Here is a 144,179-nt window from a genome sequence, read left to right on the forward strand (position 1 = left end):
ATGCCAGATTATTACTTCATTGATTCCAGGGCTGCCTCAAAAACCCTGAACAAACAAACACAGCCTGAACAAGCTCGTATTGGTCCCTTGTCAAATGAGAGACTCTCAAGTGGTAAAAAGACCCAGACAATGTCTGCACTGGTGTTCCATTCATCCAACCTTCCCCTTCCATCACCATAATGACAGATGCATCTCTGGGCTAGGCAGCACATTTAGGGATCCACGCCATTCAGGGCCAAAAAAGTATTGTTACTCATCAATCTCCTAGAGCCGAGGCCGGTCAGGAATGCCTGTATCCACTTCCTGCCTTTAATCAGGAAGAGATCCATAAAAAATAATGACAATGTTGTCTATATATTCTATATTAACCGGGGGTGGGAGCATGGTGATATCCCCTTCTCTTTGTGCCAAAGAGATGAAGCTATGGTACTGGTGCATGGTCAACCCCATCCTAATCTCTGCAGTCTGCCTTCCAAGTGTACGAAATACTATGGCTGATGACCTCAGCAAGCACTTCTCCGAGACTATGAATAGGAGTTGGATTCTCAAGTGCATTTTTTTCTGATTGGGAAGTTACAGAACCATGGATCTCTTTGCCACTGTTACCAACGGGATGTGCAGATGTTCGTTCTGGAGATGGGGATTAGGCCCTCACTTACTGGGAGATACTTCTGTATGCGTTTCCTCGGTGCCACAGAGTTTGAAGGTGGTAAACAAAATAAAGCAAGACAAAACCAAGATCATATTAGTGATTCCAGCATGACCCAGAGAGATCTTGAACCTTTCCCTGATTCACCTAGCCATTTGTGCGGCTATGAGCCGTCCATCCATTCACAGCCTTTTCTCTCAAAATCCCAGGCGGACACACCATCCCAATCTGAAAATTCTTCACCACAAGGCTTAGTCAGACAAAGGATCACAGGAATAGAGACCATCTGTTCTGCAGAGGTACAGCAGGTGTTATTAAATAGTGTAAAAAAAAAAAGTCTACACAAGATACCTACTTTCAAAAATTGAAAAGGTTTCAGTGTCAGTGTGCCTGTGATGTCTTTCATCTGTTCATGATCCACTCTCTGCTGTTCTTGATGATCTATTGGAAATAAAGTAAGGATTATATATGATTAAGGCTGCAATTTAGTCATGGATTCCATGGCTTCCAAAGACCTCTATGACTTCAGGCAGTGCCGGCTGGGAGCTGCAGGGACCTCTGCTACCTGCAGAGGCAAGGAGTTGGGTGGTACCTCACCAGGCAGCAGGAGCACCCCGCAGCTCCCGGCCAATGGCAGCAGCAGGAGAAACCCCCGCAGCTCTCCGCCTCCATGGAATCCCAGGAGCTCCTGGCCTCTGCAGGCAGCAGGGGGGACCACACCACTCTCCACCTCTGTGTGTGGCAGGGGGGGACCCCTGGAGCTTCTGCGGGGGGAGGGGAGACTCCCGCATTTCCCACCACTGTGGGTGGCAGGGGGGACCCCCACAGCTCACCTACTCTGCAGGCAGCAGCGGGGACCCTGTGTGACCGGAGACTGGGAGGTACCAGCTGAGGTCACTTAATTAGGGTGAACTGCAAAGAATGGGGTAAACAACCCCAAAGCTAGTGGATATTCTAATACTTAGATTTACCAAGCCAACACTAAACAGCTTCTGTAATTTACTCAGAAGTCCAAAACACAGTTCCTTTAAAGTAACCCAGCCTCAGGCCTCCACCTAGTTACCCAGGTCAGATATGATGAAGATTAATGAAAATCTTATATCATCATATACAAAAGTTCTACCAATCCCAAAGAATCAAACACATTACCTCCCAGGTTAATGAATATTCCAAATCTTACCCAAATATACACTTACAGCCAATTCTTATTAACTAACCTAAAATGTATTAAAAAAAAAGAGATTATGGTTAAAAGATCAGTATACATACAGACACGAGTTCAATTCTTGAGGTTCAGATTTATAATAGAGATGGTGAGCTTTGTAGTTGCAAAGAGTTCTTTTAGAATTTAGTCCATGGGTTATAGTCCAACGTCCAATATCATATCCAGGGTGACCAGCTTAACTGGGATCTCATCTTGCACCTCAAACTTCCCCGATGAAGCTTCAGCGATCTGAGATGACAGGATCAGGACCCAAGGATCTCTTATACAACTCCAAGCCTTCTTTGATGGATTGCAATCCTTAGGTGAATAATATGCAATCAAGATGACTTTGAAGTAGGCTCATCACCAGTAATTAGCTACATGAATTAGCATAAGGCAATTGCCTGTTTTCCACCATTCGCAGATGATTGGCTATACATTTTAAAGAGAGATAAATACAGTGCCATCCTATGTTTGCAATTCATTTAAATGCAAGGATGTTCTTTTGATCTCTGAATTAACAGAATACAGCACAGACAGGGATTGTTGGTTACATTGTTGACCACTCCCAATATATATGTAAATACACAAAAACACAAACATTATCTCCCCATATGTCTGAAGGGTTGAATTCGAGTCATTCATTCTGCAGGATGCTTAACCCTTTCTGGTCATGCGTCACACCCCTGCAGCTCTCCACCTGTGCAGGCGGCAGGAGGGACCTCCAGAACTCCCAGCAGCTGTGGGAGGTAAGGTGGACCCCTGCATCTCAGAGCCACCATCAGAGGGAGACCCTGGAGCTCCAAGTCTCCATGGGTGGGGGGGGGGCCTGGAGCTCCCAGCCCGCAGCTGCTTAGGCTCCTCATTTTGTCATGGATATTTTTAGTAAAAGTCAGGGACACGTCACAGGCTTCTTTGAATTTTTCATTATTGTCCATCACCTGTCCATGACCTTGACTAAAAATATCGGTGACAAAATCTTAGCCTTAACCAGGAGTTCCATCAGGGTCCACTTGGCCTCTATAACTTGGCCTCATTCCCAAGTTGAGGGATTCTCAGTATTTGATCATTCCACCACAACGAGATTCATTGAAGAATTGAGAAATCATTTCCCTCACATTAGAGAACCCACCTCATATGGATTTAAATTTTGTACTCAGATGTCTTATGAACTACCCTTTTCAAACTGATGGCCACATATTCCCTCCTTCATCTATCCATGAAAACAGCCCTTATTGGTGACTATCACTTTTGGTAGAAGAGTTGGGGAACTAGGTGCTTAAATGGCGGATACCCCCACCCTCTTTACAGTATTTTTCATGTCTGGATACAAAATTTTTACCTAAGATATCTGAATTTCATATCAATTAGGTCATCCATCTCTCAGTTTTCTTCCCCAAACCACATTGGACATGGGAAAGTGCTGCCTTCCATACCCTGGATGTCACAAGGGCACTAACCTTTGAGTTGGACAGAACCAGATCATTCAGAAAATCTGCAAGACTGTTAGTGTCCAAATCTCCAAAGGGTCCAAATCTCCACCCAGAGGCACTCTAGGTGGATTTCTGAATGTATTATTTCTTGCTATGAATCTCCAGTTTACAACTTCCTCCTAGGGTACTGGCCCACTCCACAAGGTCTCTTTCTACCTCTAGAGCAACTTGATCTTCAACACATACATTCTCCAAGCACTACACAGTGGTTCATTCTTCTTGATCAGATGCTGCCTTGTCTCCAGTATTGGACTTGGGTCCAAAGCTCCCTTCTCCTGTTAAATATGCTGCTTGGGAGTCTTCTGAAATGGAACATGCATAGGGACACTACTTGAGGAAGGAGAGGTTACCCATCTTGTGTGGTATCAATCTTGTGGAGTTCTTCAAAATGTGTTCCTCATGGGTGCTCCACTACCTACCTGTGACGCTTTGTACCTCGGGGGAACACACAGCTTTATAAAATGATTGTGTAGTATTCAATGCAAAGCTTGTCATGTTGGGTATCTTTGGAAGGCTCATAATGCACCGAGTATGGTTGTTATAGTGATGTTATGGTAATTGTTACAGTAATGTTGTTATAGTAAGGTTACAGGTTATAATTTCATGTATATAGTTATGAGGCTGAAAATGTATCCTCATGGCTTAAAACAAGCCCAGGCAAAAACTCCCCAAGAACAGAGAGGCAGTTCTCACCTCATCAGGGCATGGATGGGACAAGCCCAGCCCAGCCTCACAGGAACAATGGACACTGGCTTAGGCAGCAACAAAAGAATCTGTTAGACCCTCGAGGGAGTCACCCCTTCCTTTGGGCAGTTTGGGACTGCAATGAGGTAATGCTCACCTGACTCGGGGTGAGGGGGGCGCAAAGCCAAGAGGAAGGAAAGGACGTGATAAAAGGGAGAGACAGGAGAGTTCAATGCGGGGGCAGGACAGCTCAGTGGTTTGAGCATTGGCCTGCTAAACCCAGGGTTGTGAGTTCAAGCCTTGAGGGGGCCATTTGGGAATTGAGCAGGGGGTTGGACTAGATCAGTGGTCCCCAATGCTGTGCCTGCGGGCACCTTAATGTGCCCATGTCCTGGAGCCCAGGAGAGCACCCCCCGAAATGCCACTGAATTTCAGGGGCATTTCGGCAGGGAAGCCTCTCGATGACGACACTTGCCATCGACAAGTGAGTTCATCGAGAGGTGTCGCACCCAAATTTCGGCAGGGACGCCTCTCGATGACATCGCTTGTTACGGCAAGCAGCGTCATCAAGAGGTGTTGCCGATGAAATTCGGTGGCATTTCGGCGGGTGCTCCACCGCCGCAGTGGTCCTTTGTCTGACACCTGCCAGACGAAAAGGTTGAGGACTACTGGGCTAGATGGTCTCCTGAGGTCCCTTCCAACCCTAATAATATATGATTTTGCCATGCTCTCTCTCTTTTCCATCTACATCTACAGATATCCACCACCACCACCAAGTGACTGAAATGCTGATCAAAGGAGAGAGCCTGACTGAAAAGTAACCAGGCAGCCTATGGTGAGAAGCATCTAAGTTTGTAAGGATACTGAAAGTGTTAAGATCAGCTTAGAATGCACTTTGCTTTTGTTTCATTTGACCAAATCTGACTTCTTATGTTTTGACTTATAATCACTTAAGATCTATCTTTACAGTTAATGAATCTCTTTGTTTATTCTACCTGAAGCAGTACATTTGGTTTGAAGTGTGTCAGAGGCTCCCCTTGGGATAACAAGCCTGGAACATATCAATTTCTTTGTTAAATTGATGAATTTATATAAGTTTGCAGCATCCAGCGGACATAACTGGACAGTGCAAGACAGAGGTTCCCAGGGTTGTGTCTGGGACCGGAGATATTGGCTAGTGTCATTCTCTTGCAAGTAGCTGGGAGCAGCTTACATGCCAGAGGTGGTGCTTGAACAGCCCCGAAGTTGGGGTTGTCACAACACAACAGGGTAAGGCTGGTTCCCAGAGTCAAGGATTGGAGTGGCCTAGCAGATCACTGGTCCAGGCAACATCAGAGGGGAACATCACACCACTCTCCTTCCCCTCTGCTTTGGTGTTTCCTCTGTGAGACTCTCTGCAGTTGAGAAGGGGGTGGTTTGCCTGCAAAGCCCTATATATCCTCAGTGCTGGGCGTGAGGATGTGTAGGGTGCATGCATGGGTCAAACAAGCACTACTACCAAAAATCTCTGATCAAAAGCATAAGCATGCCAGCAGCGAAGCACCAGTAGGGGGACACATCTCAAAGAATTCCAGTTACTGCACAAGGTAAGTAACCTCTTTCCCTCTCCCACCCACGTTTTCAACCACCTCTAGTTCAAACCACTGTACTGCACTCTGACATTCTTCCCTTATTAGATTAAAGTAACAATGTTGCAGGGTTTTAAAAAAAATATTTGCACCACTTGTCTTCAACAATAGCATCTTCAAGCACTCGTTATCCTCTATATGCAAAATTCTCCTATAAATTATTTGAAGCTTCAGTTTTATTTAAAAGTTTTGTTGATGTTTTTGTTTTGCCTAGGAAGGTATTTGTCTTTTTGTTTGTTTTATGATGTAGTAACTTCAAAGAGTTTAGGGAATGAAGTTATGTCCCCTTTAATTGAGCCACACTACATACTTAATTTTGTTTATAAACAAGACCACTGCACTAAAATAAAACCACAACCATGGTTGGTACTTTTAAAAGTGTCGTTTGTCTATATCTCTAGTCTATTTGTTAGGATACTTCTAAGCTTGTTGCTTATCTGTTTGTTGGTAGCAGTGAAATACCTCATGGCTGCACATTGGTGGGAAAAAAAAGTTACTTGGTTTAAAAGGGTTTAAAATACATGTTATGGAGAAGCTTACAAAGAATACAAACAAGGGGAGCTCAGCTATTTCCTGTTTGTGAGATATGAGCAAAATAATACCTCAGACCACCAAAAGACCAGAGAGTATATTTTTCTTAATGATAGAAGTATAATCTTAAACATTATTAAAACTTCTATTTTCCCTTTAATTTATCTTGTTTGCTGTAACCCCACATATTTTTCTTTTGCGTTCTTATAGCCTCTCTGTAAGTAAGTGTGTCATATTTCCTGTTCCTGGAAAGTCATTTATTTAAAACACTGTGTTGTATAGACATCTTGCAGAAGGCACCTGCAGATTAAAATGGAAAAAGCAGCTAGGGAAAAGTGTTTGCAGTTCAGTTTTTGTTATTGGTAAGGTGGGGGGAATCTGTCTGCAGGGCATAAACTTAACACTCATGTTCAAGTGCCAATATTATCATATGGTATCTGGTGTCTAAATGTGAAAACCAGTTGGGATGTGTCCTCAGAGGGCTTTGAATAGAACAGGGGTCGGCAACCTTTCAGAAGCAGTGTGCTGAGTCTTCATTCATTCACTCTAATTTAAGGTATCATGTGCCAATGATACTTTTTAACATTTTTAGAAAGTCTCTTTCTCTAAGTCTGTAATATATAACTAAACTATTGTATGTAAAGTAAATAAGGTTTTTAAAATGTTTAAGAAGCTGCATTTAAAATTAAATTAAAATGCAGAGCCCCTCCCCTGGACCAGTGGCCAGGACCCAGGCAGCGTGAGTGCCACTGAAAATCAGTTTGCGTGCCGCCTTTGGCACACGTGCCATAGGTTGCCTACCCCTGGAATAGAACATAGGACTCTAGTATTGAAGGCTTTAAAAACGTACACATCCAGCATAAAGCCTGCTTGCCATATTATAGGCATCCACTGTGAAGAGGATAGGGAAGGCACAATATGGTCCTAGCTGCTCTGCCTTGTAAGCAGGTGTGTTGCTGTATTCTGCAGTGCTGGGGATGCTGTGCTTGGAGCTCCCACAGAACTGCTGCTGCCTGCAGTGCCTCCCTGCCGTCACTAGGTGACAGGCAGCAACCAGCCTCCCTAAGGCCTGGCTCTTGCCCAGAAGGCTGAAGCCAGTAGATACCAACTTATACAGATGGGTGCTCAGCACCAGCAGTTCCTCATAGACTCATAGGTCAGAAGGGACCAATATGATCATCTAGTCTGACCTCCTGCACAAGGCAGGCCACAGAACCCTACCCATCCACTTCTATAACAACCCCTAACCCAGGACTGAGTTATTGAAATCCTCAAACTGGTTTGAAGACCTCAAGCTGCAGAGAATCCACCAGCAAGCGACCCATGCCCCACGCTGCAGGGGAAGGCGAAAAACCTCCAGGGCCCCTGCCAATCCGCCCTGGAGGAAAATTCCTTCCCGAGCCCAAATATGGCGATCAGCTAAACCCTGAGCATGTGGGCAAGACTCACCAGCCAGGACTTAGCCTAAAAGGGCTGCAGAGCAAGAGGCCCTTCAAGTGTGTTGTAAAGATGGAACAGGGAAAGGGGGCGAAGGAGGGAGGAGTTTGCAGATATCTGAGACCAGGGTCCTGCTCTATGTCACAGGACAAGAGGAGGGCTGATAGATTTGGGCAACACTCTTAGTGACTAGATGAGACAGGGTGCCCTTGTGGGAAACGGCAGCCCCAAAGCATTTTTTTAAAATATCAAATGTCTTAAAATATGAAGCACAGGCTCTGCCCCTGTCTGTCCCACTCCCCTACCTCAGACACGCCTCCCTCCAGGGCAGGATTGATACAGCAATATTTTACAAGGCTTGCTTACAGAAGTGTTCATATTTAATCTGTGAACCAGGGCTTCACATGTCTGCAGAGGTGAAGGGTAAAAGAGAAGGGGAATCATTTATTAAACAACTCCCTCAAACATTTTCTCACAACCAGTGTGGGAGGTGGCATGACTTGCCAAACTTTTTCAATTAGTGCCATCTGCTGTCAAAGTCTTTTTCCGTGGGAATGCTCTTGTATCTCTGGTGTTTACATGGGCCCATCACCATAGTAGCACGAGTGCCTTGTATTTCTCCTGTGGGGTAGGGAAGAGCTATTATCCCCATTTCACAGAGAGGAAGTGAGGCATAGAGAAGCAAAGTGACTAACTCATGGTCATACAAGAAGTATGTGGTAGATGAACCCAGGTCATTCAAGTCCTAGGCTAGCACTCTCATCACAGGCATATCCTTCCTCTCTCTGCCCTGCCTCTCCCACCTCAGAGCCAATGTAGCCTCATTTTGTCAATTTTCTAGCAAATGGTTAAATAGTCTATGTATTTAAGCAGAAATTGACAGAGGTGATGCAGTTAAGAGTGGGATTTCTGTCTGGTGGGAAAGTGAGGTGGGACTTCAGTTGTTTTGGTCATGTGAGTGCAGATTAAGGTGCCAATTCAGCAAGGTATTTTCATATTTTTGAGCACGTGAGCAACCCCACTGACTGTATTGGGGACAACACGTGCTTAAAATCAGGCACATGTTTCAATACCTTGCTGAATGGCGATCTCTGTGGGCTAACTCAGGTGATTGGCACCTAGGTTAGACTAGCCCAGGTGAGAGCAGCTATGCTGCAAAGCCCTACCCCAGTTACTACCTTCACCCATGTGTGCTGCTGCTTGCCAGGACTGCTGGGAGCACATTCCATGGTTCTGTGTGCTGCAGTGCAGTAAACTGATTTGCTCTATGATTCTTTCCCAGTGAATTGTGGGAGAATTTCTCTGTCCTTCTAAACCAGAGGTTTTCAAACTGTGGTTCGTGGACCACCAGTGGTCCGCGAGCTCCATTCAGGTGGTCTGCAGATAGTTCCCGCTAAGGTGCACACCTGGGCGGCTGCACACAAGAGAATGAAGGGCCACCCACCTAATTAGTGGAGCCGCGCAGGTGTAGCTCCACTAATTAGGTGCCTGAACTCTGGAGAAGACACACATGTAAGGTGAGGTGGTGGCCTTGGGGAGAACAGGGGGTAGGTGGGAGGGGGCAGTCGGGTGAGAAGAAGGGATGGGGGGAATTTGGGACATGCAGCGCTGCAGCGGCCAGAGAAAAAGGTGACTTTCCCCAGCTCCAGGGCTGCAGCTGCTGGGGAGAGACCCCCCCCTCCTTCTCAGCCCCATCTCCGGGGCTGCTACAGCAGGGGGAGAGGCACATGCATTGCATTAGAAAGGTAAGACTACTGATATTAAAATATGAGTTGCGTGCTTTTATTTGTAGAACAAAAAAAGTTACTTAGTAAGTTTTTTTATATAGCATTTTTATCCAAAGCGCTTTACAATAGTTAGCTAATGGTACAAACAACATTTGGAAAGATCATTATGTGGTTCGCCAAGACCCTCAGCAATTTTCAAGTGATCCGTGAAAAAAAAAGTTTGAGAACCACTGGTTTAGAAACATGGGGGAATTGTGGGAAGGCATTTGAGCATAATCCATGCTTGAGTGAGTCAGTCCGTGCCCTCAGTGAAAAGTGGATGAGTTTACAAACCCCAGTAAAAGTGGCAGCCACATTCTAACCTGCATCCCCAGCCTTGCCAGCGAACTTTGCTTGAAAGCCACACCAAATTCAGATAAGAGGGCTCTGTGTGGGGGCAAGATTGATGTTAAAGACAGCACCTGAGAAAGAGTCCAGGCTAACTCTTCCGTGAAGACATGCCCTATGATGCATAGCAGAGTGGGAGGGGAAAAAAGCTGGGCTGCGTCTGACTTACGCTTTGTAATGCCTCTGTGGTTGTGATTTTAAATGTATGTCAAGAATACCCAGAGTTTTGGGTAGGCACCCTCTGCTGGGAAGCTTCTTTTAGAGGTGAAACCTTAATAAATAAATAGAATATTTATACTTCGTTAATTTTTCTTAAAAATGCTGGGCCTAGATACTGCAGTGAAGGCTGGATTGTGGAAACATGTGACTAGATTTGGAGGGGTATAGCACTGTGTTCCCATTGTGTAATTTGTCACGGGGCTGGGGTCAAATCCTGGTAGAAGTTCTCCGGGATTATCCTCATCTGGGGTTTTGTTGAATCTGGCCCATTCTGAAGGCAAAATGATAAGTATTTTTTTGAGCCACAGGATGTTTAGCAGCACCATTTCCCAGAGGGGAAGTGAGGCATAGAGAAGCAAAGTGATTTGCCCATGGTCATACAAGAAGTATGTGGTAGATGAACTTGGTTCATTCAAGTCCGAGGCTAGCACCCTAACCACTGGCACATCCTTCCTCTCTCTGCCCTGTCTCTCCCACCCCAAAGCTAACATACCCTAAGGTAAGTGGGGGAAGGTTAATTCATCAAGGCAAAGAAAGCGACTCAAAATTCCTCCACCATATGGGAAAACAGTTTAACATGTAGTGTGTTTAGGCCTGACTTTACATGAGTAATTAAACGTGGGGAAAGCCTCATTTCTTGGAAGACAGGATTAGAGAGGTAACTAGATGAGCAGGCTGAAAACAGAATGTTTGTGCTAAGATAAGTAAATAGGTCAGTAAATGAAAGACATAGAATTTCCAGCTAGCTGAAATAGGAGGAGGAACAACCAGGGAACCATTTACTAAGAACAAGGTAACAAGGGATAAGAGAAGTTGGGATCATAAAGTTGAGGTAAAGAGTAAAGTCAAACATGGACAGAGCATGCTGTACAGGCATTGGTTCCTGCAAAGTAACTAAGCCAGTCCCAAAATGTGATGCAATGTATAGTGAATATAAAGTAAGTACCAAGTATATAAAGGAAGAGGGGTTCTGTGTAACTTTGGATGTCTAGTATACCCTGTACCCATCCCCTATGCCTGTGTCTGATCAACTCAGCATAACTTTACTGCATGCGGTATAAAGGAACCTGAGTAATGAGCTCGGAATCGAATCGAGTTCAGGGGAAACTCAATGGAACAGGCCTTGGAGGCTACCCCAATAGCATGGTGTGTCCAGGATAGGAGGAGCCCTCACTAGCATCTCACTGATCCATGATTCATCCATCTCATGTACATTTCACTTTGCCCTTTCTTTCCACCTTCTGTTCTTTTTCCTCCTTCTTAGCCCTCAAAATATAAGTATGTTTCATCCAACACCCTCATGACTAGGTCCTCTGCCTATCAATCTGCATCCTGTATTGTCTGATCTGCTTTGCCAGATCCTGCACTGTAGCTTGTCTATCCACCACTCCTGTACATCTATACCTGGTAGAGCAGGGGGTGGACCAGTTATTAGTGACATGGTCTGGCTGTGGGAAGTGCATGAACAATGCTCCAATACCACAGTATGATAGTCTGTTCCAAGTTAACTAGCCCATAAAACAGGGAGCACAGCAGAATGTCAAGGACTGGATCCTAGGGCCAAAAACTGGGCAGGTGATTCAGAATTCAGTAGGGTAGATGAAGCAATGAGGCTGAAGAAAGTAGCTGAATTTGCTGGAAGTGTGGAATGTCGGAACTAGGCGGAGTTCAGGGCTCTTTTCTCCTCCTTCCACCCTCTCTTCTTTATCTCTAGTCTTCCCTGTCCCCTCCACCCCCCGTTTTCCTGCCTTCAGCTGCCTGAGTCATACCTCCAATCTCTTCTGCCACATTTGTCTGCTTGACTCAGCGTTCCTCAAGGAGGTGTGTCTTGTCAATAGTGAGAAGGTATTGTTGTCTTAGCTGTCTTTTACCGTCTATCTTTTTTCTTCCATTTCAGTTTCCCTCTCCACGTTATTTGTTTATTTTTTTTAACTTTTCTCCTTTGTCTCTTGGCTTCTCTTCTCTGGTTTTCAGTTCCCAGTGTGTCTATTTTTGCCTTTGACTTAGTAAAGAACAGTACAAAGTGGCAGTTATTTTACCGAAAGAGGAGACTAGCTCAAAATAGGTATAGATCTTTTAAAGAAAAAATACCAATAGAGTCAGAATCAAGCAAATATTAGGTTTTCTCATAGAAAAAGACATGTAAAATAGGCATGTAGATTAGCTATGCACCTCTCACTCCTGGTAAGTTTGTAACTTCTATTTGAAATGTAGTCATGTGTCTCTCTTTAGGTGCCTCTTATCCTACTGAGTTCCTACCATGTCTCCAAAGACAGTTGCAGTTCCTCTAATTGTGGTGGACTCCTAGTGTGGTCTAGGTCTGGGGTGCATGGGTTTTATTCTCTGTTCTGCCACTGAGCTACTGTATGTCCCTGGTCAAGTTGAATCACTTCTCTGTGAGTGTCAAGTATCAGAGGGGTAGCCGTGTTAGTCTGGATCTGTAAAAGCAGCAAAGAGTCCTGTGGCACCTTATAGACTAACAGATGTATTGGAGCATGAGCTTTCATGGGTGAATACCCACTTCATTGGATATTCACCCACAAAAGCTCATGCTCCAATACGTCTGTTAGTCTATAAGGTGCCACAGAACTCTTCGATGCTTTCTCTGTGAGTGTTCCCATTCCACTCTTTTTTGTCCATCATACCTACGTAGATTGTATGCTCTTGTGGAAGGGATTGTCTCTTACTGTGTGTTTGGCAGCCGTTGTTCTGGGTGCTGCACAATCTCAGTTGTAGGTTACAAATGATCATTTAATTCCCTAGATGGGTTGAATGGTGTGGGAAAAAATCCCAGTTCCTAGAAACCTTTCACATTGGAGGTAAGATTTATGATGACTTGTTTTCACAGGTTGGGGAAGGCATAGAGTTTTCGGACACAGAATTTGCAGGGGTACTTTATATAATCTCAAGATTTATCCTGGTCTCTCCTCTCTACCTAACCTGGCAATGAGTTGGAGGCAGGCCTGTGGTCGGTGGATGCCCTGTCTCATCTAACAGGAAGTATTGTCTCTGGAATCAAGGCAGAGCTTCCTCTTCCTAACACGAGATGCTGTGTACAACGGTGCCCCATGATTACGACACATCACTAAGCTAGGCAGGCATTCTAGATGTATTCATTTGGTTCAGAAAAGGCACAAGCACGTGAGCCCTTTCACATGAAGTTGTGAAACAGATACTAAAATATGTAGGCGGGAACCAGGGCTAGTGGTAAGAACAGATGTCTGGGGGCCTGCAGATCTGAGTGCTGTTCCTTCTTCTGCCACAGACACCTTATCTGTGAACTTGGGAAAGTCTGCCGTGCTCTTTGCTGCAGCTGTCCCCATTTGCAAAGAGAACTTACATATATCATAGGTGTATTGAGAGACCTATTGTAATTAATGTTTGGAAACTGCCTCAAGATCCTCCCTGGAAAGGTACCATAGGAGTGAAAAGGATTATAGTTTGGGCATAGATGCATTTTTCTGTGATTTATACAGGCCTGAGCCTACCATCACGATCATTCAGCTAATAAATAATAAAATACTAGAACCTTCTTGAAACAAACAGCTCCTATTTCAAAGAAAAATGTTTGAGTGCATCAAGATTATCTGTTGGCCTTTTTCCAGCGATAGAATATCTCTGAGAACAGCAAAAACAGAACCCACGCAGCGCTTCCTGGCTACATGGGGTGTGGTTTCAAAATGATCACCTTTGGGAAGGGAAGGTAATCTCATACATCTTTCAGCTTGTTCAGACAGGCGGGGGCGGAGGTTACTGCTATGTTCTTCACATCCACGTTCCAGTGCAATAGGTGGCAGTGATAGCAAATGCACAGAGAGGGGCTAAGGGAAGGTTGTTCAGTGCATTTACCTTTTTGGTGCTGGCAACCAGCATGGATATTCATCATAAGCATGCTGGGGCAGGGTTAATGATGGATGCTTAAAGCAGTGGATGCTACCTCTATGATGTTTAAGATTCAAGTGCCACTGGCCTGCTTGCTGTGTTTGATAGGTGTAGCAAGTCCTGGCACCTTCACCAGGGGAAGGATAGGTTGTCTGCTTGTGTCTGTGTGAGTTTATAGATTGATCCAAACTGCTCTTAGGATACTCCAGAGATAACAGTGTGCTGAAGATCACAGTCATCTCTTTTGGTGGATGATATTTTACATTTGATTAAAATGGTTATGGTAAATGAAGGGGACCTACCTTTTCATTCTGTAGAACATTTAGCTCATCATGCAAAGCCTTCATTTGCTGAGGATTATGAGTATCAGTTAAACCTAAACCACCCTACTGAAGCCAGTGGGATGGATAGATGGAACACAAGATAAGCTGTGACCCACTGGGGCAGATTCATCCCTGGTGTAATTTCTCTGCAGTCAAGGAATTACCATAGGGATGCATTTGGCCAATGTGTGTCACTGCTGTACAGCTTAGTTAATGTGTATAGAACAGTATGTGGTGGTGGTGTATGTGCTTAGTAGAAGAGTTGCCAAAAGGCAAGTGACTATTCAGTGGTCCTGTAACACATCTGCAACAGAGATGCAAAGTGTCTTGTAAGAAAAGGAAAGAAAGTAAAACTTTTTTGATTACTTGAGTGCTAAAGAAGCAACATTAAAAACAAAGCGTGTCCTACGGAGCTGACTTTAACTTGCACCAGGAAAGAAATCCTGCTCTCTGAGTTGCAACGTTTTGAATTGAATTAAATAAATATTATTATTTAAATATTTAAATAATATTTCCCAGTGAAGTGGAATCTGATCCTGCAGTAACAATAAACAAGGACCCAGGCCTTGCTGTGGAGCATCTCGATCCTCTTCAGCAGCAATGTGCCAGTCCGGGTTTTTCAGCATGCCCCTCAGGCAGGGGAATGTCCCTGAGATGCTTACCCTGCTTGGGAATTTCCACAGTGCAGAAAAAGTCCAAGTAGCCACTCTCGTCCCTCTCCACCCCAACTTCCTCTTGTATGTCACACCATTCCCCTATCTCCCACCTCCTGTTAACCATTGCAGAAGATAACTGGGGTCTGAATCACTACAATATAAAGACCCTGGTAGGTTACACCAGATCTGTATGTAAATAGAGTCAGGTCTCTTCTCTTTTGGCTACGAGTTAACGTGAGTAGGGCTTGTGTGAGCGTGGAGGGGGGAGTTTCCTTGCTGCTGCTGCTTCTCATTATTACATCTCGGAAGAAACTGCTGTATCCTTTTCTCTCTCACACAGATTTGGTAATTATTGAGGATCGGTTACCAGTGGGGAACAAAGTAATTGCTTATTTTGTAGATATCTAAATCACTCTACAGAAATGAAGGTACACTATTATTTTATTATTTACTTTTATAATTTAAAAATCATAATAGAAGGCATATAACTGTATTTTTTTCCCGTTGGACAGCCTTGGAAATTGCTTGTGCTATCATTGTCTAGTTATTTCTGTAGTGGAATACCAGGTGTATTAAAATGTTTGATTTTGGCTAATGTTAACAGTTGACATTCAGGAATGAAGGAGCTTAAGTGAAGAGTGGGATTTTAAAGAGCACCTAAGTAATTTAGGAGCTCAATCCCATTGATTTTCACTGGGACTTGAGTGCCTAAAATACTTAGGTGCTTTTGAAAATCCTAATGGAAATCCCCTTTGGTAACTATCATGGCTTGTGTAAAAATGGATGATGGATGAAGCAGAGAAGCTTAGAGTATTAGAGGAGGCATCTGTTTTAGGAAGCAGTTGTTTCAAGTAGCTTTGGCTACATTACATTTTGTTTTTGTTTGTAATTTATCAATGAACTGCAGGAGGATAGAGTGGAAGCAACACAGCTGCAATCTAAAGTGAGTAGCAAGTTGTAATACATAATGCAGACTGTAGACAAATACATATAAAGAAGGGAAATAAATATTTATCATGAATGGGAACTTATTGATTACTTGGAGGACTGAAACAAAGCTTATTGGCCAGTAGGAGCTTCTCTGGCTTATCATTTAATGTAAATTATTGACTCTTGCATAGCATCCTATTTCATTGTATCACACATCTTATCAGAAGGTGAGGGAATGTGTTACAGAATTGGGCAAAGTGACTCTTGTAAAGGACAAAACATGGTCTGGATGCTGGAGAGAGTAGATACATTTGGACATAGTTCTGCTACCTGGAGTAGTTGTCTGGGGGTTGGATACCTTGGTGATAGACATGGATAGGATATATTCTTCCTGTATGTCATTGTGTGGCAGAGCAAACCAAGCATGATGTCCTGACGTCTTAGGTTACCATTTCATAAAGCCAAATAATAAAGGACAAAAAGCACCTAGGAACACTTAGAATTAGGGCACCTTTCTGCTCAAATTGAAACTCATAAAGCAAGACAGACACCCTTTTCCTTTTTGGTTATTAGTTTTCCGGTTTTCTTTGCAGAAGGTGTTACATTTTGCTTCATGCCTACAGGAAATGCACAAAAGGAGGAGTGTTACTCTTGATCCTGTGTTCCTATCAGCTTCCCCTCCCTGAATTCCTGAGACTAACCTCAGCATATCACTGCTGCGTGAGCAAGTGTAGGTCGTGGAGGTTAAAATTTTATGTGTCCCAAGCCCCCTTTTAAGGGACTGTAATGAAAAGGGCAATAGTAGTGAGTAGGAGATATGAATCCAACTTTGCCCATGGCCTGGCTCCTGCAAAGCAAAATTCTGCAATTGCATCTGCATGATGGATCTGGATTTAGATATTTTGTATTCCCAGCTCAGTTTTCTTGCCTGTAGGAAGAACAGAATGCTGGAACTGAGAGCTCTTTCCCCCCCATGCCAGCCCCCCTCCCAGTTATTTGAGAACAGAATTTTGTTAGCTGTCAACCTGGGTCATGTGGCTTATTTCCAAGAGTCCTGAAATTGTAAACTGAATTATATAGGGTTGATATATTGCTGTAATTTGTTGTTATCCATGACTATGATGACTCCTTTTAAATATGTAACACCGCCCTCAGATAGACTGGTGCTGTCCAGTGGATGAGGATTACATAAATTTAATAGAGGGCAAAATCGGTCCCAAGACATACAGTTTATGCCTGTACTGTGTAACTTTTACCACGACGTTCGACACTTTCCTTGCTATGGCAAAATTTTGTCTGCTCACGGGCATTGGTTTAGGAGCTTTGTTATGATCAAATTTCCTGCTTCTTGAATTTCATGCTGATTTATAGATGAAAGCTGGACAACTGAATCTCAGGAGCTCCCTGAATTCAGTAGGCTTTGGATCAGGTCCATAGAAGAAAGACTTCCTCCTTAACTTACCCTTCACCCATTACACCAAGGCAATGCAGTGCATATGGGTCGTGAGACTGGAAACTTAGGGTCCTCGCCATATTCCAATTTGAGTAGCTAATTCTGACTATCTAAATTCTCCATGTCATTTCAATTGGTTAAAGACTTTTTCCCCTCTTCCAGTCCTACCCAGTTGAATGGTGATACTGTGCTTTGTTAAACAGCTGTTGCAGCCCACTCCATAAGGTGACTTAATTTCATTGGTGAATGAAGTGTTTGCATGTTCCTAAGACACGATCTAGATGTAACAAATTAAAATGTGTGCTCTGGAACGCCAAGGCAGTATTTACAAATCCTAGCCTTAATGTTCATTCCAAGAGGAATGGCATGGTAAAAATCGGTGAGCAAAACATTCAGCCACATGTGGTATGTATCCCACACTAGTGAATAAGATATCCGTACCGGGTGATGTGACATTGCTCTTTGTCATGGGGAAATCTGCGTTTTGCTTATTAATTATCTATACATTGTGGTGTCACTGCTGTGCGTGTTGCTTTAGAGACCAGTCCCTGCCCCGAGGCCCTTACAATAGAAATGAGAGCGGGAACCTAATGAAAAATGATGATCACCTACAGCAGTTTGTATGTGGAGGAGGAGTGCTAGCAGCGAATAAGTGGTATGGAGAAATTGCTTATGGGAAAGCATTACTTACAAAGAATTCAGATTAGCTGCGTAGCAGTTTCATAATGCATGGGAGCTCTGATGTTTCTCCTCCCTACTGATCTTGGCTCTGTTTTGCCCACAGTTTGAGAGAGGCCAACCTTATTTCATTTTTGCCCTTAGTAGGGGCCTGATCCCACGAGTTGCTGAGCACCTTAGCTCCCAATGAAGAAGAAAGGAGTATTAAGGGCATTCTGTACCTAACAGGTTTGGACCCTAAAATATTTACTGTGTATGAGCACTCCCGGTTTTCCTTTTAACATGAAGAATTATGTATGAGCATACAACACACACAAACACAATCTTTCTAGAAGTCAGTTTAGTTCTAGCCTGACACCTCCGGAAACCACCATCCACAAAAAAGGGATCAGAACAAGTATAATGAAGTCAGAAGCAATACAAGGTTCCCTGTGCTGGATTTTAGAGGTAAAAGGTGTCGCATCCCATTTCCAATCCACTGAGCTGTTCAGTCTTCTTGTTCAAACTTAAAGCAAACTTATCTACTGCTTCTGAGTAGTCTCTGAAGAGAAAATAATTGCTATGCTTTAGCCTCCAAATACTGTGATACTATTCAAAAGACAAGTACAATGTTATGTTTGACTATATTTTGGAGTGCTATTTAGAAATCCTTCTGGCACACAAGGGTGTGGCAGCTATATTTGTATAAATTGACTCAAGAGCTTGCTGCGCCAGGCTAAATATACTTATTCTAGTGTAAAGAGTATTGACATCAGGAGCCTTAGTACAGCAAATATTTGCCTAGATAATGGAATACGTTTGTCAATTGTAACATTTGTATTTTCACTTTAGACAACTTAGGCAATGTTCTGCTGATCCCATCCCAGAAATATGTTGATAAAGGAATCTTATCGCAAACAGTTCATAGTTGACTGGTGTATATGAATCTAAAGTTTATGAGCTCTTGGGAGGTAAAGCACAGAGCATGATGGCCAGAAGGGACAGGGCAAAGATTTCTCGATTCTGTTTTTGTGCCTCTTGGATTCTGGGGTCTGGGGCAGTTTCCAGTGTGAGTTAGAGCAACCCCAGACACTTCTCTAACTTCCAGAAGTCTTGCACAGCCACTTACGTGCTGCTCTGCAGCCCAGATTTGCCAGACCAAAGAGCACTCCCTCCAGCCACTCCCCCATGAATCCCTACCATAACTCTTGTACTTCTCCATGCTGTAGGCAGCATAGGCCCATATACATCAGCGCTAAGTCATTCCTTGCAGAGGATATTCTGCTAATGGTGGTTGTGGCCTCTTTACATTCCTTTTCTGGGAGCAGGGGCCAGATTCTGGCTCTAAATTGTTGCTCTATAGTGTTCCAAACGTTTTTGATCTGTGTTATGAAGAGTAAAATAGCACTAGTTCAAAGCTGGCTGGCAAAATCATGTCTCTTAAACTGAATTCATACTGTCATTATTAAAGAGTACTGTGGTGCTGAGACATGTAACTATGATTAAGCTAACTGGTTAATTGTTACATGTCTAAGTAATTTCAGTGATCAGGAACATCTAGTCAAGGTAAAACCAGGTTGGTATACCTTCTGTCCACCAATATTTGACCAGCATAAGACAGCAGTTTAAAGTGAGAGAGGGAGAAGAGTTATATCTTTTAAAGGGGATAATAATGCACTGCTTAATTTTGTACGATGCCCAAATATTATAGAAGTACGTGTAGGTATTTACTTGTGAATTTGTTTATTAAAGCAATGTTTCAGTAAAATGTTTGTTTCCAACTTTGGCCACTAGTTGGCAAGAATGGTACACTGCATAACTGCATGACTTGTTCAGAAAAACAACATTGGCTCTTGCTGTCCTGGGTCAGTGGTATTTTTTTTTGACTAGCACCTCATATTCACAGCCTATAACAGATGAGTATATGAGCCCATGTGAGGGTCTATCATAGGGAAGCTATCCACTGCCTGAGAGTTTGTTGCACACAGTAATAGAAAATGAAGGTGGTACAATTCTATTTGATTGTATTTGAGCTGGGTCTAATATTCTGACCTCAATTTACACCTGCCCTGTGGAGCTGTGAGTATTGTTGCATTAATGTGCTGTTAGAGCCCCACCAGGCGAGGCTGGTAGTGGCATGTGCTGAATTATTGCATCTACTGGACCTCATGTTTCTGCCAGTGCCTCTCTCATTTTTGGCTGTGCTTGCTCTATGTTGGTCCCTCAGAGGAGTAGATATTCCATCCTCTTTGTGCCACTATCATGTCCTCTACCCGAGGAAGACTTTCCAATACTGGACATGTTTATTGGGGTCTTTAGACCTTTAGCATGATGCTTTTAATACCTAAATGTGGCAACATAAAATTATTGTTATGTATATGGAAGTTACTGGGAAATGGCAACAGCCTTTATAAGGTTGATGTGAGCCAGTGAGCGGATCCTGTGCAATAAATGGGGGTATGTGATATAAAAAGAGTTTTTGTTTACAGAGCTCAGTGGAGTTAGAAAGACCTTAATCTACCTTACTTGAACATAGGCTTTTATCAGAAGGCCTAATAAATAAGATGTCTCTGTAGAAATCGCTACTAATGAACTTAGTGTGGTGCCTTGAGTGGATTTTGGATGCTAGGATAGAAACTAGGATTTAGACCTCAAATACCTTTAAGGAATGGAGCGGAGAAGAAAAACTTAGAAATAGAATAGAAAAATCAGAAAACCCTAGTTAAATCAAAACAATTAAACTGAAGCTAGATTTTATGCAATATTCTTCATGGGACATAGAGCTCCACTTAAGTTCACCCAAAGTTCACCACTCTAAGATAGTGGTATCTTAACCTATTTACTATTGTGGGTTGCATCTGCAGCTCTGTATATGCAATATTCTTCATGGGACATAGAGCTCCACTTAAGTTCACCCAAAGTTCACCACTCTAAGATAGTGGTATCTTAACCTATTTACTATTGTGGGTTGCATCTGCAGCTCTGTATATGTTATGTGGGCCAAATCCACACAATATATATACAACCTGTATGGCCCTGAGGATGTCACATGGGCTGTAGCAGTGTGCTGACTGGGCCACAAGCAGCCCTTGGGTTGAGAACCACTTCCCCAAGGTAATATTCAGGAAATGTTCTCTTCTCTTCCTATGTGTTTTTATAGTGCTTAGCAAAATGGGGCCATGATCTTTACTGGGACCATTGGGAGCTTCCACAATACAGATAACACAATGAATTTGATTTTGTGTGAAAGGTTTTTTTAATTAATCTTGACATTTTAATGAGAATGTTATTGATAATTGCAACATGATCTAATTATTTGGATTATATACTCTTCACATGTAAACTACTGTGTGCTTGTTAAGAAGGGAAACCCATTTGCAACAATAGTTAAAACAAAACACCCACCCACACCTAACCACTAAAGAACTAGGTAACACTCCAGTTCTATGTACAATATTGAGCTTTTGGTGTAGGGCAGCTGTAGACATGTAAAGTCTGATCAGTCTGTGCAGTTCTCAGAAAACTACTTTCGGGAGTCATTCATCAGTTACCAAGTGTGCAAAGAGTATTTTGGGGTGAAAGGATCTCACATCTTTGTAGTAAAGTCATGTCTATGCTATGGGGCCTATAGGGACATAGCTGTGGCACTGTAGATGCAGCCTATGGAAACAGGCTTTTCCATTGCTGTAGGAACACTACCTCCCTGAGCTATGGTAACTAGGTCAAGCAAAGCATTCTTCCATTGAGCAAGCTGTGTCTACCCTAGGAGTTAGAGTGACATAGCTACAGCCTTCAAGTGTGTGTTTTTTTTCACATCTCTAAGCACAATAGCTATGTTGACCTAAAGATTTAAGTGTTGACTAGGCCTAAGAAATAGTGACAATAGCTACCCGCTATCAGTGCAGCATTTTTGAGTGTGCTGTTGAATTGAACATGGTTTGGGAAGGGAGAAAAATCAGTTTACTGCATCTATAAAATCTATGAACTGATTTTGCAAAACTAAGGCCTGCTGCAGTCAACAAGAATGCTCACACATGCTAAGACTGCTGGTGGAAATATGTCAATTTTAAGCTTAAGCTTTAAGCTTTGTGTTTCTGACATTGGCATGAAAAGTTTGTATGGTAGCTGCTTTTGTTTCGTAGTTTACCATGCAAATATTTCTACAGGTGGTTAGATTTGAGTGTATAGATTAAATACATACAAAAACAACCCTCCTCTTCCACCTGATATCGAAAAGAAACTGTGGGTAATGAAAAGTAATTCCTCTTCCTCGTTCCCCCGTTTGTTTATGTATCGTTATGTGGTCCCCAATGCCATGTCAGCTGGTCAAAAGTGGAAGTTCCCCCAAGCTAATCACTGGGTTGATGCGGTTGTGCTCAGCGAGCCACAGGGGAGGGCTGCGGCTCTGTCCCTCTCTGCCTGTCTCCACCCCGCACGAAATGGACCGGAGAGGGACAAACACTTGCAGTAGGGGCGGGGGGTTGTACTGCCTCGGGCTAATGATTCACCCACCCAGGCGCGGACACCGGGCAGGCCGCGCTAACCGAGCGGAGCCGGCGGGGTGTTGCCCAATCCTGGGCATTTACGGGAACTCCCGCCCTCGGCAGCGCATCACGCCCGGCCGCGGCCAATGGCCGGGGCGCCTGCTGCTTCCCCGCGGCCCGGGGCGGGGCCGCTATTAGAGCCGCTGCCGCCCCCTCTGCCTCCCACTCCTCGGCGCCCTGGCTCAGCCCGCGGTGGGTGCTGCTGCTGCTGCTTCCCGCCAGTCTCCCCGGCCCGCCCCGCGGAACATGATCGTGGACAGCAACCGGGAGGCGCCGGCCGACGGCGACTCCATGAGCAGCCCCCTCAACCTGGCCTATTTCTATAGCGCCTCCCCCTACTCCAGCGACGGCAGCTGCTCGCCGGCTCACTCCGCCCCGGGGTCACCCGGCTCCGACTCCGAGCTGTCCGTCAGCAGCCGGAGGAGGGACTCCCTGGAGAGCGGCCGCCAAGCCCTGCAAGGTACGCGCCAGCCGGGGCGCGGGGAGAGACGCGCTCCCCGCTGGGTGGGTCTCCTGGGGGTTATTTGTTAGCCGGCGGCGCTGCGAGCCTGGGTGTTTAGAGCCAGCGCACAACGCGGGCCCCTCGAAGGCAGAGCCGAGCCTCCGCCTTCGCCCTGGCGCTGCAGGGGCGCGTCCGCAGTCAGCCGAGCCAGCTGGGCGGCTGCGGGGCTCCCCGCGCCCTGCCGCCCTCCTCCGCCCCCGGGGTGGCTGCATTGGCCGCACGGCCGTGCTGATCTTCCGAGGGGAAAAGTGCCGCTTCAGAGTCATCCGTGCAACTACCTCCCAGGCGTCTGCTGCGGCTTATTTCCTCCTCTGGCCAAAGAGGCTCGTGCTCGCTTAAAATCCCCTGGGTTTATACAGGACCTGGATCCCAAAGATGTAAGAAGTTGCGATGAGTAGAAGATCGCGTGTAAATAGTCGCAAGCGTGGCCGTGTGCTGTTTGTTGTTGCCTCTTTTTTTTTTTTTTTTTTTTTTTTTTTTTTGCTGCCCCTTAATAATTTTTAAATTGTATATTGAAGTGAGGAAGGGAGGGGTGTGTACAACCGGTGTGTAAAGCAAGTTGGTTACAAGGGATACTTTGAAAACGAATGGCTGCGAAGTCGTAACTGTTTGAGGCTTGAAAATAGGCTAGGAAGAAAATGCTTTAGAAAAACTGTCATTCTGAAACCAACCTTCAAATGGGAGAAGAAACTGCCAGTATGTTTTGCATTGGATGATTCATCCTCTAGTCTAGTGCATCTTTTATAGGACAAAATCCTGTGAGCTCAGCAGAGCACCCTCAACAGGCTTTGCTCAGTAGGTGGGGAGGGCACTTGGCACTTCAGAGTAGGTGCTCAGCACCTTGGAGGATGAGGCCCATAGGGCCAGACCCTTAATACCCTTTACTCATGGTAAGTAGCACCATACTCCACAAGTAATCTCATTGATTTAAGTGGAATTCTGCATGTGGAGTAAGGGTATCAAAAGCTAGCTTGTGTGCGTGTTGCTGTATGTTGTGGGGTGTCAGTACAATTTAGAAGCCGCCTTTTTTCTACAGCAGTTTGTTTAAAAAAAGTCATTGAAAATGTTTGCTCCTCCATTTTAATGTAGCACTCTATAACTATTTGATATATTTGCATTATGTCCTTCCTCCCCAAATAATCTTAACTCTCCCCCCCCATTTGATTTGGATCTGGTTGGATTTATCTTTCATAAGACTTTTGTTTGTGCTTATATGGTTAATGTTTTCAGCAATCTTAATAATCTTGTTTATACTGTCTTTTTAAAAACAAAACATCATCTTTGTGGGTAGGAATGACTTGTCAGCCTCTTTTTTCACTTCATGCCTTCACTCAAAGGCCCTGCTTCTAGCTAAGGAAAGCTGGGGCTCTTGGACTGTTTGCTGGGATGAAGGTCTTTGAAGACCATAGAGAGACTCCTACTTGACATCAGTGGTCTTTATTTCCTCTTTCCCAGACAGAAATCCCAGCACCTGCTGGCCAGGGAAATTTGGAACCTGAACTCTAATCTCCAGTTAAGACTTCAGTATAGGGATTTTTTCTATGCTAGACTGTGTACTTTCCTTATCAGGTCACATAACTTCCTTTTGCAAGTTGAATGCCTTAGGTCATCATTTCCTGTCTTCCACTTCTGTTTTTGTAGCTTCAAAACTGATTTAATTTTAAAGAGGATGTGAGACAGAAGAGGTCAGGCCTGGAGTGTCACAGTTGTATTGTACTTCTAACAAAGCAAGTTTTCTTTCTTAAAGCTGCACTTTCAGTCACTATGGAGATAACAAACACAAGTAATTCTGAAAATTATTATACAAACCCTTTAGCATTTTGACATCTAATTTTTTTATATGTAATAGATTGTGGCAGGGGACAGTTTCTTTTTGTTTTGTTTTTGTTCCTGTGTTTGTACAGTGCCTATGAGTGAGATCCTGTTCTGTGACTGGTGCTTCTAGCCACTATGATGCTGATGTGTTATGTTTTTTCCAGCTTGTTAACCAATAAGAGTTGGGGGTTTGGAAGACTCCAGAAGAATAAAATTCATACAGCTTATATTCTTCTGAAACGCTGGCTGGCTGTGTTCTGTGCAATATATTTTTATGTCAAAGGACTGTCTGCATTTTCAGTTGAAAGCAGAGTTTGAAGTTATTTTCCACAGTTGTTTCTTGATGTGCCTCCTTGGATCAGGATTGTGCTGATGCATTAATTTTGTTTTGTTTTGTTTTTCAACAGCTGAACACCACATGGGGGGAGGAAAGCAGCACAGAGGACCTTTCCAAGGGGTTCGTGTGAAAAATTCAGTGAAGGAGCTCCTGTTGCACATTAGAAGCAACAAAAAGATGTCCTCAGGCCATGTTGCTGATGAATTCAAGGTAATTCAGTATTTTTGATAGTATGGGTCAAATTCAGCTCTTGCGAAATGAGTTCAGCTCTGAATGAAGAGATGCACCACCTGATAACACTAAAACCAAACTTGGTTCCTTACTGATGTCCATATGAGCAGAGGTATTTTTCTCTCCCAAAATAGGAGGAGGGAAGAAGTTGTGGTTGGGAGGTAACTTGGAAGAAGCCAGCAGGCAGTTTCACTGTGCTTGCTAAAAGAAACACATTTTGAAAGTTTTTTTTTTTCTTACTAAACATTATTTTCCAAATGAAGCGCACATAAACGCACACTTACATTTGAAACAATGAAAACTCACTGTGCAGTCTGATAGAATTCTGGAAAGGGTTGAGGGGTGCGGCATTCTGAGAAGGGAACTATTTAATTGTTCCTCAGAGCTGATGGCCTGCTCAGTGCTGTATAGGACTCAAGAGTGAAGGTGGGTGGGTGGTGTGTTCTCTGAGGAGCCTGCAATCCAATAGACAGAAACAGGAAATGAGATGTGTTGGGAAGCCCAGAGCGAGGAATATCTTAGAAGGGAGTCTTGATTTTTGTTTTTTTTTTTCTTGTGGACAACCCATAAGGGTCTTGAGGAGGATTCTCTTATGTAAAACCCCTATAGAAGTTAATAGGGATGACACTGATGGGTTTCCATGGAATTTTCTCTGATTCTATGGAATTTAATAGACTGTATAGGTGTGGGGTTTTTTTTGTTGTTTGTGTGGTTTTTTTTTTTTTTTTTTTTTTTAACCACTGTATCAAATTCTATAGCCTGGATATAATTCTGGTACATTCTATAAGATGGCTCAAAAAGCCTTATAATTTTCTCTAAAATTCTGTAGAACTCTTTTGTAAGAGTGGGCTTAAAAATAAAGGATTTTTTTCTTCATCCAATCTGATGGAGATTAAAAAATGAAAATATGGTCAGGCCATCACCTGTTAGGGCTGCTTTAAGGGACAGGGGGATAGTTAGTGTTTGCATTTTTTTTTATTTTATTATTTAAAGAGCTCCTTTTAAATTGGTTTTGGCTTTGTAAAAAATAATGTACTTATTTTCTACATAGGCACAAGCAGGATTGATGAACTACGAACAGTTTACAGGTACAAGTGTTCTTACTATTGTATGCCTCTGTGCAATATCTGTATAAATATTTTAGAATATTTGCAAAGTAGATTTCAAGAGTAACCTAAAAACTGATCATAAATGCATTTTCTTTGAACAGAGTTGAAGAACATACTCTCTCACAGTGGTAAAAGAAAGGCTCATGAGTCTCTCTCTGATGGACCCAGTTACAAAAGACCAGCTACTTTCCATTCTCACCTCTTGGTAAATATTTATATAATATTTAACATTAAATTATTTTTCTGCTTGGTTTGTGTAATAGGAAATGGTCAGCCAAATACATTTTTACTTTTTTTTTGTTAATTTTTCTCCAGACACCACCACAAACACCAACCTCTATGGATAACATGGAAGAAGCCCATAAAAATGAACCAAAACATAATTGTTCTGACATGCTTCAGAACATTATAAATATTAAGAATGAGTCAAATCCTGTTTCTTTGAACACAGTGCAGGTCAGCTGGCTGCACAGCATATCTAACCATAACTCACCAGGGGAACGATATCAGGATATCCAAGGGGCACAGGCTTTCTCCCCGTCTGAGAAGTACCAAGCCTTCCAAGCCAATAGTCCCCAACAAATGCTGGATCCACCCCAGAATTACCAGTTTTCTTCCTCACAGACCCAGGATTTACCACAGAAATATACTCAAGATTCATTACTGGAATACAGGCCATTTTCTGGCAATGACCAGTCCCCTGCGTACCAACAGAATGTCTTTGAAAGCCACGAACTGCCGTATTGCCCAGGCCAAAGTTTCGCATCTCTCTTGAATGAATCTGAACACTCAGAGAATATACTCCAGCCTCTAGCCACTGCCCATCAGCAATCTGATGTCAATGCCCCCGCTCAGAATTTTGGCCTAGTGCAAAATAACAACTGCAGTACACTCGATGGACATAATTCATCTCTGGCTGCTCTGAATGCCTCTCTACAACACCAAGGTATTGTCAGAAACACGACACAGCTGGGCAAGTCATTCTTTCAGTGGCAAGTGGAACAGGAAGAGAACAAACTGGCCAACATCTCTCAAGAGCAGATCCTTGCAAAAGACTCAGATGGGGACACGTGAGTATTGTTTATTTGACCACTGCTAAATTAGAAGTGTGTGGATTGTTTATGCTTGATTCTGTGGATTGTTGGGTTGGAATGGGATTCCTTTCACGTATTAGCAGTGGGTGCATGTTGAGAGTGTGTGATGGCTTCTCCTATCAAATAAAGGTGGTACAGTAATATTGCCGGTACCCAGTATCTCATATGATTTCACTGTTGTAGAATCTGATGTAGATCAGTGCTTAGGTGAATTAAAACGAAAGCACAAATTGCATGCCATCATTTGAAGGTGGAATGCTTGTAGCATGTATATCCTGCACTTGTATTTCTCTAATGGTACGTCCCCTATTTGCACAGTTAAATTGTAACACTCTCTCTCTCTCTCTCTCTGTATTTGTGCCCCTCCCTGCAGGTTCCTTCACATTGCTGTTGCCCAGGGCCGACGGGCTCTGTCCTATGTTCTTGCTAGAAAGATGGCTGCTCTGCACATGTTGGATATTAAAGAACACAATGGCCAGGTGAGGTTATCTATGTCCCAGCCTCTTGTGTGTGCTTCCAAATGCTTTACATTTCCAAACCCTAAGCCAAGTGTGGTGGAATGCCTGTTAATATTAAACCTAAGGTTGAGCCTGCATGCCACCTTGGGCTGTCACCAGTTCAGTGGATTCCCCAGAACCAGTAAGATTATGTTCTTGGAGTTGTTTGTCCAAGCTTCCCAGCGTCCATAGGCATTGTTTTATTAATAGTTTTGTAGTGGGGATATATTTAGTCCCCATTTCCTGGTAGATAACAGCTGACTAATATGTTAACTTTGTTTCTCAATATTTGCAGAGTGCCTTTCAGGTGGCCGTGGCTGCCAATCAGCATCTTATTGTCCAGGACCTGGTTAGTCTGGGGGCCCAAGTGAACACCACAGACTGCTGGGGTAGAATGCCATTGCATGTTTGTGCTGAGAAGGGGCATTCTCAAGTCCTTCAGGTAAGAGTCAGGCTGTAAATCTTTTCCCTTTGCCTTCCTCCCTATCCCTAATGGCTTTATATTCTTGTATGACCCTTCCCAGAAGATTCTGAAAACAGTCCTCTGCATTGCCAAGTATTATCAACAAACTTTTATAAATATATCCCTTACACTAATGGCCTAAAACCTGCAAAGAATCCTGTGGCACCTTATAGACTAACAGACGTTTTGGAGCATGAGCTTTCGTGGGTGAAAACCCACTTCGTCAGATGCGTGTAGTGGAAATTTCCAGGGACTTGTGTGTGTGTGTGTGTGTGTGTGTGTGTGTGTAAGGTTAGTTCAATCAGGGAGGATGAGGCCCTGTTCTAGCAGTTGAGATGTGAAAACCAAGGGAGGAGAAACTGGTTCTGTAGTTGGCAAGCCATTCACAGTCTTTGTTTAATCCTGAGCTGATGGTGTCAAATTTGCAGGTGAACTGAAGCTCAGCAGTTTCTTTTTGAAGTCTGGTCCTGAAGTTTTTTTTGCTGCAGGATGGCCACCTTAAGGTCTGCTTATAGTGTGGCCAGGGAGGTTGAAACCTGCAGCTTCCTCTAAGATGATCTACAGTGTATTAGGCCATGACTGTAGAATCATGTAGCACCTCTTTATTTTATTTTTTAATAAAAGAGTATTGTCCTTTTAATATTATGATCGTTTCCCTTTTTTATTCCCAACACACTATTGTAGCAAGGTGTTATAAATGCTTTAATTACCGGTATATCTTTTGGATTGAACTAATGAGTACTTCATCCCCACTTTTGCAGGCAATCCAGAAGGGAGCCATTGGAAGTAGTCAGTATGTGGCCCTTGAGGCGACAAACTATGATGGTGAGCAGCTGTGTGTGTGTGTGTGGTTTTGTTTTGTTTTGTTTTAATTCAGAGTTGCTGGGTATTGTGTTTTTGTAGCCACTGACACACATGCTACACTGGGCAAAAAGCAATACAGCTGGGGTGTCAAATGTTTCTTTCCCACCTGAAGATAATTGTGATTGGCACATCAGCTAGGATTTCCTAAGAAAGTAGAAACTGTTAGTTTCTATGAAGAGCTTGCTTTCTTGGATTTTGCACGACTTCTACATTAACTCTGGTGGATAAATGTTTAAAATATACATCTATCAAGTTCTAATCTAATAACAATCTAATAACTGGTGTGGCTGAGTATCGAGGGAAGAATAAGGAATACAGAGCAAGCCATCAATTCAGGTGAAAGCTCTTTAAATTGAAACTTGCTCTGTGAACAGTTTTTAGTCTAAAGTACATGTTATAACGCAGTCTCCTGAAAATCAGTTCTTCCATTAGTCACCTGCTGTGAGAACTGGTTACTGTTTAACCCCTGACATCACAAACACACAGCAGCGCAAGGACATCTGGTGTTAGTCAGAAAAGTGGAACCATAGAATGGAGCCCCTTTTGAAACAAGCCGCCTGTCCAGTGGTTCTTTACTGTTTGCTCATTGAATTTTTTTGAATTTTAAGGGTTCACAGCTTTGCACTGTGCAGTGCTGGCCCATAACGCTGTGGTGCACGAACTCCGGAACAGTCAGCCGCCGCACTCTCCTGAAGTCCAGGAGCTTCTGTTGAAAAACAAGAGCCTGGTGGACACCATCAAAGCTCTGATCCAAATGGGAGCCTCTGTCGAAGCAAAAGTAAGAGCAATAATTCCTTAACTGGGGACTGACTGGTCTCAAAAGACTTCTCCAAGTGAAAAGAATCACTTACTACAAATGAAGCAGATTTAAAAAAAAAAAAAGCATCAAAGCACAGTAGGATCTAATTTATGTGATTGGAATAGGAACATTACATTTATTCAGGCCAGACAGTGCAAACAATAGATATTAGGAGAGGGGAATGACAGCTTAATTTTTAGATGAACTAATTTTTGCTGTGTTGGTAATTCTACCTTATGAAAAGGGAAAGTCACTGGAAGCAGTCTGATATATCCATAATAACTAGGTGCTAGTTTTGCACCATTCTTGACATTTGAATTTGAGTTAAATGCTGATCTTGTATCCAGTTCAAGTGTGTAGTGTGCCAAATTTTCACCAGCTGACAAACTGGCCCATCTCCCTTGCCTTCAGTAGAACTGTGCCAGTGTTAACACCAGCTGAGGGTCTGGCCCATTGTGTGTTAAATCCAGAATACTTACTTTTAAGAAGAATTAACTCTGCTTTAATTTGGATTAATTTTCAGTGTGTTCATGGAATTACAATACCAGTGGGGTGGGAAAGGCAGGTATTTTTTTCCCCATGAAAATGTTTATTTCCCTTTTTGTTTTAAATGTCCATATATGTTTGTTCTCTCACAATGGAACCACCAAATGTCCAGTATGTAATACTGAAAGTGTGGTTTTGTTTTTTTTTTTTTTTTTCCCTTTCCTTTTTGGATAGGATGGTAAAAGTGGTCGCTCGGCTCTGCATTTGGCAGCAGAAGAAGCCAATCTGGAGCTTATTCGTTTCTTTTTGGATCTACCTAACTGCCTCTCTTTCGTTAACGCAAAGGTATGGTATCTTTCTTGAATTCAGCAGTAGAGTAGAATGTTGTTGTATGGTAATGGCATTGTGTGTGCACTGTGGTTCATAAACCTTCCTATCCTTAATAGTGTTACTCTCTCGTCTTCACTAGGCTTACAATGGCAACACAGCACTCCATGTGGCTGCCAGCCTACAGTATCGGTTGACTCAGTTGGATGCAGTTCGTCTGCTGATGCGAAAGGGAGCTGATCCAAGTGCTAGAAACTTGGAGAATGAGCAACCAGTTCACCTGGTTCCTGATGGCCCTGTAGGAGAACAGGTAAAAAAAACCCCTTCAAATTCTTTCAGTCCTTTTCTGGGAATTGCTGACAACTGATACAAATCAATGATGGTTTTTGAAGCCTTCCCTCTCTAGAAGTCCTCTGAGAGACCTAGCTATCAACACATTTCTGAGTTGACATTTCAGATGAGACCCTCCCTGTTCTCTTTCCTAAGAGAGCAGAATAGTGTGACCATTCTGCATAGGACAATTGAGTATTCCAATAGCCCTTTCCCCTCATTGCAATGCTCTTGTAATTGCTACATGCTAAATGTAAAGCTTGAAGCAATTAAAAGTTAAGTTGCTCGGGGAGTCACAAGGCTAGTAGCGTAGATAGTGATTGGCTGATCTTAGTTTCAGGAATGGTGGTTGGCTCTTCAGAAACGTGAATTGAATTTTTTTTTTTTTGAGTCTAGCAGTTCAGTTTGCTTATCTCTGAATCACATAGCAGATTTGCTATACCCAATTTGTACAACTCTAGACTCTTCAATACAGTGGGACAGTGGTTTCTGTCGGACCAGGATTTGGCCCAGTCCGATTACCCTGAGCATTCCCTTACATAATTAAATAGTAATCTTTAAACAAGATATTAAAAATACCGTTTCCTTTAAAATCTAAATGTTTAGGTTCAGGATCATGTGTAGTTTTAACATGTCAGATGCACAGAATTCTAGAAGGTACTTGTAGCGTTAATAGCTTTTTATTGTAGAACCAATATTTAGCTTTTTTTTTCTCCCCAGTGTCATAACTTCATAGCACATAAGGCCCAATCTTGTGAATACTGACTAGTTCTTGATTTATTTGTATTGTGGTGGCACCTAGACGCCCCAGCGAGGACTAGGAACCCACTGTGCTAGATGCTCATAACAAATAAAAACTTGTTATCTAAGCAGTAAGTAATTCTGACCTCATTTACAGTGGCATAAATCATTTAACTTTAGGGCAAATCACTGAAATGAATGGGCTCAGACTCTAAGCTATTAGCAGGAAAGAGATACAGGTTTGGGTTTTAGATATTTTTTCTGACTTTAGAATGATTGAGTATGGTAAGGTGCATATTAATCTTTGTGTCTCTCTCTTTTCTTCAGATACGACGTATCCTGAAGGGGAAGGCGGTTCAGCAAAGAGCTTCACCATATTAAACTCCTTGTGTCTTGGAGTTCAGTACACTCACTGTCAGTTAGGCAGTCCTAATGTATCTGTAAATAGACCATTTGCCCTGTGGAGGCAAATGTGAGTTGTTTCTATGAAACAAAAGTATTTAGTTCACTATCATATAGTGGGTTATGTTAACAATTCAAATTCCTCTGAACAGATGGGAATGTTCCATACTCAGGTGTCTGAATACCTGGATTTAATAGCTGTGGCAAGCTGACTTATTTAAACAGTTTAACTAGTTTTGAGGCAAGGACGATTGTATTGTATTTTTTTTGTATTTAGATAGGTATGAGATAAATGGCAACAATGTTCAGTTCTTTTTTAATCACACAATCTTAACTTATGGAGAAAAACTAATATTAATTTTAGAGGCCAACAGAATATTTATATTTCTCAGTGTCTTATGCTGTACTGTATATAAATCAGTAGCATTATCCTCTATTCCGTAGTTCTTTGTAATTTGCTTGAAATGAACTAAAGAGACAAGCGTTTCAAATGTAGAACTTTGTATTGTGTTTTGCACATTGAATTCTAATATTATGCTTGTACAGATACATAATGAAATTCATCTATGATTGTGGGGGCAAAGAGTATAGTGAAGATGAAGTGTCATGGACACTTATATACATCAGTCAAAGTTATTAACAGGAAATGAAGTGCCATAACTAAATGAGTATAAGCTTGATCCTACTCCCAATGAAATCTCTGGGGACAGTATCAGCCCCTTTTTGCATGCATCAGCACAGGACTTTTTCATCTTAACAGTGGATTATGTGGGAGAAATATCCCTATCTATACAGTGTGTATATTTTCCTCAACATGCTTTAATGAATATGGGGCCCTGATTCAGTCAAGTACTTAAGCACATATTGCTTTACTCCCTCCCTAGTCAGTGAAATACTTAAATATCAGCTTAAACCCCTCCTTGGTTTCAATTTTAAATACTTTTGCTATGTATTTACCTCTAAAAGAGAATACTTTCAACAGTTACGTCCTATGTTTGTCCTTTATAAGCATAGTGGATAGCTAAGTTATATTTGAAGCAACATAGTTTAGTTTTTTAAGAATTCTATTATTGCAAAATGTTTACTAATGATGCTGTATAGACATGCTCTGTTGGAAAGAATTTCATGTTTCCAAAGTGATCCAGTGTGTACAATAATCCAGTTTGTTCTTACTCTCTTTGCTGTAACTGTTCTTGCATCACATATGATTCTCTTCCATAGCCATGTAACTAACTTGGGATAATCTGATCACATTGTTTGACAAAGTATGTCTTGTAGACAAGTTAATTGGAGAAATCTGGTATCCTCAAAGGTAGCTGTGATGCATATCCACTGGATTCTCATGTACAGTTTCAAATAAATCGGTTAATCCAAAAATGTTGGGTTGTGGTGTATTTATAACAAATAAATAACTTTGATGAAATATTTTGACTTTTCTTAGTACACTCTATTGTTACTACTGGGATCTGATCTGGAAGGGCTACCCATTAACAGGTTGTTTGAACACAGTACTGCAATTGTTACATGAACAATCGTTCCTCACATGCAAAGAGCCCTCTCTTCTACATTTGTACTCAGGAAGTTGGCTAAAGTGTCAAAGCTTCACTATCTCCTTCCTTGGACCTTTCCTCCTGATACTCCATTCTTTCTTCCCTATGGTTTGTGTAGTCCATTTGGTTCAACAGTTTGATTTGGTTCCACTGGCATCAGTTGTGCCATGCATTATGAGAAGTTATAGCAGATTTGTCCAAATTATGTCAGGGTGCTGTTTGGGGCAAATACTCCCCCAGTACCTTCTTCAGTAACTGGGGCCTCTTAAGGACTACTGCAAGGCAGATGCTTCTCTTGAGCGGGGAGAGGGTGGGAGGAGGCCAAGTATCAACCAGTGGAAAAGAGAATCTCAAATGGTCATGGAGACTTGAAGCAAGGTAGAATTCACAGCTAGTGTAGGTGGACATACTTCAAAGTCCATGAAGTTGCACATGGATAAACTGATGAATTTAGCCTAGAGTCTCCTGGTCACAAGTGTTCACAGGGGAAATGTGTGTCTTGAGAGACTCTAATCTATAGACACACCTGAAGTCAAAAAGTGTGTCCACATCTGCCAGTAGCGTATCTAAGTTTCTCTGCTGATCTCTTGGTCTGGGAGAGAAAGATGGTGCTCATTTCTGTGAGCATGCTGCTCATATTCTGTCCCACTCCAGTACCACTTTATTAATTTGTGGTTTAAGACAATGTACTAGAATGCCTTCTCTGGGGTCATTACTAGCCAGCTCACCTAGCAAGTGAGCAAAGTACTTTTTGAGAGTGATAGAATGTAGGTATAGTAAGTGCTTGAGTATAAGGTCAGTATCACAGATGGTCTAGTGGGAGCCTTATTGAGGTTCATAACAATGATACTTGCATTAGAGGGACACTTTTTGGAATTAAGGTTTTGGATAGACAACCCTCAGAGAGAAATTCAGTATTTTGATACAACTTTATTTTGTACCCAGAATTATTTCATTATCTCCAAGGCTAAAGTATACAATTTAACAAAAAAGAATCTAACCCCAAATAGAATTAACTTATTTTTTCTTACATAAAATTGGAAGGTGATTAGTGTGTCTGATATACTATGGAATAGGCAAAGGTTAGAGGTTATCCTTTTTATTAAAGTAAGAAACTTTAGGAATTGACTTGGATAGCAGGTGGGTAACATTTGCCTGAAACCCTGCACTCCATTAGCAGGTGATTCTGCTGGGAAAGGGTTAAGGTAGGTTTTACTGATTCATTGGTACAAGTGCCTTGTTATCTAACCTGGATGTAATGGAGGTGGGAAAGGGGATCTAGGTTGGGGCTTCAGCAGCATTGAGAAAGGAATGCTAGTAAACTTGAAGAGAAGGATTGAGCTGAACTTTATCCCCAGATTGTTGACTTCTTTGGCTAATAAAGTCAAACCCTGGAAAGGAGTGAGTTTGGACTTGTGGACCATATGGTAAGTACAGGTTGGGAAAGGTGCCTGCTCATAATGTCCTAGAAATATGGCTCTGCTTTGAAGCATTTCCCACATCTGTCATTTATTTTGTGTTTATCAAGAAAGCATAGACTGGGTATATACCCTTTGGGTGGCTGGGTATGGCAGGAGCAATGGCAACTTCAAAATGTGCTACATGGATGTTTTGTTTCTCTAGCAACAGCAGCATGCTTATCTGGTTGCCTCTGTTTATGGGAACAAATACAATCCTGGAGAGGGGGAGAGCAGTACTGAAAATGAGGGGTCAGAACTGAGAGAGCTCCTGAATTTAAATATCTAGCAAATTGCCTTGGCCTGTCAGGTTATTCAAGCCATCATCACCTTTCACCACCTTTAGGAGTTTTACTGGTAGACGTAGTTTGAGGTAATATTAAAACCTTTCCCACTTGGCCAAATTTTGTTGCCTTTATGTACAAACTGTTTCCTATATCCCTAGCTTCCACCTTTATTTTATGATTTGGATAAATATGAAAGAAGAATATATCCTAATGGTTGATTCTCTGCAGCGCATCCTGCTTCTCTTTAGGACTACTGCAAGGCAGATGCTTCTCTTGAGTGGGGAGAGGGTGGGAGGAGGCCAAGTATCAACCAGTGGAAAAGAGAATCTCAAATGATCATGGAGACTTGAAGCAAGGTAGAATTCACAGCTAGTGTAGGTGGACATACTTCAAAGTCCATGAAGTTGCACATGGATAAACTGATGAATTTAGCCTAGAGTCTCCTGCTCTGTGGCTTGATTGGTATCTGAGCTTAGCTTTGAGTGGGTATGTGTATCCATGAGGCTAGCCAGGTGGGATACTTTGGGACTCTTTACTGATCCTGGATTATCAAGAGGTACTGATGGCTAGAAGCAACACTTCCCATCTGCATTTTACCAAGTGGTAATGGTTTGTCAACCTGGGTGGGGAATTCACAAAAACCTAGGTAGCTGTGGTGACCTTCATGTGGTTGGTTCTCTTCAGTGTTTTCTGCTGGTTCAAAACATGACTGCCAAATTATTCAGCAGTGTTACCTGTAAAAAGAATATTGCTTCTGCTCTCTGCAATGGCTCCCATTTTCCTTCTGGAGACAATTGAAGGTGGTGACTGTAATACATAGTTTAGTTTGGGCCATTGCTACCTTAGAGTGACTTTCCCAAATGACACACATCCCCTGACAGTTATTCAGCTGTGGGCCTTTTTCTAATTAGATTAGCACTCTTGTCCTTGTCTGGTGCCCATTCTCATTAGCAGGCCTTCCTCTCTGGAATTAACTCCTTCCTTTTGGCCTGAAACAGCCATTGTTTGCTGACTGACTCCAAGGCTCATTAACTTAGGCTTTTTTGCTCACAAAACATGTGATGCATTAAGTTGGTGTTTTGGAGGCATTAATGTCACTTGATGATGGTCATTCTGCTCTGTTATAACTGCCTCGAGACTTGGTAATGGCTGAATATTAATTTTAAAATAAGGAGTAGTAGCTGCTCTTTGAAGTTTGCCTTTCAAGGAGGTGGCTGTTGCATTATCCCATACTTCACACTTGGCTTCCTTTTTAGTTTCTGGTGAGTTTTTTCTGCTCCCCTTCGCTCACTGGGTAGCCTGAGGAAGGATGAGTAAGATGGTGCAGTTGAAGCATTTGATTTAGGAGTGGGAGCATAAGGTTGAAAAAGGTTGCCCTGTTGCTACTGTAGCTCTGCTCTGGCTGTGATTCCAACCTGTTTTTAGTGCCTGAGTGAAATGATCTTTCACCAGGATACAGTGGTGGGATGCTTTTAAGGAGTGGAATAGGAAAACACATTTTGGGAGAAGTTCTGTGTGACTATGTTTGCTCATCCTGCCACGCCTACATTTTAGGGGCTGGGTTTGGTTTGTTTGGCTTCTTCTGAAACATACAAAACTTCTTTTTCTTTTTCTAGTCTATAGTTCCCAGGGTACCAAATACCATACTAAGTAAAACAGGAGAAGGTGCAGAAAAGTCTTCAGTTGTACACTGTAAACTTTAACTCAGCCTCACAATAGAAATAATAGCAAAGCATATATCACTCTCACTTGCACTGGACACTAAGTGTGCAGGGAGAGAAATGTAAAGCTTAAATATAAAAATCCCTGCCCCAAAGAGTTTCTAATCTAAACGGAAGGCAATCTAACAAGTGATATCAATAAACTAGGGGAGGTACATGGAGAACAAAGGTTACAACAGTCAAAAGATCATGAGAGATGCTTATTGTTGCTTTTGCATCTTATTCCTCTTTACTGTGTTACATTGTAGGCAAAATGTCTAGAATGAAGAGCTGGGTGGATGTTACTGACAGCAGGCAGGCTGAAAAGCATGAGTGTGAGGACGGATGGGGGTTGGGGAGGAAACTCCAAGTACAGATGGTAGCATCATACTAATACCTAGCCCTCTTCACCAATAATTCTCAAAGCTTCTTACTAAGGTGATCAGGATCATTATCCCCATTTTACCAATGGGTAAACTGAGGCACAGAGACAAAGTGACTTGTCCAAGGTCATCCACTAGGTCAGCGGAGGAGCTGGAAACAAAATCTATGTCTGCTGAGCCTGAGTCCAGTGTTCTGTCGAGTCCCCCCTAGATTTTGTCAGAGAGCTGCTTGTAAGAGGGAAGAGACACAAAGGGCTGGATCCAATATCCACTGAAGTCTAAATGGCTTGCAGTTGACTCTCAGTTATTTGCTATTCTCAACTATTTGCAGAATAATTTCCGTGGTCAATTCCTGGTCTGCAGGTCGTTCCTGAGGAGTTCTTTGAAATTATTAAAATATTCAAGAGGAGTGTTTGTTTTGATTGACTGTCCTCTAGTTGGATGGGCTATGGTTTAGATTTAGGTCTCTGGTGCAAAAACTCACAAGTGAGCTTAAAAACTCACTTTCCATGAAAGATTTTTGTTCTGACCCTGGATTGCTAAAAGAGTAGCAGACAAGCAAACACAGAATGGACCCAGATGTAGGCAAAGTGAATTCAATTTGTTATTCAAGTGATTATTTATGGGGAAACTCTTTGAGGTATTGCCCATCTCTAAAGGGAGTATGTCATGAACACTTGCAGCAAAGCAATGGAAGGCTATGTACTGTGGAGAGTGAGAGGGGACATGTTAAAGCACAGTATGATGCGTTGCAAGGACACTGTATTGCTAATAGATTCCTCAAGCCAAGGATCCGATGAAGTGGGTATTCACCCACGAAAGCTCATGCTCCAAAACGTCTGTTAGTCTATAAGGTGCCACAGGACTCTTTGCTGCTTTTACAGATCCAGACTAACACAGCTACCCCTCTAATACAAACCAAGTATACTATTCAAAGAGCCAGAATAAGCATCTGTCTGATTGGTTAGGACTATTAAAGGCAGGACCGGCTCTACAGTTTTCGCCGCCCCAAGCAGCGCACCGAATTGCCGCCAGGGACGGTGGGGGCAGTTCATGTGCCCTTAGGGTGGCAAGCGCATTTCCGTGGTGGCAGCAATTCGGCGGCAGCTTCTATATTTAGCTGAAGCTGCCACGGACAACTAAATACAGAAGCTGCTGTCGAATTACCGCCACATCGGAAACGCACATGCCACCCTAAGGGCACACGGACTGCTCCCGCTGTCTGGGGCTGCAATTCGGCGCGCTGCTGGGGGCAAAACAACAGAGACTGCCCCCTTTTGAAGATTGCCGCCCCAAGCACCAGTTTGGAATGCTGGTGCCTGGAACTGGCCCTGATTAAAGGAGCCTAACCCATCATCCTTAGCAACTTGACACCAATAGATAAAGTAATGCTCCTGTGGGAGCAAGATGCAGCTGAGCTACCTATCTTGAAAATTGTTGCTTTAAATGGTAGTAGATAAGGGAGGATTATTTACTGTCTAAGTTTGGAATATAACTTTTGTGTTCTAGCTTCTTAAAGGCAAAAGCTGATGCATTTTTCTTTGACTTTCTCCCTTCCTTTTACTTGCTGCTATATAGACAAGCATAGAAGCCTAATGAGTTTTTATATAGGGGGTTGATTTTCTTTTTGCAATTAGAAGACGGGCTACTAGGATGATCCGAGGAATGGAAAACTTGTCATATGAAAGGAGACTCAAAGAGCTTGGCTTGTTTAGTCTAGCCAAAAGAAGGCTGAAGGGGGATATGCTTGTTCTTTATAAATATATCAGAGGGATTAATATTAGGGAGGGAAAGGAATTATTTAAGCTTAGTACCAATGTAGACACAAGAATGAATGGGTATAAACTGGACACTAGGAAGTTTAGACTTGAAATTAGACAAAGGTTTCTAACCATTAGAGGAGTGAAGTTCTGGAACAGTCTTCCAAGGGGAGTAGTGGGGGCAAAAGACATATCTGGCTTTAAGACTAAGCTTGATAAGTTTATGGAAGGGATGGTATGATGGGATAGCTTAATTTTGGCAATTGATCTTTGATTACCAGCAGATAAGTATGCCCAGTGGTCGGTGATGGGATGTGGGATGGGATGGGATCTGAGTTACTGCAGAGAATTCTTTCCTGAGTGCTGGCTGGTGAGTCTTGCCCATATGCTCAGGGTTTAGCTGATCACCATATTTGGACTCGGGAAGGAATTTTCCTCCAGGGCAGATTGGCAGAGGCCCTGGAGGTTTTTCACCTTCCTCTGCAGCGTGGGGCATGGGTCACTTGCTGGTGGATTCTCTGCAGCTTGAGGTCTTCAAACCACAATTTGAAGACTTCAGTAACTCGGACATAGGTTAGAGGTTTGTTATAGAAGTGGATAGGTAGGGTTCTGTGGCCTGCTTTGTGCAGGAGGTCAGACTAGATGATCACATTGGTCCCTTCTGACCCTAAAGTCTATGAGTCTGTGAGAAGAATTGGCAACATGGAAAATGTATTGTTACCCTATATACACCCATACAACACTTTCCTTTTTCTAGAAATACTGTAAAGGAAATCAGTACTTTACAAATGGTCTAGGAGAAAATATAGCTAGCCTATGCTCTATGCCTTCAGAATTTTTGGTTCTCTAATATTAAAAATTAAATAGGGACAGTCCTGGACACACAAATCAAACTTAAGGTTGTAAACTGATATTTAAGACACTAGTAGAAACCTGCAGTTGCAAAAATAATCAGATGTGTGAATTTGGGAACTAAATATGAGAGACTCTTGAAGAACAGAAATAATTAAGGTTCCAGTGTCACTCTTACAGGCAGATCCTCAGTTGGTCCAAATTGTCATCACTCCGTTGACTTCAATAGAGCTATGACAATGCACAGCGGCTGAGGATCTGTCGCTCTGCCTGCAAAGTTCTGGCCACTGCAGATAGGGCCACCTTAGGTGAAATCTTGCCCCCCTCAGTGTCCCAAGTTACTGAGATTTTTGCCACTGACTTCAATAGGGCTAGAATTTCACCCCTTGTCTTCCCCCGTCCAGCTCTGAGGAATGTTGGAGTGGTAAGCAAACAGCGTGAAGCTGTAAAAACAAACACTTGCAAGGCTCTGATGCAGAGAAACTTTTACACTATATGACTTTCTAATAATGTTAGGGATTTACTGTGTATGGATATTCCAGGCAGTTTGTTTATTTTTTTAACAAATGTATCAACTGTTTGTGAGCTGGGACACAGCATTTGCATGTGTCTTTGATTACTATAATGCAGTGAAGAGATAAGGAGAAGCTCAGTGAAGGCCCAGATTCAGCATGTTAAAGTTACGCATGTGCTTTATGTAGTCAGGGCCCCAGTTTAGTAAAGTCTGAGGATTCCATTGAAGAGGTGTTTACAGCACAACGTGCAAATCCATTTTCTCAGAATATGGGTTAGCTCACTGTAGAGGCAGATGACTGGCTTAGGGTTAAGGGAACCCAAAGAGAACTTGGAGCCTGAAAAGTAAAATTTACCTTAACTGGTCACCTTATCTAGATTTAGAAGCTAGACTGAATTGGAGGCTGAGTTGCACAGAGTGGGGAAAGCTGAGTCAACTTTCTGATGGGGTAGTGCTCTGTTGCTCAGGATGCCAAGGGGCAGCACCTACTGCTACTTAGAACTCCCATCTGGTATCCATAAGCCCTGTCGAACCCTTGCACCAAGACATCTTTGTACGAAAAAGCTCCTTTTAGAGAAACAGTATTGGAAACGGCATGTCTAGTTCTTCCTCTTTAAACCGCCGAATGAAGTTTCATTACCTAAGTGTTTCTATATTTATACTGTGAACTGGAGAACACTCTCTTCTTTCTCAAGTTCTTCCCTGTGATTTTCGAGTTTCTCAAGACAGCCCACATGCCACTATTGGCTTTATGCAATCTGGTGCTTTTTGACATCTGTTCCTGTAAATTCAGTCATGTCACTCTGAGACAACTTCAGAAGTTCTCAATACCCAGTAGTCCACACTGACAATGCTTGCAGCATGGGGTGTAAGGGGAACTGCTGTGTGCTCCTTAACTTAATTAGGTGCCTAAATGAGAATAGAGCTCTCTTGAAAATCCCGCCCAGGGCTAACATCCCTCCAAGCTTGGACATAGGTGTCCTACACCATGTGATCCATGGGGTACACTATTTCTCCTAGTCACTGCAAGGCTGCCTTGAATCTTTTCATTTTCCATTATTCCCTTGGTTCGACAGCGCTAGGTATAGTATTAATGATCAGTGTGAGTATTTTACAGCATGCACCAGTGACTAGTAAAGTCAACTCCTGTAATATGGAATGAGGAAAAGAGCTATTTATACAGCTTTGCCCCCCGATTTCAAACCTCTCCCTATAGTCTGCAAATGTGTCCTCTAGTCTTGTCTCTCTGAACCTGCTTTACTGGGAATCTCCCTTTTGCTATCAGTATCCATGCCTCTTCTGGACAGATCATGCCTCCCCAAATACCTACCTATTTTCAGATGGCCAGGGCTGTGGGCAAAAGGCAAGTGCCAATGCTGCTCTGAGATCCTTCAGCATGTATTAAGACGTGAACCTTGGCCTCTGTTCATAGCCCAGGCATCTCATGCCGCATCTGAATTTTACCAAGTCTCCCAGGTAGGAAAGGGAGTCATCTGAAAACAACAGTAATACCCCAGTGTTACTACCAAGCTAATGAGCCATGGGGGTTGTACAGATGCCAAAAGCCATGCTCTAGGCCGCAGAATCTTTATTAGGGGCAATGGTGAATGAGAAGACAAGAGCCCTGTTTGACTCTCAGGAGTGTTTTTAGAGCTGGTCACTTAGGGGTGATCCCCACCCCAGCTTTTTAAACTGAGCTCATTTGAACTGGAAATCTTGGAGACACAATAAATATGGAAACCCATAATGCGATTTTACAGCAACACGTTTCAGAACAGAAGCATTCCGTTGGTCTAGTTACTCAAATGAGGTTAGAGTCTCAGGAAATCCCATAGGGGCAGTGCCTCAAAGGGTGGGTCTACACTGCAATGAAGCCACCGCTGTCCTATGTCCGCTGACTTGGACTCAGGGGGAGGGGGCAGAGGCTTGGGCTCTAAAATTATGGTGTAAACATTTGGGCTTAGGCTGGAGCCTTGGCTCTGAGACCCTGTGAGGGGGTAGGGTTGCAGACCCAGGGCTCCAGCTTGAGCCTGAATGTGTGCACTGCTTTTTTACAGCTCCACAGCCTGGGCCCTGCAGCCTGAGTAAGCTGACCCAGGTCAGCTGTGGGTGTCGTGGGCAGTGTAGACATATCCTATGATAGCTCTGATAGTATTTTGCTAACTTACTGGAAAAGCAGTATTACTGAAGCAGTGTTACTTTGCTCTGTTTTTCCTAAGAATCCTGCTCTTCCAAAGGGGGGAGAAGGGAACTGCCAAGTCAGAAAGAATCACTTGTCTCCTGCTTGTTGACCAACAAAAAAGTTGTTTCCTTTCCAATTTTAGGTGAATTTTTCACTAACAGCAGTGCTGCTGCTGCTGCTGCTGCTCTCCACTTGGGATCTAGGTTGAGTCCTTGTACCCCCATCCCTCCACCTTTTGCCCGTGTTCCAAGTTATTCTATTTGAGGCATACCCACAGAGAACTTAGATAAAAACATCAAATACTTTCTGGAAGGGTGCAAATCCACACTACTTTCTGTCTTCGAATCCAGAACCCTAACACACAAGAGTCACAAAGCAGGCTGCTCCCTAAGGCAGAGTCACAACTCAGCTAGGATGGCTCTTTGCAAACAGCCTGCTGAGGATGCATATCATGTGAGTTCCCTGTGAGGCCCCTTGCCTGCCAGCAAGATCAGGAAACCCTTTCCATTGTGAAGTGACAGCTTGTAACTTTAACACAGTTTCCAGCACACCACACAAGTTACTGTGCCAAACAGCAGAGCCCCAGCCACCCAGGATGAGGCTTGAAAACCTCCTGCTCTTTTGAAAACCCCCAGCTCCTCCCCAGTCAGAGCTCTGGAGGAGAGAGTCTGCCCCTGTTGTCCTTGATTCCTCACCTCCCAAAGTCTGCACAAATCGCTGGACCATGCAGGGCTATCAGCTACCCCAGCTCATCAGAAAGCCACTAGCTGTCACTCTTACTAAGGATTCTGAGGGAGCATGTCTGGGTAGGGTGACCAGAGAGCAAGTGTGAAAAATCAGGACAGGGGGTGGGAGATGATAGGAGCCTATATAAGAAAAAGACCCCAAAACTGGGACTGTCCCTATAAAATTGAGACACCTGGTCACCCTATGTCTGGGCCTGCTGTGCCTTCCCCTTGCTCCCAACAGGTACACCGACCTTGAGCCAGGGCAATTGGTTCCAAGGGTGGGTTATAAAAGCCCCCAGCTCTTTAGGAAGCTGCCAGCTGCTTTGGCCCTTTGCCCAGGATCCCAGGGAACCGCCTATGTATCTTACACCTTACCATGCACCTCCCAGTATCTCCTGCTGTTGTCAACTGGCACCTATGCTCAGCCCTTCATAGAACACGCATCCAGCCAGTCCCAGCCCCTGAAGAGCTTACAGTCTAAATAACAGATGGACAGGGAAATCAGGACAAGCAAGGAGCCACTTAAAAATGTACAAATTCTCTGTCCTCCCCTGAATGGCGCATTTAATTTGGTAATTTTTTATTTATGGCATGCAAGGGCCTTGAGAGACAGGAGCCTTCAGGAAAGATGTAGATAAAGGGGGTAGCAGGAGGGCTTGGCCAGCTGGGATTAGCGCTCAATCTCTTGCTGAGCCTGCATATGCTTTGCACATTGTAGCATTGTTCTCCCTGTTATCATGCTGATGGCTCTGGCTCCGGCTATATTTATTGATGCCATATCATTTCATTTATTGCTTCTGGGCTCTTCCTAATTGCTGCCTCCCTTTAATGCTGTAAACCACCTTCACCTTTGTAGGCTCCTGATTAACTCCTGACTCTTCTAAACCTTGAATTCCTTGCTGCCATTTTATTCAGTACCAGGCCTCTTAATTAGCACTCCCACAGTGCTGTGGCCTCCTCTCTGCCTTTCTTAATTCCAGTGCTAACTTGTTTACCTCCCATTTTTGCTCAGTGAGGCCACTCTCTCTTTTTGCCTCCCCCCAACACTTCCCCTCTCTGAAACATGTCCCCACACTGATACTTTGGATCCTTGTCTCCATGCTTTTTCTTGGCTATTTCCACTCTTATCTCAGCCCTTTACCATCTCCCAGGCCCACTGTCTCTGTCACTGCTCTGCTCTGCTGCCACTTTCATTTTAGTTCCACTGATACCTCCTCCTTTCCCAACTCTGGCTTCCCACCTTTGTTGCTTCCCACTCCTTCTCCCACCCTGACACTTGCCTATTTAGCTCCACCCTGGCCAACCTTTCTCCCAAACCCTTCCCCTCTCTCCTGCTGCTTCTGTCATCAAGAATTCAACTTCTGCTCTCCACTCTGACTGAGACCTGGGTTTCTCCCTTTGTCTCTGCCATCTCCTATAACAGCTTATCCTTTTCTCACTCTCTTCACCCTGAAGGCCACCCTTGGGCTCTTCCCATCTCCCTTCCTGCCCATTCTAGTCCAGCCTAGTTTCTCTTCTCACATCTTCTCTTATTTTGCAATCCATTCCATCTGTCTCTTCTTTCCCCTCTGGCTCTAACTGCTAATCACCTCCACTCACCCCCTCATCCTAAGTGACTTTGAATTGGGGCTTTCCCTCTCCTTCACAGGCACTACCTCTGTCCAGGATCATTTCAGGCTATACATTGTCTGGATGGCCCTCACTGCAACTTGAAAGGAGATATATATAGAGAGAAATCATGTTACTTTCTTAGTACTTTCTTTCTGCTCATCACTTTAAAAGCTGCCCATATCCTCTCCCCATCACTTGCTCTGTTACCTGGTCTTACTGCAATTTCCAATCTACCAACATCTGACTCCTCCAAGACTTTTTTTTTGGGGGGTGGTGGGAAGAAGAGGGGAAAAGTTAGGAATTATTCTCCTCTGGTCTCTTTCCTGCTTCTTTCATGAATGTTCTGGTAACCCTTCCTTGCCTATCCAGTTTGTCTATTCCCATTTCCTTGTCTTTTCCAATCCCCTGTTGTACCTCCTTCATGAGGGTTTCTGTTGGAGCTGGTTGGAAAAATTTTCCAACCTCTTGTTTCCTTTTATCCCCAGAGCTTAATTTTCTGACAAGTTCTTCCATTCAAGGGTGACTGCTTTTATCAAGGGTCATCCATGAGTCCCTCCTGGCAAATCTGAGAGCCTCTTCTCTGTTGTATTCAATCTACTGGATTTGACTCTAATCACTTGCTTCTCAAACTACCCCTCTCTCTCTCTGGACTTTCATGACTCTGTACTCTCATGATTCTACTCTTACCTCTCCAGTTGCTCCATCAGTGTTTCCCTTGACAGCACCACCTCCCTCCCGTTCTCTGTTGGCCTCTCTCAGGGATATGTCCTCCATTTCCTGGTCTTCCTCTACACCCAGTTCTAATGGCCTCCAATTTCCACCTCTATGCTGAGCAAACCTCTCTCTCCACACCTGACTTCCTCCTCTCTATGCAGTCTGGCACCTCTGCCTCCCTATGTAACATCTCACCTTGGGTATTTTATAATCAGTTCATGCTTAGTATGCTGATACAGCAGTCAGTTTTCAATCTTTTCTCTCCCTTGCTTTGTTGCCACTCTGGCAACATCCTCACTTTGTCTCCTCTGCTCCCTGCTATGTCCAAGCCCTGACACTGATGTATTTTTCCTTTCTAGCATCCCTTTCCTCGTCATCTCTGCTGCTGAAACATTTGTCCAAGTCTCAGTCATTTTCAGCCTTAACTACTGCTGCATCTTCCTCACTATTCTTCCCGATTCTCTTGCTCTCTCCCTCCTGCACCCATCTGTTCAAAATTCACCCTCTTTGCTGTTTGGACCACATTGCTCCCCTCTTCAAATCCCTTCAGTGGCTGCCCATCACTAAAATTCAAATACCCGGTTCTCATTTTCAGTTCCTTGCCCAACTCCACGCCTCACTGGAGCTCGTTCACTTAATTCTACTGTCCTTGTGCATCTTGTTCCACTCAAGCCTCTCCCTAACCACATCCTTCGGCATATCCTTCCCAGTCTTGCCTTCACACTCTCTTCCATTACTGGTCTCTATGTCTAGTGTAGCCTCTCTGCACTGGGGCACAAGCCTATTCATTCACATCTCCTCAAACCTCACTTCTTCCATGTGGCCTGTCATCACCTGGCCTTGCTGGATGCTACATGCAGATGGTGTGGGAGCGGGAGTGCTCTCTTTGATCTACAAAGTCTTCATTGTTTGAGTCCTGTGTTATTTAGAGGCCATCTCTCCACTTATGTTGTCAGCCAGCAGTAGAGGCTTCTGGGACACTTCAGTTGACAATACCTAGATTTGTACTTCTGAGGCCAGGGCATTCTGAGTGCAGGGCTCAGCTCTGGAATCTGCTGTTCCCCTCGCTCAAACTACAGTGCAGTTCTATTGTCCTTCAAGGTGCCTACAAGACCTATCTGTTTACCCAGCCCTGTATGAAGGGGTTGAGGGCATTTCTGTTTGTATTCGTTATCATTGGTTTAGCAGATGCAGTGTCCCTCATTTTATTGCTTATTCCAAATGTGCCTTGAGGCTGGTGCATGAAAGTCATAAATTAGGGAAGGGCTAGTCAATAAGCTCTGTTTTCACAGCTGAAACATGCGTCAGTGATTTATAACAAAATACTTTAACTTCAAAAAAACCCACCACAACAAAAGCCACTCACAATAAATCTCTACTCTCAACTGTGGGGAAATTCTATATTTCCCCTTCCTCTCCTTTATCATGTCTTTCCCATACCCTCTATATCTGTCTCTCTAGATTGTTACCACCATGGGATCTTGTATTCTTGTAAACATGTTAATAGCACTGCATGAAGAATAAAAACAGAGACGGTGATATCTTTGAGTGGGCTAAAAAGAGTCTTCCTGACTCCTTTCATGGCATATCTGCTATAAAACTTGTTTCTCTCATGAAACATCACAGTGCCTCTTGCACAACACATTGTCTTAGCTACAGATGTTCAGTGCTTAGGGAGCTCTAAAAGTACTGGTATGGAAGTGGCTGCCTATATAAGAAGTGCAATTGAAAATGAAGGCAGTAGGGGATGGCAGGGGACTCACTACAGAGGTGTTCGTCAATCAGTAAATTGGTTTACTTCTGTCCAGGCTGACAGACACATCAGATGGTTTGTTTTGAAATGACTAGTGGTTTTGGTTCAGTTCCTAGTATGGGTGGCTACAGCCCAATTGGCACCCGTGTTGGCAGAGAGCTCAAAGACTGAATAAGCATGACAACCATCTCTCCTGGATGTGGTTCTTGAAGGTCAGGCCCTTATCAGACTCTTGTGGGGGAAATCTGTACTGAACCTATTCTCCTGATAAACAGTCCTGATGTGAATGATGTTCTATGCAACCAGGATATTCCTTTCTCGACCTCCTCCCCTGCCAAAAAAAGACAAGGAACTATAGCCCAGCTAATCAAAGGTCCTCAGGTGCCTAACTCCCAATTGATTTCAATGGGAGTTAGGAGCCTAAAACCCTTTTGTCACTGCAGACCTTACAGTTAGTTCCTGTCACCAACAATGTGCTCTGGTCATGGATTGCCTACTGGTAATGTGTTGACAATATACTTGGTGGCTGTAGCGGAGATTTCTTATATTCAGTCTCCTTTAATGTAGCTTGCATCCCTTCTGTACCTCACTATGCACTGATCAGAAACCTGAGGGCTCTGAAGTATTTTTGGAGACATCTGTTCACATTCCCCTGTAAGAGGACACGCCATTTGATTAAAAACCTGGCATTCAATGTAATCCAGGGTGCCTGAGAATCACCAATTACTCCTTTTGTGGCATGCGGAGGTGGAAGAGAGAGAATCTGGTATGATTCAGAGACCCAGCAACGTTAATCAGTGAGGTGGAGTGCTGGCTGCAGATCAAAAGATAGATGAGTCAGGTGAGAAGTCTGCATTTGGCTTAAACTCAATGCCTGTTTGCCTTGGCACGCTCTGAATGCATGTGGACCAAAGACAAGAAGAGTTGAGAGAATCCTGTCTGCAGTGCAGCGCTGGCTCCCCATGGGTTCAGAACCCTTGTGGCGTGTGCGCTGTCAGCAGAGTCATGTGGGAGGCAATCTAATCCCTGACAGTTCTCTATAGAGTTTTTCCCAAGTCCCTGGCTTTTCACGTTGCACCTCTCCATTTGTGCCCTCCCACCCTCAACTGGCTCCATTAATTTTTCAGGATACAAAATGGCATAAAGCTGGGCTTGAAAAATTGATCTAAGTGAAATGAATGGGGAGTGACGGCTGGTAGGGGTGGGGAATTGTCCTAAAAGCACTGGCCTCGGTACTCAATTCTCTCACTACTGCACTTGGAGACAGAGGGGCAAAGGTGAGCTTTCTGCCTCCTGTGTTCTGGGGCTGTACAGGAACTTGCCAATATACATTAAACATTGTAAGGCTGCTCTAACTCCATGCACAGGTTGCCCTAGCCTCCTGTGGGAAACTCAGAATAGCTAGAATGCAGCAGCAGTCTGACCTTGCTTCTGGAATGCCCTCTGTACCAGAAGGTGTGGGGGCTCAGAAACAGCCTTCTGCCAGTTCGATGACCTTTGGGGAAACTCTTTATGCCAGGGATGGGTAAGATCTGCTACCTTTTGATGTCCTTCTGTGTTTGGTAGCATAAAGGAGATAAAAGTAATGGACACCAGGTTGACCAAACTGGAGATGTGTGGGTTATTTGTGTGTAAGTAACACAGTTTAAGGGCCTGAGCCTGCATGACTGACGTCAATGAAAGTTCTGCCACTAATCACAATGGCACAGGATTGGGCCCTAAGTGCATCTCCTCTGCAAATGTCTAGGAACCTTTATCCCTGTAATTACAACAAGACATGCAAATACATGCAGAGCCAGCTCATACCTATGGTATAGAACAAGTGTTCCCTAAAGGTAGGATTGGGTGGGCCCATGAAGTGTTTGGGCCTGAAAGCTAGGAAACATCCCAAAAGCCATGCTGACTCAAGAACCAGACAACAGAAGTTATTCATTGGGGAAAGTGGTGAGGGGACCTTTGACAGCGCCAAACACATTCATCCTCTCCTGGAAGGAACAAGAAATCTTTCTACCCTGGAGCGGGGCTGGAAAGGATGTGAAGACAACTTAATTGAACACGGAAAGTTTACTTTAAGGGGAGAACAGTGCTGCGAATAATCTTCCATTATGGAGTAAGATATAACAAGGCCTGGCCCAGTCATCCACTGGCAGCATATCGCACTGCCACAGGTAGGGTCAGAGACGGGGAGTCCCAAGGCTCAACTCCTGTTGTCTCACAACACCTCTCAGGCACAACGGCTCCTGGAGAGCATCCTGTAACCCTTCAGCCATACCTTTTGGCTGATCTAGTGCTGATGGCCTTACTCCAGGTGACTTCTATCAGTCCTCTGGCCCTGTGCCCATGGACTTTCCAGGCCCCAAATGCCTCCCCAGTGACTGTGCTTAAGCAATTATTTTTTTTCTTCAGAGGTGGGGAATGGGAAAACATTATGGCAAATTTTCAGCCCTGTTGCTTATACTTAAATGAAAAGAGTTAGAGAAAGCCGACATTGGCACAGATGCTCCACAGGCTCCTAACATCAGTGCCTCCATTTTAGAGGTGAAGAAACTGAGATGGTGGGCTACATTCCTTCCTTCTGTAACTCCACTGAAGTCATTGCAGAGATGACTTTGTTAGGGTGACCAGACAGCAAGTGTGAAAAATTGGGACGGGGGTGGGGAGGTAATAGGAGCCTATATAAGAAAAAGACCCAAAAATCAGGACTGTCCCTATAAAATCGGGACATCTGGTCATCCTAGACTTTGTCCACTCACTAAGTGAAATGTACCTGAGGCACTATGGCCTGTTGGATTATGTAGGCAGCTTATCTAGGCAATCTCAGTTTTGATTCTGACCTTTGGACAAGTTATGTGTCTCCTCTCTGCAGAATGGGGGATTAGGCTATTTACCTGCTTCAGAGGGACTGGTGAAGGGAAATCTTGCCTAGTGTTTTTAAAGTGCTGTATAAATTCAATGTGTTAATGAAGCCAGTCTGCTGGAGAAATGTGTTCCTAAGGCTAATTTCTTCTATATAAGACCCAACTTTCCTCCCACTCACACTAGCGTAAATTAGGAGTAGAGCTCCTAGATTCAGATGCACGAGTGTAAAACTAGTGTGACAGCAGAGTTGGACTCTGTGGGCACTCAGCCTTCAACTTCCTTAACACTTCCCATGTCTGAATTGTCAAGGACTTTTTCTCATGCTTCACTGCCCAAAACATTGAGTTCCCTGAACTTTTACCTAAACAAACCTCCTGCGAAGAACTGTGGAGGATACAAAAATCACACAACACAAAGAGGTGGAAAATTCTCCATTGGTTTAACTCCACTCTACTAATGCTCCATAGACTGGCCTTATACTGTGCCTGGCCTGCTTTGGTTTTCTTTCCAACAGCAACTCTTGCCCTACATACATACACACCCCTGTTTCTCATTCCTTTCCCTTGGTCTCTCCTCCACCTTCTGAAACAGTGAATATATAAAACCAAGCAGCCATAAGCATTCAAATTCCTATTCTGGAATCAGTGATTGCCCCAAAGCACTGTCACTTATATTTGTACAGTACCTAGCACAGTGGGAGGCCAACCCCGCTGTGGCATTTAGGTGCAACCACAACATAATATTTTAATGATCAATACACTGTGGGGCTGCATATGGTTTTCAGTGTGCTGCTTGCTGTGGGAATTTATGGTGACAGCTTCTTCTGCAGATCTGGTCAATTTGTACAGCAGGATTAGACACTTATAGGAGCAACAACGGCATTTATGGTTATACAAATACAAAAACAGTATGGTGGCTAGGCCAAATAAATGAACAAAGAAAACTTTCAAATTCAATAACTTGACAGAGTGTATAATCCAAAGGTCACTTTGCTTAGGATTTTATTACTCTTTCAAAGCAACCATTCTGGTAACTTGCTGCTGTTGTTCCAATACTGGAAATACTCTTTTAAAACAGGCAATAAAATGTCAACAACTGGACTTTGGCTTACACTGATTGTGGGGGTTTGGGAAATGAAACTTTTGCAAAAGAATCTTACGTACCTGGACTGTGTGACAGTGTGTGTGAGAGAGAACTTTGCATAGCTATAGCACCTTTTTAATTTCAACATTATTTCTAAGAGCTATTAAAGTGCTGTGCTTTGCATATGATTATACTGAACTCCTTACTAATGGAGTTCAGAATAATTAATTAATTTGTTAGTCTCTAAGATGCCACAAGTACTCCTGTCTTTTGCGGATACAGACTAACACGACTGCCACTCTGAATCCTTACTAATGGTGTTAAGGAGTCACACCGCAGTTTTTTGTTTTCTTTTTTATTTATGTACATCTGTTATGTCAGATTTACTCCTGAGCCATAAGTTTTGCATCTTCAGCTTCTTTTGAGAGACTTTTTCTTCTGAGCAACTTCCTCTTCTGGCTTTGGAATAATCTGCTCCTTCTCAGTGAGGATCATTTCAATATGACAGGGGGAGCTCACGTAGGGGTTGATACGACCATGAGCTCTGTAGGTACGCCTGTGCATCTGGGGAGGCCTTGTTGACCTGGATATGCTCAATTTGAGTTCAGCATTACTCTCAGCATTTTTGAGCCTGTGCAGTAGGAACCCTGCACTGTTTTTAGGCCAACGCCCCTGTGTCCAGCCCGACTGCTTGGCTGGAGAACATCTGCCAACTCCACCATTGTAATGATGGAAGGGAACATACTGCTTTTTTAGGGTCACATCCTTTAAATATTTAGTGGCGTTCTGGATATGCATGCTCTTGATAGCTTGAGCTGTTTCATGAGTGTGCTTGAAGTGGACTCGAAGGGTAGAACCCCTTAACTTGCATGATTTGGTGGGGTTCTCTGGATGAAGTGAGTAGCGGACCATTTTCAGAACTTAAGTGAAGGGCTGGTAAATGAAGCACAGAGCAGTTAAGTGATTTGTTCAAGGTCTCACGGCAAGTCAATGATAGAAATGGAGACAGAACCCCAGTCTCATGTTTCCCAGGATATTACACCACAATTTCATAGAAAAAAATGGCTTCCTAAAATGATGGAACGTGCTGGGCACACTTTTTCTTCTTCTCAGACAGAATGCAAGCTGTAATCAAACTGTAACTATAGCACTCATTACCCGTGAATGGTAGAACCTTCTCCCTCTTTTCATATTTTCTCTGCTCTACCTAAACTTCTCTCTTTCACTCAGTCCTAACTTTATCCCTGCTCTCATCTTGCCTATTATGCGTGGAAAAACTTCCCAGTTCATTTTTGCCAAGTGCCTTCAAACCTGAAGAACAAACCTGTTCTGTGAAGTGTTCCAGCTACCCACACCACTCCCCATTCTAGTATTTTTTGGTGTTTGTCTTGTAAACACTTTGGGGCAGGGAATGTATTTGTTGTGGAGCTTTTGCTGGCACCTAGGGGACAGTGGGCCAGACTTCCAGCCTAGCATGCAATCCAGCTCTTTTCTTCTTGTGGGTGCACCTTTACACCAGCATATTTTACTTTTCAGTGACGTGATGCCTAACTATTACTTGCATCCAGAATTCATGGTGAGCTCGAGTGTTTATGAGCACAAAATTGCATCCACAAAAATGGATGCTGTCACTGAAAATCTGGCCTTGAAGTTAAACTTCATCAGCGAGGAGAGTGACCTGCACTTTGCTGTGTACTGTATGACCAAGCACTGGACAGATCACCTCATCTTCAAAAACATCCAAATGATCTCCTGAGTTCAAATGCTCTAGGTTTTTTTTTGGTCAACCATATCTAGTAAGTTAGAAAACTGACTAATTTCCCCAGACACTTATGAACAGAGCAATAACAGCCATAAAACCATGATCTTATTTTGGCCCCAGTCCATTGTACATAACAAGCTGTCGAGCTTAATTAGGCAATTCTGTTCTATCACTTTTAATAACCGAATGTTTGTCTCCCAGCTATTCTGGTAGGCTATTACTGATATTACTGGCAATATTGTTTTCCACCTTCTTTTATCTTTCACATTTTGTGCTAGAACACATTAACACACTTAAGTAGTGGGTGACTCTGCCAGTTAATATAACTGCAAAAGTGTTCTGTTGCAACTTCAGAACATATATCACTAAGAATATCTGCCACAGGTGGCTTTGCCAAAATCATCTGTACATATGCCTTGACGCTTTTCTCTTTCATCTTTGAAGAGAAGGATTTGTTCTATCAAGAACTTCACAGCATCATCAGTAAACTAATATCAGGTGACAAGTATCAGAGGGGTAGCTGTGTTAGTCTGGATCTGTAAAAGCAGCAAAGAGTCCTGTGGCATCTTGTAGACTAACAGACGTATTGGAGCATGAGCTTTCATGAGTGAATACCCACTTCGTCGGATGCATGTTGGTCTATAAGGTGCCACAGGACTCTTTGCTGCTAATATCAGGCGAGTGACTTTATCTACTGGGATTCTGTGCTAGCTTTGGCTCAGATCATGAGATGTGGTCACTGTGCATTGGTCACCATGAGTGTGGGGGAAAATGAATGACAATGGGAACAGACTACTGGTACTCTGCACCCACTGATGACTGGGTATTACCAAAACTTACTTCCGTGGTGATCACCACTGGAAGGTCTTGTGAAGAGACCCCAGATCTGGACACAGGTGTCAGCTGGATTTGTCACCCGTAGAAAACACCTACAGGATACTTCCATACTCCAAGTTTTCACACTGCAGATTGTGGCACCGACTGTGAGCTTGTATGTTGCAAAATAAGGCTTTCATTATGGAAATCCTCTTGTACCAAACAAAGCTGTTGTCCACACTTTAACGTCAACATCACAAAAGACCAAGAAAGATGCCTCCAATTCACTATGAATCTCAAGGAAGCTATCTGTGTCATCGACTGCACATCCCCTGAATGCTGATGCACACTCAGGATGAATACTCATATAGCTGCAACCTTAGTGTTTGGTGAAAAGACTGGACAAGATGAAGACTGGGTTGCAGCATGCTCTGAAGAAACGCTTCCAGTTATTGAAGCAAAATGCCCAGCATATCTCTGCCACAACGTGAACTCCTCTCCCAAGATACCTCAGGGTGGCCAAGAGAGCATTGCATTGAACAGCAAGGCTGTGTGCTCAATCATACTGACTCGATACGTGAGAGAAGATACAAACATCCTTTGAGGATGGGTAGGTTTGGCGGGATTTGATTTAAATCAGGAGTCATTGTTAAATATTGATTTCTCCTCACAATCACACAGAAATTTTCCACTGATTACAGTAAGGCAAGTGTAGCCCCTCCTGCACCTACTACCCACAAGGATCCACCATCACCGGCCCCATGGCCATGCAGGAAGTCCTCTGCAGGCTTGCTCTCCCGGCCTCACTCACTCATGGCCAGGAGTGCAGGAGCCATCCCCAGGCAGGAGCTGTTCAGCATTGGGGTGGCCTCCCCTGCAGTCATGGGCACATCCTCCTCTTTGTGCCTCTGAGTGGGGTGGTTTCTGTTCCACTGGGTCAGGACAGCAGCCTCCCCCGTACCTTGCGTTTGGATGCCTTGGGCCCCTGGGCTGTGAAGGGAGCACCTGCAGCCCCACTGTCAGCACTGCCTTAACCCTAACTTCCCACTTAGGTTCCTGTGAAAGTTAAAATGGTTAAACTGAAAAAAAGTAAAAATAAAAAAGCAGTATTAATCATCAAAATGACACATATATTAAACTAAATGCTGCCATCCTAAGAATGGAGGTCTAAGAAGTCTGTGCAATGGAAGCAAGAAATAAGTATGTCTTTCTGTCGAGAAGACTGCCCTACTCAAATCTCTTAATAGAGACATCATCATTGACAGAAGCAAACAGATGCAATGCTGGCTGTAACCCTATTACAAATTCTATGCATGTGAAATCTCTGTTTCTGAAGCAGTGCTAAATGTGATCTCCAGGCTCCAGACTAAAAAAAAAAAAAAAGCTTGATATAGGACCCTCTATAAATGAGCTTGAAAAGACAATCACCTCCCTAGCACCAGGAAGTGCAACAAGAAAAGATGGAATTCCAGTTAATATACTGAACCAAGGAGGTCAGCTCGTGCTTAAACATCTGCACAATGTCTTACTTGCCTGCTGGAGGAAAAAAGGGATACCACAAGACATGAAGGATGCCAACATCCTTACATTGTATAAAGGCAGAGGATATTGGAGTGATTTCAACAACTATGGAGGAATCTCTCTCCTTAGTATTGCTGGCAAGGCTTTCACAGAGATCATTCTTAAGACTTCATGTTCTTGCTGAACATGTATGTCCAGACAGTCAGTGCAACTTCCATGATGGTAGATTGATTACTGACATGGTCTTCGCACTAAGGACTTTGCAAGAAAAGTGTCAAGAACAAGGGAAACCTCTCTATGTGACCTTCATAGATCTTCCAAAGGCTTTTGACCTGATCAGCAGAACGGTCCCTTTCCAATTGCTAGAGAGAACTGATTTGTCCCCAAGTCTGCAGCAGTCTGATTCAATTCTTCCATAATGGCATGAAGGCTACAGTCTACTGTGATGGTGATCAGTCTGACATTTTTGAAATCAAACAGATGTGTTTTGGCAGAACACTCTTTGGTATATTCTTCTCTCTGCTGCTTTGTCATGCTTTCTTATCTAGCACTAAGAGTCAGATGGAAAACTCAACGTTGCTTGTCTACGAGCAAACAGCAAAGTCACACACCTACTGATAAGAGAACTTCTTTTCAATAATAATGCAGTGCTCATCACATGCAATGAAGAGGAGCGACTTTGCAATAACTTTGTGCTTGTGACAAATTTGGACTAACCGTCAGTCTAAAGAAGACAATGATTATAGCACAAGGTGTGTTGACAACACCAGAAGTTCTAATAGGTAATGCCAAACTAGAAGTTGTGTACAAGTTCTGCTATGATCAACTACACTGCACAATCTATCTCTAGATGACTAGCTTAATTCTTGCAACAGAAAGGCCAACTGACCAAGCATATAATAGAAATGTAGGCTTGAAATGACCTCAAGAAGTCATCAAATCCCTGCCCCCTCACTAGGGCAGGACCAAATAAACCCAGACCATCTCTGACAGGTGTTTGTCCAACCTATTTTTAAAAACCTGCAATGATGGGGATCCCACAGCCTTCATTGGAAGACTATTCCAGAGTTTAACTACCTTTATAGTTAGAAAATTTGTCCTACTATCTCACCAAAATTTTTCTTGTTGCAAATTAAGGCCTTTACTTCTTGGCCTACCTTCAGAGGACATGGAGAATATGCGCGTGTGATGGGGTGGACTAGGCTCTGAGGCCCGCTGCTGGCGGCCTTCTGGCCTTGCCACACCCTGCCTCAGAAAAAGGCAGTAGAGAGGTCCTCAAAGCTGCCTAGAGTGGCTGATTCCCACACAGCCAATCAGGGCCCAGCAGGTCAGTATAAGAAGAGCTGCAGGGCCAGAGTAAGTGGATGGACAAAGGACATATTCAAAAATATCTCTTGAATAGAGAACTTGTGGATGCTCTGAGGCTACTGGGCAGACCTAGGCTCAAGTTGAAGGACATTTGTAAGGGAGACTTAAACTTTCAGCATCAACACTACAAGCTGAGAAGATGCAACTAATAGGCTACCCTAGAGGGCTGCACCAGGGAGTCAGAGGATGGTTAAGGGAGGGAAAATGAAGAGAGCAAAAAGGAAAGCACAGAAGGCCTCAAGCACTAGTAGTGCACCAGCTTCATTCTCTGGCCCTGTGCCTTAGACCTGCATTATCTGGGGCAAGGACTATCACTCAAGAACTGGCTGCCTTAGCCACTCATGCTGCTGCAGTGTGACACACAGTAACCAAATTGTATAGCCTTCTCCTGTGCCTGCTTTGGTGTGAACACCAGAGTTTTCTGAGATGGACAGTTGCCATAATTAAGATTATCTGGTAATCTCTTGGTTATGACCTATGAATTTCAGAAGTGTCGCAATGTACTGTGTAATTATTGCCGTTGCTCAGTAATAAAGCCCACCAAACCTCCAGGGTGCCATTAGCATTCTTGGTGTACTGTGATTGGGAAGCAAGCACCACAGGTACTTCAGCAGCCAGAACTCCTAGGTGCTAGCCCTGGTGGGGCCCAATAACCACACAGCACATGGCTAAGAGAAAGGGCATTTTACTAGGGATGGCAGGAAAGGTTGTAAATACAGAGGTACAGAGGCTTAAACAGTTACAGTTCAAAGTGAGCAACAGTAATTCTTCTTTGGGTCCCTGGGGCAGTCCAATTGAGAGTCAAGGCTGTTCAGGCCTAGTGCCTGGGGTGCCCTCTCCTGTCCAGCCTCTATAAAAGTAAGGGCCCCTCTACCTGCAGCTGCTTCCCCATAAGTCCATGCAAACCCACACCCAGCTGTAACATCTGGCAGTCACTCTCTTGTCTGTTCCACTCACAGCTCTGCATACTGTTCCTGCCTCCTGTTTGCCTCCAGCTCCTTGCCTGCCATGTAGCTGCTGGTCCCAATTCCCAAAACGAGCCCAGCCACTTCCTGGTTCAGGACTGAAATGGTCCAGGAAAAGTGATTTGCATTGGGTAGCTAATTGATGGGAGTTGTAGTCCCCTGCTTAGCAGATCCATCACAACTACATGATTAAATGCCAGGTGCTGAAAAAATTGGATTCTGAAAGATGACAAATAGTAGAGCTGTGTGAACTGTTCTCTGAAAATTTATTTTATTAATTTTACCCCTTTATGTGTTGTCAAATTTTTGGAGAAGAAACTTTTGATTTTTGTATACTTCTTGTTAACTGGTCAAAATTATCTGAGTGACTTTGATTTTATGAGTTTGTTTTTCCAAACATATTTCAGTTTATGGATTTCACATGAACTGTTTGTGACTGATTCAAGTATTTACTCTTTGTGGTTCACTGTTTAAACTGTGACTGATCACAGGGGCCACAGGGTACTGTTTCCCCTCCCAGTCCAGATTAGTGACTTTGAAACCACAGAGAGCTTTCAAAATAAGCATGCAAATATACTTTATGTGAACACATTTCAATGAATAGTCACAATATTTTCTTTGTCCAACCATTATTTTTCTTTGATCAGGATTGCAAACGAGGACTGTCAATATTGTGAAAGTGAATTAATGGGAATTTTAGTCCAATGAATTTTAGTCCAATGAACTAATAACCAGATAAGCTCTGATAATCAGGAAGCAGAGATTTTTGCATGTTTGATTTAGCTCCTTCAAAGTGAATAGCAGGCTATTCTGACTGGTTATTACTATGCACAGAGTTTAGTCAAAATTTGCTATCTACGTGGATATTTATTACACTAGTCTTTGACAGTATTGACCTTTTAGGAGGTGAACAATAGACATTGTTTGACCGTACATTCAATCAGAAGTCAAGTTTAATTGTTGTATGCCACAGTTGTTGCCCAGTTTTTTCCAATGGGGCAAAATCCCATAGTGATGAAAAATGGCGGGCTGTCTGCAGAATGTTTTTTCCAGGCACAAAATGAAATTTCTTTTCATTTTTTTGTTTTGAAACAACCAAAAAATGTTGAAATAACTTTTGTTGTTGTCTTAAAATGTTTCGTTTTGAGAAACAAAAAAAAAAATGTTATTTTCCCAGTTTTGGATTTTCAGAGTTCATTGCCTCCTTTTTTCTTTTAAACTCTCCCTCCTTTTCTACTAGACACTGGTTAAAATTAGAAAAGTAGGTGGAAACCCACTTTTTACATTATTTATATTGTTCTCCAACTGGAAAAAGTAGGAAAACACAAAGACTGTTCAAGTTGGGATAAAAGTAAGTGTGTGAGTGTGTGTGTGTGTGTGTGAGAGAGAGAGAGAGAGAGAGAGAGAGAGAGAGAGAGAGAGGAAAAAGAAAAGAGAGTAGCAGAAACAACACCAAACATCCAAAAACTGAAAATGGAAAACCAAAATGTTTTTGTTTTCGAAAACCAATATGAAATGACATTTTAAGATGATACAAAAATTCATTTAGTTTCAAACTGTCAATTCAAATTTTCCAATGGGGAAAATGTAAAAACATGTTTAAATCAACATTTTTTCATGCAAGCGCATCAACTTTGATGAAACCACATTCTCTGATGGCGTAGGGGGTTCTTTTTCTTTTTTGGTTAACAAAATATTTCAACAAGCTCTAATATTCAGTAATGGGGTGGGGGGAAGAATCTTTCAGGTATAGACAAGGAAGTAAAACAGTGTTCAGGTGAGAATCGAACTTTATGGTGATTGCTCTATCTTTTCATTTGCAATGTTAGACGCTGCAGATGAGAACGCTTTTGCAACAAGAGTAACAAGATTGTTGGGAAGGACTAGATAGGATACCAGTGCTTAGATGAGAAAAGAAGGGAAGAGGCTAATATGAGGCTATCTGATCAAATATATGAAAAATTTTTAATGAGAAAGGGCAGGTTTAACCTGGATTCTAAATTGAGGCCCTAGTTCATTCATGTTTAAAGCTAAGCATATTAGACCCAATAGGTCTGAATAAGGGTCTGAACAGGAATAGATTTCAGCCCATGTTTAAGTCACACTGAAGTTGAGCATATACCTAAATGGTGTCCTGCATGGGTATTTTTCCTTGAATCAGGCCCTCAGTAGGGAGAGAGTGGAGGAATTTGAGGATGAAGATGCTACAGTTGTGCTTTTTGACAATGATGGCCGTTCTCTGTCTAGCAAGTAAGGATACATTTTGATCTACTTAGTAAATGCTACAATAACACTTTTTTGCCAAAATACCAAATTGTAATAAGTTAATGGCCCCTGTCTGGGAAAGGAATAAACGAGAAGTTCTATTAGAGATGCAGATTTCCAGAGAAGCCCTAGGGAAAGCACAGTTCATGATTCACTAGGGTTTCCCCATGACTGCAACACACAAAATATGAATGAGCCAAATGCAGCACTTCTTGTTCTTGCTGTGGTGTAAATGCAATCTAATTATGACCTGTATGTACAACAGCCTTATCTATCTCTGCTGTGGAGTCTGTTTACTCTGATTCACACACAGCATGGATATAGTAAATACAGCATCTCTCATCTCAAGAATTACAGGTGCGGACGATGCAGTCGCTTCCATTCATCCCAAGAAAATACAAGAAAATGCATCTGTAGAATCTTTTTAAATGATCTGGGAAATGGTCCCTTTTTGCCTCTCTCTGGTGTATAAAGGGAGTCTGAAAGGTATCTTTTTTTTTTGTTTGTTTGCTATGTGTTTTGTTTTTTTAACCTGAGAGATATTGACAGAATTGCAAAACTCAAGGATTCAGAGATCCTTATACTCGCTTAAAAATCGTGAAGCTTAAAAGACAAACAAGCAACACATTTGAGGTTCTTTTTATATGCCTTCTGGAATTGGAACTTGTAAGGTTCACATTTTCAATGTGGTTCCCCCCTGTCTGCAGTAATTATGAGAACTAGAATTTTTTTTAAAATGAAAGCTGAGATTTTCCAATAGTAACCTGATTTCAGCGGCTGGAGCTTTAAGAAAAACATCAAACACCGTGAGAACTGTAATAAAATAGAGAGAATTGTTAATGGTATCTCCATCTTCCCTAGTTCTGCTCAGAGACTTCTTGGAGACCTAAAATGAATGGTGAGCTTTCCCAGAGCTTTGGTAATAGGAGTAGGGAGAGAGTGTGTGTGTGTGTTGGGAAATACAATATTTTTTATAAACACAGCTGTTTCTCTACATTTTCCAGGGTGCAGAGTTAAATAATAAAAATAAGACCTTACATGGCCTGACTAAAAATCGCCTTTCCTCTCAGTTGATCAGGTTTCATATGCATGATGTTTTTAATACCTACTAATTCTCCAGTCATCCAGAGTTTTTCAGGGGAAAGCAGGGCAGACAAGAGCTGAATTTCTAATAGGAAAAAAGAAGCTAGGATAAAAACTTTTGTTTTGGGAAGAGAAGAAAAACCTTTTAGGTCACCTTCATAGAGAAGCGAAAAAGAGAGACAAACCCATATTTTCCCCCTTGCCAGTGATTTTTTAACATGTAGTGATTTTTTTTGATAGGAATAAACTGCTTCAGACCACAGTCCATATTATTAATCATAATTATTTATTTGTATAATCATAGAGCCTAGGAGCACGAGTCATGGACCAGGATTCCATCATGCTAGGTACTGCACATACGCAGAACAACGAAGTCCCTGCTCTAAAGAGCTAACAGTGACTAAACCCTGATGCTTCAGAAGAAGGTACGTATAGCCTTATTTTGCAATATTATACATGCAGGAGCAAGGAGATGAGAGACCTTCCTCCCAAGCTCACCTGGCAATAGTTGGTTGATGGCTCTAGTTGGAGGACTTAGCATTTGTATTGTCAGTATAGAGTGGTAATAAATATCACAGTTAACTACCAGTGGTGTGTGAGGTGAAAATGTGGGCCTAACATGGGTGACACTATCCAGAAAGGGTGGGTTTTGGTATAGTTTCGGGGGGGTTAATTGTGCAAATGAAAAAGTAGAATTTAAAATGGATTTGCTTTTTACAAATTGATAATTACACAAAGGCACTGGAATGTAAACACAAGGATGTGATTCAAACACAAAGGCGACTGAAAATGAATGGATCCTTATGTGATATGACATCTTGACATTCAACTTGGAAGATGCTGGATCATTAAAGTACATGAGACATGATTTAATGCATAGGGCACTAGATTAGGACTTGGGAGACTTGAGAGTCATTTCTCTGCTCTGTCTGTAATTTTAGGGAAGTCCCCCTCCTTTGGTTTCCACCTCTTTCCCTCCCCCTCCCGCCAGCCCCACTTTTGTCTGTCCCACCTACTTAGATTGTGAGATCTTCGGGGCTGGAACTGTTTTTTACTACTGTCCTTGGCACAATGAGGGCCTGTGGCCTCTAAGTGCTACTGCAACATAAAATTAATAGAGGTGAAATTCTTGTTCTCTGCTTCGGAAAGGGCAATTTAATTGCATTAGTCAGTCTGGCAGAAGTACTTGCGTGCGATGAGGTTTACTGCTGTCAAAGTTTCCATTTCTGACCAGCGTCTGCTTCTCATGCATTTGGCAGGCTGTGAAGGTAGTACACTTGGAGCAAAGATGACTCCAGATTCTCAGATGTTTTTGTGAAAATAACTTTAAAATAAAAGGAAATTGCCTTCAACTTCTAATTACTGTATTAGTACAAACATCCTTCCCTCTTGTAAGAATGGGGTTAGGCACGATTTCTTTGCTGATGTATTTGATGTTACTAATTTTGAGAGTGTTTTTGAAGATAATCTACCTTTCCAGCTGTAGTCATATTTCTTCCAGTTCTGATTTGATACAGAAAATGGAATAATTGATCTAGTCACTGAAGCAATGATAACATAAAATATCTGTTCTTTTGTCATCTGATATCACTTCTCACTCTGCCACATCCTCTTTAATTACTTCCTGGATCTCTCTCACTCTCTCTCTCTCTCGTGTGCCTTCTTTCCAGTCATTTCCTATGACTGCCACTTTCCATTTACTCTAAACCAAGTGTCCTCTTTCAGACCCTTCCTTAACAGGTGGACCTATTCTGAAAAGAGACATTGTAGGAAAATAAAGTGCTGTAGGGTCCCATTTTTTTTCTTGGTCTGTCTGTCTAGGTCAAATGTGCTCAGTTTAGAAGTAGAAAAGTTTTCTCAAACTGCCAGCCCTGCAAACCCTGCCTGAGCTCTGAGAGTCAAGCTGGCTTCCTTACATTTCGTGCATCATCACCAGTAATAAAGGATGTTGAGACAAAATTATGACACCTGTGAAATCAGATGGCCTTCAAATGGTTTGCACAGATGTATCAGACTAGAAAGCTGCAAACAATTCTGTTGATGATTTAAAATACATATGGACTCCAGCTCACTTCCTGTGAACTGTGCCGGCTCTACAAGGCCTAATGAACTAAAAACAGTAAAAGCGTATCTCAGTCATTGAAGCCAGCAGTTAGAAAATGCATTTTTTATTGTCTTTATTCAGAGCAGAACAGCACTTTAAAACCCATTTCTGGCTGAAGAAACATTGCTCTCCTCCCTAGCTATGGCTAGGTTCCTCCCTGCTTTGCAACTATTGTCCTATGTATTTGTCTGATCACATGGTAAGGTAGGAGCTGGGACCCCATACAGCACTAAATATCAACAAAGAGTCCGGTGGCACTTTAAAGACTAACGGATGTATTGGAGCATAAGCTTTCATGGGTGAATACCCACTTCGTCAGATGCATGTAATGGAAATTTCCAGAGGCAGGTATAAATATGCAGGCAAGAATAAGTCTGGAGATAATGAGGTTAGTTCAATCAGGGAGGATGAGGCCCTCTTCTAGCAGTTGAGGTGTGAACACTAAGGGAGGAGAAACTGCTTTTCTAGTTGGCAAGCCATTCACAGTCTTTGTTTAATCCTGAGCTGATGGTGGCAAATTTGCAAATGAACTGAAGCTCAGCAGTTTCTCTTTGAAGTCTGGTCCTGAAGTTTTTTTTTGCCAAAAGATGGCTACCTTCACATCTGCTATTGTGTGTCCAGGGAGGTTGAAGTGTTCTCCTACAGGTTTTTGTATATTGCCATTCCCAATATCTGACTTGTATCCATTCATCCTGTTGCTTAGGGACTGTTCAGTTTGGCCGATGTACATAGCAGAGGAGCATTGCTGGCACATGATGGCGTATATTACATTGGTGGACGTGCAGGTGAATGAACCGGTGATGTTGTAGCTGAGCTGGTTAGGTCCTGTGATGGTGTCGCTGAGGTAGATATGTGGGCAGACTTGACATCAAGGTTTGTTGCATGGATTGGTTTCTGAGTAAGAGTTGTTATGGTGCAGTGTGTGGTTGCTGGTGAGAATATGCTTAAGGTTGGTGGGTTGTCTGTGGGCGAGGACTGGCCTGCCACCCAAGGTCTGTGAAAGCAAGGAATCATTGTCCAGGATGGGTTGTAAATCACTGATGATGCGTTGGAGACATTTAAGCTGAGGACTGTAGGTGATGGCCAGTGGAGTTCTGTTGATTTCTTTCTTGGGTTTGTCTTATAGCAGGAGGCTTCTGGGTGCACTTCTGGCTCTGTTGATTTGTTTCCTTATTTCCTCATGCGGGTATCGTAGTTTTGAGAGTGCTTGGTGAAGATCTTGTAGGTGTTGGTCTCTGTCTGAGGGGTTGGAGCAAATGCGGATTTGATGATAGGATTTATACCACTGTAACTATACCGGTATAGTTAAAGCAGTAAAACCTTCTAGTGTAGATCAGGAACTTAGTCTGACACATGGAGATAGAATAGAACTTTGCTTTCTATTGTTAAAATGGTGGAAGAACCTCTCAAAGTTTACAGATTTAGTTCAGATAAAATAGCAAGAAAATACAGCCTATTAGAGGAATCTATGGACTTTCTTCCATTTTTTGCCTCTTCTGGGGGCTGTTAGACTTACACGGGTGGTGAATAGCAGTTGGGAGGGAAGGAGAATTTGTTAGGAAGGAGGGATTGTGAATGGATGTTTGGGACTTGGTGAGAAAGCAGCAAGGAGGGAGACAGATAGAAAACTAGTGGACATGGATGGGGAAAGATTACATCTGGTGCTGTATTTTATCCAAATAGTTACATATTTTCAAAATATTCTGTTTCTTCTCCCCCGCGAACTGTGCTGAGAACTTGAAGGTTTTTTTTTTTTCAGGTTTAAAAAGTATACCAGTCTGCCCATCCCTAGTGAAGTCAACAAAAGTACCAAATTTCCCTATTAATAAAGGTCACAGTTCCAGCTGGAAACTTTTTGCAATACTTGATTACTTTCACAGATGGTTGTGCAGAAAGCAAGTGGTGATGACAAAGTGGGAAAGGCGAGGAATGGAAATGGGATATTAGCAGCTGAAGCCCCTGCTTATCAATGTCTGAAGAGCTCAGTTATAACACCGAAAGGTGTCATGACAAAAGCAAGAGATAAAGTGTCTCTACTCAGTCTTCATCATCCAGTGTTATGTGACCTGACATAAGTAAAAATGGAAGTGACTAGAGCCTATAACTTGTGTGAATTCTAAACACAACTTTCAAATAGAAACTAGTAGTTAAAACCAAACTTCTGGCAGTGACAAGTATTTAGGTTAGTGCTAGAGGTGGGATAGAATCAGAGTAACTCTGTGCTTTCAGAAATTTTAGGTTTGGATCTAGATCTGGAGCCAAATTTTACAGCATAAGCCTAAATCTGATTATGGCTAGTCTTGATTTGTTGACAGATGCTGGCAATCTTCTATTTTCCCTTCCACCAGACTTGGGAATGCAGTTTTTTTTTATACAATATGCAATTCACATGTGGAACTCATTGCCTCAAGATATTGCTAAGCCCAAGAACTTAGTAACATTGAAAAAAGGAGTAGATATTTATATAGCTAATGAGAACATCCCTACTTACATTAGACAGAAAACAATATTTTAGAAGGAATGTAAATCTTCATGCGTCATTTCACAAGAACACCACTAACTGCCTAGAGTTAGGAAGGAACTTTTCCTATAACACTTTCCATTACATGATTTCTTCTACCTTCCTCTGATGCATTTGTTGTGGGCCACTGTTTAGAGACCGTAGAGCAGAGGTGGACAAACTATGGCCTGGGGGTGGCATTTGGCCCTTCAGATGTTTTAATCTGGGCCTCAAGCTCCCAGCCAGGGAGCAGGGTCGGGGGTTGGACCTGCTCTGCGCATGCCGTGGCTCTGCCTGACTCCCAGAAGCAGCGGCATGTCCCCGCTCTGGTTCCCACAAGTAGGGGCAGACAGGGGGCTCTGCACGCTGCCCATGCCCAAGCGCAGCCCCTGCAGCTCCTGTTGGCCAGGAACCACGGCCAATGGGAGCTGCAGGGGCGGTGCCTGTGGACGGGACAATGCGCAGAGCAGCCTAGCCGCACCTCCATGTAGGAACCGGAGGGGAAACATGCCAATGCTTGAGGTAAGTGCTGCCTGGAGCCTGCCTCCCTCTCGGGTGCCAAGCCCTTACCCTGATCACTCTCCCACCCTCCAAACCCCTCGGTTCCAGCCTGGAGCACCCTACTGTACCCCCACCACCTCATCCCCAGCCCCACTCCAGAGTCTGCACCCCCAGCTGAAGCCCTCATCCCCTTCACCCCTACCCCAGCCCAGAGCCCCATCCTGCACCCTGAACTTCTCATTTCTGGTCCCACCCCAGAGCTTGCACCCCCTCCCACACCTCAACCCCCAATTTCTTGAGCATTCATGGTCCGCCATACAATTTCCATACCCAGAAGTGGCCCTGAGGCCAAAAAGTTTGCCCACCCCTGCCGTAGAGGAACCATTGGTCTGATCTGGTGTGGCAATTTCTCTTTTGTGAATAATGAAAATAAAGTTGGGCCTCTAGCACTTGCAACAAAATAATGATCTAGCAAATTTATTGGCAAATGGCAGGATGGGTTGGAAGTGATGAGCTATAGGGCGCCCATAACATATCAGGCTCAGTAATTACTATGTCTAGATGGTCACACCCCTTTGGTCAACCGGGCTTAATAGGGACCATGTACATGACAGCGGAGTGAAGTGAGAAATGAGAGATAAGTCAAAAGCAAGCCTAAGGTGTCACTCTCTTCCCCCCGACCCCTCCTTTTCTCACTTCCAGCTTCTATAGAACAGATGTTAAGTTTAAAAAAAAATGTCAAATGTTCCTAACCAACTTTTAAATGCCTACTACATTGGTAACTGTACCTTGTGGGAAATTTTCACTTGTTTGCCTTGTACAGAGGATGCATTGGGTGCTTTGTTGGTTCTTTTCAAATTTTTTATATCCTCCTCTTCTCCCCCCCCCAGTTAAACTTTTTTTTGTCTGACCAGTTGCTCATTCTTTGCCTTTAATTCCCTTTGGGAACTTTCTCCTCTCATGACACTTCCTCTCCCCAGAGTTCTCCACACTCTCCCTTCACTAGCTCCCTTCCCTCCAGCTTCACTCCCAGTTAAGAAAAGGACTGTTACAAACTGCATCTCTTTGTGTGGAAAATGAACATTGTCCAGAGTGACCTTAACCTTAGAGACCAATCAGAGAAAATACAAAAGTAAAGTTATCCTGATAGAGCACAGAGGGATGTGTCTGAGCTCCTCTGATAACCTGAACGGAACAAGAAGTGGCTACTTGTCCTTGTCCTGCCTGGTCCTCAAGTTCCTGGCCTGGGAGGCTCACCCCCGGCCCCTCCCCTGCTGTTCCCCGTCCCCCAGAGCCTGAGCTCCTTCACTCTGCTGCTGGCGCAATGCTCTGGGCGGTGGGGCTGTGAGCTCCTAGGGCAGCGCAGCTTGCAGAGCCTGGCCTGACCCAGTCTCTGTGCTGCATGGTGGCGGCAGCGTGGCCTGGCTCCAGGCGGGCGGTGCGGCTGTAGCACTGCCGGCCGTTGGTGCTCCAGGCAGCGTGGTAAGGGGGCAGGGGAGTTTGGGGTGGTGGTGTAGATGTTGGTCAGGGGGGAAATGGGGTTGACTGGGGGCAACGGACCCGGGGGGCAGTCAGGAAGGAAGGGGGGTTGGATGGGGCGGCTGGGGTCAGTCAGGGGCAGGGGTTCTGGGAGCAGTCAGGGGACAGGGAGAAGGGGTGGTTGAATGGGGCTGGGGTCCTGGGGGGGCCATCAGGAATGAGAGGAGGGATTGAATGGGGCAGTGGGGGTCTGGAGGCGTCAGGGGACAGGGAGCGGGGGTGTGTGGATGGGGCAGGGGTCCCAGAGGGGCTGTCAGGGCACTGGGGGGTTGAATAGGGCATCTGTCCCCGGGGGGGGCAGATAGTAGGTGGGGGCCGGGCCACAACCCCCTCCCCTAACCGGCCCTCCATACAATTTACAAAACCCGATGCAGCCCTCAGGCCAAAAAGTTTGCCCTCCCCTGTTCTAGACTAATACATGTAGCCTTACTTCAACAGGCAGCTTTACATATACACACAGATTAATGTATTATCATAATACATATATCTCATGCAATGTATTGTATTTTCCAAATAAAACAAGTAATTTTAATATATTTGAATGATACAAAAGTAGGGTGAAAATCGGGGGGAAAATACTTTTTGTAAAACCTGGGATATTTTTCATTAAATATTGGTTTAAACTTAAAATGAAGGGGCTGAACTATATGATAACTGAATATTTGGATTATTCATATAAATTAGGTTTAGCAAAGAAATTTTAATCAAAACTCTTTTTTAATGGAAAATTTGTGTTTTTTGACTGAACGAAGATTTATGTGAAAAGGGTCTGCTTTGTCAATGGAGAGTCTAAAATTTTCCACACAATACAAACATCTGGAAACTGAAAAGTTTGAATTCAAAAATGGTCTATGGTGCCTCGTAGGAGCTGCAATTTGGTTGCCTCATGCTCCCATTCTCTTTTATGGGCTGGATTCTCCAGGGGACTGTCTCCCCTATGATGCACCATAGACATGTTCTCCCATGATGTGCCACAGCGGCTAAGAAAGAGAGAAGATCATGGTGTCTCATGGAAGATATAGTTTGGATACTTCCATTCTCTCCCATAGGCTAGACCTCTGACCAAACTACATCTCTCATGATGCACTACAGTGGCAATTCCAAATCAAAAGGTACTGTTTTCAGATAAAAAAATTGTGTTTTGATATTTTGGGAGGGGCGGGGAAGAAGGAATTTTCTGACCAGCTATTTTATAAATATCCAATCTCTTTTTGAATCTAGCTAAGTTTTTGCCCTCAGCAACATCTTGTGGCAATAAATTCCAGTGTACTAAAACGCTCAAATTCTCTAGACTAGTACCCATTCTACACTCCATAGTGTGTCTGTTCTTCATTAATACCCGAAATGCTTTGGAAGATACTTGATTAATTATTAGAGTTTTTGACTGTTCATTACTTCAGTTGAGGGATACTTTTCATAACTCCCTTTCATCACGCATGCCTGTACAAAGTGAATCTAAAACACTACCAAGAGTGGAAGGTTGCAAGATTGGATCCTGCTGGTGCAAGTGAGTAGAGAATTTGGATTTGGTAGCATTTTGTATTTACTTGGCGCACATGTAAATGACTTGCATTGGGCTAGAGACATTTCCATTTTTTGTGGAGTAGGAGTCAAAATTTCATTTTTTAAATTGGTCTAAAATTTCACCTTTTTTATGTATTTCTTATAAAAAGTGTAACTTGAAAAATAGGAATTCATTATGTGGTCTCCTTGCAGAAGGCTGAAGGTCTTGTAAAATACAAAGAGGAGCATTATATGTTGCTCACTATGCCATGGCAGGATTGACTGGGACTATATGACTGAATAGGTCTTTTCTGTTTCTAGCTTCCAAGGCAACAAGTAGTTTGGCATGGCTGTCCAATGTTGGCAATAAAGAGTTTGAGGCCATCCTTTGTGGATTCATGCATCTCAGGATGCTAGAGGCTGGTGGCCTTGTTGAAAGGAAGATTTAAGCCCTGGATTTTAGTGGAAATTTCAGTTTGCAATGAGGTTTGGGAACAGAACACTTTGCTTTTGGGCAAGAGGTTTTGCAAGAAGAACCAGCCCAAGGAAGATGTACATCCTTCATAGCTACAAAGCTTGTACTGTGTGATAGCTGCTGCTTATGTGTAGAGAAGAGCAACAAATCTGTGGTCTAAAATGAAATGGGTGTGCTGGGGGTGAGCCTGGAAACACTAAGAGGTTTGGAGATTTTTTTGGAAATTCAAAAAATGTTGGACGCTCTTTGGTTTAGAAATCAGGCTGGAGACCTCATGAGAAAGAAACGCTACAAGGATGCCAATATATTTGGAAACAATCCTGTAACGCTGGCTAGCACAGAAGGTCAACTCCATGGGACTGCTAATGTGAGTAAAGAGTGCTTGTGTGACTTGGGAACAGGCTAGTTACAGCCTGAAGTGGAAGTGCAGAGGTATGAGGAAATAAACATAAATTATATTTATATCAAGCGTTCCTCATCCACCCCAAATGCCACAAAGATTCCATTTCAGTTCATAGTTTGGGCCTGTTCTTGTCTTCTCCAACCTGGTTTACTTAGCCTTAAACTGCAATGCACATACTTTGACCAGCCTAAACTCTGAGTAATTCCCCTCAGGGGAAATGTTATCTGGAGTGGCTTGCATCTAAGTAGAGGTACCGTTTGCCTCTTGAGTAGGAGACAGTGGTGAGATCTTTAGCTTTCAGTGATGAGGGCGCAACTGCCCCATCTAGAATTGCCATGATTAAAGAGGAGCTGGGTGTGGCCCAAAAGGCTGTCTCTTTCATCAACAGAAGTTGGATCCATAAAAGATATTTCCTCCCTCACTTTGTCTCTCATGGTTAAATTTTGATGCACTTGCTTAGTGCAGAGGATGGAAGAACTGCAGAAGTACTGAGCCAGCTGAAAAGAGAATTAGTGTATTCCAGACCCCCAGAAGAAATTGTCTGAATCAGTCTGTTTGCACTATGTAAGAAAGTGTACCCCTCTGAATTCTGGATGATCAATTCTTCTTTATTACTGGAGTCACTTTAGTCATGTGATTTTTTTTTCACTGCACTTCCTGAAATGGGAGGTTAACTTCTTTCTCCTTTGTCTGTCAGTTCTGCTGCCATCTCTTCTGTGAAGTTACATTTGCTTTCAGCCAGCTTAATCAACAAGGCACTTAATACAAATCTCACTGCTCCCACTGACCAGTGTTAGCATCAGTGAGGTTGTGTTTTGTGTGTATCTGGTGCTGTAAATTTCCCAAACCTAAAAAAAAAAAAAAAAAAAAAAAGAAATTCCAATGCAATCTAATCTGTGTGCATAAAGACTAAGTGACGCAACACAACATGTTCTGCTGTCCAGTCAAGTATCAATCCTTTTATGGATACTATAAACTATTTTATAAACTCTTTTTTCTTTATCAGTCCTGCTGCTGGCATCTCTTGTGTACACTACTGTAGTGGTCACTGAGTATTGACACCAGGCACGTGACAGACACTTTCATGATAGGCCAGTGTGTTTGAGATTGATTCTATGGGCTGAACTAGCTGATATGCTTACTCATTTTTAATGAAGACGTAAATAGTGGAGTCCAATTTCATTCCTACGTGTCAGCTCCCAGGGAAGAATTACTTGCTCTTTTTTTCTTTTATATATGCTTGAGGCAGAAGGAGCTGACCGTTCCCAAGGCTCCAATGCTCATGCCAGAGATGGGGGTTATCATTGAGGCATGTGTGTTACATATATTTTCTCCAGTTCTTCCTGTTGAAATAGATTTTCTCTTCTCTGGGTCTTGTGTTATGCTTTCCCTTCTCTCTCTCTCTTTTTTTTGGGGTCTTTTTTTAATGTATATTTAAACATTGTCTTTGGAACCTACCTAAATGCTTTTGCCCACTGGCTTACTCTATTATTTTTCTTTATTATCCTAAACTCAGTTAACTCATGCTCACCTGCTCAAGGATTCCACTTTAGCTCCAGGTACCTGTCTAATCCATTTACAGTGGACAGGCAGTCCAAAATTGCCTTTAACTGTGTGTTCAGTGTATTGAACCGGAATGTTACCTACCACAGCATTCACAAAGCTCCTGGATTATTGCTGTAAATGTTATTACCCAATAGCTGTCTTAGATTAAAATCTGCCATGAGAGCCATATCTTGGGACTTTCAATCTCTTTTACAAAGGCTTTCATTTAACTTCCCCTCTGATTTTGGGCATCTATAGCAAATGCCAGCTGTCATTATTACTCAATGATCAAAGCATAAATTACAGCCTGGGGATCAAATGCCAAATGGAAAGAGCAGATAATTCTCAACTGCAACCCTGGCCACTTACCCATGTAGTCCTGTAATCCTGAGCAAGTCACTTAACCGCTCTACTGCAGTTTCCCCATACGTAATGTATGATGATGACATATGCATACTGAGAAGTTTAAAGAGATGCTGTTAACCTAACAATCATCCTTCTGTCTGCAACAGTATAACAATGGTGTGTAATAAATTAACACCTATGATTAGTGTAACTGAAAGTCTATAGAAAATATTTTGCTGTTTGTATATTTGAGAGCATTTTGTGTATTGTTAGGGTCACTCTTTTCCCTGTAGGGTTCGTTGTTTTGCTGGGGTCATTCATTCAGCAAGAGGAGAGACAAACGCTTAGGCCCAGATCCACAAAGGTACTTAGAAGCCCAAGTCTTGTGTTTAGGAACCTACATCCTAGTTTTGGCTCTCCAATCCACAAAACTCCCGCCAAACCCTGTAGGTCCCTAAACTCACTTGACACTCAAGTTTTCAGGGAAAACTTTCTTTGGTGCCTAAATTTCTGCCTCTCAGCATGTGCACTGCAACCTCCCTCTGGGTATGAATAAATAAGGAAAGAGTGGTGGATGCATGAGGACTGGACTGGCAGGGCCCGCTTTAGGCCGATTCCACCAATTCCCCTGAATCGGGCCGTGCCCAAACCCTGGTATGGCATACCAGCAAGAGCCGGTGCACCATGCCGGGGTCACTTGGCTTCCCCGGGGGCAATTTAAAGGGTCTGGGGCTCCCAGCAGGGGTTGGAGTCCCAGGACATTTAAATTGCCACCAGAGCCCCACTGCTGGAGCCCTAGGGTAGGGCTGCGGGGCTCTGGGGGCTATTTAAAAAGTCTGGGGCTCCAGCTGCTTCTACCACCCCGGCCCTTTAAATAGCCACTGGAGCCCCACTGCTTCCCCAGAGCTCCCTTGGCTATTTAAAGGGCCGGGGCAGTAGAAGCAGGGGAGCCCCTGGCCCTTTAAATAGCCCCCAGAGCCCTGGGATAGCGGGGGGGCTCCAGCTGCCTCTGCCACCCCAGTCCTTTAAATAGCCCCAGGCTGCTGCTGCTACCCTGGTGGGGGAGGGAGGAGGAAGGGGCACTTACCGTACAGGGAGGGCTATACCCCCTGCCCCCATACACCTTGGCTGCCCTGTCCTGCCCTGCCTGTAGCCAGCTCCTGCCCTGTCTCCAGCCAACCCCTGCCACACCCTCCTGCCCTGTCTCCAGCCAGCCACTGCCACACCATCCTGCCCTGCCCACAGCCAGCCCCTGTCTCCAGCCAGCCCCGCACCCTCTGCCCTGCCCGCAGCCAGCCCCTGCCACACCTCCTGCCCGCACCAGCCCTGCACCCCCTGGCGTGCCCACACCAGCCCCGCACCCCCTGCCATGCCCACACCCAGCCCCTGTCTCCAGCCAGCCCCGCACCCCTTGTCCTGCCACACCTCTTGTCCTGTCTGCAGCCAGCCCTGCACCCCCTGTCTCCAGTCAACCCCTGCCGCACCCCCCTGCAGTCCTGCCAGAAGCCAGCCAGCCCCACACACACCCCTGCCCGCACCAGCCCTGCACCCCTTGCCCGCCCCAGCCCTGCACCCCATGCCCTGTCTCCAGCCAACCCCTGCTGCACCCCCCCTGCCTGAAGCCAGCCAGTCCTGCACTCCTCTGTCTCCAGCCCTGCCAACCCATGGTGCACCCCCCTGTGGCCCTGACTGAAGCCAGCCAGCCCACCCCACACCCCCCTGTCTCCAGCCAGCCCCTACCTCCAGTCAGCCCCTGACCTGCCTCCAGCCAGTCCCATGTCCAGTGGTGCCCTGCAGTTCCCAGGGCAGTAACCCTACACACCTGCTTCAATGAGGGGGGCAGGGAGCAGCTGGGACCCACACAGGTGCACACCCTAGGGTGACCAGACAGCAAGTGTGAAAAACTGGGACAAGGGGGTGGGGGGTAATAGGAACCTATATAAGAAAAAGACCCCAAAATCAGGACTGTTCCTATAAAATCGGGACATCTGATTACCCTAGCACATCCCTAGGGAGTGGCGGGGACCCACACATGTGAAACGGAGCTCATTTCTAGTTCAGGCCCATCTTTTAAAAAAAGAACTTTAGGTAGGGTTAACATACATCTGTATTTTCCTGGACATGTCAGGCTTTTTGGTTCTTAAATCGCCATCCGGGAAGAATTTTTAAAATTTAAAAATTCCTCCTGGGAAAATATGGATGTAAGGTAACCCTATTGATACAAAAAATATGTACTGTGGCACATCCCTTAAATCAGAACTTTTTATAGGGAACCAGTTGCTAAGAAATGAAAGGCTTTTTTTCATACATTTTTTTTTTTAGTCATCTCTGCCGGGGCCCCGCCGAAAATGTTCGAATTGGGCCCCGCACTTCTTAAAGCCGGCTCTGGGACTGGGATTTCCAATCTATCAGGTTTCAGAGTCATATTTTCTCTCACACTCACACACAATTCATTAGAAATAGCTTTCTCTTTTACTTTTCCACTAGGGAAAAATACTTAAATAGTCATTGGACCAGAGAGAGAGAGAGAGAGTGAAAATGACTTTGTAGTTCAATGTTCTGAAACATTGGTGGAGGCTACATCCAGGGCAAGTTATCAATCACTTTGACTTTGCAGACTGTATTGTAATGCTAATACTAAAGAGGAATACAAGAAAGAAGCAACAACTAACCTGTACACGCCAGCTAGAGAACTGGGATTAAAAATAAATGAACAAAAGACCAAACTAATGGTAACATCAAAAATCAAGAAACAGGCTAAAGTAGCTATTAACAGTGTAGACATCAAACAAGTAGAGAGTTTCTGCTACTTGGATTCCATCATAATAGATGACAACTGCAATGAAGATGACATTGACCAGGGGATAGTTACATGCCTGAATAAAATGTTTGGAACCCTAAATCAGTGTCCAGGACAACTAAACCAGATTATACACAATGTTCATTTTAACCACACTTCTATGCGGTTGTGAAATGTGGGTACTGACAAAGTAGCTGGTGTAAAAGCCACAGATGTTTGAAATGAGGTGCCTGTGCTGTATCCTAGGTATGATAGAATAAGAAACAACAGCTGTAGAAGACTGAACAGTGCAGTGTGTGACTGCAGTCATGAAAAGGTGTTAACTATAATGATTTGATCACATGGCTAGCATGACCTCCTACTGACTCCCTGAAACTGTTCTCTGTGGATGAGTGCATGGAGAAAGTGGCATAACGTGATATATAAAACCATCTAGGCAATGCCCCAAGAGGCTCAAATGGGGCCTCAAAACAGACATTGCTGGGATCTGCTCATAACCTTGACCCTATCCTACCTTGGTGTTGGACTAGGGAGGCAGTGAATGCTTTGGGCCATAATGTAACCCCTGCTGGTAGACTTTTATAGGAGCCTCCTGCTGGCATTAACATTGTCCCTTCTGCTAAGCAAGTGGCTCAGCAGGCACAGGGATGTTTAATTTCCATCTCTCTGCGGCTGCTCTAGTGAATCTGGCTCCAATCCGTCAAAACTACTAAGTATGTGCCTAACTTGGAGTGTGTGAGTTGTCCTATTGTCTTTAATGAAACTACTTCATGTGCTTGATTAGGCATATGGTTAAGTACTTTGCTGAATCAGGGCTTCTGTCTCTACAGCTGTAATAGTCTCTGTGCTGGAGGTTAGAACATGGATGACTTCAGCCATTCCTGGTACGATAAACTTAACCTCTGTCCTACAGAAAACTAGAGTAGGGCAATCTGTTGGCAGGTTGTTGTTGAAACACAGAAAGAATGCAGACAAGCTTGATCTGAATGTCAGCAGTCCTGTCACTCACCCCAGCTTGCGTGCGAGCGTGAATGCAGCATTCATTATTCTATTTTGTAATACTCTTTGCACTCCTGTTGTTGGACCAACCTGACTGTAAGATTGTAACCTGGAGTTAAAAAAAAAACAACCAAGATAATTTAAAGTTGGCCAAATCAATTCAAAATATAGTCTTTCGCCATTTCTACTTCCTATAATAATGAACAGTGAAAACAAATACAGTATTGAAATGATTGACTTGCTATATAGTAGAACACAGCTCTTCCTCTCCCCACCCCCCCGAACCCTCCAAAACAGCACAAAATATTTGGGGCTTGATCCTGCTGAGCACTCTGGCCCTCAGCCACAGGGCACTTAAGCACATGGTTAAAGTTAAGCACAGGAATAATCCCATTTGAAATCTAGGAGACTGCTCACATGCTTAAATACTTTGCTGGGTTATGGTAATAGCTACTATTTGACAGGACTGAGCCCTCGGGGCTCCATTAGGGCTGCTCTGCATGAAGGTGCTACACAGAGAGAAGGTACAAGTAGCTCTTCCCAGAGCTTGTGCTCCTGGAAAAACAAAAGGGTGGTATCCAGAGGGAGTCTATCTGGGCAGGATGGGGTGTAGCTCCACTCCTAAACCATGTTGTAAATGGTGCTCATTTTCCCTTCAAGCTGTACTTCATTGCCTCTTGCAGCTGTAGCTTGCCCATTGATCCAAGTACTTGTCAGTCTATTCTCGGTTAGCTAATAATATTGGTGTCTGCTGTGTATTTTGCAGTGTAGCATGCCTGGGTGTGTGACTCTTACACCATTCTCCCTCTGTCGCAAATAAAAAGGTACCTCAGGGTACGTCTACACTACCCGCCGGATTGGCGGGTAGCGATCGATCTATCGGGGATCGATTTATCATGTTTCATGTAGACGCAATAAAATCGATCCCCAATTGCTCTGCTGTTGACTCCGGAACTCCACCGTGGCGAGAGGCGGAAGTGGAGTCGATGGGGGAGTGGCAGCGGTCAACTCGCCGCCGTCCTCACATTTGTGTAGCTGAAGTTGCATATCTTAGGTTGACTCCCTCCTCCACTGTAGACCTAGCCTCAGACTAGATCCCATATCTTGTTTTGCATGACACTTGTCATAGCTACATGCATTCCTAACAGGTTGGGCTTTGTCTTAGATGAAATCATTTAGTAAATAGACACGGCAACAACTGTCACTTAAGTAACGCTTCTGTGCCACCTCTCGATTGTATGATGCAATATAGAATGGGTTGCGTGATCTTAGCTTGTAAACTCTTGGAATAAAGACCATCTTTTTGGTTCTGTGTTTGTATAGCACTTAGCACAATGGGGCCTGTATCCATGACTGCGGCTACTAGCTGCTGCTGCAATAGAAAAAACAATTGTTTTTCCATCTCTAACTTCTTGTAACTCTCTGTTTGGAGACGTCAGGCTGCTGAGCTCTTCTGCAGCTTCTCCTCTTGTGAGACGATCCTTCTCTCTTTTATCACAGGATCAGATTCCGCATGATATCTGCTGACCCTCAAGAGCCTCTTCACTCATTTGCCTGTCTACTAGGAGCTGTCTTTGCAGTTGTTGACACCGTAATCATTCACCTTTAAAGAGAAGGGGATTAGGGGATTTTTTTTCAGTCTCTGTGTGTGTGTGTGTGTGTGTGCGCGCGTATGCGCGCACGCACAAGATCTGAAGAAATGTGTGCACATCTCTTTAATGGCCTGATCAAAAGCCCTTTGCAGCCAATAGGAATTTTACCTGCGATGGGCTTTGGAAGAGGCCACAGTTGAACGCATATGCTGCTCATGCTCACAAATGCCCATCTGAGCTGCCGGATGACAGGAAAGGATCTGCAACTAAAGCAGGGACAAGCCAGTAAAATGGGGACAGTGCTGAATTAAAGAATTTTGGGGGTCCTGTGCCCTGTAGCAATTGGGAGGAGCCTACTTTCCCTGCCCCTGAGGTGTGGGAGGCCCCATGTGGAGTTGTTGGTGAGTGAGCCCATCCTGTACTTATCCCCACAGCAGCTCCTGTCCTCTGGAGCTGGCCTGGCTCCCTGCTCTGGCATGCTGGCTCTGCCCGCTTCCTGGCCCTGGGTTGGCTTTTGGGGTGTGTGTGAGGGGGAGGCTTCCCCCACCAGCAACAGTGGTTGGGGGCTCGTGAAAGTGCACTGGTTAATCTGGGTCTGAATGGGGAATCTTGAAAGAGAAATTAGAATTGATTCTAGTGTTCCTAATTATTAGTGCATCACAAAATGTCCCCACTCTATCCAGTTTAGTTGCCTATGTAGAGCAATAAGTTATATTCAAAGACAGGGCCAGCTCTACAGTTTTCGCCGCCCCAAGCAGCGTGCCGAATTGCCGCCGCAGACAGCTAAACATAGAAGCTGCCGCCGAATTGTTGCCGCCGCGGAAACGTGCCTGCCGCCTTAAAGGCACACAGACTGCCCCCCCCCCGCCCGCGGCGGCAATTCGGCGCGCTGCTTGGGGGCAAGACCACAGGAACTGCCACCTTTTGCAGATTGCCGCCCCAAAGAACAACTGTGTAAGAAATGAGTGGAGGAAAATATGCCAGTACACCTTATGCTACAATTATTATTAGTAGGAAGCATTTTTATTCTAGCACCCCAAAGCCCTCACTGGGATTGGGGACGCCATTGGGCCAAGTGCTATACAAACACAGAAAAGAGACAGTCTGTCCTTGGGGCTTACCATCTAGATTAGACCTGCATGCACAGTAGGAAAAATGTTTTCAAATTCTTAACTGTGTTGAGCAGGCTTTTTAAAACTTTACTACATTCACACCCCCTTTTTGTTTGTTTTTCCACAAATAGTCTTTTGAGGAGTGTTTTGTTCACATAGATGTTGGGGGATGACTGTTCACCACGCAAATACCTGTGTGTGCATGGAAACAACACTATGGGCACCTGCTGTTTCTGACTCCTCGACCTCCCCTATTTATTAAGTTTCAATCAAACAATGATCAGAAACACTACCAGGTGAGGGAGGCAGCTACTTTTACAACAGAGAGCAAGCAGCCGAAAGCATTGTTAAAGTGAACAGTTCATGACCAACCAAGTTTTTCTTTAATAAACTCTCATAGGATTGCTGATTTTTTTTTCTCCTTCTAACTATGCTGGAAATCTGACAGCAGCACTCACGGTATCTTAATGCTTCTGGTCTGGCTGAAACCTAGAAGTGGAGTGTTGTTTGAAAATCAGAAAGTAGAAAAACATTAGCCACTCTTTTATAACGAACCTTGACATTACGACTAAGTTATAAGCAAGGGAATACAGGAGATTATAATAGGAAGCATTGGGCAATCTTAACTATAGGCATTGCAGTCTGCATCACCTATAACACAATCCCTTATGCCCCATGACGCATAGGCAATATTTATATACTGTTAGCTTTGTTTGTCTTTGGATTTTATTGCCTATTTTGCATTTAGACAAAGAACGTAGGAAAAACAGATGCACACAAGCATTTGAAATCTACGCACGGTCTTCCTGTCAATGCTGAATCCAATGCAAACCTCTTAAAAAAACAAACACGCACATTCTTTGTTCCCTTATTTGTGAATCAGGTTTTATCAATTTAAATGATCTGTCTCTCTGCTGATGGTGTATTGGTCTAACTGATACAAACCTGGTTTGGGCACTTCCTCGTTGTGCAATTAAAGGAACAGCACTGCTGTATTGCAGCTAGAGCTGGGTGCATTTTTCATTCAGTTACTTTACCTCTCCTTTTTTCCTGATCATGAGTTAACCCAGAGTAGATGTGCGGTGGCATCAAGGCAGATCTACACATAGCCCCTCACCTCAAGTTGGTTGATAGGATAAGGCCCCTCCGTGAGAGTGGGAGAAGTCTGCATTTTTATGGAAAACTCACATGTGTTGTCCTGAGTAGTTTTGCATCTCCCTGTTCCCTTTATGGCCAGTTCATCCCTCTGCCACCCTCAGACATTCCCTCTGTTCTCTTTTCCCAGCCGTTAGTCCTACGTCTAACATCAGCTGAAAGAACAGGAAGGATAGCTTGTATGGGTAATGAAAAGCTGAATGTCTGGAAGCTCCAAATGGGGATGTGTGTGTTGGTATCACCTGAAGGTTGGCAGAAGGTGAAGGGGGCTATGACTTTAAAACACATTGGATTAAGACAGCTCTGCGGAGTGACAGGGTGTGTACATGAGGGGGAAACATTCAGGGACCACTCTCCTAAATAGGGACCATTGCCTGTGAGATTGAATAATAGGGGGCTCAGAGGTGCAACTCTCGTTAAAGTCCCTCATCTGTTATGGAGCCTGGCTCTCCTTTCTGGTCTGGTGGCAGCAGGCCCAAAAGTTGATGAACCTGAAGATGTTGTATGGCGGGACCTTCTCTATGTTTTTTTCGCTTCAATGTAAAGACATTTCATAGCGCTTTCCTGTATACCGGAGCACATTTTATGTTGAGTCAGCTCTTGAGAGGAAGCTAACAATGGACACGAGAATGTCAGATGAAGATTTGGTTCTGCGCAAGTTCTCGCAAGGAATTGGTGGTTCTGTCATATTTGGCCAGTGGGTTTTACTTCCGTCACTGGAGATCATGCTTCTGACATTTAAGTCAAGGACCATAATCAAGGAGGGAGGAAAATAAACAAAAGAACTAGCTTTTGGGCTGTGCTAGCTCATGTATGCTGTGGAAAGAATATAAATGAGGCTAAAAACATGACTATACATCATATACTGGTGCAAACGCAAGTGTTCAGTAAAAGTCTAGTGTGTAGATAACATAGTGATGGACCCAACAGAAATGACTAAAGTAGATAGAAACTGAGATAAAATAAATGTGTGTGAGATTTGGGAGATATTCTAAAGCTAACATATCTTTGAGAGAATGACAGCAAATGTATATCTTGCATGCTCACCAGCTCTCCCATGGGAACACATACAACGAAGTATTTGTCCATGGGGCTATTCGTGTACGTGGCATAGCATGTTATTGTAGAACTGAAAATGTTAGTAATGAGACAATACTGGTTAGACTTGCCTATAGCACGCACTAGCCTTTTTGTGCAGCAAATGGCTTTATCTCCCGAGAGTCAAGAGACCCCAGCCAAGCTGGCATAAAAACCACGCAGGACCAACTTGATGAGGAATCTGGAATCTCAAAGTGCTCTGACTGCCAAACTGTGGAATTATATTTTCATTTTTTTGTACTGTAATCACTGTAATTTCAGATATGAACGTGTGCTATTATGAAGACATTTATGGCTAAAATTATTTTTTTTTAATTCTCTCTGTCTTTCATATTGAAGAAACTAAATACAAAGTTAACTTATTAAGCCTTTTAGAAGTGACTAATGATTTGGGTTTCCTCAATTTTTAGATGCCCAACTTTAAAGAAATTTCACAAAGGGCCAAATTTTGGAAATTCAGGCTCCCTTTAGACTGTCTAAATTGGGCACCCCAAAATGGAAGCAACCAAAACCATTAGCCCCTGTTGAATTATCTTGATATTAAATCTTTAGGCCTAGTCGACATTGGAATGTTGTACCAATATATCTGTGTTAGGTAGAGTTCTGATTTATATTTACCCAATATAGTTATAGTGGTGCAAGCTTTAGTGTGGATGCAGTTATACTCGTAAAAAGGTGACTTACACCAGTCTAGTTATTTCCATATGGGAAAGGGAATGACTGTATCAGTACAAAGCCCTTTTATCCTGCTCTAATTGCATCCACTCTAGGGTTTTGTTCCACTTGAATTATACTGTTACAGTTAAAGCAATACAATTTTGTTGGGTAGCCAAGTTCCAGTTAAATTCAGAGAACAATAGTAAAGCCCTCCTCCACCTTACTGCACTTTTGTAAATTGTGATTTTGGGTGTCCAAAGATTATGAATCCTAGTAGTTAAAGGGGCTATATTACATTGCAGAAGTAGCTAGTTCAGCTTTTAGGGGGGGTGGCATTCTTTAAATGATTAATTCTTCATACATTTTATTCTGGAAGAGACTCAAGTATTTCAAAAATTTATTTTTATTAGAAACAACGAGGGAGAAATAAGCAAATGCAAAACCTCCCTGCCCCCCCAAACCCACAAATGTATCACATTTTCCTTGCATGTGTTTCATCAGGAAACTAAGTGTTTGTTGAGGATCATTAATGTGCTTGGCACTATGTGATACCTAAGTCTGAGCCTGATGAGTCATCCCTAAATCAGAGAGTGTAATGAGTCATCAGAGGTAATTGTCTACAGGTGTTGTGTTAGGCCCCACACCATTCAACCAGGGTACAGCCAGTCCACAGGTGAGGACTCATCCAGGTGATCCCAACGTGGGGATATAGGCTTCTCAGGGAAGTAGCCTCTTTAATCTACTAAATTTTGCTACGTGTCTGGGAACACTCCCATTGGCAGTAGTTTCAACTGATTGCCCTTGCTTCTATTCTAGCTGTGCCTGCTTCCATGCTAGCTAGCTTTCATCTGCTCCTGGTTCTGCTGACCACCTGGTAACTCTGACACTGTGCAGTCCTAGAAGGGAACTTGTACCCTGCCATATGGGACTTTGTTTAAATTTTTAGGTAGGCAATGGAGTTTCAGTTATTTAGACAGCAACCTTGTTCATACTGAGAAGTCTTTCTTCACAACTATAAAGGCTAGTTTTCTTTTTTAATTAAATTTTTAGCTTACATTCTGCCGAACCACAATCTGTTAGGAGAGTCAGGTATAGTAAGTGGCCTGGATCCCCCTGCTTTGAGTCTGATATTTAAAAGTGACTGAAAAGCTTTTTTGATGCTTGTCAGATGATTATTATCTTGGATGCCATTTTCTCCAGTGTCTGTTCTTCTTCTTTTAGTAGCTGAACTTGTATGTATGTATGTATGTATTTATTTGTGTGTGTGTGTATGCATATAAAACATGCTTACATTTGTTTTCTGGTTATGAACTGTCGCTATCTGCCCTAAACCTAGCTATCATTAATTGATTTTCTTACAGGTGTTGCAATAGATGTAGTTTTTGTGGAGAGATTGCAGGCGCATGTAATGGGCTGATGGGACACAAATTAGGCTATTATGCTGTATTTATGAGACAAACAGAGTAGTTTTGGCAGGTGATAAACATGTTAAACATAGCTTCCCCTACATACTTACCATCACCTTGTTAATTTTCACAACACAATTGTCCAGAATTTTCAGCTGTCATTTTGTTGTTTCTTATAAATCTTATTCGATTGCCTTAAGGGATAAAAAATAATGAAGAGACTCTTCAGTCTGTCATGTTTGCTATGTAGCTTGTTAGCAGCTTTATCATGCATTGCAATGAGGTCAGGACAATATTCTAGTAATTCAGCCAAAGCCTCGGCTGGGGTACATCAACATAGCTCTATTTACTTGAATGGAGTCTTCACTTCTTTATGCCAGCTGAGGATCTGGGCCCTTTTGCCAGGGCTTTCTCGTAATAGTTCAGAAACACATCAAACACATGGCAAGTGCCTGAATTAACATAAATTTTAAAGCAGATGTGGTGAGGGAATGATGCAGATTCATTGGCATTCCACCGGTTACACTTCAGGTTTTGACTATGGGATCCACTCTTTGGAATGGCATGTGTCTGTCATGTGCATTATGGGTTTTCCAGCTCTTTTTGGAAGCCAGAGATGGTGTGAATTTGGCCTTCCTGCACACACAACACAGACTAAAAAAGCAACTCAGACAAAGTAGCATAACTTGGACAATTAGTGATGAACCTTTCACTTGTAGGCAGCTGGCTCAAATCCAGCTAAGGTCCATATGGGATAACACTTGATGGCTATTCAGCGCAGCTTGTGAAATGGTTCTGTGGGTTCAGCCCAGTTTCCAATGGACAAGGCTCTAACTCACAAAATTGTAATTGGCACTTTATTGGCATTCTCAAGGATAAAGAGACTGAGCACTGAATGAATATAGAGTGCTATCTACCCTCACACCACCTAGAGGTGGTCCCTGTAAAATAGGAATGATACATGCTGTACCTGCTTTGTGAATGGAGTCTCCAGGGCTGTCAAGCTGATGCCTTTCAGAAGCATTGAAGTTTTTTAGAAAAGAAGAAAAATCCATGAATGCACACATCAGCTGTGTTGATACCTTGACAGCTTCTAGATGCAAGAAGTGGTAACCAATGTAACTGATCCAAGCTGAGTGGGATGCTGTGAATGCTGTTGTGCTGTAAACCCGTCCAGAGACTTGCTTGTACATATCAGGTGTTTCATATACTCTAGGGCAAAGTTTGAGTGTTTCAGACACCAGGCACTATAGGGTCTGATTCTCAAAAAATAGCTCTAACTTTTATTACAGTTTTGTGTCATGAGCACATGTCTCTTCAGGACTGGACTGATATTGAACAAACTCATATGGGCTCCTGAACAGTTGTAAAGGTGGCGACAACTTTGCCATTACCAACCTAGATCTGAATCAGTGGAGCTAGAGATGAAATCATTTAGAACATGCATACTAGGTCAGATCAAAGGTCCATCTAGCCCAGTATCCTGTCTTCCAACAGTGGCTAAAATGCCAGGTGTCCCAGAGAGAATGAACAGAACAGGTAATCATCAAGTGATCCAACCAGTCACCCATTTCCAGCTTCTGGCAAACAGAGGCTAGGGACACCATCCCTGTCCATCCTGGCTAATAGCCATTGATGGACCTAGCCTTCATGAACTTGTCTAGTTCTTTTTTTGAACCCTGTTATAGTCTTGGCCTTCACAACATTCTCTGGCAAGGAGTTCCACAGACTGACTGTGTGTTGTGTGAAGAAATACTTCCTTTTGTTTGTTTTAAATCGGCTGTCTATTAATTTCATTTGGTGACCCATAAAATTTGTGTTATGAGCAGGGCCGGTGCAATCCATTAGGTGACCTAGGCGGTTGCCTAGGGCACAGCATTGGGGGGCAGCATTTTGGGTCTTTCAGTGACGACTGCAGCGGCCGGATCTTCGGTCGCCGTGGTCGTCATCAGCATTTAGGTGGAGGGACTTGGGGCAGGGAGGCGCGGGGGGTGCCGCCTGCAGCAAGTAAGGGAGGGCATGGCACGCAGGGGACCCACTCCTAGTCCCAGCTCACTTCTGCTCCCACTCCTTCCCTGAGCGTGCAGCTCCACTCTGCTTCTCTCCCTCCCTTTTCTAAGCTTAAAAAGTCCCAGTCGTATTAATGTCTCCTCATATGGAAACTGTTCCATACCCCTAATCATTTTTGTTGCCCTTTTCTGAATCTTTTCCAATTCCAATATATCTTTTTTGAGATGGGGTGACCACATCTGCACACAGTATTCAAGATGTGGACGTACCATGGATTTATACAGAAGCAATATATTTTCTGTCTTATTATCTATGCCCCATTACCCTAGAGCTGGCCAACATTTTTGAGACAAAATGGCTTTTTGATCAAAGTGAAAAATTTAATTTTAAATTTTAATTTTAAATGAATTTTTCTGGATTTTTGATAATACCCCACATTTTAAAAAATCTCTTGTGGAAAGTAATTGCCATTTTAGCTCTACGTATCTAAGCCCAAGTTTCTCAGGTGTGTTTGTGTGTAATGCCAGTCTGGTTCACTAAGTGATGAGAGTATTTGCATTTGGTAAAAAATGAAGGATTAATTGTGAACCACTCTTTAGTCTAGTACCACCGAAGTGCTCTTCAATGGACTTTGTGCCATGAATATGAGAGTGAAGAAATCACAAGATCATACAAGCTGGTGGAGCAGGGATGCTGGAGGTGGGGGCACAATGTAGTGAAGTTACCTCACCCCCTTGTGCTTTTACATCCTCTCCCACCATGTGTTTACCCATCAGCTCTTTGGGGCAAGGTCACATATTCTCTTACTTTAGCACAATGGGGCCCTGATTTTGTTGAGGGCCTTTTTAGATGTTACTGTTATACTAACAATTAACGTTAAATGTAGCTTACACCTGCTATACAGTCCCTTTACTCAATGAGACTGGTGTAAGGGACCGTGGTGTAAAATGAGAATCAGTCCTTATAGGCACTACAATTCCCACTTATGGACAATATTTCTAAGAGTCTCTTTTAGTTCTAGCAGTAATACATAACGTAAGTGTTACGTCTAATTTTTGTTAAGCATTGCATGCCTACAGCTTGTGGTATGATGACCTGCATGTCTAACTTGATAGACTTTAGAGTTCATTTTAAAAAAAAAAATTGTAGACCTTTCAAGAATGTTGCTATTGCATCAGTGAAAAAATATAACAACTTTTTGGTGGCTCAAAAAATCTCTCTAAATTACTTCCAGATATGTCAGAACCTTGTGTAGCTTAGATAAAGTGCCTGCTTCATAGTTCAAAGGTTTCATTGTGTTAGAACTGAACTTCCCAATCTGAATCTCTCATGAGGCATGTTCTCAGTGCTTCAAAGTTAGGACCAAATTGGTCTTAATTGTGTGTTCACCTTGACACTAGCTGCTAACTCTCTTTTCTTGTCATGCTGTTTTTCCAGCTATAGCACATCTTTTATGTGGCTGAACTGTGTTTAACTTTCTTTAACATGCAATATATTGAACCAGATCAATAATGTACAGCTATCAGCAGTAAAATAAAGCCAAGTTACCTGTGGTAGGAAGTACTGAACAAGAGACATCTCTTGTAATGAAGGCCAGTTGAGAGGTGTTGAACAAGAAGAATTACTCCTAAATTAGTTGCAATCAAAAAGAATGACAAAGATTTGTCTGTGCAGGCCCAGAGTACCTTCTAGCGATAAACTGTCAGAGGAACAAAACCACAGTTGACATTGCACGTTGTGATAGACAATGCTAGATTCAACATTTAGACATAAATTGGCCCTGTGACAAGGGTATGTTTAAAAGTGCAACAAAACATTTTGAAATGCTTGATAAAGATCAAAGGTATACAGTGCATGCATGCAGATATGAAAGTCGGCTTGTCTCATTCAGCAAAAAGAGAAGTCCTTTCCCCTTGAGATGGTTAATATAAAACTGCCTGCATCAGCTGTGATGAATTGCTCTTCTTTTCCTTAGGCTTAATTCTCTTTTCTCTTAACTCTAGATTTACTCCAGTGTAAAGCAGAAGAGAATTGGACCCCTTGTCCTGCATGTTGCCTATCTGGACTGTAAACTCATTGGGTCTCTTATTAAATTTATGTAATTTAATGCCTACTACACTTTCAAAATCAGGTCCTATATAATGCAAACCTATCCTTCCTCACAAAATGTGCCAGGAAAGCAATACAGAAAAGAGGGTGCAGCTCCCACTTATTGTGGCAGGTTGAACAAATGTCGGCTTGTAGCTCACCACCCATATGCTTTCTAGAATCTCCTTGTTGTGCCAAACAAAATATTCCAGAGAGCAGACAACATTCTTTATCTGCTCACATAGAAAAAGAAAATGTTTAGGATAAACTGGAAAGCAGCCACTCTGCAGCTGAAGATGGGAAGTGGCAGTTCTCTCTTTTCAATATCATTTTTGGGCTGCTCTTTGAACCAGGATTCTATGGACTTAGAAACTCTACTTTTCTGAAGAGCGCAGGAGCTGCTGAAACATAATGACACTAGCAATTTTCAGTGGTAACTGATTTCTTATATTGGCTGCCTATCTGGATGGAGACACTTCATAGGGGAAATTACTGGGAGTTTCCTCTGCAAGCAGCATCTGTGCCCCCTCCTGCCTGTTGTCAAAAAATCTTCAGGTGGGAGGCTCCCAGGCCCCTTTGCAAAGTAGTAGGAGATAACTGATGCTGAAGTCTGTTACTGTTTGTTTTAAATGTCACATTCCTTGGGGTTGCCCCTCAAGTGGCCCTGAAGTGTGCATAAAGTTGATGCTTTTGAAGCATTCTGTACCTCTCCTTGGGATGGCTGAAAGCTGATTACAGTCCTTGCAGAAAAATATTCCACTAGCCAAATATAGGGAAGATGGAGGCGTTAACGTGAAAAATGTTCAAGTTCAGCTCTGCCCATCAAGTAGGCTAAAGTGCAGCCTGACTTATCTGGTGAAAGCAGTTTTCCCACACATCATAATTAAGTTGGCCCAATTACTGTCCTAGGCCCATGCATGGGCATTGGAGGTGTAGAGACTGCCCTGAACATACTACTTCAGTTCTGGATCTCTGGGTCAAGTCAGCAGATCTGGAGCCTGATTCCATTTTCACATCACTTTTATATCTGTTTAAGTCTTGATACTCACTGGGGAAAGTCAGAAAAGAATCAGGCTGCAGATGAGGAGAGGCAGGCAAGGAGCATGGCTAGATGGGAACCAAACTGGTCTATCCATTTCTAATAAAGAAGATGATGCCACTGATGTAAAAGGAAACGACATCTCTGTACAACAGAGAAAGCAGAATAGGGGGTTCAAGAGATGATGTGCAAATGTGAGAGGACATTTTATCCCTCAATCAGGAAATAACTACTCTTTCTGCTTGCCTCATAATTAGACAATATCATTCTTTCTTAGGTCAATGAGACCAAGATAAGGTTTTACAAGCTACTTTTTTTTGTTGCATTCAAAGAGACAAGTTAATAGACCAGCTATTTTTATGTTCTGAGTTCTGAGAGAGAGAAATACAAAGCAGAAGTTTAAACACAGATGTCCCTGAAAGAGTGAAACAGGACCACTGGAGGCAAATATGTGTCTCAGCAGTGGAGATACGCCATGCTTGTGAAACATGAAACAAAAGTACCACAAACTGTGTTGGTTTTTTTTAATGTAATTTCCTCTTTTTATTTTTGTAGCAGACCAGTGGGTTCTGCATGGCTGAGGGGTATGTCTCCCTGAGTGACTCACCCAGGGGCACGTGTAATAGTATAACAAATGCATCATAGAAACTTCAGGTGAGAAGACCATATGTTTTGCTTCTTGCCAACTAGTCTAGTCCCTGATTAGTGGAAGGAGTGAAATTGGAACTTCCTGGGAAAGGACATTTTGTGGGGTTTGTCCCTAGTCGTGGCTTCATTCTTTTGTACAAGTAGACCTGGCTAGGACTCCTTTCCTGATTTTGTCAGAGTCAGGAAGGAATCCCCCAGCACCGCCATTGTAAACAGCATTAGCCAGATGTATTATGGGAAGTTTCTAACTTCCTTTGACACTTTAGGTATTAGCCATTTCCGGTGACAAAATACTAATTAATAGTCTGATCAGTTATGGCACATCCGATTTTACTATGTTCATTCACAGCCCCCATTCCTAAACTGGCTTTGGAGATGATTGATGCTGAGAAATAAGAGGTGCTTCCTTACTCACCCTGTGGAGCTGCGCAAGCTGTCCACTGGAGTAGAGAGAGATTGGACTTGGCAATTGAATGTGGGTCCCATTCTGGTTTCACATGTTCTGCAGAGCTCCTTCAGTAGGAAGGGTTTGATCTTGAAGGCCTTCATTGGAGATCAAAGTGAATACAATGCCAAGTCATTCTAGAGTGTAGATTTTTATTTTTAATTGCACAGCTCCACCTCCAAAGAGGTAGCCTGGATGCTGAATAAAACCAGCATTCAGTGGTTCTCCAGCCAGCTGTAAACCAGACTCATGCACTAATAATACAGGCATACTCTGTGGCTGGGTCATCATTGTGTCAGCACCATCTTATCACTGAACCATCTCAGCACCATCTTATTACTGAACCCTGCCCCAACACAACCTTAAACTCGCTACATTCAAAAGCCTGGCTCTGAAGTCACTGGGAGTTTTGTCACTTGACCTGGTCAGGACTGGGTGTACATTCTATTAGGGCAGTTCTTTGTGTTAGACTTGATTTATGTGATCCACATACATGATTTCAGTAATAATCTACAAGTTAAGAGCAGCTAATGCTACTATGTCTGGGCCCAAAAGTACCCTATTGTAAGAGGTAGTGCTTTGGACTGTTTCCCTCTTGTGCCAGGGAATGGGAAAGCAATAACCTAAACACCTGAGTGGTATGTATGTGTGTGGATAGACCCATGGCTTTGCCTCTATTTAGCTCCTTGCATCGGAGAGTACTGGAGCATCTCTTATGCTGCCACAAGCTGCAAGAGCCACATGCAGGCTGTGTCTACATTGCACATCACTTGTGGCGGCATGTAGCATATGTGTAGTTATGCGCCACTGTAAAAAGCAGGCTGCGTCCACACTGTGGTGTGTAGCTACATGCATCAGTGAAAGGCTCTGGCAGGGGGAGGCAGTGAGATGCTGCTGGAGCCTTCCCCCTCTGCTTCCCCTCTGCCAGAGCTTTTCCCCGCTGCCGGAGTCTTTCCCTGCAGCAGACAAAGACTCTAGCAGTGGAGAGGCAACAGGACACTACACTGTTTAAAAATAGCAATGTAGACGGGGAAGGCACTGCTTGGGCATGTAGAGAGCTGGGTAGGGTACATACCCACAGGGTTAAGGTGTGCTTTCCTCTTCTCACCTAAGCAGTGCCCCCTCCCCTGACTACACTGCTATTTATACCCTTGCTAGGGAGGCTAGCTGTGTAAGTACTCTATGCACTGCCAAAAGGAGCATGCAGTGTACAGGAACCTAAAGTCGGGAAATCTTTGCTTTCCTGCTGAGTCACGTCAGGATAGGGACATCCCTCTGAGAGGTGAGGAAGTTCCATTATCCCCAGTACAAAATACAGGTTTTTTGTGGTCTCTTTTTTAAAGTCTCCCTTGGAGTGGGAAAAATAACACTCTGGGTTGCAATTACAGGGCAGATAACAGGTTCATAAACATTAGTGAACTCTGTAAACCCCCAGATAGTTTTGCAAGGTTCATGGACCTTTGAATTCTGTGAGGTTGGATCTTTCCTGCGGATGAACGGGAACTTGTAAGCTCACCATTTCTGGCATTCTCCACTGACATTGATGGGAGTTCCGCACACAGAAGGGCAGCAAGCTTCCCCAGCACAGCACATTAACCACTTGTTGATTTTCTGTTTGATAGTTTTGTCTGTAGTGGGATTTGATATTTCCTGGCTGTCACTATGGTTTAAAAAAAAAAAAAGCAGCAGCAGCAGCACCACCAAAAAAACCTCTGGGCTTTTTAAAAAAAATGGATATTGCACTACATTTTAAAAATTAGACATAAGAAATGTCACCAGAAGAGGAAGTGACTACAGGAAGGGGAACTAGTGAATACGAAAATGCATGGCTCAGCCGTCTCCCACAACCTGCATTTCTAAAGTTAGCTTCCAAAATTGCAGATTGCACTTGCGGAACAAAAAATAAAAATAAAAGAGATCCTCTGGGCTTCTTTCCTCTTGCAAAAATGGAAAGTGCTTTTAAATTTGGGGATAACCTCATACTATGACATGATGAGGGTGGATCCATGAGGCTATTTTACTGTAAACTATTAGCAAAAGAATTTCTCAGCAGAAGTTGAATTCTTAAAATAGGTGAATATTCATGCACATTTAATTGCTTCCTAAAGCTAAAATAGAGTCCCAACATAATTTTTAAAAGTTACTGCATATTAATATAATCCTAAGTGTTGACCATTTTGGGTCACAGGGATTCATATCAGAAAGTTATTTTGATTGCCTGGATTTCGCACTGCCTGGACCAGGTTCACTAGCACTTGCATAAACTTGGACAGATTTTACGGTAGCAGAAAGAGCTCTTTTGGGCAGGGGTTCTCTTTTTTTTGTTTGTTTGTACAGTGCCTAGCACACTACGGTCATGGTCTGTGACTGGGGCTCCTAACTGCTATGCAATATAAGAAATAATAAGAACCTCTCACTTACGGTGCGATGTAAGACACTGATAGTGTCTCAGAAATGGCTTGTACTGGCAAGGTAATGAGTGTTGCCAGACAGGGCTGGCTTTAGGAAGTGTGGGGCCCAATTCGAACATTTTCGGCAGGGACCCGGCAGGGATGACTGAAAAAAAAAATGTAAAAAACCCCCTTTCATTTCTTACCAACCGGTTCCTTATAAAAAGTTCTGATTTAAGGGATGTGCCACAGTATGTATTTTTTGTACCAATAGAGTTACCGTACGTCCGTATTTTCCTCCTGGATGGTGATTTAAGAACCAAAAAGACTGACTTGTTCAGGAAAATACGGATGTATGTTAACCCTACCTAAAGTTCTTTTTTAAAAAGATGGGCCTGAACTAAAAATGAGCTCCATTTCACATGTGTGGGTCCCTGCCACTCCCTGGGGGGCCAGTTTGCACATGTGTGGGTCCCAGCTGCTCCCTGCCCCCCTCACTGAAGCATGTGTGCAGGGTTACTACCCTGGGAACTGCAGGGCACAACTGGACATGGGGCTGGCTGGAGGCAGGGCAGGGGCTGGCTGAAGGTAGGATCTGGCTTCAGGCAGGGCAAGGGGTGTGGGACTGGCTGGAGACAGGGGGATGTGGGGTGCGCTGGCTGGCTTCCAGTAGGGCTGCAAGGGGGTGCGCCATGGGTTGGCAGGGCTGGAGACAGAGGAGTGCGGGACTGGCTGGCTTCAGGCAGATGGGTGCCGCAGGGGTTGGCTGGAGACAGGGCAGGGGGTGCAGGACTGGCTGGAGATGGGCTGGCTGCCGGCAGGGGGTGCAGGGCTGGCTGCAGACAGGGGCTGGTGCAGGCAGGGCAGGGGGTGGGGCTGGTGCAACAGGAGCTGGCTGTGGGCAGGAGGTGCAGGTACAGAGGTACAGTCCACCCCGTATGGTGAGTACGCCCTCCTCCTTTCTCCCCCACCGGGGTAGCAGCAGCTGCCCAGGGCTCGGGGGCTATTTAAAGGGCCTGGGGTTCCCCTGCTTCCACTGCCCCGTAAATAGCTGAGGGAGCCCTGGGGAAGTGGTGGGGCTCCGGCGGCTATTTAAAGGGTGGGGTGGCAGAGGCAGCTGGAGCCCCAGCCCTTTAAATAGCCCCTAGAGCCCCCCGCTGTCCCAGGGCTCTGGGGGCTATTTAAAGGGCCAGGGGCTCCCCTGCTTCTACTGTCCCAGCCCTTTAAATAGCCGAGGGAGCCCTGGGGAAGCGGTGGGCTCCAGCGGCTATTTAAAGGGCCAGGGCGGTAGAAGCAATGGGAACCCCCGACTTTTTAAATATCCTCCAGAGCCCTGCAGCCCTACCCCAGGGCTCCAGCAGTGGGGCTGTGGTGGCAATTTAAGGGCCTGGGGAAGCTGGGCCGCCCCAGTACAGTGCACTGGCTCTTGCTGGTACGCCGTACTGGAGCTTGGGCACGGGGACCTCTTAGGGGCGGGGCCTGATTCAGGAGAATTGGTTGAATTGGCCTAAAGCTAGCCCTGTCACCAGAGAGGCTGAGAAATCCCTTATGGATAGGCTTGAAAGGATTAGCTTTTTATCGGTAAATGCTGATAAACTCAGAACACACAAGAAAAAATATTTTCATCGATAATCAACGTTTACGAATAGTCAAAATGAGAAGAATGGACCTTTTTTGATTTTAAGGCTTAAATTTTGATATGACATTGACAGTGTGTATTTTATAGTTATAAAGCTTTAACTTTTTAAATCTCAGCCTCTATTGTCATTAGATATGTCTGACTCCCCTAATAATGTCCCATAACTGTGAAAATTTAAATAGATAAACATTTTAAAATGCTTAAAAATATCCTTGAAATTATACAAAAAAATCTTTCTGCTAAGTCTGCTTGTGGAAAAGTTCTGTAGAATTTAAGAGGGATGAAGCCAGCCTGGTTCTATAGAATTATCCTCTAAACCTATAGGATTTCATAGTGATTCTTTCTGAACAATCCTATGGGATTCTGTAGCAGGGATATAATTCCCCATGAAATTCTTCATAAAGTGAGCCTGCACTGAGGTTTTTTCATAACAAAAGCCCGAACTAGTTTTTGTTTTGCTTAGTTTGGAGTTTCATCTAGAACATTGTTCACAGATCTGTTTCTGATATGAACCTAGAGAAACAAGGTCACACAGAGGTAATTAGGCTAAGGTAATAATCAGCAGCAGACTTATCGCTATGTTGTGCTAGAGCTATAGCATACAAAACCCTGACTGCAGGACTCTGCATGGCTTTAACTGCCCAGCACTGCAGTCCTTGCACACATAATTAACTCCTTTTGAAGTCCATATTAACTTTCTGGGCACAGTTAGTGTGAGGTCTGGCCCTACGTAAACTGAGTAATTCCATATATCTTTGGTTTATTATGCAGCATAGATCAGAACCTTACTGGTACATCCAGTTAGTCTGTTTGTGTTCAATATATCCTTTTCTTCTAATGGCAGTATAATTTGCAGTTACTGTTTTGGCATTACAATTAGAGTGGTTGGGAGTGTAATTTTCCTTTGTGAACCAAGCTAAAGAAAAGGAAACTTTCCACAGTTGCTGGTGTCTGTGAACTAGCATATCTTTATAAACACGAATGAGTCAGCTTCTGAATCACTGTCCACGAAGTTGAATTCCTCCCAATTTAAGGAGTCTGTTTTATTTAATTGGTTTCCAGCAAAGCAACAAGTTAACACTCAGCCTCCATTGAATGTGCTGGATGGAGGTGATGAAGGAAGTGCCCTGCCCTCTTGTAAAATTTAAAACCAAAAAACTATTTAAGTGATCAAACAGAAACTGAAGAGTGCCCTGGGCTTAAAGATGAACAGAAAACACTTATGACTAGGCTTGGAAGGATTCGATTTTTATCGGTGAATGTTGGTAAACATTGATTTCACCATATGGGCGCACATTCACCAAAAAAAATTTCCATCAATAATAATCAAAATATACAGATAGGAAAAGTAAGAAAAATGCTGCTTGAGAACTTATTACAATCAAAATTCTAGTGATTTAGACTTCTGAATTAGGCTTGTTATAAATAGAGTAGGGAATGAATGCAGGTGGGGGAGGCTGATTTGAAGATATTTGATTTAAAGGTTGATTTAAAGATTTTGACAGTGATATTGACAATTTGTGTTCTAATAGTTTATAAAGCTTTAACTTTTTGAATCTTAGTGGCTACTGTCACTAATTATCTGATGCTTATAATTTCCCTCAACTGTGAGAATTTAATTAAATAAAAATTGGAAAAAAATGTTTAAACCTCATACTTTTGTGCAACTATGAACATTTAAATAGAAATCCAAAAAATTCTTAAAAATAAACATTAATATTTGTTGAAATTATAAATAAATAAAAATCAAAACCTGCCAGGCTTACTTATTACACTTTAGACGAGGTATGAGCCATCAATTTATAGCAGAATTAGCTCAAAACTACTCAGGGTGCTTCTAAGATACCTCTTTTAAATTATACAATTGATACAATGGAATATATAACTGAATAATTTATTAAAATTATTTAATAGTAGCATTAAATATGGGAACTAAGAGTTTGATCCAAAGCCCATAGAATCATAGGACTGGAAGGGACCTCAAGAGGTCATCTAGTCCAGTCCCTTGCACTCAAGGCAGGCTCAAGTATTATCTAGAGTGTTGTTATGTCCCCTCTCAGTCTAAACAAACCCATTTTTTTCAGTCTTCCCTCATAAGTCATGGTTTCTAGATCTTTAATCATTTTTTGTTGCTCTTCTCTAGACTTTCTCCAATTTGTCCACATCTTTTGTGAAATGCGGTGCTCAGAACTGGACACAATACTCCAGGCCAGGCATAATCAGCGCAGAGTAGAGCGGAAGAATTACTTCTCGTGTCTTGTTTATAACACTCCTGCTAATACATCCCAGAATGATGTTCACTCCCCCCCCTCCCCAACAGTGTTACACTGTTGATTCATATTTAGCTTGTGGTCCACTATGACCCCCAGATCCCTTTTCATAGTACTCCTTCCTAGGCAGTCATTTCCCATTTTGTATGTGTGCAACTGATTGTTCCTCCATCATGAATAGGTGAGAGTATGAACAAGAGGCTGCTAGACAACTTTCTGACACCACATTCTACAGGCCGTTACCCTCTGATCCCATTGAGGATTACCAAAAGGAACTACACCGTCTGCTCAAGAAACTCTCTAAAGAAGCATAGGAACAAATCTACAGTGACACACCACTAAAGCCCCAACCAGGGATATTCTACCTGCTACCCAAAATCCATAAACCTGGGAATCCTGGATGGCCCATCATCTCAGGCATTGGCACCCTGACAGCAGGATTATCTGGCTATGTAGACTCTCTCCACAGGCCCTATGCTACCAGCACTCCCAGCTATCTTCGAAACACCACTGACTTCCTGAGGAAACTACAATCCTTTGATGATCTTCCAGAAAACACCATCCTGGCCACTATGGATGTAGAATTACTCTACACCAACATTCCACACAAAGATGGACTACAAGCCATCAGGAATAGCATCCCCAATACCATCACGGCAAACCCAGTGGCTGAACTTTTTGACTTTGTTCTCACCCACAATGATTTCAGATTAGGGGACAATTTATACCTTCAAGTCAGTGGCACAGCTATGGGTACCCACATGGCCTCTCAATATACCAACATTTTTATGGCTGATTTAGAACAATGCTTCCTCAGCTCTCGCCCCTTATGTCTACTTGTGCTACATTGATGCCATCTTCATGGGGGGATAACTCCATCTGACCCTGACCTCTTGTGTGGACATTCTATGATCTGGACCCACAGGAAGGAGGCCCTTGAGGAATTCCACCAAGATTTCAAAAATTTCCACCCCAGTATCAACCTCATACTTAGTAGAAAGAAAATACATTAGAATGAAAGAAGTACCTTTCAGTAGTACATCTTGTCTTTGCCATCTTTATCTGGCCATCTTTAATTTCTGCTATCTCCCATTCTTCGACATGGTTTCTATTGTCTAGTGTAGGCCTATTGTGTACAAAGTTCAGTATTGCTTGGGCTACAAACACCTACTTAGCCCACAAAGACAAAATCAGAGCCACCATAAATTGAATTCACAGTCCTGATGGATTAATTTGTACAAAGCAATATCTAATCAGGCAAAACATTTCTGGTGGCCTCGCTACCATCGCTCAGCTGTTACTTTAATGTGGAATGGAAGGCCTAAAGTAGGCCCTAAGACTATAGCTTTATTAGCCTATGGGTTAATCCAGCCCTTCTGATAACTACTCTCCAACCAGTTATGCACCCACCTTATAGTAGCTCCATCAAGGTTGCGTTTCCCTAGTTTGTTTATGAGAGGGTCATGCGTGACAGTATCAAAAGCTTTACTAAAGTCAAGATGAAGTCCATTATTTTTGTTTGTGCTTGTATAGCACCTAACACAATGTGGATTGGGGCCATGACTAGGGTTCCTAGCCTCTACTGTAATACAAATAATGAATAAATAATAAAAATAGGAATCTTTCCATTGAAGTCAGGGGGCTTTGGATCAGGCTCCAAGTCCACTAGGTGTAGAAAGTGATCATATTTCTACACCAAAATAGGTGTGAGATTCGGTGAAAAAAAATCACTTGCGCTGGAGCTGGGTAAATCATTCATTTTCATTGCATTTTGCTTTTTTCCTATGAATAAAATATTTGGAAGCAGATAAATATTGAATGTGAAGTAATGTGCGGTTTTTAAAAGTATTTCACTCCCACCTCTATTTGAATAACGTGTAAACAGTTTCTAGTGAATATTCTATATTTAGAATTCTAGTTAGCCATACAGCTTAACGATGCTGCAAATGTATAAATTAGGATAGAACTTGGCCCTCGGTCTAGCACAGAAGAACTGGAAATAGGACTTTCTCAGGCTATTTCCGTCTCTCAACTGACGTCATTTTTGTTCGATATTTATTTGATAATCTAACTATGAGAGCCCATAAACTTCCTGTACCTGACATTTTGGAAATAGAAATGGTGAAGCAAAGAAAATTAGTATTTTCTAATTCATTTACTTTTATCACAGTGATTCAACCATGAATGTTACTTGGACTCTCAGCCAGAAATATACCAATCCAGGCAGTTCCATTTGCTCCACGTACATTCATATACTGACTCATACATACATTTTCCCCATTCCTTCATTTTTGCAAGCTGTGTGGTGTTTGTTCTTTTTTTTTAAAGGTGGAATAAAACCAGATTCTCAGATACCACCATGATGGGTGCAGAATAGAAACATGAATAGATAAAATAGAAAGCCTGATACTTTTGTGATGTCGTCTTAATCATGTTCAATAACTCATTTTGAGGCAGGAAAGCAACTGCTTGAAATGGAGAACTACCAAAAAAAACCCAAAACATTTATTTTTAGCATGAATAAATTATAAGCCATTTACACTTGAGACACAAAACTGCACTGTCAAACATCCCGGTACTGGAATGAGATAAAACTGCATACATAATAAAGCAATAACAAAACCATACACTCTCATCCTATGATCAGCCAACTCTTAATGTGATACTTTTGATTGGATCGCTGTTTAATGATGGTTCACACTTTTTTCAGAAGCCAGAGAATTAACCATACTTGACATTTTTAAACAATGGTAATATGTCCAAATATCTCTCTAATCTGAAGCTTGTGTATCTGCATTTGTGAACCTAACTTGGAATCTTTCATTTGATAGCCGTCTGTGTTATCAAGGCCCAACTGGTAGTCTTGGGCATGGCCAGTTCTAGGGCATAGCTTTGAAATTGGCCTTGCTCCTGTCTCCTGTTCTGTGCCTACAACTAAACTCAGCCACACTTTTGAAAATTTACTGTAGATGTCAATGAAATTTAGATGTTCAATTACCTGTAAATAAAGTACTATTCTGAGGAATTTACAGTGCACCCATGGAGATAGCGCCTCAGCTGGTATAAATTGGCATAGCCCCTTTGAAGCCAATGGAGCCCTATGGGTCTACATGAAGCCCATACATTTCTGAGTCTGCAGAACTTCAGCCCAGGTTTGTGAGCTCAGTAAAGAAGGGCAGCAACTGAAACTTTACGCACAGTGTCGGCTGGTCACACTCCCTTTAACTGGATTCAATCTGTGCTTTCCCTCACTTCAGACTGACTTTGGTATGTGAGGAGTGGACAGACTCATAACTTCCTCTATGTCTTCTAGTGCTACCAGCACCACTCTCCCAGTTCTTGTGCTCTGGGAGCCTGCAGACTGTAATCACATTGGATCTGGGGAAGAAGGATTCTTGTGCTTTCACAGAGCCAACCACAATCCTGCTCCTAGCGCAAGGATAGCAGAGTCTCCCACACAGAGCATTGGCTTATTTGCCAGATGTGGCAATTTCCTGGACAAACATTATTGAACTAAGTTAAACCACATTTAAATTAAGTATATGTATCATTGGGGCCTGGGGACTATACGGGGGGCACCAGTCCTTTGGTAAGGGTTGGAAGGCTTATGGCCACTTGAGTCCCCAGGAGACTGAATGTGCTTGTTCCGAGAGAGAGCTATTAGGAAAAACTCCTGGATGGATCTGAAAGACTGTTCTGCCAGAGCCCTCCTCGGAGTCAGGGGTTGATCTCTGGTCAGCTTATTAGCATGTGGGTAGGTTCATCTGTTCTTAATGTTGTCTCTGTAATATCTTCACCCTGTACTTGATTAGAAGAAGCCCTCTGGTAGCTTAACAATTCCTCTGTTTACCATCTCTGAGGAGATAAGTCTAACTGGCCTGCTTTGCTGGGGAATTCACAGTACAGGCAGGGAGCTGTGCAGTCTGGAAATATCCCGGATGGGTGGGAGAGAGAGACACATCTCCGCCCAAGAGAGGTGATGGCTGAGGAGCCAGGAGCCTATTGTGGGTGCCCTTGCTGGAAATACAGGTGCAGTGTAGGAAGTTGGACTGTATCAGTTTATTTAAACTAAAGGGAAATGAACAAAAGGTGTCTCGTTGATATGGCTTCTATCATCATCATATATGAACACATCACAAACAACATATTTATCATCACAACACCCATGTCAGCTAGAAGAGTGCGGCTATCCCCTTTCGTATAGATGTGGAGCTGAGGCACTGAGAGAGTAAGGGCCTGCTTTTCCGAGGTACTAAGTACATGCAACTCCAATGGATTTCAGTGGGAATGGCCAGTGCTCAGCACTTCCGCAAATCAGGCCCAAGATCAAACCGTAAGTCTGTGGCAGAGTCTTCAAGGACCATGCTAGTGCCCTATCCACTGGACTAGTGTTCGTCAATCTTTTTGATACCAGGGAATGTCTTGCTGCCTTTGTAAACTGTGTCATGGAGATTCAGGGACTGGTGCTGGTCCACTGCCCGGTCATTGAGAAACACTGCTCTAGACCAGCTTTCCTTGGCTTATTGATCTCACTTTCTGTTATGTTTTGAAATGTCCTGATTTGTGGCTGCATAAGAACGTTTTGTTCTATATTGAGCTTTTGAAATGCCCTTGTGGGTGAGAAGTCACATAGAATAGAAAGTGAGTTCTGACCTAGTGTAGGAAGTTGTGAATAGCTCTCTGCTCCTTTCCAAGATTAATAGAAATGTGTGTCCCATGAAGGATATGAAGCTTGCAAGCTTTGCTTTGTGGACATTTCATGGTGGTACTGAAAAAATATTTGTAGTAAATTTTTCAAATATCTCTCCCACTTCCAAATATTCAAAATATAAAGGTTTTAATATTCTCATCTGATTAATTTTACTGTGCTGGGTTTTTATACTTTGGGTGGTGGGGGAGGCAACATTAGTTGCATCCAAGGGCCTTATTGTTAGGTGCATGTTAGAGTGTGTCTGCACTGGGGAAAAAAAAAAAAAGAAAGCAAGATAATCTGAGTAAAGAACGCACTAACTTACGTTAAAACAGGCAATTGGGATTTTAACTTGGATTAGAAGCTTGAGCTCAAGCCTATAGGGGAGTCTGGGGTGGAACTCAAACTACTAGCACCATCCTCCCACCTTTTCTTTCTTTCTTTTTTTTTTTTTGCAGTGATGACATACCCTAAGAGGGAGACAGAGTAGCAATGTTCCCCATACTACCTGCCAGAGGAAACTCTGCTCAGACTGAGGCAAGGCATGAGGGCAGCAAGAGTGCTGTGGGCCCCTTTTGAGAAGTTAGGGCAGCAGTAGAGAGATGGGTTCCTGCGTGCCTCACACAATCAGGATTATAGTTGATCTTAAGGTGCTACAAGCTCAGCTTTTAACTCGGGTTAGCAGCAACTCAACCAAAATTAGAAGGGGAGAAAAGTTGGGGCAGGAAACCTCCCCTAGCTCAGCTATATGTCAAACTCTGAACTAGGGGACATTTTGGCAAGTCATGCTGGTAGGTGCTTTTCTAGCACCAGTTATGCCTCCCCATGATACTCCCCCGAACAAAAAGCATTGTCCATACTTTTCAGCAATCAGAATATCTGTAGCGACACACCACTGAGATAACTTTCCAAGCCTAAATTCCCCCATTCCCTTTTCCCACCCCACCATAGCTTTCCTAGATAGGTCTCCCTTGAGAACAGGGTCATCTTTGTGCCATCCACCTCACTATGTCCCTTTCTTCTGCTTCACTTCATCGCACTGCAGTGACAAAAAAGAAGCCCCTGCTTCTCCCTTTAGGCTTTGTGGTAGGCCTCTGACTTACCCAGTGTTTGTCTTGCCTGTGATGCTAGCTCAGGGCTAACTAGCAGCGGGCCTGAGTCACCATCCTTAATTGTGTTGAAAAGCATCCATGGACTCCACAGGGTCACCCAGCATAAGGAAAAGTGGCAGAACTGGGCCCAGTGTGAGTCAGTGTAGTGCAACTTGCAAGAGCTGGTTGCAGCAGGACACCACCCTATTCTAAATGAGTCACTTAGAAACCTATGAAATGAAAATTCAAAGACAATGAAAATGAAGAGAGAGAGAAAACACTACGGCTTGGTACAAAAACACATGTTCAGGGTGCCTACTGTGTGGAGCTAGTGTAAGGGATCTATGCTGCCCCCAGTCATTAGGAGGAGGGGATTGGGGCATTGCTACAGTGCCCTGCACTATCGGTAGGCACTGCTTCACAGGTCCCAGAGGGGTCTGTAGGAAATGGAACATAAAGAGCATCCTCAAGGCTGCTATAACTTACACCAGGGGCTGAGCAAACCCTTGCATGACCTTGGAGTACAAAGATGATCTCAAGCCACTTTTGTGCTCCACTTTTTTTTTTTTCGTACCTTCCCAAAGTAGAAGAATTGAATAATTGAGAATCAGGTCCACAGCACCCAATTCCCCTCACACTTATGCTAGTTGTCAATGGAATTACTCCTGATTTGCATTGGTTGAAGTGAAGGGACAATCAGGCTGCAGAATCAGGTTGAAGAGTTTCTAGGCATGCATTAGAAAATGGGTGGAAGAGTTATTTAAGGGACGTAGCTCTGAACTACTACCACTTATAGTGTTTACATTACACCATGCTGTGTTAGAAGGGTAGTGCTGAAATTACACAGAGATATGTTCAGAATCTTTGCCACTGCAGCTAATAGATTTACAGTTACAGTAAATCAGCTTTCAGGTTCAAAGCTAAATGCCCACTACCAGGACCTGCGCTAGGGGTTTGAGCACCCTAGGCAGATGGCAATTTCACCGCCCCGCTCGCTGGTCCCGCGGCTCTGGTGGAGCTGCTGCAGTCATGCCTGCGGGCGGTGCTCCAGAGCCACGGAGCACCGGACCCTCCGCAGGCACCACTGCGGCAGCTCCACTGGAGCCCCCTGCCACCCCCTCCAGCAAAACGGCGCCCATCAATTATTCTGGCGCCCTAGGTGATTGCCTAGAATGCCTAAATGGTAACGCCGGCCCTGCCCACTACAGTAATGTGGTTGAGTAGAATACAAGAAATATAATAACTTGTTGCCACTTGGCTACAGTTGAGAAACTTGACACATTTCCTACACTGGCTGACATCAGTTCAGCTGTACTGGTGTTACTGATGGCGGGAGATGATTGTGTGTGTGTGTGTGTGTTTTGTACAGAGCCCAGTGCAATGGGAGTCCTGGTTCTTGACCAATGACTAATAACAATAACAAACAGAGGCTTGTCTGCTGACGCTACTTTTGACAAGCATAGGCCAGATTTTCCAAAGAGCTCAGCACCCAACATGCTTTGGAAAATCTAACCGCTTATTTGGGAAGCTGTTTGTTTGAGAGTGGAAGTCTTCTGAGAATCTGGGGGGGACTGTGGGTGTTGAGCCCTTCCAAATATTCCAGCTCAGATTATGGCATCTAATCAGATGTTCGGCAAAATGTAAGTGACTTAGTCCCAATTGTTGGGATGTCTCAGCGTGAGAGAGAGTGCCCAGCATACACCTTCACCCTGCATGTCGATCCCACTTCCTCCCTGTCCCTCCATACCCCTATTAGGGGCACTGTGAGCCTCCAGGTTAGTGCAGTGGGGCAGTTTCTGCACTCGCCAATGTACAACATCTGCAATTGTGTGCACAGCATAAGGGGCAGGTGGAGGGGGAGGAGGGGTCTCCTTATATCATGGCTTACCACTATGCATAAGGTCAGGCAGAATCTGGCTCACAATGTCCTGGGCTGCGTCTTTGAACACTGTGTGTTTCCTTTTAATACGGGAAACTGTACTCTTCCTCACTGCACCGATACCAAGAAAAACCACAGTGATGAAACGAGATCATAGGACAAAACCCGTCATCTAAAAACGATACTAACTCTGCTTCTCCTTTTGCATGAAATTGGGGGCTTCATATTTTCACTTTTCCCCCCCACCCCCCTAAAGCAGGAGCGGGGAATTCAGTGGCACAGGCAACATTCATGGATGGTGTTCCTGACTCCAAGTCCTATGATCAAATTACTAGATTGGGCCCTTCTCTATGCCCCTGCATCTTGGCAATGTTCTCTGCACCTGTGGAGGACTGGATTCTGTTCTCTTCAGAGCTCATCAATGTCACGCATCAATTGTCTCTAGAGCACTCAGATGGCTCATTATATTTTTCTATTTGTTTTATCAGTTTTATCATCCATATTTTCTTTATTGTGATTTTTGGATATTGTAGTTCCGGTAGATAAATAATATGAGGATTCTTTAATCCAAACTATGAAAGAACCATGTATTAATAAAGATTTTCTCTTGGCCCACCTTCTCCCCTAACACTGCTAAAGTAATCTGTATTGGTGCTGAAGTTTCATGGGGTAGTTTTTATCTCTGCTGTGGTTTCTGATGGTGTTTTTTATGTTAATGACCCCAAACATCTGAAACAAAGCAAAGAGATAGCCCTCCAATGCATTTTGTAGAGGCTGCTGAGCCACCACTGTCATGTGGCAATAGGTTTCAGAGACAATTTAGCTTATGATGGCCTAACGTCATTAATTCCACTTGACTTGCTGCCACACATTTGCTGTTTCCCTAAATAATATTCAGTTTTACTTAGCTTTTAAACTAAACCACTTATTTTAAAGAGGTGATTACAAAAGAGAGTTTCAGTACAAGGTTCTGATCAATGCTGAGTACAGTTGATTTTGCGTGGGACAGCGCATCAGGGCGGCTTTACTGGGGGTCTGTGGGCACCATTTCCCCACAGAAATCAGGCCAGGATTAATCAATGTGCACTTGTATAGGTCTGGATCTTTGGTTTGACTTGGCTGCCCCTCCATTCTGAGTGAGTGGTGCTGCAACTAGGCGCATGGGGTCATAAAGCCACTCAGATTTTGCTCCTGCCATCAATAACAGGGGGAGTGACTCACATGCCTTGGCCAAGCCCAGATCCCATCACTGCCACTGCTGGCATCATCATGCGAGGCCTGAGATGACCCATCAGGCGGTGAGCCCAGAGATAGAAGTGAGGTTTCAGGATACCACTTCCATAGGCGGCAGATGTGGAGCTCAAGGAGAGACAGAACCAGGAGGGTTCCGTTGGCTGCATACAGGCCAGACTCCCCTCATCCCAATGGGGAAGGCAGTGAATGCATAGTCCTGGGCCCTCTCTGACCCCTCTCTCTTGCCCCTAATAGTGCATCTATTGAAGTGAGAGACTATACCTGCCCAGCACTGTACACATTAGTCTGTGTTAGATTTATTTATCTTAGGTACTCACCATCTTCAATGTATTTATTAGAGCTGGGCAGAGAATGGACATTCTGTTTTGCAGAGGATCCTGAAAATTTCAAAATTCTCCACTAAACATAATGTCTGAAAAAGAATTAATTTTGGATTTATTGAAATATCTTGTTGTTTTTTTGTTAAGGAGAGAGTCTATGGCAGGCCTGCACAACTCGTAAAGCGGTGAGGGCCACATTACTCCAAAGAAAACAGCTGAGGGCCGAAACCCACCGGCCCCGTGGAAACACCCCGCCCCAGCACGGCCCAGCCCTGCAGAAACAAAACCTCCTTCCCCAGTGCTGCCCCACCAAAACAGCTGTGGGCCAAAAAGGAAGATTGGGGGTGGGGAGGTGATACTTGATTTTAAATCAACCAGGGGCTCCCAGCTGAAGAGGTGTCTGGGAGCCCTCAGGGTCAAATTAGAGAGCCTGGGGCTCTGGCGGCTGGGGGAACCCGGAGTTTTGCGGGGCTAGGGCAGGGATTTAAAAGGCCCAGAACTCCTGCTGCTGAGGGGAGCCCGAGCCCTTTAAATCCCAGCCCCAGCCCATCCGCTGGAGCTGCGGCTGGGATTCAAAGGGCTCTGGGCTACCTGCAGCCACGGGGAGCCCTGAGCCCTTTAAATCTCAGCTGTGGCCGGGAATCTCTGCTGGCAGCCCAGAGCCCTTTGACTCCGGGCCGCGGCTGAGATTTGAAGGGCCTGGGCTCCCCATGGCTGTGGGCAGCCCGGAGCCTTTGAATCCAGTCTGCGGCTGGCAGGGCCAGCTTTAGGAAGTGTGGGCCCCAATTTGAACATTTTCGGCAGGTCCCCGGCAGGGATGACTGAAAAAAAAAAACATGTAAAAAAGCCTTTCATTTCTTAGCAACCAGTTCCCAATAGAAAGTTCTGCCACAGTATGTATTTTTTGTACCAATAGGGTTACCATACGTCCATATTTTCCTCCCAGATGGCGATTTAAGAACCAAAAAGCCTGACATGTCCAGGAAAATACAGTTGTATGTTAACCCTACCTAAAGTTCTTTTTTAAAAAATGGGTCTGAACTAGAAATGAACTACGCCACTCCCTGAGGGTGTGCTAGGGTGCACGTGTGTGGGTCCCAGCTGCTCCCTGCCCACCTCATTGAAGCAAGTGTGTAGGGTTACTTCCCTGGGAACTGCAGGGCACCAGTGGACATGGGGCTGGCTGGAGATGGGGGTGGGGCCAGGGCTGGAGGTAGGGTCTGGCTTCAGGCTGGGCAAGGGGTGTGGGGCAGGCTGGAGACAGGGGGTGTGGGGTGGGCTGGCTGGCTTCAGGCAGGGCCACAGGGTGGGTGCAGCCTGGCTTTGGCAGAGCTAGAGACAAAGGAGTGCGGGACTGGCTGGCTTCATGCAGGGCGGTGTGGCAGGGGTTGGCTGGAGACAGGGCAGGGGGCGCAGGGCTGGTGCGGGCAGGGCAGGCGGTGTGGCAGGGGCTGGCTGGAGACAGGGCAGGGGGTGCAGGGCTGACTGGAGACGGGCTGGCTGCAGATAGGAACTGTTGCAGGCAGGAAGGCAGGAGGTGCAGCAGGGGTTGGCTGCAGGCAGCTGGTGCAGGTACAGGGGGTACAGCCCATCCTGTATGGTGAGTGCCTCCTCCTTCCTCCCCCACCAGGGTAGCAGCAGCAGCCTGGGGCTCAGGGGCTATTTAAAGGGCCCGGGGCTCCCCTGCTTCCACTGCCCCAGCCCTTTACATAGCTGAGCGAGCCCTGGGGAAGTGATGTGGCTTTGGTGGCTATTTAAAGACAGGGGAGGCAGAGGCAGCTGGAGCCCCGGCCCTTTAAATAGCCCCCGGAGCCCCCCACTATCCCAGGGCTCTGGGGGCTATTTAAAGAGCCCGGGGCTCCCCTTCTTCTACCTCCCCAGCCCTTTAAATAGCCATGGGAACCCTGGGGAAGCGGTGAGGCTCCAGCAGCTATTTAAAGGGCCGGGGCGGTAGAAGCGATGGGAGCCCTGGACTTTTTAAATTGCCCCCAGAGCCCCAAAGCCCTATCCTAGGGCTCCAGCAGTGGTGCTCTGGTGGCAATTTAAAGGCCCTGGGGCTCCAGCCCCTGCTGGAATCCCCAGGCCTTTTAAATTGCCCCCTGGGGAAGCTAGGCCACCCCAGTACAGCGCACTGGCTTTTGCCAGTACACCGTACTGGGACTAGGGCATGGGGCCCTCTTAGGGGTGGGCCGATTCAGGGGAATTGGTTGAATTGGCCTAAAGCCCACCCTGGCAGCTGGCATTTAAAAGGCTCTGGGCTCCCCCACTGCGGGCAGCCCAGAGCCCTATGAATCCAGGCTGGGGCTGGGATTTAAAGGACTCTGGGCTCCCTGCCGCTGCCAGCAGCCCAGAGCCCTATGAATCCCGACCATAGCTGAGATTTAAAGAGCTCTGGGCTCCCCGCGGCTGCAGGCAGGTCAGAGTCTTTTGAATCCCAGCTGTGGGCCGCACAGTGAGCCTCTGCGGGCCGCATGTTGTGCAGGCCTAGTCTAGGGGATGGAGCATAGAATCAAGGGCAATCGTTTGAATTATCAAAAGATGTTTGGGAAATGGTAATAACAGTATTCAGTTTAAACACTGAAAATTATCTTTAATAACATACTGCATAAACAGAAGAGCACCACACATCAGTATAAATAAAAAAGTGTGATAGTGAAATGTAGTAACAAAATGAAGCTTATTTAATTGGAATGAAGTAACTGGATTAGAGCTGGCTGAACAGTAACATAATTGATTGTCAGTATTTTTTTCAGATAATATACTAAATGGGGCTCACTATGATTCATGATATCATTTTTATTCATTTGTAGGAACAATGGAAAAATCAGAATTTCCATCCTGTGGGAAATTCTAATTATATGACATGGTTTTTGTCCTGAACTGGGACAAAAAAGTTGAAATCTTGAAATTTTTCACAGAACAAAATGTTCTGAACAATTTTGAAATGAAACATTTGGATTCAAATGAGTTCAACATTGAACGGCATCTGCCTGAGATGTTGTGATGCATTGTGGGAATTGTAGTTTTGGTGCTTTGTGTTCCCATTCTTCTCAAAGAACCAATCTTCCCTGCTCAGACTACGTCTCCCACAGTGCACCACAGTCTACTCTGGTACTGCCAGGAGGCACCCTGACATGTCAGACAAATATAGATTAAATTGAACTGACACACAATGTTTTGATTCAGTTCAACAAAATTAAATCTTTCGATTTGGGTTAATCAGATCCAAGACAAAATATACATTTTTTTGATAATTTATGTGAAAATTTGGGAAACAGGTGAGATTCACAAGCATCTTTGCTATGCAAATCCCTCTGCAGACTGAATAGTCATGAATAGAGCCAGTTAACAATTTTTTCTTTCTTTGTTTTAAAATGCAGTTTCTGGGAAAATATCCATTTTGTTGAAAAATTTCCATTTTTAAACCACATTTTTTTTTTAAAGAAAAAAGTCTCGACCAGCTGTGTTCGTGACTATTCAGTCTGCGGAGGGATTTGCATAACAAAAGTGCTTGTGAATCACACCTGTTTCCCAAAATTTCACATAAATGATCAAAAATGTGTCCCAGCACTGAATTAGACAATATTTGTTGTTTTATTGTTTTAATCAGGAGTGTGACTTGTGACAGTTAACCAACCCATAGGCTGGAAATTATTTAACAACACTCTGCACCAAATGCTTGCAACTAACAAATATGCTTGAAGAAAATCAGGATCAGGTTGCAGGGTGAGGAGGCTAAATTTGTGAAGATTATTCATTAGACTTGATTCTTCACTTTCTTACACCCTATGTCAGAATTTCCAGCTGTTCAAAACAGGTATAAAATGCTACTGTGTCAGAACAGTATCATTTTACTCTCCCTTTACAGAGCTATAAATAATGGCACAAAGCAGGGTAGAATTAGGCTAATTATTTGTAAGAAGCAGCCCTAGAAACAAGAAACCAGGTAAGCTCATATTTACAATAGTAGTTAAATGATGATTCACATTTACACAAAGGTCCCTGTATACTGTTGTGTCATTACAGTTACATTCACTGTAAGGCACCTCTACGCTGCCAGAGTAATGTAGAGGGGTGTTAACGTTTCTGTTTGGGGCATACAGAGAGAATGGCCATTCACTAAAAGTTATAATTTGAGGGTTTGTTTAACTCCTCTAAGATGTTGTCTATTGGGTAATGTAATCTGTGCATTATGTTATTGATCTTTATGCAATGATAGTGGTTTCACTTGCTGTGCATCACCTTTTCAGGGATTCTAGTTATTATACTTGTAGTCCATCTGCTGTGCTTATTTACATATAATTACAAATACTAAGATATAGTATCTGAAGGAGGCAATATAGAGCATGTGAAATGAAAGGAGGGGTTTTTAAAAAAGGGGAGGGGCACCAAAGCCAGAATATTGAGTATCTGAACCCTATTGAATTTTTGGGAAAGGTGCAGATTTTAAACCCCTGGATCTGAAATCCAACTCCCTGAAGAGCTTTTTTTTTCTGAGTCAGGTGTGGCTGAAATACCATGAGAACATAGCTACTTGATAGGTGACCAGAATTGGATGAAAACAGCTGATTTTGTCAGATTTGCACCATTCACGGTATTAACATATAAAGCAACATCAGAAAGACACACAGGGATTATGACTGTACTTTTCAGAAGGGTGCAGCACCCACAATTGAGGCCAGATTTTCAATAGGCTCAGCATGCTGGGTGCTGAGCTCATTTAAAAATGTGGTCCTTTTACGGTGCCTAAATGGGAGCTGAGTTCTTTCAAAAAATCAGGGCCCATGTGTGGGTGCTCAGTGCTTGAAAATCTGGCCTGTGTCTTTCTGTGATTCCACTTCCCAAAGCCTGTTACTCACTCTTCCTTCACCTTTGCTTCCTGCTGCTCATAGAGGGTGCTTCTGTTCTCTTGTTTGGTTTCAGGCTTCAGAACTCAGATCAGACTCTTCAAAAGCTTTCCCCAGGCTCAGGAACATTTGAAGTGAATCTGGGTCTGTTTTCATGCAAATCTTAATATGTTTATGGTTTTGCATTAAAACTCTGTGAAACTTGACATTTTGATTTGGGGTTTGTTCAGACTTACAGTTTTAAGCGAAACCCAGAGGATGTGAACTTACATGAACTGAAGTGGAAAAATGTTCACAGGAACCACTGAGAACAGAAACTGACTAGGTTCCCACGACACTATTAAAGAACCTCCCATTTTTCTTGGCCCCACTGTGAGCTCCATTTTTCACCTCCTTATGTTTATGGGTATTAAGTTAATATGCACGAAGCAGTAACGTAGTGGTAAAAAAAAAAGTAGATAAATTAATCTTCTCTAAACTCCGTATTCCCCAAATGAGAAGTGTGTAACTTGATTTACCCTTGACTACATTGCTGCAGGGGTACTGCAGGAGTCAGCAGGAGTTTACACTCTCCTCTAATTAGAAAGCTCATCAAAAGAGAGACCTCTCATTGTATGAGCATGATGCTAACAATATTGATTCCCCGCCCCCTTCACCTGATGCATTGATGAGAATATTGCAAGGCATCTGCTCTGGAGAGGGGCACTTGTTTATTGTTCCCACAAAAATTTCTAAACTTCATTCCATTGTAGCGAGTCTCATGGAAGAACTAGAACAAAAAGGTGAGCAGTGACCAAACTATAGATGATTTTTTTTTCAAGGCGAAGGCTTTAGTGAGACTGTTCCAGTTTATCTGGTACTCTGATCACATGGAAGCATTTTACATAATATCAGAACAACAGTGTCCAGTAGTAACTCCAAGGGTACAAGGCATCCCTCTGAAATTTTTCTGGAGAAGATGGTAAAAATGGCCTAGGGGTACTACAGCATAGGTAAAGGACTGTCTTATGCACAAACCTTCACGCATGCCTCCATTAAAAGAGAAATATTCGTATATTTCTGAATTTGTTGGTGTCCTCTATAAAGAGCCAAATCGTCGTGCCACTTCTCAACGTGAATGGCCGAGTGGGGTACCAGACAGAGTCACAGGGTTGGGAAGAGGGGGAAGGAATCCTCCTTCACAGGTTATGGAGCAGATGCAGAGCTGCTCCACAGAGGCTACTTCTGCCCCATTGTTGAAGTGGTCTCCACATGCATGTTTTATTGTTGATGGAGCAGGGACAGGTTGGGCATCCAAAATGCATGTTGGATGCCAAGTATTGTCAACCCCAAATATTCAAAAAAATCCTAAGTCGGGTGCCAAAACATGAGATTTTTAAAAGTTTTTTTACTTGCCTTCCAGCTTTTGCACCATTAACTTTCTTGTTTTCCTGCTTTTCTCCACAGCCTGGAGGGCTAGAAAGTTATTTTATTTATTTATTTTTTAAAAGTAAGTGGAGATTCTGGTGCATTTGCATGACTCTAGGGCAGGGGTGGTCAACCTGAGCCTGAGAAGGAGCCAGAATTTCCCAATGTACATTGCCAAAGAGCCACCGTAATATGTCAGCATGCCCCATCAGTCTCCCCTCCCACTCGCTCTGAGTACCTCCCACCTCCCAGCAGCCCCACTGATCACTGCCTCCCTCTCCCTCCCCAACCTCCCGATCAGCTGTTTTGTGGCATGCAGGACGCTGGGGCGGGGGGCGAGAGGGGAGGAATGAGGGTACGGGAAACTCAGGCAAGGAAATGGGAAGGCGTGGAGTGGGGGCAGGGCCTGTGGCAGAGCCAGGGGCAGAAGTGAAAGTAAGCTGGGCCGGGCCGGTGTGGAGTACCGGTTTTAAAAAAAAAAATGGGTGCAGCAGCCTACGGACAAATAAGTGGAGCGTTCAGTACTGGCTTACTTTCACCTCTTTTGGCTGCATAAAAAACAGTTTAAACTCAAAGCTAATAAAAACTTGGAAAGGGAAAAGTCACTGTCACACTGGTTTCTCTCCTCTCTCCTCCAGCCAGGCTGCCAGTGCAGCTTGGCTCCGTGTTCCCCCGACCCCCACGCTCAGGAAGGGCTGCAGGGGCTCCCCTCTAACTTGCAGCAGGGAGCAGGGGGATTGGCTGAGGGAGAAGCCTCCCCAGGACACCTGCTGCCTCCATAAGAACAGTTTGAACTCAGCTGTTCACTCCGCAGGATTAGGGGCCATTTATGACATCCTTGTTAATATCACTCACAGTTGTTAGGGGGTAGGGGGCCACAGTGAGACCAAGGCAGGGGCAGAATAGAATAGGCATTTGGCTGCATATCTTAAATCCAGAGCTAATAAAAGCCAGTGGAAGGGGAAAAGTCACTGTCACATGGGTTTCTCTCCTCCCTCCTCCTCCAGCCCCAACAACTGTGAGTGAAATTAACAAGGATGCCAGAAATGGCCTCTAATCCTGCGGGTTTAACCAGGGAGTGAACAGGTGAGTTTAAATTGTTCCTATGCAGGCAGCAGGCGTCCTGGGCAGCCTTCTTCCTCAGCCAGTCCCCCTGCTCCCTGCTGCAAGCTAGAGGGGAGCCCCTGCAGCCCCTGCCGAGTGCGAGGTTCGGGGGAGGGGAAGCATGGAGCCTAGCCCCCTCAGCAGCCTGGCTGGAGGAGAAGGAAGAGAAACTGATGTAACAGTGAGTTTTCCCCTTCCACTGTCTTTTATTGGCTCTGGATTTAAGATGTGCAGTCAAATGCCTATTGTACTCTGCCCCTGCCTTGGTCTCACCTCCACCCCTACCCCAACAACTGTGAGTGAAATTAACAAGGATGTCATAAATGGCCCCTAATCCTGCGGAGTGAACAGCTGAGTTCAAACTGTTCCTATGCAGGCAGCAGGCATCCTGGGGAGGCTTCTCCCTCAGCCAGTCCCCCTGCTGCAAGCTAGAGGGGAGCCACTTCAGCCCCTGCTGAGTGCGGGGGTTGGAGGAACACAGAGCCTAGCTGCGTGGGCAGCCTGGCTGGAGGAGGAGGGAGGACATGCAGAAAAATGTGACAGTGAGTTTTCACTTTTTCAGGCTTATTCCAATATGAAAGTTTTATTACAGACAGTACTGGTAGTAGTAGCTTTATTTTCTATATTGAAGTCATGCAATGAGAGGTATGAAGTATGTAGGGGAGGTGGGTTGCTTGCTTCTGGACTGTACCAGTAAGAAATGTAACTTACTTTCACCCTGGCCCTGCCTCTTCCACCCGAGGCCCCGCCCCTTCTGGGGCAGGGAGGGGAAGAAAGAGTGGGCCCCATACCGGTAAGAGCTGTATTTTACTTTCACCCCTGGCCAGGGGTTGAGCAGTGAGCACCCCCGGCACATTGGAAACTTGGCACCTGTAGCTCCAGCCCCGGAATCAGTGCCTATACAAGGAGCCACATATTAACTTCTGAAGAGCCGCATGTGGCTCCAGAGCCACAGGTTGGCCACCGCTGCCCTAGGGCCTAGAGCTTTCAGAACCCCTCCAAATGTTGCAAAGGTTGGTAACCCTGTCAGCCCCAAAATTTTGCTCTGTCCTTTCACTGGGCCTGTCAACAAAAGGCAGGGATTTACTCATGCTAGAGTATCAATGAATTGACTTTGAGCAGTCAGGGCAGATCTTTTTTCATAGCACCTCAAACCCACTATGCTTTTCAGCAATTTAATGTTGTGATGTCATCTTTTTTTCCTACAGTGTGATTTTTTCCATGTCACCTTCCCACTCTGCTCAGAATCAAAAGTCATGCTCTTCTCTGTAGAAGGAATGGAAACCCAAACATAGTCTGCACACATAATAGCTATGCCTAGATGGCTATCTTCGTTTCCTGATTACCAGGGACTTTCTGGGGCCCATTTTTTAAAGAACAAAAGAACTTGAATAAGCCACACTTATTAGCAGTTGTTCCAATTGTTTTTGTTGAGTGTTTTTTGAAATCTTGGTTTTGCAGCTGTCTTTAACCTCCAAGGGAAACTCCCACCGTCAGTGACACTTCCATGTGCATACAGAAGATATATCAGTATGTGACCTTTTGTTGCACCATTCCTCCAGGAAACTACTGACGAGAGACCAGAGAAATTGCACTGATGTAATTAGGTCTAACCACCTCTTCGACCTTTTTGTTTTCTCCTCCTTGGGGAAGCTGCATGAATATCATCACAGATCAGCCGCTTTACAAACATAATTTAGGCTATGTCCACATGACAGCGTTTACAGCGGCACAGCTGTACCGATGCAGCTGCGCCACTCTAAGATTCCTCGTGTAGCCACTCTCTGCCTGCGGCAGAAGCTCTCCCACTGACATAGATAGCTCTGTCCACGTGGGTGTGTCTGTTGGTGTAACTTATGTTGTTCAGGGTTGTGGTTTTTTTTCATACCCCCTAAGTGATATAAGTTATACTGACCAAAGTGGTAATGTAGACAAGCCCTTAGTTCTGTTTAATCCTGTTCACGGGAGCAATGGACTAATCTAGATTCATTAAAATTGTGCTGCCATGTAAATTGAAGCTGCTGCCAAAACAAGTATCTAAGGCTTTTATCTTCACTACCAAAAAAGTGCATTTTGATGGTGGGGTGGCTAATGTAATCCGCTACTGGAGACCAGGCACTGTATTTTTACTGTGAGGTAAATGTGGTCAGGTCATCCACAGGCAGGAGGTATAATGCTGACGTTGCCTCATGGTAAAAACTACAAGTGTCTTGCCTTTGCTAGGATTTTACAGAGGGACAGCAAACATTTGGTTTATTTGCTGTGGGATAATTAATGCAAACTTTTCTTGCAGTGAAGAGACAACCTTAGGATACATCTACACTGCAATATAAACCTGGGCTCAGACTCAAGCTTAGGCCCAAACCCCTCTTCTGTTTACACACATCTCTCAGATTGAGGGTCCTAAGACCCTGCAGGAGTGGTAGGTTCAAGCCTGAGTCAAGCCAGGACCCAGGGTTTGAATTTTGTAGTGTAGATGCAGCCCACTCCCAAATCAAATCCTAGGAGTCTGCCAAAAGTATCCCACAATCCAATGGCCAACTTCCTTTGCCCTCTCTATCCCAAGAATCTGCAGCACCACAGAAGCCAGCAAACAGAGCTGTAAACAGGGGAGTTTGAGTGGGAGTTTACAGGAGGAATTTGGGGGAAGACTAAGAGGCAGGCAGAGGAACACACAGGCTACTGAAGGGAATGTGCAGTGTTCTAGCAGTGTCTTGGTGCTTGTTGGGGGTTTGTTTTGCTGTGGGTGGTGGTGTTTTGGGTTGGTTTGTGTTTCCCAGATTTACAGGATTTAGGTGGGAAGCCTATGACAGATACAGAGGCAGCAGTTGTAGTGACCCAAGCAGTGGAAGACACAATGAAGATGACTGGATGTGGAAGCTGCGGCATGTACATGATCCTGGAAGGGGTACCTGAAAAGAGTTTTGTCTACATGAAGTGCCGCCTGATAGAGCTGATGGAAGAAAAGATCCGAGGACTGGAGATGCAGGGGAAACTCTGGTCAAGTTTAGAAGGGGGTTCGAGCAGATGATGGAGCAAAGACATGAGGAGGCTGAAGGGAAAAGCTCAGACTTGCAGATGGAAGCAGGACCAAAGAACTCTGAGGGGAGACTGCTGGGTGAGGAAAGTGGACGGTGGAAGCATGTGACTAAGTGAACCAGGCAGAGGAAAAGACGGGCCAGTGAAGGAGCAATAGAGCTCAGGAACAGGTTTGTGGAGTTGGAAAATGAAGAAGGGGCACAGCAGGTGGTCGCTGAAGATGAGAGGGCAAGGAAGAAGAGAAGAGCAGCTAGTCTTATAAGGAGAGGGGACAAGTCAATGGAGATGACACCAAACATGAGCCCCAGGAGGATACGGGATGGGTTGCAGAGGACTGCAAGGGTGAATAGGAATCAAGAGGACTTACAGCCAAAGGGAACCGGGGACAGACCGGAGAATCGCACTGTCACCAGGAAAAGGCAGGTCTACATGATTGGGGACTCCTTACTGAGAAGAATAGACAGGCCAGTAACCAGAGCTGATCCAGAGAACAGAAGGCTGTGCTGTCTGCCGGGTGCTAAGATACGGGATGTGGACCTGAGGCTGAAGAGGATCCTAATGGGAGCGGGAAAGAATCTGCTGATTGTCCTTCATGTGGGAATGAATGATAGGGCTAGATTCTCACTGGAACGTATCAAGGGAGACTATGCCAGGCTAGGGGAGACACTTAAGGAAATTGAGGCTCGGAAGATTTTCAGTGGGATTCTGCCTGTTCCTAGAGAAGGCAACAAAGGCGTGACAAGATTATGGCGATCAACAGATGGCTCAGGCAGTGGTGCTACAAGAAGGGCTTTGGGATGTATGGCCAGTGGGAAGCATTCATGGACAGAGGACTGTACTCTTGGGATGGACTTCACCGGAGTAGGGAGGGAAATAGACTTCTACAATGGAGGCTGGCACAACTGATTAAGAGAGCTTTAAACTAGGAATTGTGGGGAGATGGTTGGGAGATGTCCAGGTAATCTCCACGCCGGATTTTAACATTGAGAGGGAAGAAAACGAAGCAAGAAAGGATACAGCTGTGGGCAGGAGAATGGACATACGGAGGAAGGGTACTGTAGATACAGTTCTAGTAGGTGATACTGGCGGTAGAACGTCTGGGCCTAATCAGGTAAAGAATGTGAGTGAAGCCAAACAGCAAGAATTAAGATGTTTGTACACTAATGCGAGGAGCCTAGGAAACAAAATGGAGGTAGTAGAGTTACTGGTGCAGGAAGTGAAACCAGATATTATAGGGATAACAGAAACATGGTAGAATAGCAGTCATGACTGGAGTACAGGTATTGAAGGGTATGTGCTGTTTAGGAAAGACAGAAATAAAGGCAAGGGTGGTGGTGTAGCACTGTATATCAATTATGAGGTAGAGTGTAAAGAAATAAGAAGGGATGGAATGGATTAGACAGTCTGTCTGGGCAAAATTCACATTGGGGAAGAAAGCTACTAGAGCCTCCCCGGAGATAGTGCTTGGGGTGTGCTACAGACCCCCGGGATCTGATTTGGATATGGACAGAGATTTTTTTTAATGAAGTAAATACTAATGAGAATTGTGTGATCATGGGAGACTTTAACTTCCCAGATATAGACTGGAGGACAAGTGCTGGTAATAATAATAGGGCTCAGATTTTCCTAGATGCGATAGCTGATGGATTCCTTCACCAAGCAGTTGCTGAATCAACAAGAGGGGAAGACATTTTAGATTTGGTTTTGGTGAGTAGTGAGGACCTCGTAGAAGAAATGGTTGTAGGGGACAACCTTGGTTCGAGCGATCATGAGCTAATTCAGTTCAAACTAAATGGAAGGATAAACAAAAATAGGTCTGTGACTAGGGATTTTGATTTAAAAAGGGCTAACTTTAAAGAATTAAGGAAATTAGTTAGGGAAATGGATTGGACTGAAGAACTTGGGGATCTAAAGGTGGAAGAAGCCTGGAATTACTTCAAGTCAAAGTTGCAGAAACTATCAGAAGCCTGTATCCCAAGAGAGGGGAAAAAATTAATAGGCAGGAATTGTAGACCAAGCTGGATGAGCAAGCATCTCAGGGAGGTGATTAAGAAAAAGCAGAAAGCCTACAAGGAATGGAAGTTGGGAGTGTTCAGCAAGGAAAGGTACCTTATTGAGGTCAGAACATGTTAGAAAGTTAGAAAGGCCAAAAGCCATGTAAAATTTTCCCTTGCAAAGGGAATTAAAACCAATAGTAAAAGGTTCTATACCAATATAAATAAGACGAAAACAAAGAAAGAAGAAGTGGGACCGCTAAACACTGAGGATGGAGTGGAGGTTAAGGATAATCTAGGCATGGCCCAATATCTAAACAAATACTTTGCCTCAGTCTTTAGTGAGGCTAATGAGGAGCTTAGGGATAATAGTAGGATGACAAACAGGAATGAAGATATGGAGGTAGATATTACCACATCTGAGGTAGAAGTCAAACTAGAACAGCTTAATGGGACGAAATCAGGGGGCCCAGATAATCTTCATTCAAGAATATTAAAGGAACTGGCACATGAAATTGCAAGCCCATTAGCAAGAATTTGTAATGAATCCGTAAATTCAGGAGTTGTAGCATATGACTGGAGAATTGCTAACATAGTTCCTATCTTTAAGAAAAGGGAAAAAAGTGATCTGGGCAACTACAGGCCTGTCAGTTTGACATCTATAGTATGCAAGGTCTTGGAAAAAATTTTGAAGGAAAAAGTAGTCAAGGACATTGAGGTCAATGGTAACAGGGACAAAATACAACATGGTTTTACAAAAGGTAGATTGTGCCAAACCAACCTCATCTCCTTCTTTGAGAAGGTAACAGATTTTTTAGACAAAGGAAATGCAGTGGATCTAATTTACCTCGATTTTAGTAAGGCATTTGATAGGGTTCCACATGGGGAATTATTAGCTAAATTGGAAAAGATGGGGATCAGTATGAAAATTGAAAGGTGGATAAGGAACTGGTTAAAGGGGAGACTACAATGGGTTGTATTGAAAGGTGAATTGTCAGGCTGGAAGGAGGTTACTAGTGGAGTTCCTCAGGGATCGGTTTTGGGACCAATCTTATTTAATCTTTTTATTACTGACCTTGGCACAAAAAGTGGGAATGTGCTAATAAAGTTTGTGGATGACACAAAGCTGGGAGATATTGCCAATACAGAGAAGGACTGGGATATCATACAGGAAGATCTGGATGACCTTGTAAACTGGAGTAATAGTAATAGGATGAAATTTAATAGTGAAAAGTGCAAGGTCATGCATTTAGGGTTTAATAACAAGAACTATTGCTATAAGCTGGGGAGGCATCAGTTGGAAGTAATAGAGGAGGAGAAGGACCTCAGAGTATTGGTTGATCACAGGATGACTATGAGCCGCCAATGTGATATGGCTGTGAAAAAAAGCTAATGTGGTCTTGGGATGCATCAGGCGAGGCATTTCCACTAGAGATAAGGAGGTGTTAATACCATTATACAAGGCACTGGTGAGGCCTCATCTGGAATACTGTGTGAAGTTCTGGTCTCCCATGTTTAAGAAGGATGAATTCAAACTGGAACAGGTTCAGAGAAGGGCTACTAGGATGATCTAAGGAATGGAAAACCTGTCATATAAAAGGAGACTGAAAGAGCTTGGCTTGTTCAGTCTAACCAAAAGAAGGCTGAGGGAAGATAAGATTGCTCTCTATAAATATATCAGAGGAATAAATACCAGGGAGGGAAAGGAATTATTTAAGCTCGGTACCAATGTGGACACAAGAACAAATGGATATAAACTGGCTATCAGGAAGTTTAGACTTGAAATTAGATGAAGATTTCTAACCATCAGAGGAGTGAAGTTCTGGAACAGCCTTCCAAGGGAAGAAGTGGGGGCAAAAGACATATCTGGCTTCAAGATTAAGCTTGATAAGTTTATGGAGGGGATGATATAATGGGGTCGCCTAATTTTGGCAATTAATTGGTCTTTGACGACTAGTGGTAAATATGCCCAGTGGCTTGTGATGGGATGTTAGATGGGGTGGGATCTGAGTTACTGCAGATAATTATTTCCTGGGTGTCTGGCTGATGAGTCTTGCCCATATGCCCAGGGTTTAGCTGATCGCCATATTTGGGGTTGGGAAGGAATTTTCCTCCAGCGCAGATTGGCAGAAGCCCTGTTTTTTTGTTTGTTTTTTTTTCCTTCCTCTGTAGCATGGGGCACGGGTCACTTGCTGGAAGATTCTCTGCACGTTGAAGTCTTTAAACCGTGATTTGAGGACTTCAATGGCTCAGACACAGGTTTGATACAGGAGTGGGTGGGTGAGGTTCTGTGGCCTGCATTGTGCAGGAGGTCAGACTAGACGATCATAATGGTCCCTCCTGGCCTTAAAGTTTATGATTCTATGAAAATGGAAGCAACCCCCAGTGGTGTAATGCAGCTGCTCGGTGAGTCAGCATTTAACCCTTCCCTTGTCTTCTAACCACCAAGGTGCAAACACACCATCAGAGAGCCTTCTGTGTTTGCAATGGACACTGACCACAAGAAACCTTTTGCAAAGTGCGCTGCTTCATGGTCAGATGCCAGATTTTGGTAATTCTCTGGTGCGAGGCCAGCAAAACAATGCACTTCAGTAAGAGTACAGGAAAGATCATTCATACCAGCAAACGGTGAAGACCGACAGCGTTGAAAATTTACCTGACAAGCACAGGGAGCAGATTAAGTGGCTCAAGACTGAGTACAGGAAAACCAAGGAGAAGAACCATAACTCACTGACATTATGTCTGTTTTATGAGGCGTTTGAGTGCTGAGCACGTAGCCAATGAGTGTGGATGGTGCCTTGCCAACAGCACATTCAACAACCATTCTACACCTGCTGAGAATGGAATTAAACCATCTTTTGCCAGGGCCTCTGAAATGAGAGTGTAGTTTCATGAGCCAAGCCAAAGGGGCCTGTATAACAATGGCATAGTACCCTTTGCCATTTACGTAGACGTGTGCTCCTTGAGGAGGGTAAACTATGGGCAGCTGAGTCCCATCAATGGCCCTGGTGCGTTTGGAAATCCCATTCTCTCAAAACCAGCAGTTACCTCAGGAATATCTTCTATGCCCTCACACCCGATTGCCTCAGAAATCTCGGCCACCATTTTACCTCCATTCAACTTTCCAACACCACAGTGGTTGGCAATGGACTCATAGCAGTCTGGGGGTAGCCATCTTCCAGAGGGGTATAACAACCTACTTCCGGACTGGCAATGGTGACCAATTTCGTGTATTTGTACATGAGAAGCTTGCCCCGACCCTCCAGCGAAGCTCCAGAAATGTAGCTTTCTTCATGTGAAAGTTCTCTACCTACTGTTGGTTATCCTAGGTCTGCATAGACTCATAGACTCTAGGACTGGAAGGGACCTTGAGAGGTCATCGAGTCCAGTCCCCTGCCCTCATGGCAGGACCAAACACTGTCTAGACCATCCTTAATAGACATTTATCTAACCTACTCTTAAATATCTCCAGAGATGGAGGTTCCACAACTTCCCTAGGCAATCTATTCCAGTGTTTAACTACCCTGACAGTTAGGAACTTTTTCCTAATGTCCAATCTAAATCTCCCTTGCTGCAGTTTAAGCCCATTGCTTCTTGTTCTATCATTGGAGGCTAAGGTGAACAAGTTTTCTCCCTCCTCCTTATGACACCCTTTTAGATACCTGAAAACTGCTATCATGTCCCCTCTCAGTCTTCTCTTTTCCAAACTAAACAAACCCAATTCCTTCAGCCTTCCTTCATAGGTCATGTTCTCAAGACCTTTAATCATTCTCGTTGCTCTTCTCTGGACCCTCTCCAATTTCTCCACATCTTTCTTGAAATGCGGTGCCCAGAACTGGACACAATACTCCAGTTGAGGCCTAACCAGCGCAGAGTAAAGCGGAAGAATGACTTCTCGTGTCTTGTTTACAACACACCTGTTAATGCATGCCAGAATCACGTTTGCTTTTTTTGCAACAGTATCACACTGTTGACTCATATTAAGCTTGTGGTCCACTATGACCCCTAGATCTCTTTCTGCCATATTCCTTCCTAGACAGTCTTTTCCCATTCTGTATGTGTGAAACTGATTGTTCCTTCCTAAGTGGAGCACTTTGCATTTATCTTCATTGAACTTCATCCTGTTTACCTCAGACCATTTCTCCAATTTGTCCAGATCATTTTGAATTTTGACCCTGTCCTCCAAAGCAGTTGCAATCCCTCCCAGTTTGGTATCGTCCGCAAACTTAATAAGCGTACTTTCTATGCCAACATCTAAATCGTTGATGAAGATATTGAACAGAACCGGTCCCAAAACAGACTCCTGCGGAACCCCACTTGTTATACCTTTCCAGCAGGATTGGGAGCCATTAACAACTACTCTCTGAGTACGGTTATCCAGCCAGTTATGCACCCACCTTATAGTAGCCCCATCTAAATTGTACTTTCCTAGCTTATCTATAAGAATATCATGCGAGACTGTATCAAATGCCTTACTAAAGTCTAGGTATCAGTGAGTTTGTCTGCCATGACTTACCTCTTTCCTCTTCACCTTACTCCACCATATGCTCTGTCTGGTGCCTTTGGTGGGTGAGAAAATGCTGCCAAAATGTCCACCAGAATCTCATGGGAGGTTTGCCTCCTTCCTGACACAGGAGTGAAGGATCAAGCAAGAAAGAGTTCTTCAAAAGGCACTAGCTCCATGTTACTGGCTCCAGTAACTGGGAGTGCACAGACCAAAATACTGCCTGGCAGGCTGTGTTGTGGGGCTGTACAACCTTGCCGTAACATGTAGAGTGGAGGGTCAAGTTTTCCCACAGTGTACCATCATCAAAGAGTGAGAGTGGCTACATTTTGGGAGGGTACTAGGGAGTCTGAGATATGGTTGGTTTGACCTGGATCTGCATGCTTCAGTATATGCCAGAGCCTCAGGTTCAAGACTGGGTTAGAAAATTCTTAATGTAGGGTTAGCAATCAGTGTAAACACTCAAGCCCTGCGTTCTCTAACCTATGGTCAGCTGACTTGAGTCACACTAACCCTAGGCTTACATTGCTGAGTAGACAGACCCTTAGGGTATAGCGGCACTACAACAAAACACCCAGAGCTGGCCTGTGTCAGCTGACTCTGGCTTGCTGGGCTCAGGCTGTGAGGCTATAAAATTGCAGTGTAGATGTCCAGACTTGGGCCAGCTGCAGGTGTTTTATTGCAGTTTACTGCTGTGTAGACTTCCCCACCTCACAGGGTCCTTGGATTCTGGGCTCCAGCCTGAGCCCGAATATCTACACAGCAATGAAACAGCCCAAGCCCAAGTCAGATGACACAGGTCAACTGCAGGTGTCTAGTTGCTGTGTATAGACATACCTTTGTGTCTACAAATTATATGGCTTCCATGACTCTAGTACCTGAGCACCTCAAAGATCAATGGAAGTGTCATTGCAACACCCCTGGGTGGTAAAGAAGTTGTTACTTGTATTCTACAGCTGAGGAACTGATACCAAGATTAAGTCACTTGCCCAGCGTCACACAGGAGGTCTGTGGCAGAGCTAGAAATTGAACCTCTTTTCATATATCAACTCATATTATGTAAATAGTTTTCTCTATGAAGAATGAATTCTTTGTCCACTGGGGAGTGTAGATAACTTAATGGGACTTGGCAGATGGTTATCAATACTTCTCCTTTCAAGCTTTGCCTTTACCTGCAGAAAAAACTGTTAACCTTACTGTCTGTTCCTTCTCCTGCAAATACCAACTGGCCAGTTAACAGTTTGATGCCATGTAGCAGAAGAGCTGAGCACTTTATTGCATAGTGTTGCTAGAGGTTTTGCAAAGGATCTGTGCCACTGTGGACAATCTGGAATGTTATTGTAGCCGTGTTAGTCCTAGGATATTAGAGAGACAAGATGGGTGAGGTAATGTCTTGTATTGGACCGACTGCTGCTGGTGAAAGAAACAGACTTCTGAGCAACATAGAGCTTTTCTTCAGGTCTGAGAGAGGTACTCAGAGCATCACAGCTAAATACAAGGTGAAACAGATGGTTTAGCATAAGTCATTAACACACATTCTAGAGGACCACTCAAGGTGAAGTGGACCATTAACACCCCTGCAGTCATAGGGCAAAAAACGGGTCAGTGTGTTTGTTTGGTGAAGGTGGTTTTAAGTGTATTAAGGTGGCCAATGTTTAGTTTCCTGGGGACAATAGCTCATATGGGGTACTGACTGGCATGTTTGTAAGTAGACCTGTGCAAAACTTTAATCACAGAACCTCCTCAGTGCCCTGAAAAGTATCCTATTATTAGTTATACCATGGTAATGTCTAGGAACACCTACTGAGGAAAAAACCACATGTTGGCCACGATGTGCCAGATGAACAACATAGACAATGCTTCTGTGGGTCTTGTTAAAAAACCTCAAATTAACTTTGTTTCCTAAAGGTTCCTGAGCTGGACAGATCTGTGGTATTTTTGTGGGGGGAGGAAACATGAGTTTTGAATGCATCTCACCTTTACTTTCATCTTAACTACAAATCAAAGTTAATTTCACATGGTGAGAACCTCTCTCAAATCAAAACTAGAAGAAAGACTGAAGGAAGTGTGTGTGTGCGAGAGAGAGCAAGAGAAAGAGAGAGTGTGAGATAAGGAACATACAATGAGGTGGTGGATGTAGATACATTCTGTTTCCTTCTCAAATTAAAAGGCCAAAGAATAATTAGTAATTATATACAGGAAAAAAGTGAAACCAAGATTGAAACAAGCCTGACAAGTGCTCTGCTTTTTTTTTTTTTTTTTTTAATTTCCCCTGTCCATAGCTTTGTTTTTAGATGCAAGGCCTTCTACTGAGGAATAAATCACTGAGTCATCTTTTATATTTAAAAAAGGCAAGTTTATGTGATTCCTAACAGTAATAAATACTGGAACTGAAGTTGTATTTATTGTGATCTTAGGAGAATTCCAGACAGGGCCGGCTCCAGGCACCAGCATCCCAAGCAGGTGCTTGGGGCGGCAATCTACAAGTGGTGGCAGTCCCTGTGTTTTTGCCCCCAAGCAGTGCGCCGAATTGCCACCGGAGATGGCGGGGGTAGTCCGTGTGCCATAGGGAGGCTTGCGTGTTTCCGCGGCGGCGGAAATTCAGCGGCGGTTTCTCTGTTCAGCTGTCTGTGGTGGCACAGGTTCTGTCTTCCGGCTGAAGACAGAAGCTGCTGCCAAATTGCCACCGCCGCGGAAACGCACATGCCGCCCTAACAGCACACGGACTGCCCCTGCCGTCAGCAGTGGCAATTCGGCGCACTGCTTGGGGGCAAAAACAGTAGAGCCGGCCCTGGCGGCCAGCAGTGGAGGCTGCAGAGCCTAGCACAATACCCCTGCCATAGGCAGTTGCAAGCGTTCAGCCCAGTGGGGTCTGGGGCCAGGTTCAGAGCCTGCTCCTCCTGAGCCGACCCCAGTGGGCCGAGCAGAGCCCGTGGAGATAGGAGTGCGGACACTCCACATGCAACAGCGCTGGACCACAGCTCAGTCGGGAGAGTGCCAGGGTCCCGTGTAACTCGGGTAGTGCCTGTGAGCTTCCGGTTGGGGCCGACCCATGGCAGCCTTGCAGAGTAACGGGTCAGCCTGGCCCAGGCATGGCTGGAGGGAGAGGTGTCCCCTTAGGTGGCCTGGGAGGGATGGGGGACATGTGTTACCCCCGTGTAGCTCCCCCCGGAGGCTGGGTACCACTCCCTGCCGCCTTCCTGAAGCCGGAACGTTCCTCCTGTGGCCGGGTGCGCCAGTCAGACGAGTTGTAATGACACTGAGCGGGTGGGGTGGGAGGGTTCCGAGAGTTTGTAGCGGGCAGCTCGAGCTCGGTCCTGGCAGGTCAGTGGTGTGGCCTGGGAGAGCGGGGGGGCATGGGTGGCAGGAGCAGGTCAGGACTGAGGGGAAAGTAGAGTCATGCGCATGCCACCCTAATGGCACATGGACTGCCCCTGCCGTCTGTGGTGGCAATTTGGAATGCTGCTTGGGACGGTGAAAACAGTAGAGCCGGCCTTGATTCCAGACTTGGATCCAGCTGTAAACTTTGCATCTCTGGCCTTTCTCAACCCTAGCCTAAATTGGAATGTTAAATCCAAGTACTAGAAAACTTTCAAGTACTTTAGATTTGACTCCACAGTCTTCTTCCACAGATTTAACAAAAAATTGGGCCATGTTTCACATGACTGTGAGCATGAACTGCTTATATCTTTTGAAGATTTCGCACATCCTGTCTCAGCTAATAAAAGCTAGTTCGTCTTGTTATTTTCAGAGAAAATCAGAGGCAGTTGGAAAAAAAGCAAACCGCTGAAACAGTTTCTAGGGTAAGAGATGGAAATCTGCAGCCTTCAGAAATTGAAAACATTCTCTATGATTCAGAAGCTAATGGAAACCATGCATCAACCGAAAAAGAAAAGAGCAAACATTCATGGACTTAAATAAGATTAACAGAAACCACTTACACGAGACACACATTGAGTGTGATTCTCCACACTACTACTCCAGTTTTCATTAGAGTAGCTATATGGAAATGAATGGAGCTTCACTAGGGTGACCAGATGTCTGATATTTCGCTCCACCGGCAGCACTTGGCTTTTTTTGTGTGTGTGTGCGCTCCATTGGCAGCACTTGTGTTTTTTTTGCTCACCTCGTCCCCATGTGTCCCGATATTTTCTTCATCTCATCTGGTCACCCTCGGTGGAACTCAAGGACAATCAGACTCATTTACTTACCACCAACTGTTGCCTGAATAACATCAATGCTTTGTTGGTTTCTGGTTTCAGTTTGAACAGACTGAAAGGGGACATAACAGTTTTCAAGTATATAAAAGGTCGTTAAAAGGAGGATGGAGAAAAATTGTTCTTAACCTGTGAGGATAGGACTGGGAGCAATGGGCTTAAATTGCAGCAAGGGCAGTTTAGGTTGGACATTAGGAAAAACTTCCTAATGTGGTGGTTAAGCACTGGAATAAATTGCCTAGGGAGATTGTGGAATCTCCATCATTGGAGATTTTTAAGGGCAGGTTGGACAAACACCTGTCAGGGATGGTCTAGCTAATACTTAGTCCTGCCTTGAGTGCAGGGGACTGGACTAGAAGACCTCCTGAGATCCCTTCCAGTCCTATGATTCTATGATAATCACAAGTTTGGAAAGTCACATTGGAAGGACAGAATTTTGCCATTTCCCCAGGCTTTTTGTAGTAATAAGAAGAGTGCTCAGTGTTACAGTGACTAGGCTAACTGCTCCTCTGACCCCTCCTGGTTTCTTTGGGTGTGTCTTCACCACAGTAAAAATCCTGTGGTACTGAGTCTCAGAACCCAGGTCAATTGACACAGGTTCATGGGGCTAAAAATTGCAGTGTAGACAATTCGGGCTTGGATTGGAGCTGAAGTTTTGAGACCCACCCACCTCATAGGGTTTCAGAGCCTGGGCTCCAGTCTGAGGCCAAACGTCTGTGCTGCAATTTTTAGCCATCCAGCCTGAGCCGCAGTCAGCTGATGTGGGCCAGCCCTCGACATGCCACGAGTCTTTTATTGCAGTGTAGATGTGCCCTTTGAGCACACCTCAACTCAGGTTTCATCTCTCAAGCTGTCACCTCTCTTGGGGAGGGGTGGGGTGGAAATCACATGATTCTCCCACTCTCAGATTCAGTCCTGGGCTGCAGTCCCCAGGTGCTAACCATGATTACCGCAGCAGCATAGGTGCCAACTCCATGGGTGCTGTGGGGCTGCAGCACCCATGGGGAAAAATTAGCAGGTGCTCTGCACCCACTGGCTGCCAAGCTCCCTCTGTCCCCACCCCCTCCTCACCGCTGCCTCCTCCCCCCTCAGCGCATTGTCCCCGCTCCTCCCCCTTCCAGTGCGTCTGCCTGCCACCTAACAGCTGTTTGGCGGCACTTAGAACTTTCTGGGAGGGAGGGGGAAGGAGTGGCGATGCGGTGCCCTCTGGGGACGAGGCAGTAAAGAGGTGGAGTACAGGCAGGGACTTGGGGGAAGGGGCTGGAATTGGAGTGGGGTAAGGGTGGTGCCAGTGGCAGGGGAGGGGTTGAGCATCCATGGGGCAGAGGGAAGTGGGCGCCTATGCCCAGCAGGCCTGAGTTTTGATCAGTACCTGCAGTTCTGTTCCTTCCAGGAGCTAAGACAGGTAGCCTGCAGTCAGTAGTCAACCTTCTTAAAACAAAGGATTGTATTTAGAACTAAAGCATTTCAGAAAAAACAGATCTTTAAACAATAAATAGTCTATACTCATGCCTGTCTTTCCTTAAAGTTGACCTTTCCCTGAAAGACAGGATATATCGGAAGACAACTGCTTCAGACGTTGCCACAGGATCTGTCTGTGTTCCATCTCAGTTCCTCAGAAACGTCTCATGCATTACACCTTCCCCACTTCTTTCCGGATAATCCTCTTAACTGTTCAGTGTCACTTAGATCTCTAGGGTCCTAGCCTTGCCAAAACAGCTGTGTACATTTGGACTGGAGCCTGGAAGTAGCATATTCACTGCTAAAAGTTCAGTCACTGTCTTGTAATTGTCTCTAAAGTGTTTGTTGGGAGGTAGCTTATCTATAGCCATTGTGTTGCTTTCCTACTTGTTTTTCTGGTAGCTCCTTATTAAGCCCCTATATATTCATAGAAGAAAGTCTCAAAACTCAGTAGAACTGTATAGTAACTTTACCTCACAGCTGGTGGGTGTAAATTATTACAGCTCAATATTCTTAGATTATGCTATAGCTACTCCATATTCACCACCCTCAACACTTTATAGGAGCAGGCCCTATAATTTTTGCCTATTATCCTGGCAAACTTTTGTGATGAAACTTAGAAGTGTAAACACAGATGTGGCAATCACATTGGCCTTCTGTTTTCCTCAATGCAATATTGCCCTTTCATATGAACTTTTCCCCTAGAATGTCTTTTTGGGGCGGCCCTTTAAATTTGACAGAGGCAAACAGTTACAGACCTAAAATGACTACTTAGTAACTGCTTTCTGTTTGCTGCATCTTCTACTCTTTCCAGCTGGTAAGTAGCTGTCACATTTACTCCTAAGTTTTCTTCTTGCTAAAACAGTATATTCTTTCATAGTGTAATGATCAGATGGTCTATTGAAAAAGGTGCTTGAGACAAATCTTTTTCTGTGAGATCCATCTATTGTGTTTGTTTCCTTGGATTAAGAAAACACATGGCAATGAAATAAAGCTAGTATTTCTTGCAATGAGGTCTGGCACAGTGTGACTGGCCTTTTTAAAGGGAAATGGGACCAGCCTCATCTGTGTCATATTTAATTAGCTGCTTCTTAGCCTGAGAGGGCGCAAATAAGGAGGGTCAGGTGCTGTCTCGCATGACCTTCTCATAAACAAACTAGCGAAATGCAACCTAGCTGGAGCTACTATAAGGTGGTGCAAAACTGGTTGGAAAACCATTCCCAGAGAGTAGTTATCAGTGGTTCACAGTGAAGCTAGAAGGGCATAATGAGTGAGGTCCCTCAGGGATCAGTTCTGGGTCTGGTTCTGTCTCAATGATTTAGATAATGGCATAGAGAGGACACTTATAAAGTGTGTGGACAATAGCAAACTGAGAAGGGTTGCAAGTGTTTTGGAGGATAGGATTAAAATTCAAAATGATCTGGAGAAATTGGAGAAATGGTATGAAGTAAATAGGATGAAATTCAATAAGGACAAATGCAAAGTATTCCCCTTGGGAAGGAACAATCAGTTGCACACATACAAAATGGGAAATGACTGCCTAGGAAGGAGTACTGTGGAAAAGGGTCTGAGGGACCACAAGCTAAATATGAGTCAACAATGTAACCTAACCCTGTTGCAAAAAAAAAGCAAACATTCTGGGATGTGTTAGTAGGAGTGATGTAAGCAAGACATGAGAAGTAATTCTACCACTCTGCTCCACGCTGATTAGGCCTCGACTGGATTATTGTGTCCAGTTCTGGGATTTACATTTCAGGAAAGATGTGGAAAAATTGGAGAAAGTCCAGAGAAGAGCAACAAAATTATTAAAGGTCTAGAAAACATGACCTAGGAGGGAAGAGTGAAAAAACTGGGTTTGTTTAGTCTGGAGAAGAGAAGACTGAGAGGGGACATAACAGTTTTCAAGTACGTAAAAGGTTGTTACAAGGAGGAGGAAGAAAAATTGTTTTTCTTAACCTCTGAGGATAGGAGAAAAAGAAATGGGCTTAAATTGCAGCAAGGGAGGTTTAGGTTGGACGTTAGGAAAAACTTCCTAACTGTCAGGGTGGTTAAGCACTGGAATAAATTGCCTAGGGAGATTGTGGAATCTCCATCATTGGAGATTTTTAAGGGCAGGTTGGACAAACACCTGTCAGGGATGGTCTAGCTAATACTTAGTCTTTCCACGAGTGCAGGGCACTGGACTAGATGACCTCTCAAGGTCCCTTCCAGTTCTGTGATTCTATGATAGGGTCCTTATAACCTTCTCTGCTGCACTCACAAGAGCTTCATCACTTAGGCCTTGTCTATCCTACAAGCAATAACCATATTTTTTTGTAACCAGGTCAAGATGCTCTCCTCTAACTCAGAACGAACACAGTGGAGTTGTGTCCATTTGGCATCTTTGTCACAACATGTCTGAGTAATTGCCTATATCAGGGAGCCTGACCTTGCTTGTATCATTGCATTCTCAGAAATTCTAGGCCACTAACCCACACTTCTTCAACAGGGGGCAGAGTGCCTGAAGGACATGTCCATAAGCCAGCAGCTGGGGCTGTGATCCACATGAACTCTGTGATCCACAGAAGGGACCATTGGTTAAATATCAGGCATGGTTAGAGATTCCTGCCTCCCTTGCAAAACAACAGTGTGCCAGATGGGTTAGGGAATGACAACCATGTGTCAGTTTCTCTGCCAAGGGAAAAACACTGCTAGCTGCCATGGTTACTAACTAGGGTTGCCAACATTGTATTTTAAAAAGGGCCTATTCTCTTAGCACCCCTGCCCCACCCCTCCTCCAGATATTATTATTGTTATTAATTAATTAATAATGAGCAGTACTCACCTACATTCGCCAAAGGTATTTCTTGCTGCTTTTTGCAGCATTCAGCAACTCCCGATCTTGTCCAGAGATGAGAAAAAACAAGGAACACGCCATGTAATAAGGCACGGTTGGCAACCTTGTTGCTAACAGAATACTAATGGGGTGTGTGGGTACAAATGAAGTTGGCGGCATCCATATTCCTGACTGGCAAAACTTGTTTAAAAGTTATAGCGTATGTGCATCCTTCAGGCTTCTTTACAACTTAGGCTGTAGGATGCCTGTTTAAATCTATATCACCATGGATAAGTAAGAGCTGCTGACTATCCCTTTTAAAGATGTTCAGATGGCAGATACCATTGTTCAGAATAATGACTAGATGATGCTGAAAAGTCTGATACTGCAATTTTTGCACAAGTCTGGCATGAGGTTGTTCTGTCCCGTGGTAGAGTTGTGCTTTGTAATTGTAAATGGCTGGAAATAGGCCACAGATATTACCTTCATTCTTATGACATCACCTGTTTGCTAGCCTCATATTGTACTTTGTAATACCACCTTTAAAACTTGCATGAGACTCTACTACCACAGACTTCCAACACTGGAGTCACTTTATCCTAGAGTTCTATGACACTGTTGCTGAGAAGCTGGCTGAATACAGCAGTACAGTATTTGCTAACATTAACACATGCTGAATTCTTGTTCAAGTCAACCACTCTTCAATAGTTGTTCGTAATGCACAATTTATGAACATTTGTTGCTGATCGGATTTTGCTTGCGTGTGTGTTTTAGGAATGGTTGTCCTTCGTATAAATACCTATTTGTATGTGAACAAGAGCATTTGTTATTCTTTATTCACTTTGTTACTTTTATTATGACTCACTATTCATTATTTTCCACATTAAAATGTTTCAATCAGAAAATCAAGGAGCCGAGATAATGCCATGTGACTTTAAACAGTCAGCATGAATAATGAATATGAATAGTGAATAGCTGAATTAAACAGTTTGTAAACAACCTTTAGACTAAAAATTGTTAATATACTAGATGTCAGTTAGTGAAAAATAAATATATTTTTCAGAAACCAGAAGCAGTTCCTGAATGATTTGCAAAGGCTAATGTAAAATTTCCAAAAATGCCTAAGTGATTTAGGGCCCACATCATGAAAAGTATTTAGTCACCTAACTTCCATCAATTTCAATGCAAGTTAGGCACCTAAATTCCTTTGAGTATCTGGGTCTTAGGACCTTAAGAACTTGTTGAAACACAAAAGTTGTACTGCTTTATCTAGACCAGTACAGTTGAATAGGTACAACACCCTTCCTCTCCCCCCCCTGCACACAGTGTGGATGCAGTTATACTGGTAATAATGCGCCTTTATGCTGGTATAACTGCATCCACAGTAGGAGTTGAAGTAATATAATTATATCAGTAACAAAATTGCACTGCTAACCAAAATAGTCACACTTATAAAAAAAAAACAGTGGGGAGATCAAGCCTAATTCCCATTTTCAAAAGTGATTTAGATGCTTAGGCTCCTCCATTCCATTGAATGAGAGGCCCTGTATTAGGACCCTTTTTAATCTACAGCATACACAGTACATATAGCCAATTTTCAGACTGTATGTATGGCCAGCTATTCAAATAGCATGGCCTGTTGAAATATAAAATAAGGAGCACAGTAGAGTACTCAGCCCTTTGTAACTGTACACTTTGAAATTCACCCCTGTGCAGAGGATTAACACAAGTCTCACACAGAGGGTATAAGAGGCACTAAAGTACTACATTAATCTTTGTGCTGGGCTTCTCTAGAGGAATGAGTTTCACCTACTCTGCATCTCTAAAGGCCATGTCAATATGTACAGCGCTGCAGCATTGCAGCTGTACAGATACAGCTGCACTGCTGCCAGGGCCGGCTCTAACTTTTTTGCCACCTCGAGCAAAAAAAAAAAGTGCCACCCTGCTGTAACACCTGCCCGAGTGCTGCGCCGCCCCGCTGAACCTGCCCGAGCGCCACCCTGCCCCACCATAAACCCCCCCCAAGCACTGCACTGCCCTGCCGAAACACCTCCCCAAGCGCTGCGCTGCCCTGCTGAAACACCCCCCTGAGCGCTGCCCTGCCCTGCCAAAACACTCCCCCAAGATCTGCGCCACACCGCTGAAACAAAAACAACAACAAAAACCTCGAGCACTGCCCCACCGAACCCCAAAAGAAAACAACAACAACCCGAGCTCCCCCCACCAACCCAAGATTGGCTGCCCCTTACAAAGTGCTGCCCAAGACATGTACTTTGTTGGCTGGTGCCTGGAGCCCGCCCTGTCTGCTGCAGCGTGGCTGGTGAAGATGCTCTGTGCTGATGGGGGAGAGCTCTCCCGTCAGCATAAAAAAACCCGCCTCCATGTGCGGTACAAGCCATGTCAGCGGGAGAAACTCTCCTACTGACATAGTGCTGTTCACATGAGTGCTTATGTCAATGTAATTTATGTTGCTCAGGAGATGGAATAGTCACACTCCTGAGGGACACAAGTTATACTGACATAAGTGGCAGTATAGACATAGCCTAAGTTTGCAATGGCTGTACTTCATTATGGTACAGGGCAGAGCATGCTGTCAGCACTCAGATGATAAATACAACCAATATTAATGGAGTTAAGACTGTCATTACTGCTATATTAAACTGTGCTCTTTGAGTTAAAACCCCCAGCGGGTGATGTAGATATGCACCCTCCACCAGTAGACGTCTTAGTGCAATTTGCATTGTCTAATCTCCAGGACTGTATTTGGTACTGGACAGGGAACTATCCTCACTGTAGTACATTCAGTAAAAAACAAGTAAACAAACATTGGCACTTTGATTTCCTTATTTTCAACCCAAGAGATTAGGATAAAAAAGCCAGGTTCATTTAAATGACTCAGAACCTACTGGTAGTACAGCGATATAAAGTTCTTTGGAGGTAGAATGGTGCATTCTTACTGAAAAGTATTCCCTTGATCAGCAAAGCTCTTAAACATGTGTTGATGGGGATATTCAAATACTTAAAGTTAAGCACCCTTTTAAGTGCTTTGTTGAATCCAGGCCATATGCTGCAGTAATGGACTTAACAGTCATAACATAAAAGAATTGTTTCGTTGCCACCTACCATTATGATTTCTTTGCTATTTAAGGAGCAAAACAAACAATATAGCTCAAATTGCCATAAGTGACACAGCCCCTTTGAAGTGCATTCATCTTTAAGTGGGATTATTTCTCAGAAGTTCTTGATCTAACATAAATGAAAAGCAATAAAATGATGAATGTAGATTCACCATCTGAAAAGCGAGACTGTAAAAATGATATCTTTTTACTCAATAAATCTGCTCCTTGGTCCTAATTCTCTTCTCACTTATGCCACTGAATCTCTATGGACTTCAATGGAGTTACTCCTGATTTACACCAATGTGTATCAGAATTTGCATATAATTGGTCAGGTCAGTATACTTTAGTAGCAAAATACAAGTTGACAGATATTTACTCCTGTTAGCCCTGCAGACAGACATGTCAAATCAGTGGAAAAAATGCAGAAATTGGGCATGTTTTTGGCTAAATTGGCTTGTGAGTTGCTTGTTGGCTAGTTTATGGCTTGTATCTTGTTGTAGCTCATTGCTTCTTTTTTTGATCAGCTCACAGCAAGCAGGGGCCAGGGCGGGAGAGAGTCAGGGATGCACAGCGGGCCCACCACAGTCCCAGACTGCACGCTGGGGGATTCTAGAGTGTTGGAGTTCTTCGGGATTGGCTTGTTTTGGCCTTGTTTTGAAATGGGATTAGCTTGTTTTTTGGCTTATTGTGAAAGTCGAGGTGCTTATTTACCATGTGAAAGTTGGCAGCTGTGCCTGCAGAGTCACCACTGCTAAGAGAGAATGAGTTGGATGCTATTCCATCCATGGAATTATTTACCAAATTCCAGTAAATAAAATGCCTATCTGAAACCACTGAAGCTAATGAGATTATACTGGTGTCACTGAAGACATGCTTTGATCTTTCTTCCTGGTAATCGTATCTAAGAGAAGAAGAACCAAGCTTGAATCTTGGATCCCAGGCTGTGTTTAGAAGCAAAAGGATCACATTCAAATGACAATCCTGCACACTGAGCACATTATATATGGAGTCATTAGGAGTCGATAAACATGGAATCCCATACAGTCACTTGGGTCACTTTTTGAAGTAAAACCACAATGTGAAGTTACCTGAAATACTGACCTTCTGGATATCAAGATATGGAATTGTATTATGGACTATTGTCATGATATGAAACCAGGTTCAGTGATTTCATGCAGACTGGTCCCTCTGTACTTTTATTGAGATATAATGGTTGGTTTTGTTCCATTTATTCCAAGCAATCTAGAATAATTCAGGAGATTGTTGAAGTATCCATAATATATTCGGGGAAAATAAACATAATCCAGTTACTTTAATCCTTCCAAACTGTATTTATCTAACCCCATGAAAATGATCAAAGGGATTGGTGGGTATATGTGGGTGAAGGGAGAAAAAATATGGGGACTTCAGATTTTTCTTATCTTTCTCTGCAGCTTCCTCTCTGAATAGAAACAATTTATATCTGATGAGCAGTGTAAGGTATAAAAGCAAGTTCTGTTAAGAAATAAGGGAATACAGAAGCAAAATTCTGAACAGACGAAACAGAGCCTAGTCCTGCACTACTGAAGCAATGGGAATGTTGTAGAGCTGGTCAGAAATTTTCTGACCGAATGTTTTTTCATTAGAAAATGTTGGTTTGTTGAAATAGACGTGTTCCACCTCCCACCCAGTGGTATAGTTCTTAACTGCCATGTCTCCCTGCCAGCATGGCCCCCTAGCCCCACCCTCATGCTGCTTTCTAACCATACCCTCATGCCCTGTGTGTGCGGGGCACAGGGGTGGAGTGGAGCCAGAATGCCATTCCAGCATGCTCTGACTCCATTACGTCACTGCCCCCATCTCCTTGGCTCCTAGCAAGCTGTCATTGAGCCAGGGTCCCAGGGCTTGCAGATACCATGGTTCATCAGCAGACTGCCTGGGAGGATGATAAATGTTTCATGAACCATATGCTGGGTAATAACATGCAAAGGCTCTGGGCTTGTCATACTAAACGGAGAGCCATTTACAGAGATGTTGCAACTTCACGCAGCATTCTAGCCATATGCACACAGACTGCCTCCTCCAAAGTCTCCCCTCTTGCAACCTGTTCCTTCCAAGTTCCTTGCAGGTTGCTACAATAGCTTCCCCAGAAAACTCTTTGGTAAGCTTCTTCATTGTGGCAGCTGGGTGCTCATTTTGGGCCTGATCCAAAGCCCACAAAAATAAATGGAAAGACTCCAATTGATTTCAGTGGGGTTGGATCAGGCCCCTTTTCTGCGAATATATTTATGCTATTTTAGGAAATGATGAGAAGTCAGAGCCCCGTTTGATACGAGTTCCTTAGTGACTTGGCGGATAGTACAGCAACCTATGTGGCTCTCTAATCCTGGGCAAGCCACTTCACACCTCTCCGCTTCTTCAGTTTTCCCATCTATAACCAGAAGATAATACTCACCTACCTCCTCTGCCTGTTAAGAGAGAGAATGCATTAATATTTGTAAAAGTACTTTTCAGATGCTCCGGTGGAAAGTCGTATGGGAGTGCACAGTATTCTTCTTCCCTTTATTCCCTTTGCTGCTACAAGCTATCTACCAAATACGTGTGTTTTATTTGAGGATCAAGCTGCCTTTTGCTAATTAGTGAGTTGGAACTATAATCAGTATCAGGTATGTAGAAGCTGGAAGAAAAGACATACTTGCTGCTAAATATTGCCTTCTCTAGTTGTTTATTGTATCAAAACAAACGACAAAAGTAAATGTCTCAGGCAGACATAGTGAGGGCCAAATCCTCATCTACTATTCATCAGTGTAGCTCTGTTGACTTCAGTGGAGCCATGTTGATTTAGACTAGCTAACGATCTGACTAAGGACTCTTTCCTGGGGGAATAATATTGGATATTCCCATTTTGCATATTTCCCATTAGTTATGACTTTGATTTGTATCAGGATGCCTGTATCATACTTTTTGCTTGTGTGGTTTCCTTTAGCTCCACAAAATTCACACCTTTTTAAAAATTTATTTACGGAAATTGACAGGACGTAGGCTGGTGAGTAGCAAGAAAAATATTTAGCTCTTACACAGGAAAATGAATGAATATGGAAAACCCCTAATAAGAATAACTCCAGCTGGAACTAAAATATTCTCCAAAATATTTAGTGCGCAGACTTTTATTCCCTTTTCATTCATACCAACAGAAATTTTGTGTCAGTGAGGACTGTAAGAAGGGGCCCTGCATGTAAAAATACTGACACGCCTATATTTCTTTCCATAAATGAATAAAATAACACTGTCCAAAAAGTACTTTTTGTGCTCTGAATAAACAGCAATTCTGGGAGGACCAAAGAAACATCTTGTAAACTTGCATTTGTTTTGATCACATCCTGGTGGAAAGTACAGTGTGAAAGTGATGGAACCACATCGGAATTTATAATTGATGTTGGCATGAGTTTATATATTGACTAATACAGAAACATTTCTGTGGTTGGAGACTGTACGGTTTTATGATTATAACCATAAACGCAGCATAAAAAGCACCATGTATTGGCCTGTATGTACATGATTAGGGAATGGAGTCTTGGCTCTCTCATTTGATGAGCTGGCCTGTGCATCTGAGCTGGCTCAGCAGGTGTTGTTGTCTGCTGTTGGTATAGGCCAACAAATTGTTACTTGGAAGATGACTGAGCCTCAGAGGGGTGTGTCTGAGGACCATGTCTCCTGGGACAAAGCAGCTTACTCACCACCCTGTGTTGAGGGCTAAGCTAGCCCTGTTTTGTTTTTCTACAGAGGAGCCACCCTTTCAATTAGTCTTCCTTCCTTTCTTTAACTTTTTTTATTGGGATGATGGGATGGAATGAGCACTACCACATGCAGACAATTATTATTTTACAGTACTTAAGAATGAAAATCTTCAGAAGCCACCCGTCTGCCATTGTAACGGTCTGGTCCTGTGGTGTGCTGAGCTCCCTCAGCTCCCATTTGAAGACATTGAGGGTTTTGCATCATTTACATTTGGTACGTGGGGGAGGGAGCATCACTAAACTGTTGAAGATATTATGGCTGATCTTCATGATACCATGTATTCTAAATTGTCCAAGGGGTGGAGTTTTCATCCTTCTTGCCCTATGTAAAGCTGTTTGAAGGGTTGAGAGAGAGGTGAGATGGAATCTTCTAGGAGCACCACTAAAAGACAATTCATGGTTCTGATTTCATTCTTGAGGCTTTACTTTTCTAATGAAGGGCCTGTTCTGGTGAGGTCTTGAGCACCCTCAATGTGCTAAGTGAAATGCAATATGATCTACTGGAACAAGCCTGTGGGTGGACGACAAGGGCCTGTTGCATTTTAATCCTACCTCTGCTACTGATTTGCTGTGTGGAGAGTTAATAATGTCTTTGTTTCCTCATCTGTAGGAATAGGAATAGATGTAATAATGTGTCTGTCTGCCTCACAAGGATGAAGTGAAGGTAAAGGTTTGCAACACTTTATAGATGCTAACCATTATTATTTTATTAAAGGGATCCCAGGAGAGGCTACCTTAGTCTGCTAATTGTTGCTGATTCAGACTCCCTTCCAAAGGCACCAGGCCTGCAATGGCACTGTAGGAGTACAAGGGAAGGCACACCTTGCTATACTCACTCCAGAGATTTTGGTTACTCTCCTTCCAGGGTAACCAACTCTTCCAGACATTTTGGCTCAGGGGGATGCTGTAAGGGGGAGAGTCTCAGAGTCTGGGCTCCAGCCTGAGCCTGAGGGCTTGGCTACACTTGAGAGTTGCAGCGCTGGTGATGGGGTTACACCGCTGCAACTTACTTTGTGTCCACACTTGCAAAGCACGGCCAGTGCAGCAACTCCCTGGCTGCAGCGCTGGCTGTACACTTGGTCTGCTTGGGGTGTAACGATTCCAGCGCTGGTGATGCAGTGCTGGTCATCGAGTGTGGCCAGCAAAAGCGCTTTAATTGGCCTCCAGGGTATTAGGGGGTAGGTATCCCAGCATACCTTTTCAGCCACTCTGCTCATCGTTTCGCACTCCACTGCCCTGGGCTCAGGTGACCCGCCCTTTAAATGCCCCGGGAATTTTAAAAATCCCCTTCCTGTTTGCTCAGCCAGGTGTGGAGTGCAATCAATCAATCAGTGACCATGCCTCCACGCCCCAAACGAGCCCCAGCATGGAACACTTGCGAGCTGCAGGACCTCGTCAGTGTTTGGGGTGAGGAAGCTGTGCAGTCACAGCTGTGCTCCAGCCGGAGAAATTATGATACCTATGGGCAGATATCAAAGTCCATGCTGGAAAGGGGCCATGAATGGGACGTGGTGCAGTGCAGGGTTAAAGTAAAGGAGCTGTGGAGTGCCTATTGCAAAGCCCGTGAGGGAAACCGCTGCTCAGGTGCTGCCCCCACGACCTGCCATTTTTACAAGGAGCTGGATGCGATACTTGGGGGTGACCCCACTGCCAATCCGAGGACCATGATGGACAGTTCAGAGCAGGGAGAGGAGGAGGACAGTGTAGAGGAAGCCGAGAGTGAGGCTACTGAGGTGGTGGGAGACACCCCGGAGTCCCAGGAGGCATGCAGCCAGGAGCTCTTCTCAAGCCAGGAGGAAGCTAGCCAGTCGCAGCAGCTGGAACTTGTTGGTGAAGAAGAAGCAGAGGAGCGGGTTCCTGGTAAGCAGATTTTATTTTTAGGATGGAACTGTTTTGGGAGAGGAGAGTGGGAGTTATGGCTGCCTGCATGCATGCCTAGATGTGGAATAGCCCATTGATTTGGTCTATCATGTCTCTGTAATCGGCCTCGGTAATCTCTTCAAAAGTTTCAGCCAGAGTGTGGGCAATGCGCTTGCGCAAGTTTATAGGGAGAGCCACTGTGGTCCTTGTCCCAGTCAGGCTAACGCGTCCGCGCCACTGTGCCGTGAGGGGTGGGGGGACCATTGCTGCACACAGGCAAGCTGCACAGGGACCAGGGCGGAATCCACATTGCTGTAGAAGACCCTCCTGCTCTTCCCAGGTAACCCGCAGCAGTGAGATATCTGGCAGGATAAAATCCTGTGGAAAACGTAGGGATAGTGCAGGTCCCCCCCAGCTGCTCTCTGCTTTCCCCAATGCACAGAAACCCCAGTGAGCCCTGACTCAAGCAGCTCCCCTTCCCAGGTGAGCTGCGGCAACAACATGGCTTCATTAATCACTCATTCCCCATTACTCACCATGACTTCGCTGCTGTGGCCTCTCTGTGCTATGTTTGCTATGTGTAAATGATGCTACAAATAGTCTACAAACTCCTTCACTGTGATTATAAACAATGCAGCCTCTGTAATAAATGTTTCTATTTCTGTTTTTTTTAAGTGTCCTTGAATCCTCCGGCCCTATCACAGCCTGCTGAAAGACTACAGAACTTGAGGAGGAAACCAAGAAAAAGCAAAGAAGATTTGGTGAAAGCAGTTATGAATCAGTATGCCAGAGAGAATAAGAGGCTGCAGGACTGGAGACAGAAAATTGCATCAGTGGAGGGAAACACAAAGCAGGAGAAAGGAATTGGCTACCAAGAAAAGCACAAAGCAGCTGATAAGCCTCCTGGCGCACCAAATGGACTGTATGCAGTCACTCATAGCCATACAGGCAGATCACTACCGTGCTAAGCACCCCTCCCATCCCAAAGCTCTCTCCCTTGTGCCCCACTGTTTGCTCAAAACCCCCTTCTCCAGCATCCTGATTCTTACCACCACCAGCTGCCCCCAACACCTGTACATTCACCTACCATCCCTGAGAACTATGACCCTTACCCTATGCACTCAACCCTCATCACCATGCAGCATAGTAATCCTGAAGTGCAGCAGGCATTGCACAGCACTCCATGCAGGACATATTCAAACCTCTGACTGTACAGTTCAGCACCCTACCCCCCTGCCCTTTTATGTACTGTATTTTGAATAAATGATTTCTTGGCTTTTAAAACAGTTTTTATTATTGCAGAAAGTGAAACATACTGTACCCCAAGGGAAAAACAGGCACTGCAAATCATTGTAACCACTGCACTTCACTCCCATGCAAGGCACCAAACATTACTGTTGGCTTTCAGCCTCAAATTGCTCCCTTAAGGCATCCCTAATCCTTGTAGCCCTGTGCTGGGCCTCTCTAGTAGCCTTGCTCTCTGGCTGTGCAAATTCAGCCTCCAGGCGTTGAACCTCAGAGGTCCATGCCTGACTGAATCTTTCACCCTTCCCTTCACAAATATTATGGAGAGTACAGCACACGGATATAACCGTAAGGATGCTGCTTTCCCCCAAGTCCAGCTTCCCATACAGAGATCGCCAGCGCCCCTTTAAACAGCCAAAAGCACACTCCACAGTCATTCTGCACCGGCTCAGCCTGTAGTTGAACTGTTCCTTTCTGCTGTCAAGGCTCCCTGTGTACGGTTTCATGAGCCATGGCATTAACGGGTAAGCGGGGTCTCCAAGGATCACAATGGGCATTTCGATGTCCCCTAATGTGATCTTGGGGTCTGGGAAAAAAGTCCTGGCCTGCAGCTTCTTAAACAGGCCAATGTTCTGAAAGATGCGTGCGTCATGCACCTTTCCGAGCCAGCCTGTGTTAATGTCAATGAAACGCCTACGGTGATCCACAAGCGCCTGGAGAACCATAGAGAAATACCTCTTCTGATTAATGCACTCGGATGCTAGGTGGAGTGGTGCCAGAATAGGAATATGGGTCCCATCTATCGTCCCTCCACACTTAGGGAAACCCATTTGTGCAAAGCCATCCAGAATGTCCTGCATGTTCCCCAGAGTCACCGTTCTTCTCAGCAGGATGCGATTAATGGCCCTGCAAACTTGCATCAACACAATTCCAATGGTCGACTTTCCCACTCCAAACTGGTTCGCGACCGATCACTAGCTGTCTGGAGTTGCCATCTTCCAGATTGCAATAGCCACCCGCTTCTCCACTGGCAGAGCAGCTCTCAATCTCGTATCCTTGCGCCGCAGGGTGGGGGCGATCTCCTCACACAGTCCCATGAAAGTGGCTTTTCTCATCTGAAAGTTCTGCAGCCACTGCTCGTCATCCCAGACTTCCATGATGATGTGATCCCACCACTCAGTGCTTGTTTCCTGAGCCCAAAAGCGGCATTCCACGGTCCTGAGAATGTATGTGAATGCCACAAGCAATTTTGTGTTGTACGCATTACGCGACTTGCTATCATCATCGTACTCCTCACTGCCACTTTGGATCTTAAGGAATAGCTCAACTGCCAAACGTGATGTGCTGACAAGACTCGTCAGCATATTCCTCAGCAATTCCGGCTCCATTTCCTGCAGACCGAAACGGAACACAGAATTGCGCTGCACAGAAGCCATTGAAAGATGCAAGATGGTGCCAAACATGGACGGAAAGACAGGGATTGCTGGGATGTGAAGTGATGCATCACGGGGCGTTGGGACAGGAAGCAGAATGACCCGCCCCCTCCGCCCCCTTCCCACAACCCACTGCACCAAAATGGGAAGAGGTGCTGTGTGGGATAGCTACCCATAATGCACCACTCCCAGCACCGCTGCAAATGCTGCAAATGTGGCCACACTGCAGCGCTTTTCCTACACAGCTGTACGAAGACAGCTTTAATTCCCAGCGCTGCACACCTGCAAGTGTAGCCAAACCCTAAGAGTGTCCTGGAGTGTGCCTTTAAACGACTGTGTAATATTCGGGGAGGGAGGCCTAACAATGTAGTGGGTTAAGGTTGCAACAATTTTTAAAATGTGGGAAGGAATGTGGTTCCCACAACAGACTGAGTCGGGGCTTGTGTTTTGTTTATTATCTACTGGTTTAAAAGGATTCAGGTAAACTATTAACTACACAAAGGGTCTAATCTTCAGCTCTTAATCACATGAGTTAAAACAGGAGGATCAAGCATTAAATAAGTAAACTGTTTTATGCATAGGTGTAGGAACATGGGGAACAAGGAGGGGCATTGCCCCCCCAACGAGAAGCCTCGGGCTGGTGTGGAATTTGCCCCCTCCCCACTGGCATGAATGGAGCTGCCCCCCAAATATAGAAGTCAAATTATGCCCATGGTTTTATGCAATGGCTTGTGTCATCTCTTCCCAAGAGAAAATCTAGGGAAAAGCATCTGGGAAACATTTCTTTGGTATCATCCTGCCAAGTGGGAAGTGCTTACAGGTTCCAACAGGGGATGAGAAGAGTCTTCCTTCAACTGCATGGATGTCCTGAGGTTTGTGAGGCAATCCTGCTGAGGACTGAGGAATGGGATGGAGGGCAAACCAGTCTGTGTTATTCATTAGCTTCCCTGTCCTTTACAAGCATCTCTCTCTTTTAGGAGCAAAGTTGCCACTGTGTGTCTGCCCGGGCTTTGGCTGTATATATGCAAAGGTGAAAGAAGGAACTCTAAAGATGCAGCCACAAGAACCTGCTGCTGCTGCAGTTTGAGAGGCTGGGGATCAGGAATGAAAATGACCCCTAGAGATGTATTGAGGGAGAGAGGACAGTACATGCTGGAGAGTCTGTTAGTAGTTGCACCTATATGTAAATGCTGATGCCCCACTGACTCCTTCTTTCCTCCTTTAGGGCCTTTGAGTTGAATTTCCACTCCATTTGTCCCTTTAGCACGGGGCAGGGTAAAGAGTAACAATGTCCCTCTGTGTCTCAGAAACAGTGTGTTTAAGATTTGTTTTTGTTTCCACAAGAGCTGACATCTTATGTGGCATGAAACAGGTTGATTTCTGACAAGGCTCCTTTCTCTGGCGCCAACAGAAACAAGTTTTCACACCAGCTACTCTCCTCTCAGTGCCATAAATAGTGTGAGCCTGTTGAATTTAGTCCTAAGTGGAGCACAGGATCTGGTCCAAGAGGTGAATATAGCTGGACCACTTGGTAATAGTGACCATAATATAATTAAATTTAACATCCCTGTGGCAGGGAAAACACCACAGCAGCTCAAAACTGTAGCATTTAATTTCAGAAAGAGGAATTACACAAAAATGAGGAGGTTTGTTAAACAGAAATTAAAAGGTACAGCACCAAAAATTAAATCCCTGTAAGCTGCATGGAAACTTTTTAAAGACACCAAAATAGAGGCTCAATGTAAATGTATGCCCCAAATTAAAAAAACATAGCAACAGAACCAAAAAAGAGCCACTGTTGCTAAACAACAAAGTAAAAGAAGCAGTGAGAGGCAAAAAGGCATCCTTTAAAAAGTTACATCCTAGTGAGGAAAATAGAAAGGAAAATAAATTCTAGCAAATGAAGTGTGAAAATATAAAAGAATTTGAAGAACAGCTAGCCAAAGACTCAAAAAGTAATAGCAATTTCTTTTTTAAGTACATCAGAAGCAGGAAGCCTGCGGTTTTCAAAAAAAATTTCTGGCGACCCAGTTGAAGAAAATTGTTGCCCATGACTCAACAGAGTTGGGGATGAGTGGTTTGTGGTGTTGAAGGGGGTTCTGGGCTGGGGAAGAGGGTTGGAGTGCAGGGGTGTGGGCTCTGGAATGGGGCCAGGGATGATGGGGTTGGGGTGCAGGAAGGGGCTCCATGTTTGAGGGAGGGGCTCAGGGCTGAGGCAGGGAATTGTGGCACAGGCTTACTTCCAGC

General features: G+C 44.0%; 2 protein-coding genes and 1 pseudogene across 6 annotated transcripts; 2 read left to right on the plus strand and 1 right to left on the minus strand.

Annotated features, from left to right (window-relative positions):
- Positions 1 to 4,799: 4,799 nt before the first annotated feature.
- NFKBIZ (NFKB inhibitor zeta) lies at positions 4,800 to 33,812 on the plus strand. 5 transcript variants are annotated; one of them, XM_050958304.1, is made up of 12 exons: positions 4,800 to 4,865; positions 25,129 to 25,268; positions 26,341 to 26,377; positions 26,500 to 26,603; positions 26,714 to 27,468; positions 27,866 to 27,971; positions 28,285 to 28,431; positions 29,214 to 29,277; positions 29,925 to 30,094; positions 30,836 to 30,946; positions 31,071 to 31,238; positions 32,327 to 33,812. In XM_050958304.1, exons 2-12 carry the CDS (start codon positions 25,140 to 25,142, stop codon positions 32,378 to 32,380), a joined length of 1,845 nt encoding a protein of 614 aa, XP_050814261.1. In that variant the 5' UTR covers positions 4,800 to 4,865; positions 25,129 to 25,139; the 3' UTR covers positions 32,381 to 33,812. The 5 variants fall into 5 exon arrangements, with proteins under 5 accessions (XP_050814261.1, XP_050814232.1, XP_050814251.1 ...); XM_050958275.1 differs by lacking the exon at positions 4,800 to 4,865 and adding an exon at positions 11,709 to 11,804; XM_050958294.1 differs by lacking the exon at positions 4,800 to 4,865 and adding an exon at positions 11,728 to 11,780.
- An 18,377-nt stretch (positions 33,813 to 52,189) lies between these two features.
- On the minus strand, positions 52,190 to 52,810 carry LOC127043203 (60S ribosomal protein L17-like; annotated as a pseudogene).
- An 85,776-nt stretch (positions 52,811 to 138,586) lies between these two features.
- On the plus strand, positions 138,587 to 140,523 carry LOC127055013 (zinc finger and SCAN domain-containing protein 29-like). The gene is made up of 2 exons (XM_050961530.1): positions 138,587 to 139,254; positions 139,930 to 140,523. Exons 1-2 carry the CDS (start codon positions 138,732 to 138,734, stop codon positions 140,220 to 140,222), a joined length of 816 nt encoding a protein of 271 aa, XP_050817487.1. The 5' UTR covers positions 138,587 to 138,731; the 3' UTR covers positions 140,223 to 140,523.
- Positions 140,524 to 144,179: the final 3,656 nt, after the last annotated feature.

This window comes from Gopherus flavomarginatus, chromosome 1 (genome assembly GCF_025201925.1).
Source record: "Gopherus flavomarginatus isolate rGopFla2 chromosome 1, rGopFla2.mat.asm, whole genome shotgun sequence".
Classification (NCBI taxonomy): Eukaryota; Metazoa; Chordata; order Testudines; family Testudinidae; genus Gopherus; species Gopherus flavomarginatus.

Coding starts and splice junctions, on each gene's coding strand:
- NFKBIZ (XM_050958263.1), top strand. CDS start 22,651: ATGATCGTGGACAGCAACCGGGAGGCGCCGGCCGACGGCGACTCCATG. Junction 26,604..26,713: donor CTTTCCATTCTCACCTCTTG/GTAAATATTTAT, acceptor ATTTTTCTCCAG/ACACCACCACAAACACCAAC. Junction 30,095..30,835: donor GAGCCTCTGTCGAAGCAAAA/GTAAGAGCAATA, acceptor CTTTTTGGATAG/GATGGTAAAAGTGGTCGCTC.
- LOC127055013 (XM_050961530.1), top strand. CDS start 138,732: ATGCCTCCACGCCCCAAACGAGCCCCAGCATGGAACACTTGCGAGCTG. Junction 139,255..139,929: donor AGCAGAGGAGCGGGTTCCTG/GTAAGCAGATTT, acceptor GTTTTTTTTAAG/TGTCCTTGAATCCTCCGGCC.